At 44.3% G+C, this 140,814-nt stretch overlaps 8 protein-coding genes and 2 non-coding genes across 21 annotated transcripts in view; 3 read left to right on the forward strand and 7 right to left on the reverse strand.

The window, feature by feature from the left end:
• The window catches only part of LOC105021536 (protocadherin Fat 4), a 20,742-nt gene extending 15,072 nt beyond the window's left edge, over positions 1 to 5,670 (forward strand). Inside the window, exons 20-30 of the mRNA XM_010889286.3 lie at positions 1,804 to 1,976; positions 2,190 to 2,341; positions 2,583 to 2,890; positions 2,982 to 3,092; positions 3,213 to 3,404; positions 3,492 to 3,586; positions 3,740 to 3,901; positions 4,511 to 4,699; positions 4,889 to 4,966; positions 5,157 to 5,190; positions 5,279 to 5,670. Coding sequence (XP_010887588.2) covers positions 1,804 to 1,976; positions 2,190 to 2,341; positions 2,583 to 2,890; positions 2,982 to 3,092; positions 3,213 to 3,404; positions 3,492 to 3,586; positions 3,740 to 3,901; positions 4,511 to 4,699; positions 4,889 to 4,966; positions 5,157 to 5,190; positions 5,279 to 5,386 — 1,602 coding nt within the window. The 3' untranslated portion in view covers positions 5,387 to 5,670. The remainder of the gene's footprint in view (positions 1 to 1,803; positions 1,977 to 2,189; positions 2,342 to 2,582; positions 2,891 to 2,981; positions 3,093 to 3,212; positions 3,405 to 3,491; positions 3,587 to 3,739; positions 3,902 to 4,510; positions 4,700 to 4,888; positions 4,967 to 5,156; positions 5,191 to 5,278) is intronic.
• Positions 5,671 to 8,169: 2,499 nt separating this feature from the next.
• On the reverse strand, positions 8,170 to 65,775 carry usp34 (ubiquitin specific peptidase 34). 4 transcript variants are annotated; one of them, XM_010889288.4, is made up of 78 exons: positions 65,672 to 65,775; positions 65,447 to 65,565; positions 58,776 to 58,863; positions 54,408 to 54,984; positions 52,205 to 52,255; positions 49,373 to 49,522; positions 48,735 to 48,802; positions 45,793 to 45,985; positions 45,435 to 45,496; positions 45,260 to 45,341; positions 45,025 to 45,117; positions 44,587 to 44,712; positions 44,329 to 44,458; positions 44,095 to 44,225; positions 43,066 to 43,784; positions 42,406 to 42,620; positions 41,696 to 41,811; positions 39,722 to 39,849; positions 39,517 to 39,606; positions 39,170 to 39,348; positions 37,871 to 38,025; positions 37,578 to 37,691; positions 37,378 to 37,477; positions 35,640 to 35,802; positions 35,124 to 35,277; positions 34,609 to 34,756; positions 34,378 to 34,478; positions 34,050 to 34,259; positions 32,660 to 32,785; positions 32,322 to 32,444; positions 32,107 to 32,190; positions 31,812 to 31,898; positions 29,661 to 29,861; positions 29,223 to 29,305; positions 28,899 to 28,939; positions 28,628 to 28,752; positions 28,229 to 28,381; positions 27,895 to 28,055; positions 27,367 to 27,671; positions 26,796 to 26,959; positions 26,004 to 26,069; positions 25,687 to 25,890; positions 25,505 to 25,582; positions 25,069 to 25,163; positions 24,706 to 24,878; positions 23,719 to 23,869; positions 22,919 to 22,997; positions 22,582 to 22,635; positions 22,397 to 22,492; positions 22,239 to 22,303; positions 22,073 to 22,148; positions 21,423 to 21,470; positions 21,233 to 21,298; positions 21,039 to 21,119; positions 19,826 to 19,911; positions 19,400 to 19,568; positions 19,203 to 19,277; positions 18,790 to 18,941; positions 18,161 to 18,314; positions 18,017 to 18,073; positions 17,775 to 17,879; positions 17,444 to 17,591; positions 16,977 to 17,107; positions 16,514 to 16,687; positions 16,150 to 16,323; positions 15,013 to 15,168; positions 14,588 to 14,745; positions 14,390 to 14,468; positions 13,212 to 13,338; positions 12,876 to 12,983; positions 12,671 to 12,775; positions 12,236 to 12,360; positions 12,002 to 12,125; positions 11,809 to 11,888; positions 11,591 to 11,731; positions 11,168 to 11,314; positions 10,668 to 10,824; positions 8,170 to 10,470 (listed from the first exon to the last, which is right to left on the reverse strand). In XM_010889288.4, the coding sequence occupies exons 2-78, from the start codon at positions 65,487 to 65,489 to the stop codon at positions 9,701 to 9,703; spliced, it is 11,073 nt and encodes a 3,690-aa protein (XP_010887590.2). In that variant the 5' UTR covers positions 65,490 to 65,565; positions 65,672 to 65,775; the 3' UTR covers positions 8,170 to 9,700. The 4 variants fall into 4 exon arrangements, with proteins under 4 accessions (XP_010887590.2, XP_010887594.2, XP_010887593.2 ...); XM_010889292.4 differs by having other exon boundaries at positions 18,029 to 18,073; positions 35,151 to 35,277; positions 65,447 to 65,775; XM_010889291.4 differs by having other exon boundaries at positions 35,151 to 35,277; positions 65,447 to 65,775.
• A 478-nt stretch (positions 65,776 to 66,253) lies between these two features.
• xpo1a (exportin 1 (CRM1 homolog, yeast) a) lies at positions 66,254 to 79,795 on the reverse strand. Its single transcript, XM_010889293.5, has 25 exons — positions 79,199 to 79,795; positions 78,256 to 78,387; positions 77,820 to 77,921; positions 77,384 to 77,456; positions 77,137 to 77,198; positions 76,995 to 77,039; positions 76,152 to 76,333; positions 75,645 to 75,693; positions 75,412 to 75,531; positions 74,997 to 75,125; positions 74,631 to 74,789; positions 74,054 to 74,251; positions 73,568 to 73,706; positions 73,301 to 73,482; positions 72,896 to 73,052; positions 72,460 to 72,623; positions 71,997 to 72,131; positions 71,461 to 71,644; positions 71,074 to 71,180; positions 70,594 to 70,788; positions 69,961 to 70,129; positions 69,520 to 69,654; positions 69,123 to 69,279; positions 67,300 to 67,396; positions 66,254 to 67,149 (listed from the first exon to the last, which is right to left on the reverse strand). Exons 2-25 carry the CDS (start codon positions 78,379 to 78,381, stop codon positions 67,003 to 67,005), a joined length of 3,213 nt encoding a protein of 1,070 aa, XP_010887595.1. The 5' UTR covers positions 78,382 to 78,387; positions 79,199 to 79,795; the 3' UTR covers positions 66,254 to 67,002.
• Positions 68,910 to 69,046, reverse strand: LOC114839943. Its single transcript, XR_003782288.1, has one exon. It is a non-coding gene; the product is annotated as a small nucleolar RNA SNORA5 (small nucleolar RNA).
• On the reverse strand, positions 70,310 to 70,446 carry LOC114839942. Its single transcript, XR_003782287.2, has one exon. It is a non-coding gene; the product is annotated as a small nucleolar RNA SNORA5 (small nucleolar RNA).
• A 213-nt stretch (positions 79,796 to 80,008) lies between the features above and the next one.
• Positions 80,009 to 91,880, reverse strand: fam161a (FAM161 centrosomal protein A). 2 transcript variants are annotated; one of them, XM_029121926.2, is made up of 7 exons: positions 91,585 to 91,880; positions 88,493 to 88,761; positions 86,007 to 87,257; positions 85,536 to 85,703; positions 82,371 to 82,470; positions 81,457 to 81,614; positions 80,009 to 80,994 (listed from the first exon to the last, which is right to left on the reverse strand). In XM_029121926.2, exons 1-7 carry the CDS (start codon positions 91,741 to 91,743, stop codon positions 80,538 to 80,540), a joined length of 2,562 nt encoding a protein of 853 aa, XP_028977759.2. In that variant the 5' UTR covers positions 91,744 to 91,880; the 3' UTR covers positions 80,009 to 80,537. The 2 variants fall into 2 exon arrangements, with proteins under 2 accessions (XP_028977759.2, XP_034149907.1); XM_034294016.1 differs by lacking the exon at positions 85,536 to 85,703.
• Positions 91,881 to 92,376: 496 nt separating this feature from the next.
• On the reverse strand, positions 92,377 to 97,476 carry cct4 (chaperonin containing TCP1, subunit 4 (delta)). Its single transcript, XM_010889295.5, has 13 exons — positions 97,168 to 97,476; positions 96,597 to 96,649; positions 96,408 to 96,497; positions 96,101 to 96,209; positions 95,341 to 95,605; positions 94,646 to 94,778; positions 94,354 to 94,493; positions 94,000 to 94,096; positions 93,782 to 93,892; positions 93,484 to 93,614; positions 93,061 to 93,295; positions 92,733 to 92,846; positions 92,377 to 92,549 (listed from the first exon to the last, which is right to left on the reverse strand). The coding sequence occupies exons 1-13, from the start codon at positions 97,289 to 97,291 to the stop codon at positions 92,535 to 92,537; spliced, it is 1,617 nt and encodes a 538-aa protein (XP_010887597.1). The 5' UTR covers positions 97,292 to 97,476; the 3' UTR covers positions 92,377 to 92,534.
• Positions 97,477 to 97,763: 287 nt separating this feature from the next.
• On the forward strand, positions 97,764 to 105,360 carry pus10 (pseudouridine synthase 10). Its single transcript, XM_010889300.5, has 18 exons — positions 97,764 to 97,879; positions 98,422 to 98,554; positions 98,945 to 99,211; positions 99,877 to 99,963; positions 100,447 to 100,481; positions 100,685 to 100,799; positions 101,165 to 101,241; positions 101,370 to 101,415; positions 101,587 to 101,651; positions 101,779 to 101,864; positions 101,952 to 102,077; positions 102,324 to 102,380; positions 103,563 to 103,639; positions 103,721 to 103,776; positions 103,885 to 104,002; positions 104,166 to 104,308; positions 104,555 to 104,654; positions 104,891 to 105,360. The coding sequence occupies exons 2-18, from the start codon at positions 98,426 to 98,428 to the stop codon at positions 104,927 to 104,929; spliced, it is 1,623 nt and encodes a 540-aa protein (XP_010887602.1). The 5' UTR covers positions 97,764 to 97,879; positions 98,422 to 98,425; the 3' UTR covers positions 104,930 to 105,360.
• A 513-nt stretch (positions 105,361 to 105,873) lies between these two features.
• On the reverse strand, positions 105,874 to 121,273 carry akt3b (v-akt murine thymoma viral oncogene homolog 3b). 5 transcript variants are annotated; one of them, XM_010889298.5, is made up of 14 exons: positions 121,017 to 121,273; positions 118,596 to 119,069; positions 117,659 to 117,784; positions 117,073 to 117,184; positions 116,746 to 116,893; positions 116,462 to 116,593; positions 116,145 to 116,210; positions 114,903 to 114,971; positions 113,573 to 113,695; positions 113,165 to 113,293; positions 111,263 to 111,477; positions 110,622 to 110,709; positions 108,009 to 108,111; positions 105,874 to 107,883 (listed from the first exon to the last, which is right to left on the reverse strand). In XM_010889298.5, the coding sequence occupies exons 2-14, from the start codon at positions 118,639 to 118,641 to the stop codon at positions 107,798 to 107,800; spliced, it is 1,443 nt and encodes a 480-aa protein (XP_010887600.1). In that variant the 5' UTR covers positions 118,642 to 119,069; positions 121,017 to 121,273; the 3' UTR covers positions 105,874 to 107,797. The 5 variants fall into 5 exon arrangements, with proteins under 5 accessions (XP_010887600.1, XP_010887598.1, XP_010887601.1 ...); XM_010889296.5 differs by having other exon boundaries at positions 118,596 to 119,073; XM_010889299.5 differs by lacking the exon at positions 121,017 to 121,273 and adding an exon at positions 120,758 to 120,988.
• Positions 121,274 to 137,721: 16,448 nt separating this feature from the next.
• LOC109616119 (titin-like) overlaps positions 137,722 to 140,814 on the forward strand; it is a 7,763-nt gene continuing 4,670 nt past the window's right edge. For 2 of the 4 annotated variants that reach the window (XM_034294403.1, XM_034294405.1), the window contains exons 1-2: positions 137,722 to 137,778; positions 139,249 to 139,453. In XM_034294403.1, the coding sequence (XP_034150294.1) occupies positions 139,276 to 139,453 (178 nt within the window). In that variant the 5' untranslated portion in view covers positions 137,722 to 137,778; positions 139,249 to 139,275. Of the gene's footprint in view, positions 137,779 to 139,244; positions 139,454 to 140,814 lie in introns of those variants that run through there. The other 2 variants (XM_034294404.1, XM_029122415.2) reach the window with 2 other exon arrangements.

The following is a 140,814-nucleotide window of genomic DNA, read 5'->3' on the forward strand; positions in this document are numbered from 1 at the left end:
GACACCCTAGGCCGTAGGTCGATGATCGACTTTGTTGTCGTTTCATCTGACCTGCAGCTGTATGTCTTGGACACTCGTGTGAAGAGAGGGGCGGAGCTGTCAACTGATCACCACCTGGTGGTGAGTTGGATCCGATGGCGGGGGAGGAAGCTGGACAGACTCGGCAGACCCAAGCGTACTGTAAGGGTCTGCTGGGAACGTCTGGCCAAGTCTCCTGTCAGAGAGATCTTTAACTCCCACTTCCGGCAGAGCTTCGACTGGATCCAGAGGGAGGATGGAGATATTGAGTCCGAGTGGACCATGTTCTCCACCTCCATTGTCGAAGCGGCCGCTCAGAGCTGTGGCCGTAAGGTCTCCGGTGCTTGTCGAGGCGGCAATCCCCGAACCCGGTGGTGGACACCGGAAGTAAAGGATGCTGTCAAGCTGAAGAAGGAGTCCTATCAGGCCTGGTCGACTTGTGGGACTCCTGAGGCAGCTGACAGGTACCGGCAGGCCAAGCAGACTGCAGCCCGGGTGGTTGTGGAGGCAAAAACTCGGGCCTGGGAGAAGTTTGGTGAGGCCATGGAGAAGGACTATCGGCTGGCCTCGAAGAGATTCTGGCAAACTGTCCAGCACCTCAGGAGAGGGAAACAGTGCCCTACCAACGCTGTTTACAGTGGAGGTGGGCAGCTGTTGACCTCAACTGGGGATGTCGTCAGGCAGTGGAAGGAGTACTTCAAGGATCTCCTCAATCCTGCCGTCACGTCTTCCATTGAGGAAGCACAGGCTGAGGGCTCAGAGGTGGACTTGTCCATCACCTGGGCTGAAGTCACTGAGGTAGTCAAGAAACTCCTCTGTGGCAAGGCACCGGGGTTGGATAAGATCCGCCCTGAGTACCTCAAGTCTCTGGATGTTGTGGGGCTGTCTTGGTTGACACGCCTCCGCAGCATCGCGTGGCGGTCGGGGACAGTGCCTCTGGGGTGGCAAACCGGGGTGGTGGTCCCTCTTTTTAAGAAGGGGGACCGGAGGGTGTGTTCCAACTACAGGGGGATCACACTTCTCAGCCTCCCCGGGAAAGGGTGTCAGTTTTGGGGACCACACGATTTCGTCTCTGCTCTTTGCGGATGATGTCGTGTTGGCCCCTTCAAAACTTCAGCATGCGCTGGGACGGTATGCAGCCGAGTGTGAAGCGGTGGGGATGAAAATCAGTACCTCCAAATCCGAGGCCATGGTCCTCAGTCGGAAAAGGGTGGCTTGCCCACTTCAGGTTGGTGGAGAGTTCTTGCCTCAAGTGGAGGAGTTTAAGTATCTAGGGGTCTTGTTCACGAGTGAGGGAAGGATGGAACAGGAGATTGACAGACGGATCGGTGCAGCTTCTGCAGTAATGCGGTCGATGTATCGGTCTGTCGTGGTGAAGAAAGAGTTGAGCCGCAAGGCGAAGCTCTCAACTTACCGGTCAATCTACGTTCCTACTCTCACCTATGGTCATGAGCTTTGGGTCATGACCGAAAGGACAAGATCCCGGATACATTCTAATTGGACTCTTAATATCTCACCCGGCACAGCCAGAAGAGGACTGGTCACCTCTCTGAGCCTGGGTCCTCTCTAGGTTTCTTCCTAAAATTCTGCCTTCTTAGGGAGTTTTTCCTAGCCACTGAAATCCAACACTACTGTTGTTTGCTCCTTGGGGTTTAAGGCCTGGTGTCTCTGTAAAGCACTTTGTGACAACTGCTGTTGTAAAAAGGGCTTTATAAATACATTTGATTGATTGAAGTATGATCTTACACAAAGCTGGTTTGATCAGTTCCAATCCCTCCCCACCAGAACATCACCAGCATACAAGTGAGCGTGACGGATGAGAATGACAATGCCCCAGTGTTCAGTGCGGACACATACTCTAAGAGCATCTTGGTGAAGAACGCCAAGGTGGGGGATGTGCTGATGACCCTCTTTGCTACAGACCGTGACATGGGCTTGAATGCACTCATCACGTACAGGTTGGTTGTCTACTGCAGTCCGACCCTCACACAGTTGTACTTCCCCCCCCCCAGTCCATTTCCCCCACAGCTAGTAGAGAGAGAGTTTTACATTACCATTTAGTAGGAAAATTGGCTTAAACAATCCTTGTGTCAGTGGATATGAATAATATTGCAATTGTCTTCGTTTTTGCATTGAATTTTATATCAAATGGTTCTACTCTGGCTCCCTAGTTTCTCCCCAGACAGTTCCCCTCTCTTGGCCCTGAACGGCAGTACAGGTGAAGTGACCGTGGCCTCTGACCTGTCTGGTGTCACAGAGGACACTACGATTCAACTCACAGCAATGGCAAAGGACAGTGGACACTTTCCTCTGAACTCAACAGGTGAGGAATCCAGCATCACCATGGGGCTTGTGTCTGTGTTGAGTAACCCGTGTAGCTCAGATGTAAGAGTACAGCGCTCACAACGCCAGGGTTGTGGGAGCACTCAACTTGCTCTAGATTAGAGTGTCTGCCAAAAAACTTAAATGTAAATAGCATAGGGTTGTGTTATTGTGGAGTATTTTAATATGAATAAGTGACTGACACTACATGTACGTGCAAATTCTCTCTTTCCACCACCTAGCCAAAGTCCAGGTGTTCCTGAAAACTGTCAGTCTGGAAGAGGGTGTGGCCTTTGAGAGCTCCTCCTACAACTTCAGTATTCCGGAGAATGAACCGCAGGGGAGGGGCGTGGGGACAGTGAAGGCAACGTCAGGGAACCCCCTGTTCACGATCACTTACGTCCTGAGCACGCACACCGACCTGTTCTCCATCGATGACCTTGGAGCGCTGACTGCCAAAAAGCCACTAGACCGGGAAACCGAGGAGTGGTACATCCTGGAGGTGAAGGCAGTGGACTCCAGGGATCCCCCTACTTCTGCCGTCACAATGGTAGGAACCATTGTGTGCCTTTACTTGGTAAACAGATATACAGGATATGTGTCGCTTGGTAGCCTTTCATCCTTCACACCCCCCTTCTTAGGTCAGGGTGCGTGTGGAAGATGTGAATGAGGCTCCAGAGTTTAAGGAAGAGACCTACAAAACCAAGATCTTCAGCGTTGCCCCATACAAATACCCTGTGGTCCAAGTTCAGGTAACTAATTAAAATTTTTAGTGAACAGCTCGGGCATTACAACATCCCTGGTGCCTTGTCAAACATTTAATCATTGAGCGTTTCCATTGTCATTCACCCACTCTTCTCCCGTCTTCCCAGGCAACAGATCTTGACATCGGGGAAAGGGGACGCCTGGAGTACAGCCTGTCTGAGCACAGCCTGTCTTTTGGTGTGGACCGCTCAACAGGTCAAGTGTACGTGGTGTCAGCGGTAGGATTAGAGGGACAGATAACCGCCCTGCTGGTGAAGGCCACAGATCCTGAAGGACTCCATGCAACAACCAGAGTGGAAGTGAGTGGTGATAACAGTGTAACGTGCTTACAGTTAACGCTGATGACTTGGCACATTAGATCAAGTGTGTCTCTACTCTGCCCCCAGGTGGACGTACAGGGAAGTGTCAGCAGTGATGTTGTGGTCATCTCCCTCAACCGGCCCACCTATGATGTGGCGACAAAGGTCCCTGAGATGGAAGAGTAAGACAGATTTGAAACAAACGTTTATGTACAACATAATATGGACATGTATGTTCTTTCCTTGGTGGGGTTGTTAGACAAGGTTCTTTCTCACTCATACAATCCTGATTGCTCTTGAGTGGTTCCTAATCTTGATCTCTCTCCATCTCTTAGGTCTTTAGGGCACTCTCTGGACTGGACTGTGAATGTCATTGGGGTTTCTAGCAGCAGTGGAGCAGCTTTTGCATCCCTGAGAACTCAGAATGCCCCCAAGACGTATGTCAGCTTCATTGCCACAGACGTTGGTGTAGTCATACCTGCCAAGGACGTGAGAAAGTAAGAACAATGTGAAGTTCTCATTTATAGTAACTGACTTCTCAGTGCCTTGCCGATTCTGGGATTTGTATAGCATTATCTTCCGGTTACTGGTCAGAGGCTTTAACTGCGTGCGTACATACTGTAAAACAAAGTTAAAGTAGACCATACTCATTCGAAAAGATTATAGGCTTGACTATGATGATGTCTGACGAGTGGCTGGGAAGCCCCATTTAATTTAGTTGACATTGACCGAAGAGGCATTACCAGCAGGAATTTCCTGTACTCATCGCTCTCTAGCGACCTCCAGAGGCAGCTCAAGTGCCTGCAAAGCTAATTTTGGGCATCAGTTTAAGTGAGCGGGCCATTTCAACAGACAGCAAAGCTGCTGGAGTTCACAGTTTAGTTTCCTCCACTGACAGTTTGCCTGGACACACATTGGTTTGCCTGGACACAGTTGGGTTTGCCTAGACACACATTGATTTGCCTGGACACAGTTGAGTTTGTAGGCTTTTAGCAATACAGCAGTGTGGAAAGAAAATTTAACTAATTAAAAAAAACACAAAGTCTGTTCAAACTGAACTTTCAGTAATGTCCTCCTGAATTAATATTCTGCAATCTCACCAACAGCAAGTTGTGGAGTGAGGCGAACAAGGTTGAGGTGGAGCTTGAAAAAGTGTTTGGGGCGGGGGTTGAACTTATGGTGGAGGAGGAGTCAGCCGACCCAAACACTGACCAGGTGGTCGTAATCGCCCTGGGTGTCCTGTTCGGCCTGAGCCTGTTAGGATTGATTGCGATGGTGACATTTACCATTATCAAGTAAGTATGTGTGTTTGCCAAATGCCAGTTGTTTGCTAACAGTATCAGTCTGGTTGAAAAATGACGGACTTCAATGTTGGACCATCAGCCCCATTGGCATTTAAGTCTCCTTTATTCCCAAAACGACTCCAATACGAATTACTGTGAGCAAAACACGGGTGCTTCCACCGTGTTATCTTGTCCTTTCAGGTTCAGAAGGATGAAACGATTCAACGGAGACCCTTATAAGGAAAGCTTTGACATCGACAGGAATAGTGAAGCATACAAGTATGTTTTTTTTTTTTTTAAATCTGCAAAACGTCTTACTGCAACACATCATGACCTCTGAGACATCCTTTTGAGACTATTTAAATGACAACTGGATAGAAATGAATAAACACGATTTCAAATCAATGATCCGTTAAGTTGTTTTGGACAATATGTAGCTCTCTCATGCACTTTTTTTATTTTGCTTTAGAAATGATGATGTGTGGGTAAAAGGACCTGAACGGGTAAGAACCGATACCCTCTCAAGATATTTAGATACACAGAATGTGATTTTGTTCAGCACAAACATTTGATGTGGTAATTTCTTTTCAGGGGGGAAGGTCATCCAGGAAGATGAAGACCTCACAGGAGGCAGAGCCAGAATTTGACAGAGACAAGAGAGATAACGACAGTGACAACAGCCGCAGTTCTGCTTTGTAAATCCACACACACAATGTTTGCAAAAGAGGACCCAACATTTGGACTTATTAGTTTCCTGTAATGTCAAGTATTTAATGTCTCTGTAGTGAACAAAACTGAAGCATAGATTGCTGTTATACCCTGGTTTATTTACCGCTTAAAGGAAAAAAGAAAATCATATTTTGTAATTAGAATGTATTTAACAGGCAGCACTTGAAGAGAATTCTGACATTACATACAGTACAGGCCAAAATTTGGACACCTTCTCATTCAATGCGTTTTCTTCATATCTACATTGTAGATTCTCACTGAAGGCATCAAAACTATGAATGAACACATGGAATTATGTACTTAACAAAAAAGTGTGAAATAACTGAAAACATGTCTCATGTTTTAGATTCCTCAAAGTAGCCACCCTTTGCTTTTTTGATATCGCTGCAAACCCTTGGTGTTCTCTCATTGAGCTTCATGAGGTAGTCACCTGAAATGGTTTTCACTTCACAAGTGCGCCTTGTCAGGGTTAATTAGTGGAATTTTTCCCCTTATTAATGGGGTTGGGACCATCAGTTGTGTTGTGCAGAAGTCAGGTTGATACACAGCCGACAGCCCTATTAACTGTTAGAATTCATATTATGGGAAGAACCAATCAGCTAAGTAAAGAGAAATGAGTGGCCATCATTACTTTAACAAATGAAGGTCAGTCAGTCCGGAAAATAGCAAACTTTGAATGTGTCCCCAAGTGCAGTCGCAAAAACCATCAAGCGCTACAACAAAACTGGCTCACATGAGGACCACCCCAGGAAAGGAAGACCAAGAGTCACCTCTGCTGCTGAAAATAAGTTCATCCGAGTCACCAGCCTGAGAAATCGCAGGTTAACAGCAGCTCAGATTAGAGACCAGCTGAATGCCACACAGAGTTCTAGCAGCAGACACTCTCTCTATCTCTAGAGCAACTGTTAAGAGGAGACAGCGCGAATCAGGCCTTCATGGTCAAGTAGCTGCTAGGAAACCACTGCTAAGGAGAGGCAACAAGCAGAAGATTTGAGATCTTTGGTTCCAACCGCCATGTCTTTGTGCGACGCAGAACAGGTGAACGGATGGATTCTACATGCCTGGTTCCCACCGTGAAGCATGGAAGAGGAGGTATGATGGTGTGGGTGCGCTTTGCTGGTGACACTGTTGGGGATTTATTCAAAATTGAAGGCATACTGAACCAGCATGGCTACCACAGCATCCTGCAGTTGGACCATCATTTATTTTTCAACAGGACAATGACCCCAAACACACCTCCAGGCTGTGTAAGGGCTATTTGACCAAGAAGGAGAGTGATGAGTGCTGCGCCAGATGACCTGGTCTCCACAGTCACTGGACCTGAACCCAATCGAGATGGTTTCGGGTGAGCTGGACCGCAGAGTGAAGGCAAAAGGACCAACATGTGCTAAGCATCTCTGGGAACTCCTTCAAGACTGTTGGAAAACCATTTCAGGTGATTACCTCTTGAAGCTCATCAAGAGAATGCCAAGAGTGTGCAAAGCAGTAATCAGAGCAAAGGGTGGCTACTTTGAAGAAACTAGAATATAAGACATGTTTTCAGTTATTTCACACTTTTTTGTTAAGTACATAATTCCACGTGTTCATTCATAGTTTTGATGCCTTCAGTGAGAATCTACAATGTAAATAGTCATGAAAATAAAGGAAACGCATTGAATGAGGTGTGTCCAAACTTTTTGCCTGTACTATATTTAAAAACACTTTTCACCAATAATTATAATAATTAGGCTCTGATGAATACATTCACACTACCAGAGTATTCATATGTTTGTCAATATTCTAAAATGTGTCTTTTAAATGTTATTTTATTCACCTAGTCCTGAACCAACTCTTCACTGTGCAGTTTCATGAATAAAAACTACATAAAACAGAATTGAGAAAGTATTTTTGCCAGTAATGCTTATAAATCAGCATGAGCTTAAAACAGGAAGGGGAAAAAAAGACGGTCAAGTATCAAACAACATAGAGACTCATCGACTTTATGGGTCACTCAGCGAAGAGTGCTCTGTAATTAAGTAGAAATTGTGCGTTTTAAAAACTTGCAACAGTAAATTAAGTTATTTTTTTACCAGAGATTTCACATCTATGAAAGTGCTATATATAATAGCTTTTGTATTGCTTTGGCAAAGATTCTCAAGATAAGTTTTCTGGGGCAACCCCTATGAGGAGTGCAAACTTGTGTTCCGTGAGCTTCAGATAGGGCTGCCTTGTTTCATGATGCTCTAGTGACTTCTTGTGGTAGGTCTGGTGCCTACAAGCTCAATCATGGTTGTTGGCCAGTGAATGTGCCATTTTAGACTTCCTGGTTGAGTGAACAGGGTTATTAAAAAACAGAATGGCTTGGCCAGATGTGCTTCAGAGGACACATTCCAATTTTCCACTTTCCTGAACCTGCTGTGATGTTCAAAGCCAAGCCATGAACACAAATTGAAAATCTAAATTGTGAAAAAATGTAACAAAGTAAAATCAGAGTGTAAAATTAGGCATGCTGATGCCACTCTTTCTGGAAATGTTTTATTGAAAACAGACATTTTCAAATCCTGTTGCTTAATACTGATGAATTTCCTTAAAAAATTACTGCCACCCTAAAAATATGACTATTTTGTGACTAAAAGAAATATCTGGGAAATAATGTAATGATGTTTGATTCAGTTGCATTTCTAAACAAACATTTCTTAACACTTCTAAATGAACGCTGCCATGTCTGTGGATAATGCCGATTTACGTGTCAATGACTAAGAGTCACAGCAATAACAAGGGGGACAGCATTTATTCAGGGTTACGATCCTTGAGTTTATGCTGCAATGAAGGAAATGTACACTAAATGGAAGGAACAGATCCTACCACAGTTGAAATGCTAAAGGTGTTATGTTACACAGGAGATTTGCTTGTGGCGGATCATGGGGTGGGAGCCTTACCACATACCAGGAAGTGCTGGCCAGGTTGTCTGATAGGTCGAGCTGAGGTTAGGGGACCCGTTTGGAATGCAATCTCCTTGTAATGAACAACCTACTGACAAGGCAGCTCAGTTATAGCGTCACAAAGCAACTTTATGCTTGGTGACTTTGTGACAGACAAAAACGAGCATAATTAGAAACTGTTTAAACATGTTAGTATACATCAATCATCTTTAAAAAAAAAAAAGTGTACCTTGCCTGTTATTCTGGATGTCTATAGTAATCGACATTCTTTTTTTTTTTTTTTACTGAAGTGATAATGGTGAATAAACAACATTTCTATGTCCAAACAGGCTGAATGAAGGAATCTGTTGTGGGTTTTGACTGTTCGCTGTGCAACTCTGCATGACCAAAACCACATAAAAATGATCTTAATTTTAAATGAAGATTTAAGCCTGTAAGTGAGGATGATTCAGAAAGAAATTCTCATAGCTCGTTGTAGTTTTCAGTTGATTATTATTCATGTTACATTTATTAATTTATCCTATATTGAAATAAAAAGAGAAACAAAATAACCAGAAGCAAGAATGACAATCGATTATGGAATGTATTTTCAGTAAATAAAATAAAGCTCCAATCGTTACATCAAGTATGCTTTATTTCAACCACAGATATTGTGTCAAATAAAGCACCATTATATATATATATAAAGTTTTATATATATATATAGTTTTCATATACACCGCCAGGCAACAACTACAGAGGATTCTTTACAGAATCAAGTTTCTTGTGGTTCTCTTTTAATGTACAGGTAAACTTAGTTTTAATATTAACCACAAAAAAAGCAAGGCAACTTTTGCCTCTCGTAAAGTAGAAAACTGGCACAGAGGACACCATTTTATACACAGTAAAAATGCAATAAAATTAAATTACATACAGAAGACTAAAATTTCTGTAAACCTTTTTCCCGTTACAGCAACCTCAAATAAATCACTTCAGAAGAACTGATATCAGTAAAAAAAACAAAAAATTAAGTTTGCCCTTTAAAAAAAAGAAAAGAAATGTGCTCTAGTTTTTTTTAATAGCTATCCGTTCTGTTCAATGGATCCGAGGCTGTGCATGTTTCTCGTCCTTTTGGTGCATGCCGTCTAGGTTCAGGGCCTGTTTCTGCCGTTGAAAGCTGTGGAGGACAGATCGCGTGACGCCAGGGCCAACCGCCCGAGGGAGCGTCTTCAGCAGAGGCAACACGTACAGCAGAGAGAAACGACAAACCAAAGAAGGAAAACAGAAAGACGAGTGTCAAACAAAACAGAACTATTTCGGAAGAAAGGAAAAAAAACTATTTTTAAAAGGGCCCGTGGCGCTGGGGGTGATGACGATGGGGATGTCACGAAGAGTCGGCACAGGACCCTTTCCCAGATAGTTTGGTGACCACCGCGATAGTGGCCTCCACCGTCCTGTATAGCATGTCCAGCGTGTCCAGAGGTGGGGCCGAGTTCGTCAGAGCCTGTGAAGGGGTGTGGCTACTGCACCCAGGGATTTCTGGACCCTCCCCCTCCAGCCCCAGGGCAGATGGGAAGGCCGCGTCTTCTGAGGCTGGAGTGGCCGAGCCTCCGCAAGGGTTAGAGCCCGCCTCCCTCTCCTCATCGGTCTCATCCATCGCCACTGCCATCTCCTCTTTCCTCCTCTCCTCATCCTCGGCGCTGGCCGCCTGCTGAGTCTGAGACGACTGAGGCTCCCCACCTCCCCGTCCGCCGCCACCACCGTACGACGACTCGCCGGTCTCTGGAAGGGAGGAAGAGGACGACGAAGATGAAGACGACGACGAAGAGGAGGCCTCCATCTTCTCCTCCTTCGGGGAGGCGTCCCCGGGGGATTGGCTGCAGTTGGCGGTGGCGGGATCCGGCGAGGGCGGGTCGTGCTCCGTGCCCGGGTCAATGAGGGACGAGGAATCCCGCGTCTCTGTGTCTGAGGTGCTGGCGGGCGTCAGCGCCTCCTGGGGCTCCGGCTTCAGCTCGGCGCACGGGGGGAGGGCAGAGGAGGCACAGCCCGGTCCGGGTCCGGTTACTCCGCCAGTGCCAGCGCTGGTGCCCTCCCCGGGGCCATCGTCGCTGCTCACCCGCCGGCGCTTCACCGGGGTGGCGCCCTCCTCCTCCGCTAAGAAAGACCGAGAGAAGAACCATCAATCGTCTGGGTTCTAACATTCACTGCCCTAAATGTCCCCAACCCTGTGGCTTAACACCATAGAACTCGTCTTTCACCGGCGCATTTCAATTTGACGTTTGTGCCAGTTGTGTGTTTGTAATACTGCGTATGTGCGTGACTGTTAGCGCGGGACAGATGGTGTGTCCTACCTTTAGCCTTGCGATCCTTGGCCTCCTGTTCCAGGGTGCTGCGTTGCTGTACACAGGCACGACACTTGGACAGCAGCTCCTGCAGGGCCGGGCCCAGAGCCGGGTCCAACGCTTGGGGGGTGTGTATGGACAACATCAACGCCAGCGCTCGCAGGTCCTTAAGGGAGGACAGTTCTGGTTATCTAGGGACTAGTAGCTCAACAGCGGATGGGTATTATCTAAGGCATTAGGAGTGCATGCATAGCATTAACAGTAGGTTAGCAATGAATAAAGAGCATTAACTCAATGTTATCAAAAGAAAAGCATGTGAATCACAAACAGCATGTAAACACACGAACACTGAATAGAATGAAAATAAAGTCTGAATAACAAATGACTTTTTAATAAGCCAAGAATGAATGAAGGGGTGTGAGCCGCCAAGGTGAACCACGTAGCCCCTGGACAGGGCACAGGTTTAGGGTGACATGATTAGCATGTCAGTGGAATAAGGAGGTACTGACAGCGTTGAGGAGGCCGCTGGTCTTGCTGAGCTCCAGGCGGTGCGAGGCCAGCTCCGGCTGAAGGCTGTGGTATTCGTTAAGTAGGTTGGTCACCAGCAGACTGATCAGGTTGGCACAGCTCGGGCCTGACAGAACCTGGCTCTGGACCTGAGGGAAGACAGGAATGAGGAGACTTAAAGGATGGTATCCGCACGGAGGGAGAACAGCGCCGCTCCGCCCAGCCCAAGGAACTGAGGAGTGCTGTGCATTGCAGAAATACAAATGTCATTAGATTTCCGTGGAATTTCTGTTGTTCCCATTCACTACTCCAGTATGATACGTGCAAGGGGAATGCTGACAACTGACTCCAAGGTTTCTTTAGTAGGTCCAGAACCTGGTTCTGATTTCTAATGGTTAGCCATATCGGCAAAACATGGCAACTACCTTGTGCAGAAAGCAGGTGAGGAAGGAGTAAGCCATGTTGCTGTTAAGGAAGGTCCTCTCGTCCATCAGGATGCACTTGATGTACTCGCCAAACGCCGGGTCCTCACACAGAAGCTTCACGCAGGTCTTAGCCAGGGCAGACTGCAAAAAGGAAAGGATGTCAGGGAGCCAGAAAGACGGAGGCAGCGGCAGGGCTCCAACTCGTTTCCCTTCTTTACCTGTGACTGGCAGAGCTCCGTCCATAGTTTGGGAAAGAGAGCCAAGTGCAGAGGCAAGCCCTCATACGCTATCAGTACACCTGGAGGCAGACAAGTATGATTAGACACACAGAGAGAGGGGGGCAGTTTTTATATATAATAAAAGCTTTTTAACTAGATGTAAGCCTTATAACAGGCATCAGCACACACTCACTCAGTTTGACCAGTGTCTCTGTGAACTTCTCACAGTTGATGGCGACTCGACAGAGCAGGTGGATGAACTGGTGGTAGGACAGGAAGTAGTCCAGGAGCATCCGGTCATACACTTCGTCTTTACCCTGAGAGGAACATGTCAGAAGTTGACCAATCCTTCCAATGACACCAGCACTCATACCTCAGTCAAGTCGTTATTCTCAAATCGCCGTTTGTTTCGGGAACTTTTAGACACCTTGCTAGTCTCCACCATGGAAGGCAGGAGGCACATGTTGAGCTCGGGTCGCGGGGGTCGTATGTTATTCTTGCCTCCCATCAGCTTGATGTTCTCTCGGCAGGGAAGGTAGGGCCCAAACGACACTGTGAACAGAGCCGGGAGTCAGATTCACAAACCACCAACTGTGGCGCGCAGCCTTCAGGGTCAGGCCCACTGCTCCCAGGGGAGCAACACCACAGACATTCCATTCCCGATGGGGAACGCGCAGAGAAAGCATAGCAACGAGCGCTGAAATTATGTTAGCTACTTATTTAAAAAGTTGGAAAGACACAAGAAGGAAAAATCCTGTTTTGGGTGGGATAACGAAACCCCTTTCAGAGCCAATGCATGACACAGTCTTAGTTCCAGTAATAAATAAGGAAGCAAGTGGGGCCGGCAGCAACTGCAACTCACTGGGGATGTTGCTATGGTGATAGGTGCAGTGGTTGTGCTGCAGGAAGGGCACCAGTGTGTGCAGGAAGTCGTGGGGACTTAACAGGACCAGTTCCTTCAGAACATCTAGAAGAGTAGCAGAGGCACACAGGAATTATATACGCAAAACCTTTTACGGACAAAGGCATGTGGAAATGCTACGAAACGCTGTCGCAGGGCGTGTTACCTAGGCAGGCGTTGCGGAGTTCTGGGGGGCTGTAGGAGTTGAGGAGGGTGAGCAGCTTGTGGGCAAAGTCGATTCGCTCCTGCCACTGGATCAGAGCCTGCTTCACGTCTGTGGAAGAGAACAAGACAATCTATAGATCAGGGTTTCATTAAAGACATACAATGGTTCTTTAGTTAATACACACAAGGCTCTGTGAGAAGAGCGCTAGCTCACGAGGGGGACAATCTGAGGTTTAATGAAATTACATGTTTATTCATGGTCATGAGAGGGGGGGCACTCCAGAACTAGGTCTCAGACCAAGGCCAATGAGGCGTGGAGGTGAGGGCGACCTCTGACCTTTGCGCTGCAGGTAAGGGCGCGTGGCTTTGAGCACCGACAGGAAGATGGAGAGCAGCTCCACCAGGTCCCCCGTCACGTGACACGCCGTGGCCTCGTGGTACATCATGTGCAGGGTGTTGAACGACTGCAGGAAGCAGAGGGAACGCCGTACAAGCGGCCGCCGGTTTAGCTTCGAGCCTTCAGAAATGACCTTTCTAAGTTCTCCTAACCTCCACGCTAACATTTATTACTAGACAACATTTCAGGATGACGTGACAAACTATCAGCATCAGGTTTAAGATGACTGCAGCATGTAGAGAGAGAGGAGGAGAGGGAGGGCCACGTCAAATTACTATCAACTGATGTTGTGATACGTTATCATAAACATCTGCAGACAGCATTTTAAATAGCTGCAGATACAAAATAGGTCCGATTGCCCATCTTTAATCTTGAAACACCTAACGCCAATCAAACATTTAATTTCTGCAGGCCAGTCAAGGATAAGACACAAACATGGCAGCTGGAGACAGAAACCCGGTCCCATTAAAACAAAATGCATTAAAATTATAGGAGTCAGTGAGAGGATGCAATGTTTAAATGGTCCAATCTAACCCAAAACCAGAACGAGTCAATGTTTAAATGGTCCAATCTAACCCAAAACCAGAACGAGTCAATGTTTAAATGGTCCAATCTAACCCAAAACCAGAACGAGTCAATGTTTAAATGGTCCAATCTAACCCAAAACCAGAACGAGTCAATGTTTAAACGGTCCAATCTAACCCAAAACCAGAACGAGTCAATGTTTAAACGGTCCAATCTAACCCAAAACCAGAACGAGTCAATGTTTAAACGGTCCAATCTAACCCAAAACCAGAACGAGTCAATGTTTAAACGGTCCAATCTAACCCAAAACCAGAACGAGTCAATGTTTAAATGGTCCAATCTAACCCAAAACAAGAACGAGTCAATGTTTAAACGGTCCAATCTAACCCAAAACAAGAACGAGTCAATGTTTAAACGGTCCAATCTAACCCAAAACCAGAACGAGTCAATGTTTAAATGGTCCAATCTAACCCAAAACAAGAACAAGTCAATGTTTAAACGGTCCAATCTAACCCAAAACCAGAACGAGTCAATGTTTAAACGGTCCAATCAAACCCAAAACCAGAACGAGTCAATGTGAGCAGATCAGTTACCTCGGTCATCAGGATCAGTCCTCTGTTGAAGACCACAAGCAGCCTGTCCTCGTCGTTCTCCAGTAACACCCGGAAGGCGCTTAGGGGTAGAATGGAGAAAAAGCACGTTATAAAGTATATTACCACAACAGCTTCAAGGTTGGTTGAGTGGGACCAGGCCGTGTGAGGGAGATTCTGCAGGCGTGTGTTCTTGGTTACCTGATGAGCGTGGTCCAGCACGAGCGCCCGTCCAGGCAGCGGAGGTAGCAGCTGATGGTGGTCTTCTTGAACTGCTTAACGTCCTCCAGCTCCTCCTCCTTCATGTCTGAGCGCTGGGCCACGAACAGCTGCATCAGGTTGAAAAGCTCCTCCACCGCCTGTGAGGGGAGACGAGCACACGGAGATGCCGTCCGGTGAGCAAAACGTCTGCCTCGGAACGACCAGGCAGGGGCGCTAGATGCTGGACGCTAGATGCTGGACGGGGTGAATTCCCCGCTTACAATATAAAGCGCCCTGAGCTCCGGCATAAAGCCCTACAAATGGCGTCTACAGCAGAGGTAGACATCCAACAGGCATTATGACAGGGAAACGAATGGTACGGCGCCCAGTCGACCAGAGGACAGACAGACAGACAGACAACCCACCCCAGGGTACTGGCTGGCATGCGGCGTCAGGTTCTTGAAGGCCCACTGGATGTTCTGGTGGGAGGCCAGCTGGCGGGTGAAGACGGGGGACTGCTCGCAGCACATCCTCAGGATGCCGTAGTAGGCTGGCAGCATGCCCCGGTTGAAAAGCACCACCTGTTGGGGAAGTCGGATCAGGCCTTAGAGACTAGATTGGCCGGTTGGTCTGCCCATCGAAGACTGCTGATTGGTGGGTTTTTGCCAGACTGCGTAAGCAGAGCCGGCCAAGAAGAGCAAATGTCTCTTACTGAGTGACTGACTACCCCTTGTTAAAAAGCGCAGTGGTTAGAGATGCGGACTGCCAAGCAAGACGTCCTGCATTCGAGGCTCATCACAGTCAGAACAAATTATGGATTAGGATGTGTTTAGGATTGACAAAAACCTAGCTACTAAAGGTGGTAGCCAGCGATGTTATAGTAAGCCTAAAATAAAACGTAATGGTTGTATTGTGACTATTTCTGGTGTTTTTTGGAAATAAGCATCCGTGCATGCTTTTTGGGGTAATGTAGACCACAACCCCTAAAACAGTAAAAGAAGGGTTTCCATGATTCTTTCATCTTTTCACTTAATGAAAAGATCAGTTATCGTCATCCTATATTGATATTTATGGTATCAATGCCATTCATGAATGAAAGAAAAACAAACTTTGTTGTGCCTTGAAATGAAACAGCTATTAGCTTATTACAGGCTAAAAAGCTGTTAAAACGGCCAGTGACAAAAGCCATACAGTACATAGATGTACATAGATATTTGTGGTGGAGGTAAACTTAATAAGAAACAGTCAGTTTAAAACAATGCTGAATGGTGTCTAGCGAAATATTCAAACTTGGCGTGATATCAATGGTTCAAGTATATCTACATTTTCACAGTACTTTACTGTACTTAGTCAGAGAATAACAATCGACCTGGGCTTGAACACTAGGTGTATTGGTTTGATTCTGCTAGATGTGTGAGGTACACTAGTTTGCAGTATGGAGTATTTTTCTTATTAAGCCAGGCCAGCTCAAACATTATTATTTCACTAGACCAAGCACTTTACACACCAAGGCCTGAATTAAATGTGGTCTCCAAAATGTCATGAATTAGTTTCATTCCAACCTCTTGGTCGTCGTGGTCGGCCAGAATGTAGTTGAAGGCAATGTTCTTGGTGACCACAGGGTTCTGGACAACTAGCCGGACGTTCTCGGGACACTCCATACACACGTTGTACCAGAAAGAGAGCAGAGCCTGCTTGTTGTGGTTGGTGGCGATGGCTGGCTCAGACAGCTTGGGCTGGGGTAAGCAGAAAATTACAGCAACCAACTTTAAATGCAAATTCGATGACTCACAACGCATAATAAGCTTATAAGCATTAAATGGAGAGAAAAATTACTAAATTACTTAAATGTAAGTCTCACAAATGTGATACAATCACCCAGCTCCACTCAGACTGAGCTCTCCAACCCACACACAAGGCCCCTACCTGGAAGAGGTTCCACAGGTCCATGAAGTAGCCGGAGAACATGAGCTTCTCCGTCTTGGAGATGAGGCAGTAGGTCATGAAGCTGAAGTACTGAACCAGCTTGGTGGTGCCATGAACTGCCGCGTCCACATACAGCTTGGCTCGACCCAGCAGTCCCAGGAGAAGATTGTACACCTGGAGGGTGAAGCACATGAAAATTATGGACATGGAACAGCAAATACCTACAAACACCTCCAAAAGGAGTGAGCGAGGTCGTATTATAAGAAACAACCACAAAGTTGAAAAGAGAGCCCACACCCTAATGTGCCCATGTTTCGTTCACCTCGGACACAGCACTGAGCAGTGCTCAGCTAATGCCAACATAGAGATAGAGGACTAGTTGGCCAGAAAGCCTGTACTAGACTGAGTAGCTGATAATACAGAAGGATGGGGGCATAGACCGCCGCGCGTCTCGTTAGCGTACCTGGTGAAGCACCACCGTGGTGTCGGGGGACAGGGGCAGGTCCCGTGTGGGGATGTGGAGGGAGCGCGTGGAACGGAACATCTGGCGGAACGAGTTGCTGGGAATGAGGGAGACCAGGAGGTAGGCCGCCGCTGAAGGGACAAGATAAGAGAGGATTCAGAGGGAGGGCAGAGGGGCTTAAATATCTGTCCTATGTCCACATTCCCAGGCTAGCTACCCACAAGCTCTCTTTTTTCAGTGGTACACAGCTGTTTGGAGAAAGGACAGATGAACTGTAACATAAAAATGTGTTTTTTTAATTCATTTTAGAAGGCTTTGGTCATGTACAGTTCAAGGTGCCTTCATACAGCACCAAGCTATGGGGAACCCTTTCAGGCCTAAAGGAAGAACTCTTCCGGTGACTGACGAACGGAGGAAAAGGAGGCGAGGAGAGGTCACGGTGTAGCAAACGGAGGCGGCATTCTTACAGGTGCGGACGCGCGGGTAGTTGTGCGCCAGCAGGAAGCGCTCCACCCAGTTCTCCATGTTCTGCAGCACCCAGCTGTGGGCCAGCTTATTCCTGGGGGTCTGCACGGCCAGCCAATCCAGACACTGGCTGGGGTTGAACTCGATGACCTGGTGAGACAGAACCCAACGGGGGATGGGATGAGAAGCCACGGTCGGCAGGCGAGCATCCATCTCATATGATCACTTTAAAGACTGCATTTTGCAGGCGCCGCATCAGTGCAGGAAACATTTGGCTTTTGGGAGGTTTTACAGACTAAACGTGACATGTACATTGATTCGCAGGGCACTTACCTCCCAGATCCTCTGCAGGATGTAAGAGGCAAAGGAAGGCATGCCCGGAGGACCGCCTGACAACTCCATCAGCATGGTGAGCAGCTTGAAGAAAGGGTTGGCCGCCTGAAACATGGAGACCGGGAGACAGACAAAGATAAGGAAGAGAGAAAGGGGCGCATACAAAACATGCTGAATAACTACTAGCTGAACTTGAAAACGAGGCCGAGGCGTCTTAAAAAAAAAAAGGGGGAGTTCCTCACATCAGTGCTTACCTCAGGCGTCAGTTTAGCGATCGACGTAAAGAGCATGGATACAATCTGGTTTATGAAATAGGAGAGAAATGATTAGAAAACGGGCCGTGCTGCGCGCGTGCCTTTGTGTGCGCGGCTCAGACAGAAACATACGTGCTCCGCCAGGCGGTTGTTATAGCGACACAGGCTGAAGATGAGGTTGCAGGTCTGCCGGATGTTGATGCCGTCTCTGATGTGCTGGAACAGGAAGGGGAAACCCTTTCCCCCGGTCAGGGCGGCCATGTCACTCTGGGACAGAGTCAGGTGTCTGGAGGAGGGAGGGGACAGTGAGGATGCATGAAGGGAAGGAGGACAGGCACAATAACAGACAGGCGAACTGAATAGTGAAAGGACATTAAACTGACAAAACACTACAAACCTCTAAATTATATCTAAATTAGCTATTGGAAAAATATTTTCACGGTTTACGCAAAAGGGTGGTATATCTATTTCCCATTAGGCTTAGGTTTAACAGGACACTAGAAACAGTCCAAATCCTTCCGTTGAAAACTGATGTGTGAGGTGTAATATTGCAAAACAGCAGGAACATTCAATATATTCCCAGTTAGACAATTCTCGGAATTGGGAATAAGCAGGAAAATCTGTAAACGGTAAACCAGGATATTCTGATGAAACCGGTGAAATTAAATCAATGTTCACAGAATTTGGCAACCCTGTCCTCGTCTCCCCACGCTGGACTGGGCCTCTGAAAGCGCCCTGCTGTGCCCCCAGCGGTGCCCTACCTCTCAGAGCGTGACTGCTCAACAAGCAGGGCGATGAGGGCAATCATCTTCTCCAGGGCGGCTGGCCGGTACTTCTCCTCAGCCAAGGACAATATGTCCTCCTCTTCCTCCTCTTCTTCTCCCTCCTCCTCAGACAACACCTCTACTTGGGGCTGAAGGGGGGGGGGGGGGGCAGTAAGTATACAGACACGTGTCGCCAGTGAATTGCTGATGATCGTCAACACTACTTTAACACATCCCTATTCCTAAAAAGGACGCAAACACCCAACCCTGAACCAAAACACCTAAAACTAACCTCCCACACAAAAATAGTTGCTCTAAAGGTGAAATGAAGGACCTCCCTTCGCTGTATTCTACTTGGTCTTCTATGTACATTATCAGGACAATTCATTAGGTAATGAACACAAACTCACGTTCTCGGGCCCCTTAGTCCCCATGTAGAAGTGTACCATGATGGATATGGCTTGTAGGGACAACAGGAACTGACTCTGTAGGCACCAGAACACAGACACTTAAGATGAACAGCAAGAACAGTTTGACAAATCAAAGAAAAGTCACTCGGGAGCAAAGCCTGTTGGAGTCACGGTTCTGACAGCGATCGGCGACCCACCTCCTCCTCCCCCATCTTGGCGAACTCGTAGAGGAAGGCGAAGTACTCCGTTAGGTGCTTGCTGTGGGGCTTGACGCCGTGCTCCATGATGGACAGCAGCGTTTTGACAAAGCGAGTCACGCACGAGCGGCTGCCGATATCTTCCACCGGGCCGTCCATGTCGTCCGACCTGAAACCGGAAGTTACACTGAACCTTATATCTAGGTACCAAACGTTTGACCACAGTTGACCGGGGCAAAGAGTTCTCTTTCTATTTTATTTTGCCAGGAAAATCTAAGCCTATGGATTATTTAAACCTGGAGGATTTTCTTTTCCCTGTTAATCCAATAATTAAACGGGAAAAGCCTAAACACAGGCTGGCTAAGACTGGCAGACAATTTCTTTTGTGAAATAAGTTCCAGGGATATTGACTGTGACGTGTCTTACCCATCCTCCATGCCAGGCTGCAGGTACAGGTGGGCGTGGACCGGCCTCAGCCTCTGAATGACATGGATACACAACCTCTGGAACATCTGATGGGACACAAACGTTATTAAGACGCGTGTGTGTGGATGCAAAACCGTTCTTCACCACTGGGTTTCTATGTGTGGAACGCAAAACCGTTCTTCACCACTGGGTTTCTATGTGTGGAACGCAAAACCGTTCTTCACCACTGGGTTTCTATGTGTGGAACGCAAAACCGTTCTTCACCACTGGGTTTCTATGTGTGGAACGCAAAACCGTTCTTCACCACTGGGTTTCTATGTGTGGAACGCAAAACCGTTCTTCACCACTGGGTTTCTATGTGTGGAACGCAAAACCGTTCTTCACCACTGGGTATCTATGTGTGGAACGCAAAACCGTTCTTCACCACTGGGTTTCTATGTGTGGAACGCAAAACCGTTCTTCACCACTGGGTTTCTATGTGTGGGACGCAAAACCGTTCTTCACCACTGGGTTTCTATGTGTGGGACGCAAAACCGTTCTTCACCACTGGGTTTCTATGTGTGGAACGCAAAACCGTTCTTCACCACTGGGTTTCTATGTGTGGAACGCAAAACCGTTCTTCACCACTGTGTTTCTATGTGTGGGACGCAAAACCGTTCTTCACCACTGGGTTTCTATGTGTGGAACGCAAAACCGTTCTTCACCACTGGGTTTGTATGTGCGTAGATAAGCGGCTGTATGTGTTCGGTGAAAACACACAATGCTTTAACTGTGTCATTTTTGTTTAGCATGTGTTTTCATTACTTCACATCAGAAACTGTTCTGTTTCTTGGTCTTTGTCTACCCACAAATAACTAAGTCTGCCTACAATCATTGTTCAAAGGCAGCATATTGTATTTGACAACTAGCCGTCCAGCTGTTTTCTGATATTAGCCAGTCTGCTTGACTGACCCGCATTGTTTGTTGTCCATTACTGTAAAAGGCCATTTCAAAAGCTAGATGTTTTTTCCACCAGTTATAACATAGCCAATGTTTTCTCTTCAAATCTGAGTGCCTCAGGTTTTCCAGCCTAGATGGGATATGCCACAAACAAAATCAAAACAGGCTGCAGCAACAAGATGCATTCAAACTCCAGCCTAAACCCCCCGTATGCATATTGAACCTAGCGTGCGCATAAAGTGCATGTTTGTCTGTATGAATGTAAGATACCTACCTGTCTTACAATCTGATTGGGACACTTGATAAGGATCTGCATGGGCCACCAGTTATCATCAGCCATACGGTCCAAGAACCACTGAAACCCAACCAGAAAAAACATTGGTCCAAGGCTTCAAGACAGATACAGTCCGACGTTGAAGCTTGAGAACCTACTACACAAAGTGATCCGCCCGGCGTGTCTCCGTTTACCTCACAAGCTGCCTGGCTGTTGTTGAACTGTTTGGTCAGCAGCTCGATCCACTGCAGCATGGTGGGCTATGGGGCACAGAGAGAGTTAGATGACTGACTTACAGGGCCACTTCATCACTGATTTGGGGTGCACTTTGTTTACTGGCAGGGACAGGGAGCCGTGCACTTACAGCTAGGAAGGGCAACTCACCTTTTCTTTGGAGTGTATGAACGTCTCCAGGACGAATGATGTGCTTAGCTGGAATCAAGGAATGAAGGAGAATGAATCAGTCAGAGAAAATGATTGTTTGGGGAGAACAATCTACAAATGAGCAATATTGGTGAAGACAAGTTGATGATATCATGAGTCAATTAAACTATTTGTCAATAAAAGTAGTATTAGTCAATTAACCAGAATAAGAGTAAATTCATTAAAATGTGTCAATTAACTAAAGCAGAAGCCAATTGGCTAATGAAATTAGTCAATTAACCATAGTATGAGTAAATTAATTAAAATGTATCAATTAACTAAAGCAGAAGCCAATTGGCTAATGAAATATTAGTCAATTAACCAGAGTATGAGTAAATTAATTAAAATGTATCAATTAACTAAAGCAGAAGCCAATTGGCTAATGAAATATTAGTCAATTAACCAGAGTATGAGTAAATTAATTAAAATGTGTCAATTAACTAAAGTAGGAGTCAATTGGCTAAAAAAGTATCAGTTAAGTAACTAACGTATCAGTCAACTAGCTAAGGAGCTAAGCAGGAACACAACATTCAAAACACTTTCCAGCCAGGAGGAAAAACGTGACACCGGAAAACAATTATAAAAACAGTATACGGCGAACGAGAGCATACCTTGGCGGTCATGAGGGAGATGGCTTTAGGGTCTGGTAAAGTGCTAGGGATGCTGCTGCAAAGCTGCCACATGAACCTGTAGCGGTACAGCCAGAACAGAGAAGTCAGAAAACTGACACCAAGCTGAGAGTCACTACATAAAACCATCAGCTTCAAAGTCACTGACCCAAAGTATGTGTGTTCGAATATGTTCTTGTCCTGGAGAAACTGCATGTTGTCCTGCCAAATCCACTGAGGGGAAAAGAATGAGGAAACGAATGAGAACGAACCTCGTCACTGCTTTCCGGGGAGTAGAGCGTTAAAGGTGGTGATGTCAGGACCTACCTCAAGTAGATCTGGGGAGACATCAAAGTTGAAGTCCTTGGCGTTTTCCTCCTCAGACTCCACTCGTTTGTAAAAGAGCATGTAGGCGCTGTGGGTCTGGACAGAGAAAGGAGATACAATACTTGAAAAACACTACTTATTTGGAATCCATTAGGCATTAAAAAGTGATTTGGGCTCCAACTGACCTTCTCAAAAGAGAAGTCCATGAACTTGTCGGTGACCGAGTCGTATGTTTTAGTCTAAAAAAAAGAAAGAAATGCGATTGTCAGATCAAACATATCATGAAACCAAGTTCACTGACAAAACATTTTAAATTGGGCCCGGGTCTAGACAGCTACTGCCAGGGCATATATACCTGTAAAGAATGGGTTGGATTCTGGTCTAGCTATTAAACAACACCTACTCCTCCATCTTCTCCACTTTTATCAACTATAAAAGAGTAACATGCTCCAAAATACATCTTAAAATAATTATGAAAGTGATATTCTTTTACAGCCGGACCGATAAGGCATCTGGCTTTACCGTCATCTCTCCGCCGAAGCACTCAGAGGCCAGCTGGGCCGAGTCAAAGGGCTTCACCTCAGCATCATTGAACAGGTACCTGGGAGAACCAAAGATCCAAAGGTAATGACAATGACCAAGATGGAAGACAACAGTGACCAAGATGGCGGTACGATTGAATCTGTTATATTCTCAAGATGTTAAAGTATACAAATGTTACCATGTCATATAATATCAATACATTTCTCACATTTTACATTCAGGAAAGTATTCAGACCACTTCAATTTCTTTACATTTATGTTGCAGACTGAATATATCACTGATTACATGTATATTTCTTGCCATCTCAGAGGTCTACTGAGAGTTCCTTGGATTTCACAGCTTGGTTTTTGCTCTGATATACACTGAGATACGTGGGAACCTAAACTGACCGTTGTGTGTCTTTCCAAATCATGTCCAATCAACTGAATTTCTCAAAGGTAGACTCCAAAGTCTACCGTCAGAAATGATCAAAGGACACGACACAACACAGTGTGAAGCGTCATGGGAAAAGATCTGAATACATAGGTACGAGATAATTCACAATTCTGTATAGACACTTTTTTTTTCATCAATCATACATAACTAAAAACAAGTTATAAATGTGGTTGGTACTGCGTGTGTGTGTGTGTATACACACACACACACAAATAGAAGTTTGTGTTTTTCTAACATTTTCAGTGTTCGGTCAAGCTGATCGACACCAATGACATTTCCATAGACATGCTTTCTTTACCAACGGTGCCAAATCAGGCACAAAACGTAGTTTTAGATTCCTCACCACTTGTTATTCTTGTAGGCGTGTGGGTTGACGATGTCCCGGATGAAGCTGTAGTAATGACCGCCGTCAGCCGTGCCCGTGTGCACGGTGACCCCGATGAGGTCGTACTCGTAGCTCTCCGCCACCTTGGCCTCACCCTCCTCCCGGAAACCTATGGGACACACCACACCTCATCAGGGCGTGGCCCATTTCACCAGCCATGGACCGGTTGACTCAGATGAGAACTATGCTCACGGCCCCACCCAGACCAACCTCAAGGGGACCAAAACTATATTTATATTATTTCACCCAATGGCAGCCCTTTATTATAATCCGTGTTTCGCAATGTCCAATTGGAGATATCTCGATTGCAGGTGCGGCACAGACAATAATCCGAACAGGTTTCCTCCAAAGCACAACGGCAAAGCTGTTTGCTATCACACTGCTCGCTCAACCAGGAGATTTACAGGCTAGAAGTGAAGGCATTACCCGGTCAACAACCATGACTGAGCTCCGTCACCCAACCTACCACAAGGAGTAGTGAGATGGAAACATTTAGACCGCCCTCTACAGGACACCTTGTCCAAACAACTGGCCACAAGGACACAGCCTTACATAGAAGCAATGACTTAGATCACTGCACCATTTGGGGTGGAGGGTCAACTACCATGTCAGATTTCTAGATAACGGTATTATTCATTCAGTGGTAAAGACACTGGCTCGCATTAAGCAGCGTTATTGAGAGATGTTCGGATTAGTCCAGTGGTCCAGTGGGATGCTACAATCATTTAATGATTCCAGCCTAGACTTCCTGGAGTGAGTAGCATGATAAGAATGACAACAATGTCGGACATGTTTTGGAAAACACCTCGACGTCACCTGTCAAGTCCGCTGAGAGTTGCTGCAAAGAAGCAGGTACATGAGCAATTTTACGGTCCTAGATTCAAGGAGAATTTTGTTTTATGGCAGTAAAGGAGGTGACGCCTCTCTCCAGGAGGAGATGCATACCCTCTTTCCTGTCGCCCTTGGCCATGAGGAAGTCCTCTGTGTAGGGGGTCATGTCGAGGCGCAGGGGGAAGGAGAAGTGCGTGTTGACCTTCTCCTTCATCATGGTGACCATGTTGAAGGTGTAGCGCATGGTGTTAAAGCTCAGGATGCGTGGCAGCTTCTTGAAACACGCCCTGTGGGGAAAAACAACAGGTATTAATAACATGTATTTCTCCAGCTGGTCGAACACTGGTTAACCCTGCTCACTTAAGAACACACAACTTAGGACCAAACTATGAACGCCAAATTTGTCGGTCCTATTTGCAAAAGAAAAAGGAGCCATTTTCATTAGCAGGGTGAACTCTGTGGTGTGCGCCAACGCACCTTTTTTCAGCGCGTACTTTCTTGCCACACTGAGAGCATGTGTACATGTTGTCCCCTTCTAGAGTGTCCTTGATTGTCACCTCGTCCAGGGATTCCTGTGGAAGACGCGGAGGCAAAGTTTTTTTGGGGGACAAAGATTTGGTACCAAAGAAAAGGGACGAATACTGAAGTCGACATTCACATATAATATTTCTGAAAACATACATTCCCAGGCATTTTCATACTTTATTGGACAGCCTAGTGATGAGAGGATATTATTTGCTGAAAGAGTAGAGGGCTAGATTCGAACCAATGAACTGATTAGGCAGGAAAAGTAATACAGCTGATGAGTTATATAATCTGCGCGTGAGAGTTTCTTTTCATTTTTATTCGGGTGGAGCTTGACTGGTTCTAAAACACTTGGCAGGACAGAAAGTGGTTTGACTTGTGTACATACATAGATGTTCTTCATGTCAGCCACCTGGCATCGGACTGTGTAGAACTCCTCCGCGGTCTGGCTGACGTGGTCGCAATCCTGTTGAAGGCAGAAAAGTTGCTCACCACCCACTGGTTGTTTGGAAATACAGTCGTGACCACGCATACAATGTGAACGTTAATAAACATTATGGCGGTCCTCACCAGCGACACCACATTGTTGGTGATGACCCCGCCAAAGAGCGTCTTCACCGTGTTTTTCAGGTCATGAGACATCTCCTCGATCTTGGTGATGAGGTCGGTGAAGAACTCGGTCATGTCTTTCTGCTCGCCCGTGTTGAGGGGTTGCTTGTCCATGGTGTAGGTCTTACAGAACGGACGGGGGTTGTAGGCCTTCCTCTCGCTCTCCTGAAACGAGGGATGGAGATAAATGAGAATAACAAATGCAGGCTAGTGGCCCTCTTTCTATGGAAGGTGATTGTATTATACAAAGGGGGAAGGGAAAGAGGCGGCCTTCTGACCATCAGATAGGTGAACATCTTTTGCAGCTCCAGCAAGGTGGTCTTGTGCTTGATCTCCTCTGCATACTGAAAATAGAAAACCACAACCTTCTCATACCATAGACAGTGTAGCAGGCAGAGGAAGTCATGTATGTCCGTATACAATTTACAGCAAACATTTCCAGACATTGTTGCCCTACAGCAATTATTATTTTTTTGGCTTATTACTTTTTCTACAGCAATGTAAACAAATTCATGCCACAGTAAAATGAGAAACCAGCCGGCCCGCAATTAAAATAAAATGTTATAAATACTGTTGCCCTCACCGGATTAGAACCTGGGTCTCCCGCGTGAGAGGCACTGCCTTTAAATCACTATGACACGGCACTACACATTCCAGCAGTCGCTCGACACCATTGAGGATTGTGTTAAACGTTTCTTATTAAGTTTACCTCCACCACAAATAGCGTCTATGAACTGTCTGGCTTTTGCCACTGGCCTATTTAAACAGCAAATTAGCCAGTAATAGGCTTACTAGTATCTACTAACTTCCTGGGAATAATCATGAGAATTGAGCAATTGCTAGCAAAACTGAAGATGAACTTATAAGCGTATTGTTTTATTTACGTGTTTTATTTCAGGCTTCCTATATTGTTGATAATGAAGGTTTTAGCCAGTGAACATGGGGTAGTCAGTCAGTCAGTCACCCATTCACTCACTCAGTAAGAGACATTCGCTCGTCTTGGATGGCTCCACTTACACAGTCCGGCAAATATATAGAGTGAGACTCAGAGTGCCTGAGAGCGGACTGACCTTGGCAGTGAAGACTGCCTGCCGGGCCTCAGGGATCATGTAGAGCTGCTGGATGGTGGAGGCCAGGTAGCAGGTGGCCCCCAGGTTGGTGAGGCCCACGAAGCGACACTCGGCACGCACGTCGTCATGCGGCCAGTAGTCCCATTTGTATGGGGCGTGAGAGGCTGGCAAGAGGGGAGAGAAAACACTAGGGTGAATTAAGGCTAAGTAACTTATTACATGGGAGGAAACAAAAGGACTAAGGTGAGATAAGGCAAGGATGTAGTTTGAAAATAAGGTTTTATTTTATTAGCAAAGGCAACATTTGGCCTAGCTGTTAAACAAAAGAGAGCTGGTTCGAATTCCAGACATAACTGTATAAGACCTGCGGCATAACGACTGACTTAAATATGTATACTCAGGTCTTTCTACTGATTACTATCAAGCCATTTATTTGTGAAGTGGGCCAAAGGATCCTAGACCTGCGCTGAAAAAGGGCATACTTGTACTTTGACCTCCCCTTGACCGGTCAGCTTCAATACAAACTCTGGCTGATGCCTTTTCAGTGGCTACAGACCACGGCCCTTCTCACCCTGCATGTGCTGCGACAGGACCCAGTTGTGGAGGAGGCGGTAGTTCTCCACCGAGCCCTTCACGGTCTCCACCAGGAGGTCGTAGGCGGCGGCGCGGGCCGCATGCGACTTGCACTTGGGCTGGGCGCGGTCGGCCAGGCTGGGGAGGAGGAAAAGCAGGTTGTGGACGTCACGCAGGAACTCCTGGCCCTCACGGGAGAACTTGAACGGGGGCTTGTGCTTGAGGACGCTGGTGGCCAGGCGCAGGAGCCCGGTGAGGCCGTCGTCCTCGATGGCACTGTCCTGCTGGTCCAGGATCTCGCGGCTGGGGAGAGGGGCGGACGGATCAACGGGCGGTCAAGCGGGTTGGAAATCACCTTGACGTGCGCATTCGATCAGAGCATGCATTGGATTCGCTCCCCAGACCTAACAACTGCCTTACAGCCAGAAGGTCACCCTCTTTCCCAGATCGTACGCTGCTCTCGGCCGTGCTCCTGATCATTTTAATTAGGGACGGTTCTCAAACGCGGACCGGACCATGGTCTCACCTCCGTATGCAGTCGGCCAGGTGTCGGGCGAGCGCGTCCAGGTCCAACAGGGTGGTCTGGCTGGCATCTTTAACGTGGATGTTGTCAATGAGCTTGCACAGCAGCCAGAAGTACTCTTTACAGCCGGTCCTTAACATGGGCTCCTCTTCATAGTCTTCCACCTGATCAGACGCACAAGCCCGGTCAGCAGAGCCCCCCCCCGCGTCACACAGCTTAAAGACCGTCAGCCCTTACCACAAGTTTCAGTGCTACAAGTTTTCTATGAACCGTGCGCTTGCTTCTCTTACACGTGCACGCGTCTGCTCGCGTGCACCAGTGTGTTGGTCGTACCCACCCGTAGAGGTTTCAGGGCCTGCGCGTCGGGCAGGAACTTGAGCAGCGTCGACGCGGCCAGCAGCAGGAAGGACCTGTTGATGGACTCGCCTCCCTCCAGGCCAGACAGGGAGAGCTTGTACAGGCCGTTGCACGCCTCGTGGCGCACCGCCGTCTGAGGGAGGATGTAGCGCACGCGCTCCGGTTAACGGAAACGCACTCAAGGATTTGGCCACAACTGAATTATTACATGAACAAAATCGACAAACAGCAGAACACCTAGGTTGATATGAGAGGGGGGAATAAAAGCCGAAACATTTTCAACTAAAGTAAAATTGAGACCATGTTTTCGGGCAGGGCGGAACCAAAACAAAATGACAGTCCTCATTTCAGAGGGGTCAGTTAGTCAACCAGAATTCACCTCAGGTACCAGCAAGGTGAGCTTCTTGAGCCAGTCGTGGAGGTGGTCGCTGTCGGCCAGACTGGACTTGACCACTGAGCAGCAGTGGGCCCAGCTCACCAGCAGCCACATGGAGTAGTGGGTCACTGGAAAGTATAGCAATGTAGGTATTCAGCTCTTGAATCCAAAGCAACACACAATTACTGGACACACTTATGTAGTCAAACCAGGTTTGGAGTTGTAGAATGTAGAATTAACCATTACAACTTTCAGGAGGCAAAACCACACCCACCTTCATGTCGAGACCGGTGCTCTGACTGGGCCTTTAAAACTCTGCAAGTGAAACATGGTCAAGTTAGGTTGAGGGACCACTTGACCTCTCCTTGAACTTGTAAAAGCGTTAGAGATGTGCCCATGTCATACTAGCTCAACAATTACAAAGCAATCCCAACACATTACTTCAAATCATTATTTTAGGCCTAATCTTTAATGATGCTGGTGGCCGCAGATTAGGACTGATGTCAATTCCAATTTAATTCAGTGAGAAACAAAAATTCCTTGGGGACTGAAATGGAATTACATTCAAAACTGGTCACAGCCTGTCTACTTCTCTTACCGGTGCGCGAGGTTGTCGTAAGTGTAAGCCACGTTAATCAAGCGCTGGATTAGGTTTGTGCCTTGGACAAGCCCCAGGAAAACCTAAAAAAAAAGAAGAAAAAAAAAGTCAGGAAAAGCATTGGAGATGCAAAGGAATCATAAATGTGTCCCTTTAAAAGCTGACGCTGAGGCTACAGTGCTCAGGAGCAAGGAAAAGAGCAGGACAGAAATACACTGCAGGAGAGTAGTCTACTACTTTTGTCAGCTATTTTATTACCAGTGCTCATTGGTAGATTGCTCAGATTTATAGTTTCTGTCCCCAGTTATCACTGAAGAGTAATTGAAATACCTTTTTTAATCTGCTGAAGCTGTGAAAAATAACAGACATTACCAAAGAGCTCTGGTAATTTTCCAATAAGCTGATGCCATAATCTATTGGTGTTGGCGACCACCATACCTCTGTGAGGCGAGGGATGTGTAGGCCTTTGCCGTGGTCGCCGGCGGCCTTACGCGACTTGCCGGGCCAGGCTCGTTTGCGTTGGCTGTCGGTGAGGCCCGACCACGAGAATACATCATGGTAGGCCAGGTCCAGGTCGGCCGGGTCCACCGCGAACTGGCAGATGAGCTTCAGCAGGCAAGCCAGGCAGTCCAGCAACCACTAGAAGACCGAGACAGAGCTGTGGTTCAGCCACACACCACTAGCTGAACACATTGGACAACCTCCATACAAACTACAGTTTTAAACACTAGCGCTGTAGTTGCTACAGTATTTTGCCCAAATATTTAGTGTTGTTACATTCATGAAAACATGACTAGTACTAACAGTGATTCTGGTATTCTGGTATGATATTTTGAAGAGCTACTTCTACATACCAATAAATGCACATTGCAGCTTTCCTTTTTAGGGGTTACTGCTATAGAATGAAAGGGTCAGCGCTAACCAACTCAGCAAATACACAGTTAAATATCATCCACTAAAGCTAGCTATTGTTGATAAGTAACTGTTTGCTAATATTGTATAATATTTCACAAAGCTAACAGTCTGCTGTTGCTGTGACGCCTGCAGCAATGTTAAGTTAGATTTCTCTGTGAGCTGCTGTGCATACAGTGGATATAAAGTCTACACACCCCTGTTAAAATAGCAAGTTTTGGTGATGTAAAATAAAGATAAATCATGTCATAACTTTTCCACCTTTAATGTAACCTATAATGTGAACAATTCAATTGAAAAACAAACTGAAATCTTTGAGGGGGAAAAATAAAAAAACCTCACAATAACCTGGTTGGGTAAGTGTGCACACCCTCTTATAACTGGGGATGTGGCTGTGTTCAGAATTAACCAAACACATTCAAACTCATGTTAAATAGAAGTCATTACACACCTGACATCATTTAAAGTGACTCTGATTAATCACAAATAAAGTTCAGCTTTTCTAGTGGGATTTTCCCAGCAAAATATATGAAAAGACAAGAAAACTGGTCAGGGAGGCTTCCAAGAGGCGTATAGCAACATTAAAGGAACGGCAGGAATTTCTGGCAAGTACTGGCTATAAGCTACATGTGACAATCTCCCATATTCTTCATATGAATGTGCTACGCAGTAGGGTGGCAAGACGGAAGCATTTTCTTACAAAGAAAACCATCCAAGCCCGGCAGAAGCTTGCAAAAACAAACATCAAGTTCCCCAAAAGCACATGGGAAAATGTGTTATGGTCTGATGAAACCAAGGTTGAACTTTTTGGCCATATTTCCAAAAGGTATGTTTGGCGCAAAAACAACACTGCACATCACCCAAAGAACACCATACCCACAGTGAAGCATGGTGGTGCCAGCATCATGGTTTGGGGCTGTTTTTCATCAGCTGGAACCAGGGCTTTAGTGTGGAGGGAATTATAAACAGTTCCAAATACCAGGCAATTTTGGAACAAAACCTTCAGGCGTCCATTAGAAAGATGAAGATGAAGTTCACCTTTCAGTACGACAACGACCCAAAGCACACATCCAAATCCACAACAGCATGGCTTCATCAGAAGAAGATTAATGTTTTGGAATGGCCCAGCCAGAGCCCAGACCTGAATCCAATTGAACATCTGTGGAGTTATCTGAAAAGGGCGGTGCACAGGAGATGTCTTCGCAATCTGACAGATTTGGAGCGGTTTTGCAAAGAGTGGGCAAATATTGCCACATCAAGATGTGCCATGCTAATAGACTCCTACCTAAAAAGACTGAATGCTGTAATAAAATCAAAAGGTGCTTCAACAAAGTATTAGTTTAAGGGTGAGCACACTTATGCAACCAGGTTATCGTGCGTTTTTATTTAAAATGTTTCCCCCTCAAAGATTTCAGTTTGTTTTTCAATTGAAGTGTTTATGTGATAGGTCACATTAAAGGTGGAAAATGTTCTGACATGAATTATCTTTGTCTCATTCTTTTACATCACAAGAACCTGGCATTTTAACAGGGGTGTGTAGACTTTATATCCTCTGCAGCGGATTCAAAGTAGCATCTCTGAGATGTTGATATACAAATTGAAGCAAGTACAGAACCAGCAATCCACAAGGCCCATTCTATTCTCCTTCCTTATTCTTCTTGTCTGTTTTTCACCCACCACTGTCCACGACTCCTGATCCTTGGGTTCCAGGATTGCAGAGTTGAAGATCTCCAAAAGCAACTGAAGCCCTCCGGATGACACAAACTACAGAAGATAAAAGTAGGAGAACAGTCTTTAATCATGTAAAAATGTGAATAAAATGACTGTAGTAAAATTGATTGAATGTATTACTAGCATAAAAAGGAGGGGCTGCACAATTCTATGAACTTTCAATAGGTTCCCTGGTATTTCAGATATAAAGGTTGGCTGGAAAAAAAGTTCCTGGAATTTTGCCCTGTATGCATGCGAGTACCTTGCAGCTCCAGGAGTTTTTACTGTTCTCGATTTGGTCCTCACTCGAGTCATCAGAGTCTGGATACAGGTCACTGTAACTCCCCTGAACAAAGACCAACACCAGGCTCAGATTTGTGTCAGACAATTTCAAAAGAGAAGGCATAGGCATTTTACTGGGTCTTTGTGTTCTTAAGTGAATGTGAGCGTTCAGGTGTGTCGTTTTCCTGGAAGTACCGTGGACTCGCGGTGGATCCGGCGGTTGGGCTTGCCCAGGGCCTCGATGATCTCTAGGGCATACAGCAGCTTGTGGGGGCTTTTGATCCTCAGCAGGTCCTTCCAGCACAGACCTTCACCCCCCTACAAAGGAACATAAAAAAACAAGAAAACCTCAGATAGAGGGACATAAAACATGACGTGGTAAAGTGAATGGGGGCAGGTAATCCAGGGAGTCTAATTCCTGACTTTAATTTAAATGGCTATGAACAACAACCACATGTGCCTTAGTGGACAGGGTTGACCTACCAACTTCACTCTGATCACTAAGGAGTGGATTTGGTGGTCGCGTTACGTACCGTGTCATCGACGATATTCTGGAAGGCTAGCAGCATGTTGGGACACGTAGGAAGCAGCATGAGCAGCTCCCAGACACGCCTGGACAGGTTCTCAGCATGGAGGTGCAGCTCCTCACACCTCAGGTTCTGCAGAGTGGATTGACACTGTGACTATACATTTCCACTGAGATGCGCTGCCATCGCAGAAGTCATATTCGCAATAGCGGAGCCAACATAATTCAGTCAAAATGAATTGATTAAAGCACTTCTTCGTAATAAAACAGTTGGACCGGTTAGAGGGTCGTTTTCATTAGGCGAGTAGGAAGCAAAATGCAGGGAAGATGAATGGAGGCATGACAGCAGTTAAAACCCAGTTGAGGTGGGAACAGAGTAGACTAAAATAAATCCAACACAATGGTACTGTGTTGGTATGAACAGGTGTAGTCAAACAAAAAGCTTACCGGGCCCTTCTCCAAAAAGCAGATGGAAGTAAAACATGAAGGGCTCGCATGTGAGATGAATGTAAAGGAGAATGTGACACCGCAAAGGAGTGAAGCTCTGACATCACTCTGGATAACCCCTCCATCTTCCCAAAACCCCAGTGAAGGAAGAGACTATAAAAAGCCCTGACCCTTGGATGACTTCGCATTTCAAACAGCTCCCGTCGCCGTGGCTAACATGGAAACCATGTTGACAGACAAGCGCCTTCCAGCCCATGCATTATGTATAACCTGTGGGCTCCCAAACTGTGCCCTTAAACCCTATGTAGTGAACTACCTTTGCATCCTATTGCCAGCCCATAGAGCTAGAGTCAAAAGCAGGGCACTAGAGAAAATAGGTTGCCGTTGGGAAGCATGCAAGAGTAGGTTTTACAGGACTATTTAACGACTGTCAGATGCACAATGTTTTATGCATGACGCACCTGGAAGGAAAAGCCAACTTGAAATTCTGGAAGGACATGGGTGAAAGATGGCAGACTGTGTGGGCTTTCACATTTGAAGTGTTGGAGACTATTTCAATTCTGACAAAACGGTTTGAAATGGCTGCATAAGCTAGGTCTTCATTAAGCCGGCAGATTTTCATGTGGCTGTTCTAAAATCTGAATATTATACCCAAGTGACTTTCACAGCACTCATACAAGTAACGTTTCAGTGCAAGTTTTCCTGTACCAAAAACAACTTTAAAGTTTGATGTATAACACAAACACACACACACACACACACACAAACATGCATGCATACAACCAACAAACACCCCCACGCACCATTCGCACAGACAACCACAACTCCTACACCCACACACACACACACACGCACCATTCGCACAGACAACCACATCCCCTACACATACACACACGCACACCATTCGCACAGACAACCACATCCCCTACACACACGCCCCATCCACCCACCTCAGGGCTGTCTCCCATGGCACTGGGGCTGGGGGGCTTGAAACAGGCCAGCATCTCCAGCAGGTCAAACAGGGTGGTGAGGTGGGGCTCCTGGAGGAGCAGCAGCATGGGGATGTGCTCCTTTTGGGGAGGGGGGAGGCACGAGGCTGGTAGCTGCACCCCCTCGCCTTTACGCTCCCGCCGGGGCGCGCCCAGCGAGACGAACACCATCTGTACAGGAGGAATGGAAGAACGCAAGACATGGTCTGATGTATGTGTGACATAAAGGCTGAGTAAGCCAGTCTCTGTTGCACAGCTGTAAAGGACGTAGGGTGGTGTGTGTTTTTACCTGCATGTCTTTAAAGCCCAGTTCATGCAGGGTCTTCTCATCATAATCGGTGGTCAGCTCGTGACCGGAGGAGATCATTCTGACCGGACCGATCAAACCCCCTAAGACCAGCCATGCGAAACAAACACCAGACGGGAAGACAGAAACACACAGGCAGTTAAAACACCCAACCCAAGAAGATTCAGGTTCACTATGGCTGAAGACAATAAAAACGATCCAGATCCAACTGACCTGGGAAGTCCCCCTGGCGGCTGCTTTGGCCAAACTCCTGGAGCTGGGCCTGCTGGTTCATCTGCTCCTTCTGAAGGTTCTCGTACCAGTGGGTCACCTCAGCCCGCAGGTCTGCCACTTGGTCACTGGGGTACATCTCGATGGTCATCTGGTACCACGCGGGAACATAGACAGAACGGGGGAGAGGGGACAGAAGGGAGGGAGGGGGGGGGGAGACAGAACGAGGGGGGCAGACAGAACGAGGGGAGGGGGGGGGCAGAACGAGGGGGGAGAGGGGACAGAACGAGGGGGGGGGGGGGGGCAGACAGAACGAGGAAAGAAGTGACGGTAAGCAAAATATCCTATGATAAAACTATAAAAAGGCATTCGTCAGAGAGCTATTTGAACAAACATATTTGATAGCCCCAAAAATACAAAGAATGAAATGAGCTGGTGTCAATAATTCATGCTGTACACTTTTCCAAAACAACATCAACAAGACAGTGCCAATCGACCAAGGTTTAATAATTAAGTACCAAGATGCTGGGTACTTTCTTGGGTACCTTGTCGGGCAGGCCGGCCGGCTGGCACACGATCCTCAGTGGCAGAGACTGCTTGTCGCTCAGCGCCTTCAGGTGGCTACTGATGCCCGTGCCCTGGATCTGCCACTGACGCAGGTGGTAGGCAAACCTGGAGCGGGCAGGAATAAGGGGGAGGGGGTTCTCATTGCTGTTAACGCGGGCATTAAGTTCGGGCTAGAGAGCGTACTGCTGAAGCATAGGTTCGAATCCAACCCACTGCTCTTTCAGCAACACCTTCTCTGCTCTCTTCAACATTGCTGACAGCAAATTAACTTAATAACAACACATTGTTACTGATGATACATTCTGTGCATATAAAAGCAGTGCTTGCATTTATTTCTGTATAGATGGTCCATAGGGGAGTCAACCCTGTCAACCTCAGCTTTGCCAGCACAACGGTTTAGGGGACAGAACAAATGTTAGAGGATTGAGGTGAGTGCGTGTGTGTTTGTGTCTGTGAGTGTTTCGAACCTGCGTCTGAAGGCCTCCAGGTGGGTTTTGAGCATGAGGAGGCCCCTCTCGATGACAGTGAGGCCGGAGTGGGCATCCTTCTCTAGGTTGGCCGAGGCCATCATCAGGCTCTCCATGCACTTACAGATGAACTCCTGCTCTTTCTCCAGGCCCGTCTTACCAGCTAGGAGGGAGAAGGACCACGCCATGTCAACCAAACATCATCAAAACCAACCTGCATCTGTCATTAAGTTGTTAAAAGCACCTGGAAGCAAGGGGTTACCTACACTAATGAAAGTCAACTTAACACACATAAATAGTCCATATCAATTGCAATTCATGCTTTTATTAGGACTTGTTGTGGCAGTGTTTCAACTTATGGCATGTCCTTACAGCAGTGTGTTAAAGGGAATCTGTGTAGAATCTGGCCTGAAACGTTTACAGGACTGAATTTCAACAATATCACGACTTGTCTTGGCATCTCACCACAAGAGACTGGAACAGTATAAGCTGGTCCAGGATGGTTTAGGGTGGGGGAGCGCCAGTGTTTAAAGTCAGTACAATGAGACTACTTTTGAGGTGAGAATGTTTCAAGGGGACATTTCTCTGTCACTTATCTGAAACATTATTAGACGTGTTCTGAAGTTGGTTGTGTATTTATGCTAGCAGTAGAGTAAGAACTGTACACACAGCCCCTTTAAGGTTTAGATTTTTCAATCTGCAATAAAGCGGGTAGCAAATCCTTCTTAGAAGGACTATAAACTCTCATTGTTAGAAATGCTACTATAATCTTTAACCCTTTTTTTTGTTTCAAGTAAAGCGTTACAAACATAATGTAAACTGAAGACAAAATATAAACGCAACATGTAAACTGTTGACCCCATGTTTCATGAGCTGATATAAAAGATGCCTGAAATGTTCCACATTAAAACCTTTTCCCAGTGATGTGAAATCCATAGATAAGCTCATAAAGATAGAGGATAACAGTCATTTAACTTGACTATTATCCTCATATAAACAGGAACTCAGTAAAATATTTGAATTAATTTCTTTTTTATATTTTTGTTCAGTGTGCTTTGATTATTTCGGTTATTAAATGTTTAATATTAATTTGTATATTTTAATAATTAGTATTATAAACCCGGCGGTTTGAATCCCATCAGTTCTTACTTGCGTGAGTGACCGTTTCATAAGCGCAGTAAGGCATCTCGGAGGTTTGTGATAAGCATGGTGTATTGGCAGTCCAAGTGCTATGTACAGGGCACCTGCCTAAGAACAGCCACTGGCAGCGGTATAATTGGCCATAAGCCACACCCCCTCCAGGCTAATTGCTTACTTATAATGTGGATTCCAATATCTTCACATAACAGACAGATATCCAGACAGCGTTTGCCTAAAAGACATGACCCATGTGACTCCAAGTTTAGGGAGAGCTGCGACTCACTGGTCTGGACGAGGGAATATTGCAACCACAACATTCGCTCAGAATGCATCTTGACTGGTCCTAATTAAATAGCAAGCCTCCTCACCAAATAGCTACAGTGTGCTTCAGCTACGCTGCTACGGTAAAAGATAGTTCAGGATTTGTTAAATTTTCAGTGGGGATGTCCCACCAGCTGAAGACACCACCGTGAAGAATGAGGGCTCATCCCATCCGTTACGGACGCCAGCAACATCAACGCACCCTTCCCAGACCCTGGCGTCGGCGGGACTTTGGGTCAGGGGTCAGCCAGGCCAAACACACGCAGCGTTCACTGACCGTTGATGTAGTAGGAGTTGATGTACTGGATGGCGGCGCGGCTGATGTCAGCAGACTGGGCCCTGAGGGCGATTCCCCATAGCTGGTCCATCCCACAGAGCTACAGGCAGAGGGATGGAAAGTGTCATCAGGAAGTGTAGAAGGCTAGAGAGATGTAGACAGATATACACAGGTCAGCAGGGGTGTGTGTGTGTGTGTACCTCGCAGTTGGAGCTGCTGTCATAGGCGCTGGTGGCCAGACGGGCCAGGTTACAGAGGTGCTGGAAGAGATTAAGGCCTGTCATACTGATGGTCTCCGGCTTCAGCTGGGGCATCTGGGAAAAACACAAGAAGTGGAAAAAGGAGATCGACTGATCAAGGCCAACGAATGAACAACAAGAAGGCTACTTAAGACTTAAACGTGTAGCCACTACATCATCTCCACAGGACACATTGGAATGAACGGTGCCACGCCCCCATTCGCCAACACCCGATTGGTCCGCTCGAGTCAAACCTTTTCCAGGAACAGGTGTTTGTAGGTCTCCATGCCCATGGCGTGCTGGTCTTTGCTTCGAACCTGGTTGAGGAACCAGTGCAGCGCGTCGTCATAGCACTCCCCGTCCTCCACCAGGCAGTGCCACAGGATGTCCACCTGCTCCAAGCTCAGTCCTGTAGGACAGGGCGGGGTGTTCGATGACTCTGACAGACATTTTCTGTTGCTAGTTCAGAAAGAGAGTGCCTAATTTCTCTTGGACAACTTCTATCAATCTAGTATTTTAAATGTTGCGGTGTTTGCCTCCCAAGTTGTTTCGATGAGATACAAAAAAAAACAACCATGAGATGCTAAATTAAAATGCTTTGCAAATCAAATGCTTATTTGTTAAGTTCAGTGTTTGGTTGACAATTCCCAGAGACAGAAATTGCATGGAATTCTTTAAAAAATAAAAATAATCACAAAAAATCCTACAGGTCATATTTTAACATATCCCATATCTTACATCACATCATGTTACTTTATTTCCAGGGGATTCAAAAAGAAATATTACCAGTTCTAAATGAAAATGAGTCTGCCAGATATTCAGCAAACTCAATTTTCCTTCACGATTCTGTCACTGCCATTTCTGCCATTTTACATAAATGAAAAACCCAACAATCCTTTCAACAGATAATGATTGAGACATGAGGTTTGGAATTTCGGCTTTCTTAGGGGACTTTCAACACAACTAACGTTATTTTACAAACTGGACAAAAGCTGCATTTGATTGGACACACAAAGTACAAATGTCTGTGTAATAAACACACAAGTACCTCATAGCACAGCACTGTGCGAAGTATAACAGTACTGTGTAAGGCAGGGAGTTATCCCAGTCCACCACTCCCAAATACTACTTTCCCACAGTCACAAAATTGTGCACAGACTAATGCAAAGACAGACACATACTGTCATGGTTTAACAGGGCACAATAGGAAACACAGAGGTATTTTTGGTCACCGCTATCTAAAGACAGTGGAGGACAATGGTGCCTCTGTTGTGTGAATGACTCATCGGGTTTCACATCTCATTAGGGCCAGCTGCCAGGGTCTAGCCAGCCACCCAGAGACAGAGTCAATAATTGGATATGAATGGAGAGGGATTCTGTTGAGCTGTGTAAAGACAGGATCGAGTTCAACAAAACACTTTAAACTGAAAACAAGCATCCGGGCTGTAATCGGTGTCTGACTAATGAAAAGAACACCGGCCAGTCCATCCCCATTTCATTACATTTCGTTCGGACAGTGGGCCAAATATACGGGTTTGTGCGTGTTGCCTTACTGAAGTGGTCTGGGGATCCCAGGGTGGAGAAGACGCAGGTCAGGAACTGCAGGCGCACTTGGACTTCAGCGCTGTGACCGTAGAGGGCAAACTTGTGCCTCTGCTCTCTGACTTCCTGAATGTAGTGCAGCAGGTTCTCAAAGAAGAGCTTCATCATGTGGAGCTCCTTCTCCGCCCACCTGAGGATCAGCCGGTATCACATTAATGCTGCTCATCTCAGGTAACTTAAAGGTCACAACACATCCAGTTTGGTGAGGCCTACACACAAGCTGTGGAGTCTCCTTAGGGTTTCATTACCCCATGTGGCGGGCAGAGCACTGTGTTCTGGTGTTGTGGACGGTGCTTACATTGTGATCCAATGAGTGTCGTAGCTGGAGCCGAACTGCTGAAATGTGCCAAAAAGTTTGGGGAGGAGCCGCAGAGAGACGACCACGGACCTGGTAGGGGCAAAAATCAGGTGGTCTTGAACAGCGTTTCAGCCTATAGCAAGGGAACCACCTGCTTCAGAAACAGTTGGCCTAATGTTCTCAGATGTATGCATTACAGACAGACCTGTGATGGGCAAGGTTCTCCAGGCAGCCCTCAATGAAGCGCATGCGAATCTGCCGGTCGGTAAACCAGCAGACCAGAGAGCACAGTAACTTCTCTGCCTCGTTGATCAGGCCCTCGGATAGGTGGATCTGGGGGAAAAGAGAGGGGAATCCAGTCACTCCATCGCTATCAGAATATCGCTAAGATCCTAAACGAACTGAGATGGCTGACCTGCCTTACAAGTGGCTTCTCACTGAAACCTGAAAGAAGTTTCTGGAGAGATTTGCACTCTGGCCTCGGTAAGAAAGGTGAAGAATTCCCACTTATTTTGGCTCATAACTTCAAAAGTTGGATTTGGAAAAAAGCGATTACGATCTTTCATACATATCCCTGCTATTTTAGGTCACTGAAAGCATTGGGATTGATTAATATAATGTATAGCATCCATGTTTAGTTTTTGGCCGCACATACTTTGAGCGCCTGAAGTCTGGAGATTGCCAAAAAGAGGAAATTTTTTGTTTAGACAATGAACAACACCATAGTTGCTATGGCAGAATGTTTGAGGAAATTGGCTGTACAATAACGCACTGTTAAATAAATTGGCAGATATGAGCTTTTACTTCAGCAGTATGAAGATTCTATACATTGTAGAATAAATGTTGCTGCTGTTCTTGTCAACACTTTCCGTCCTGCTAGTAGATGTTATCATGGTCTCATCTTTTCACAAGAGCTGGCCCGTGCAGTTTAAAATCTAACAAGTTTATTCACTTTACAGACCAGTGTCCCGGATCTCTCAGGATCTTCTTAATGGTGAGCATTCAAAGGCTGTTGGCAATTGCTAGGCTCACTGATGCTTTCCTTCCTCTATAAAGACTGTTCCAAGCTGTTGTTTTTATAGCTTTTTCAGTGTCTGGCTTCATTATGGCTTCCCTGAATTTACACCTGTTTGGCCCTCATGCTGACAGGAACCAATTGTGAATTCCAAAGGCAAATGCAATACCTACAATTAAAGCCAGACATCGGCAGTTCTTTTAGGTACAAATAATGTGACAGAACACACCTGCCTATGCAGCAACACCTGTCAAGCGAATTCTCCCAGTACTTTGCTGCCCTGAAATAGGGGAACCATCTACAAAAGATGCAGTCATTTCTATATTGGGAAACCAAGGCACATAATTACTTCCAAATAAAAGCAGGGAATCTATATTTAGTAATGGTTTGATTTATAAAAAAACAAACAAAAAAAAAACACGTTTTAAGTGTACAGGCAGAAGAAGACAAAACCACAAAAGTCATCATTGCCCAAATACCAAGGGTCTCTTCCATGTGGACTATTTAGTAACAACGAAACAGTGTTTTCTTTACACCAGGGGTTATTAAACCTCAGACTGGGAGCCAGATTGGAGGACGTTTCTTTCCCACAGCGCCACGAGAGCATGCAGCTGTGTGAACGCAGGTACATGTAATTGCCTTCATCCATATGAATATACACTGTAGACCCCTGGCTGACAGACATGATAATCTTGCAGGCTAAACCGTCCATCGCTTGAAGCACTGTTTCCTGAAGTGGTCGGCCTTCTGAAATAACCCCCGGGTTTACAGACATCATATTTCTGGTCAGAAAGTGTAGTTTCTCAATCGTTAGTGCTCCTTTTAATTTCAGAAGGGTTTTTGTAACGCAGAGAGAGGGACCTATTGATGCATTGGCCTTTTATGACAACTGAGCTGATCGTGTAGCACAGATAACGGTGATAACTGTGGCTGCTTGAGGCCATCTAGTGACAGCCTGAGTGATGGCGGACAAGAATGGCAAACCGGTGACACCGCGCATCTATCAAACCACAGTGCTGCCGCCAGTGGGTCACAAACTATGCCGCTAGTTTCTGGGAACTCAACTCACGTTCGCTTTAAAGCCGCCAGACTCCTAGCCAGCGGCAAGGTGTTTATTCACACCAAATAAATAAATGCTAGTGAATGGAAGTTACGCAGTCTTACCGCATCCTCGTCCTGAACCAGATCCCACAGCAGAGTGCTGCCCTTCTTACACACGTTGTCCAGGTTGATGTCTGTGACGGCGTGGCCAGAATACTGGTGCTTGTGGACCTGCGGCCCTGCAGAGGAATAAAACATAGCCGCTGGTGAGAAAAAGTCCTAAGAAGTTCAATTACGATTTACAGAACTGCTACATGTTTTATAACTTAATGCTTTGAAAGGTTGCGAAGTCAACAAATGACACTGAATGGAAGTGATGGGCAATAAAAAAGCAGCCATATTAAAAAAGCTGTCCCGCTATGTTTATAGTTATTTGCTCAGAAGGGCACATCTCCCAATCTTTACATCCTGTCAATTTACTGACCGCAGGCAAATGACCGGATGGACCCATCGGTTTGATGGAAAGATAAGCAGAACCAGAAGTATGTGACTTGCTGTTTCTGCTATTGTTATGCATTGAGTGGGTGAACAACCCACTCAGCGTGGTGCCCTGTGCAGAGACGGTTATATTTTGCAGTGAGTGTGCACTGCAGCTGGGTTCTAAAATCCCTGGCCCCCCAGAAAACCTGGTTTAAAGAGTCCTGGAATTGCGACAGAAATCATACGAAAACAGTGGAACCCGCCTACTCAAAACCGACAGGATGAGAACCCCAAAGGCCCCTCCCCATTCGGCCTTCACCCCCAATGGGTCTTTAGAGTTGGGTGGAGCCTACCTTGCACCATGTGCTCGTGGTAGATGGAGGCCAGGTTGGGCAGGTGCTGCTGCAGGTGGGAGCTGAGCTCGGCGTGAGAGTTGATCTGCACCAGCTCCTCCTCGCAGCCGGACTCCTCGCCGTCAAAGTCGGCCATGTTTTTCTCTGACTTGGCGCTGATCTGAGAGCTGCTGCAGGACACATCATCAGCGCTCAGCATGTCCTCCACCATGTGCCTGGTGGGCGGGAAAACCGGGGATGGGGTTGATGTTATTGGTTGAAACTGATTCTCTGTCAGTTCAGCATCGTGCCCAGCAATGGTTGAGGTTAGGTGCGGGGGAGAAGCTGATCCTAGCTCGCTGTAAAGCTAGCAACGCCATTGATTTGCCACAACAGTGGAATCAGCGGTTCCCTTTTTCTAAATAAAACTCCCCACCAATTGAAGGTCAGGTCAACATGTTACTGCCAAAAAAACTAAAACAGTGTTCATATTTTCCCTCAAAAGAAAAACAGGTAATGATTGATGAGAAAAATTAAAATGCATTTTGGTTGTCTGGAAAAAGTAATCTGTCATGTTGTGTTGTATAAAAGGTTGCCTGAATTTCTCTGCTAAACGTTCAAGGAGACTTCTAACAGGCAGCCCAGAGGCAGCTAAGAGGTTGATGAAGACGTCATTCTTACCCCTCATGATGGTTGTGATGGTGGTGGTGATGGTGGTGGTGGGGCCCAATGAATCGACGGCAGTTGAACAGCTCATTGCCCATGGTGTCCCCCAGGAAGTCACCGGGGTGGGGCAGACAGGGGGGCTCTTGTGGGCCGGAGCCCATGTGGGTAGAGGGGCCACCCATTTCTGACTGTTGTTGGGGCTGTTCGGACCCCTCTGGCCGGGAGGAGATCGAGCAGGCATCCAGCATCCTCATGCGGCCCTCCCCCAACCCTCCAGACCCCACGGTTACCATAGCACTGGCCCCCTCTGGGTTAAAAGGCAAACCTGTTGGTTTGGGCCCACCTCCTCCCCCTCTATCGGTTCTTTCGCTCGGCCCCTCCCCTAAAGCCTCACCCGCCTTCCGCTTCCTGACCTCCGGTGGGTCCCGCGGCTCCTTTTGCGGGCCACCATCAGCCGCCACACCCCGGCTGCTCCCTTCTTCGTCATCCTCCTCGTCATCATCTTCCTCGTCCTCTTCATCGTCCTCCTCTTCCTCCTCCTCCTCCTTGAGGGCCTCGCTGTCAGCCATGTCGTCCGAATGCAGCTCACTGCCAGGACTCCCGGCCGACTGGCTGGCGCGGCTGGAGCCCGCCTCGTTACTAGAGCCTTCGCTGCGGCCGCTGCTGCTACCTGGCCCGCTGCTGCCCTCCTCCACGCTGTTGGCCGTCTCGTCTGAGCTGCCCTGCATCGACTCCTGGACCGGGGGGAGGGAAAGAGAGAGAAGACGGAATTAATGTAAACTAGCCGTACATCAGGGTCCATACTCACAAAGAGCTGATCTAGAATCAGCGCCCCCCCACCCACGGAATGTTATAGGAATCCATAGAGAAACTCTGATTATAGGCCCAGAGGCATACAAACACGTCATCAAATAAGACTTGAGCCAGCAGCAAACGCCAGAAAAGATTGATTGGCCTCTACAGTCAAACCATTTGGCTCCCACCTAAACATTCTGCTGTGCGGTCTGGAATTTAAATAATGAGTAGACCACAACACGGTCTAACCTCAGTGTCCGAGAGCCTCTGCTGGCCCCGCTTGCTGCTGCTCATCATCTGCTCGTCCATCTCCATGTCGCTGCCGCCGCTGTGATGCGTGTCGCTGTTGTCGCTGCTGTCGGGGCTTGCCGCCGGGGAGCCTGGGTAAGGAAGAGGAAGAGACATGGACATTTGGTGTAACCGTTATGCGGAGGTGAACGAAGACATACGCGGGCGCCGGGACGAGATAGAGCGCCGTCGCACCTTTCTTGTTGCCCATGGGTACGTTGGTGTTGAGAAGCGAGGCGAACGAGCTCTGCTTGGAGAGCTGGGCCTTGGCGGCCAAGGCGTTGTTCCACAGCGCCTTGATCAGCATGGAGGCCAGGTACAGGGTCTGAGGAACGCAAAATGACCCAGAGATCAAGTCAGCCACGCCGTTCTTGTCTAAGACAGTCGCATCGGACCTCAGGACGCAGTGAACTGCCGTTGGGCGCCGGTGACGTGACACTGGAGTGGGCGTACCTGCTCGGTGTGGGCGCTGGGGTGAAGGCCCGATACCAGGTTGAGTACGTGGCGCAGCGGCACTGGGTCCAGGTTTTTGATGAGCGAGGGGAACAAGTCGTGGATGTAACGGCTACAGTGCTTCAGCTGCAGGGCGAGGGCAGGGGACAGGCTCAGTGGTTAATGTTGACCAGGGAGCAAAGACACATAGGCTCTCTTCGGTTCGTAACAGTGTTGACCAAGTAAGAAAAAAAACTCTGACCATGTGTATAGAATGCTAAACATCACTTGAGGGCTAAAACATGGATTGAAAGGGTCTATTGTGCATGTAGCTCTGTTTTAATGTGTAGTTCAATACTGTGGAACAGAGCATCTCATCAGGCATCTCGAATGGCAGCGAGGTGGTGAGCACCGGGGCCTGCGGTGATAACTACAACCCTGGGGTTACTGTCCAGTTACCTGAGCTGCGGCCCAGATGCAGTCCACATGCTGTGTGCTGAGTCTGCCCTCCGCTGCCAGGAAATTCAGGATCACTTGGCACTGTTTAATGATCTGGAAACAAACAACAAAGAGGCAAAAAGACGTCAGCGGCATTAAGAGTGGGGGTTCAAACAAATTAGCCATGAAATGCCTCAACTCCACGTAATTTGGACTCGGAAAAGGGGAATTTGTTTGGAAAAAGGGGGATACTTACTTCTATGTGCAAATTTGGTCCAAAGATGTGCTCAACCACATTGTTGTTGATTAGCCAGTCAGCTAGTTCCTTTGCTATTGACCTGGAGGTATAGTCACCAGTTGAGGTTAGCGGTTGAGTTAGTGCTTTTTCCCGCAGAAAGATGAATGGTGTTAAAACAACCAAACAGACTTACGTTTCGGTGTCCGACACCAGGGACTCATTATTACAGACATCGTTGAATGTGTGGAGCTGATTCTGAGAGAAAACAATGAGAGAATATGTAAGTGGCTCATTGATACTCAAGGTCTCATTCTAACTTGGGCACATATTTGAGCCTGGTGTAAAACGGCTTAGATTTATACACCCACACATAACTCAGTCGCACGTAACTCAGTTGATAGAGCATGGGGTTTTGAACACAAGGGTTATGGGTCGGATTCCCAAAGGGGATCGGAAGAAGTTAATATGTGCAACTCATTACATTAAGTCACACCAATGCAAAACTGGATATAAAACCCACAGCCTGACGGAGCTTTTTATAAAGTATTCACCGTGATTTGACTGAGGCCGGCCAGCCTCATAGTGAGCGTGGGGGACATGAAGTACTTGAAGGCCAGATCCAGGCTTTCCTTGTCAAAGCACAGTGCACTGTCCAGCGGCTCCTTCACCGTGCTCCACATCAGGTCGGCCATGTTGCGCGCTGCACTCTGACGCAGCTCCTGGTCCGACAGTTTGCAGAGGTACCTGGGGGGGGGGGGGGGGGGGGAAATTGTGTTCAAACTTTATTTTTACCATGAAGTCACTTCATTGGGAATCATGTTTTATTTGGTTTGGTTTTCTTAGGTTCAACTTCCAGGTGCATGTAGTGCTAGTGAAGATATGATTCTGCCACCTCTGATCTCTTGGCCAAGCCATCCCTACAGGAGGGCAGCTCCCGCTCAGTTGAGACATTTGCCCTGTAAAGCACGCCTTTTGTCGATGGTCAAACAGCTACGCCCCAAATCCCACAGACAGGAGGACAGTGATGACAATTTAACGCACAGGCACCAGTTCCACAAACAATTCATTACGAGCGCAAGGAAGCAAGGCAACTACACTAATTACTAAAATCGCGATGTTGGCTAATGTTGCTGGCCTGGGCTGATCCTCAAACTGGACTTGAAGCCTGGTCTGGCAATAACACAGCTAACTGACTTCAACGATGCTCTAGTCAGAGGCTGCAGAAGATACACTTGAGATAATCCATGATAACAGTTGGCTTCTTTGAGAAGGTAATGTCTTCTTATTGTTAAAAATACAATATTAAGCTTAGAATTATTTGAAAACAATGTAATTTAGAGAGGGGTTTGTATATCTTTTTGGACGTTTGGTTGTGTAATCTTCCATTAAATTCTATTGATAAATAAAGGTAAGCAAACAAATTACAAGGAAAGATTAACAAAAATGCATGTTCATAGTGCTGAAAAATACTATGACATCCATAGCCTCATTAGCGGTTTCTTGTAACCAATCAGCATTAACTGGGAAGAATTTATGCACGCTCATAACAGGACTACTTCAACTGCAATGTTTAAGGGCTTTCTTTCATGCAGGCTTCAAACCCCCCGCAGGGATTTTGAGATTTTGGCATTCAGTAACAGCTCATTTCTTCTTTTTGTACCATTCTCTTTTTGCTTTACTTGTGTGTTTTCGATCACTGTCCCTTCACAAGATCCATTTTTGATCTAGCTCCAGGTTTTTGTCAGATGGCCTCACATTATAGAATTCATGGTTGACACAATGATGACTGATGGCCAGGCCCTGAGGCAGCAAAGCAGCCCCAAAACCTAATGCTATCATCTCCATGCTTTAAGGTGGTAATGAGGGTCTTTTGTTCAAAGTTTTTGGCAAACATGGCATCTGGCAATGAGGCCAAACAACTTCACCTATGACTCACAGCATATTGTTAGAGTAGTTTGTCAGCCATGTCATAATATTCTTTTTTTGAGAGCAGAGGTTTATTTCCTGACCTCCCATGTAGGTCATGTTGTGCAGGCTCTTTCTGACAGTTGATTCATGTCTTTCTACAACGATCTTAGCAAGTGAAGCCTGCATATCCCTTGATGTTACCCTGGGGTCTAGGAGACTTATATGAGCATCTTTTGATGAACTCTTGGGCTGAATTTTGTGCTACTCTTCCAATGTAGATTGTCAAAGGTCTGACATTTTTACATTTGTAGATCTGACAGTGATGTGTTTTATGCAATGGTTAAAGTTGGGGTGTAAAGGGAAGTGGCATTTCTGTTTATTTCGACTGAATAAACTTTATGTGACTTGTTAAATTGTGTTATCGTTGTAGATGACTGTCCACATAAGTAGGGAAAAAAGAACTTTCCAGGTGGTGTACTTTTTTTCTCATGACTATGTCCGGTTATTCAGAAGAAACATTCACTCCATCTAGTGCTTTTATATAGTCTTCTTGGACGGTACCACTAAGGATTGTTTGATTTGGTGTTGGGGGGCTCAGAATGCCTTGGCTCCTCAGGCCCAGTTAATCCAGTCCATCCTGGTCACATGACAGAGGTGCAGCATGGCAAGCTGTCTGGCTGCTCCAAGGTCATGTGAGGAGAAGCTGACTGGAGCCCTGGCCACTGTTGCCATGGCGAGGGAAGCTCTACCTAGCAACAAGCGTGGTGCGCGGCAAGAATGAAGCAAACCACACTGAGGGAGTGGCCTCAGCTACAATTGTTATCCCCCCCCCCCCCCCAAAAGAAACAACAACCTGAGTAAGGCCGTCTACAAAATGTATCTCTGATTTATGCTAATCATCTGCCAATTTGCTTGGCAATACAATGCGCATAATGTCCCCCTAATGCTACTAAACCACAAACAATATTCAAGGGAGCACCTCTAAAAAAAGCAGGATTTGATGAGTTGGAAAGTGGCAATGAGTTGAGTACCGTTGTGCATTGTATCCAAATGCAATGTGCATACACAAACAGCCTGCGGGAGATGAGCTCTGACTGCAATGGTACCCTCTCTCTTAATGCTCCAGATCTCTTCTTACAATGAATGATGCAACATCTGATATTATTTACAGCTGCATTTATACTGTTTTTTAAATTGGGAACTGCAAAAAAATCATGACTTTCTGTTTTATCTAATTTGTGACACAATCTGCTTTGAAAGGTGTCCATCTGATCAGACTCCAAGAGGACCTGGCTTGTGTTCATCAGAGCAAAGTGGAAATTGAATGTCTCACATTGGTTATGTCTATATAGTACCCCCAGTTTTTATTATCTACCAGTGACTTAAAGATACCTCCTCCTCTAGAAATGTACTTACAATGATCAAGTAGTGTGGTTGTCCCACTTAGCGATTTTAAGAGCATCTGTTATATTATTAAAATGTAAAAACGTTGAGAAAACTCACTGCTGGCTCACCAGTAAACTTTTGTCTTTGTTTAAGGTGAAACACAGATTTTGGAGTTGATCGGCGAACAGGGTGAACTTACCGTATTACATACGTGCGGAAGGGTATGATGTGCTGCATGACGGCAGGAATGTGTAACCATATCCGGATCTGTGTGTGTGGAGAGACAAACAGAACTGAATTAGGAGCGACGTCCCTTAAGAGAAGCGAGAAGCAGTGGAAAACCTAAAATGGACGCAGCTGTAATACAGTTTGCTGACAACTGGTTGTTTCTGTGATTACTGACGGACAGCGAATGTCCAATAACAACACCACCGCATCAAGAACATCCAAATGAATCAAGATCTGATAAGAGCTGAAACCGCTCCTGTAGCAAGCGGTGAACAATAACAATAATATAAAAAGAAACATTACTAATTCTAATAAAATAAACCACATTTCCTGATGCTCAATAATAATGGTCATAAGGTAGAGAAGTTGCTTTTGATCCAGACTGTGATTAGTGGTGACACGGCTAAGACAAGGTGAGATCAGTGTTTAAGAAGTGTGCTTTTTGAAGGAGCTTGGCCATTGCAATGAAATGGCTGTGTGACCGGAGCACACCTCCAAACAAACCCCTAAATACATCCACATCGGATAGGCATGTTGCCATATTAGGCTAGTGGGCTAAGTATCTGGCCTGCCTGTCCGGCTGGGATGTGGTACTGGGCTCCTACTCACGTTGGAGACGATGGTGATGAAGGCGTGGGCGATGGGGAAAGGCAGGCTCTCGGGCGTACCAGACTCGAAACAGTCCTTCATGAGGGACAGGCCGTGCTTGCCGCAGAACAGGCACACATAGCGCAGCAAGTGCAAAGGGACCTCCACATCCTGGTCACGGGGCGGGGAACAAATGAGAGCAATACCATGTTATTGGCCACACACAGGATCTGCCCCGGCTTCACATCACAATGGGGTTGACTAGTGACATGGGAGTTAGCTTTCCACTGTCCAGTTCTCACAGACAGATGTAAGAGATGGTGTTGCAGACTACTTTCGACACAGTATACAGTCAGTATATCAGAGATCCTAAAGAATGTGCCAGGCTGGCGACACAGATGTGCCCAGTTTGCACACTTTCCATTGGTTTATAATGTGGCAGGAAAGCTCAAAGGCAATCAGACACCACCTGACCCTGGTCTAATGCCAACTATGACATTAGCCAATTAAAAAATGTCCATTAAGAGCACATTAAACCAAATGCCTATTGAGGTCCTAAATTAGCCTGAAACACATAATTGCACCCTGGGGGAAGCCCATCAGCAGTTACAGGAGAAACAAGTTGGAGTTTATTAAAAGGTCTTCACGTCAAGTCAACTACCTTACAGATATTTCTTCACTCATTTGCATGTAGGCCTAACACACCAAAGATCAATGGAGAACTATTGAAACCTATCAAAAGAGTGCCCCGTTATATATTAAAATGTATCCTTCTCTATTGGTAAGTCTGCCATAGCGCTAAGCACACCAATTCATCTATTTCTAGTTGGTCATCTGAGAGAGCTGATTAAGAACTTTCCGTAGACCAAAGCTGCCCAAAAAGGCAACACAAGATGCCCTGTTCTGGGACAAGCCTTCAGACAGTGTTCAGCCTTAAAAACACCAGAGAGCTTTTTTTTGTTGACAAAAACACTACAAAAAAAACTCTATTAGAGCCAGATCACTAGGTCAGATATGTGCCAAGATATTTTACAGTGCGACCAGGAAAATATTTTACTAGTTGCCTAGTAAAACATTCACTCAGATACCTGTTGTAATGATAAGGTTGTTCCATTGTTTATGAGTTATTTGGCAAGAAAAATGGCAAGCATGGATTCATTAGCACCATGGTTGCACCATCAAAACATCAAGAACAGCTGGTTTCTAAGCACAACCAGGTCAGAGGATCGGACCAATACTAATACCCATACATATTATTTCTATGATTCACACTGTGGGTTATTGAAAGACCAAATGTCCCAATGAGTATAGTAAAACCAGAAAAAATTGGCCTCATTGGGACCTTTTGCCGGTCCCTGTGAGGCATAAGTCAATTTCCGGCTCCAGGGTTTAGGGTCAAACTTACAATTGATTTTATAGTTAGAATTGGGGTTTCTTTAAGGTCCAGGCGTTGTTGGTTATGTTTAGGGTTAAGGTCAGCCATTACATCTAGGTAAAGTTTAGGCATAAATGTTACTTTATTGAGATTAAGGTTAGGGTTAGATTAGGGTTAAGTTTAGGGCAAGGGATCATGCAATTTACATTTTTTGGTCATTGCATTTTTTGGTAATTACAAACATGTATGTGTGTGTATGTGTGTGTGTGTGTGTATGTATATATATATATATATATATATATATATATATATATATATATATATATATATATATATATATATATATATATATATATATATATATATATATATATATATATATATATATATATATATATATATATATATATATATATATATATATATATATATATATATATATATATATATATATATATATATATATATATATATATATATATATATATATATACATATACATATACATACATATACACAGACACACAATGTATGGCTAACAACGTGTAGTCTTTAAATAACCCACAATGTGAATCATGGAAATAATATTTATCTCCTGTGACATTAACTTATTGGCTAGCTAGCTAAAACAACCTAGTAACTTTAGCATTTCTAAACATTTGGTAACACTGAAAGTAACGAAAAGAAAACTTTTTTACAACCAATAACGGTAGTAATTAATCAATGACAGTGCTAAAGCATGTCATCATCAAAAGCAAGACTTCCCCCACTCAAAGAGACAGCATCCAATTTGGGTTGTGATGCTTCTCCATTGTAAAATCTTGGTTTTAAACAAAACAGAGGCATAATACATTTCAATGACAGGTACGCATATCAACATTTCTGAATTTATAATAAATTAATGCATTTAAGATCGTAAAGTTTGGTTTCTATGGCACAATAACTTACACAACTTTATGAAAGCTTGATATTTTCTAGTGCTCGTTAATTTCATGAGGCACTTCAAGATTTAAAAATGTGGGAGTGCCAGTGCTAACGGCATGATTATAGCAACCAGGCTACACAGTCTTAAACGACACAGCTTTTGGGCTGTAGGAATGCCACTTTTTGTGCAATTTGCCAATAAAATATAAATTGACCCAATATGTCATAAAAGATATCTGTAACATGACCAACGTGTTGGTTTGTGATTGGTTAAACAGGCAGACCAGACACCGAGACGTTGGTCTTTGTTTCAAGTGACTGGAAGACACAGGGCATCCCAAACTGCTACCTATTCACTAACACAGTGCACTAATTCATACCAGAGCCCTGGTTAAAACAAGGAATACAGTGGAATAGGACACGATTTAGGAGACTCTGGCAGATTATGCTGCAAAAAGTTGGACACGACCCAAATGGGCAACACGGCAGATTGAGAATTGGGTCGTGGCCGTCTCAGACATGAGTGGAAGTGTGCAGGGAGGAACGGTGCTTACGTTCATGTCACAGAAAGAGCCCAGGATGTTGCTTTCGTGAGCAGAGATGTCCTGGTGAAGGAAACAAAGACAGCATGAGAAAAAGAGGGTGTGACACCAAATATCTGTCTGGTAAACAGGAGAACATATTTACATGGGTCTTTCAAAAGAAGCTCTAACCAAGAGCAACGTAGGCATGTTTAGCTGAATGCCTTTGGAAATTAAACCCACAACCCATCTAACCCAGTAGGCGCCATGCTCCACTAACTAAGCTACAGGGGACAACAACGGTCATTGCAAAATGTGGAGATGAGTTGACCAAATCCCAATTTGCATGTTGTGCAAGAACAAAGGTAATTCCTTTACCTTATTGGTACATTTTGTTTTGTATCTAGGTGTTAGAACATTACCTCCATAAAGGAGTATGTGTTGTGTCGGTGTATTATAACATTACCTCTATAAAGGAGTTTGTGGGTATTATGCTATTACCTATTATGTGATTACGTTTAGAGACACAGGCTAATATAAATGCACTTCTTGCATAATTAGAAATGTCTTAAAAATAGAGTAAAATGAATAGAAATGTAAATAAATCTGTAAAAATTGCTGCATTATCAAAACTGCAGATTCATTTTCATAATCTGAAGTTCACAAATGTTATTGAGAAAACTGATATGTCCTGTAGACACCCAGATTCCACTTGGTTACCGAAGGTTAGAAATCTTCCAGAAGGAAAACAACCTCAAACACTCTTAGAAGACATTTTAAATAAGCAGGAGACTATTCAGTAGTGTCCAGTCAAACCTGATTCACATCAGAACATATGGCTTAACCTGACAGCAGTTGGTAGAGGTCACCCCACAAAAATTGAAGAATTTGAGCAGTTTTTTCCTAAGAAGTGGACCAAACTACTACCATCTCCCTTAACCAAGTGTCTACAGTTGTGTCCATGATCTTGGTCCTTAATTTCAATATGAATATTGCACACCCAAAACATAATTTCTAAAAATACAGAAAAACTGTACAACAGTGACTCCCAATCAATACGTAATTCTACTGAACAGAAAAGTAAAACAAATATCATATAAGTACAAGGGTTGGGGTTCTACAGTTCCACAATTAAACATGCATATACAACTAAAATTGTCTGTTTTCTAAAAGCAAGTATTGGTTTATGCGAGGTCCTGTGTCAACCCCAGAAATACAGCTGAGCCGATGTTTCATAATAAAACCCATCTGCACGTTTCATTAACATCGGCTCCGCTGCGCTCAGTTCATGTAATGCAGCTCTCCGTAAATAAAAGAAGTTCTCACATTCTCTGCGGCATAACCTTGAATAAATCTCAGAATAATAAATCAGAAACGGCAAGCTCCCAACTACTATCTAACCAATGCATCACTGAAATTATCATAGCTCTGCTTAGCCACTATTGGCTTAAAAGCTTAACCTAACACTATGGGCTGGTTTCACAGACATAGATTAAGCCCAGTCCAGGAATACAAAATAATAAACCGGCCCTCTTTCTGGCAAACTCGTTTTCAGCTAGTTGCTATCCCTGTCTGTGGAGTGCACATTTATAAGCTGATAGGAACTACTGGACATGCTTGTGCACAATCAGAAAATGGTACCTCGGTGCAGCAATTGCAACTGCTACATGAGAAACGTAAAGTTTGATCAAGTGGTTATTCGTTTAAAATAGTGGCAACATTAGGCAATGTTTACCAAAAACCACATCTTCCTCTTTTGCTAAAAAGCACAATGAAAGGGCCAGATTCAATATTTAAGGTCAATTGAAACAGACTGCCATTAAATTTTTTTCTCTATGGGCATTCATAATATTAGTAGCATAGATAAGTAGCCTAAGAAACTGATAAGCCCGGAAAACCAAATTGTGCTCATCAATGCACTTCGGCACCTAGATCTCTCATTTTAGGGGCACGTTCCCCTCAGTGACATCATTAGGCCTGGGCTTCCGGAATCTTTTGATCCAACTCCCCAAAAAAATGTGAATAACCATGCGCAGAGGATGGCTGCTTGTTTTGTGAGCAGACATTAACGCAGCCGGGATGGTGTTAAAAAAAATACATGCGCAACAGGAGCTAACAATCTAACTAACTCCCGAGTCTCTCGCAAGTCTGGCAACATCCCTGGCGCTCCAGTGTGGAGCCTTGAGGGTGACCACGTGTTCTATGCGTTGTGCCAGGGTACACGTTATGCCATTACCTCTATGGTGGGGTGGGTATTGTGTTTGTACGCCGTATACAGTGGAAACTGGATCTGGAAGATCTTGGCGGCGCAAAGAAGTAGCTTTTCCCGGTCCTCTGTGCTCCATGAGCCAAACGGGTCCGCCTGGGCCTGACTGTCCAAGCAGTTAGCCACAGTACCAGAACCAGACAGCCCGCTGCCACTACTACACTCATCCGGCCTGGGCGCCTCTTGTTGGGCCTGGCTCGCCCCGTCGCCCTGATTCTGGTCGTTCTTATTCTGGTTCTGCTCCGGCAAATCCCCGGCCGCATCCTCCTCCGCCGAGTCTCTCTCCACGTTCAGCGGCTCATCCTCGCCGGGCGAGGGCGGAGGCTGTGGCCCGGCTCCTCCTACTCCGGTTCCATCAGCCCCGCCCCATTCTGTGCTTGCCCTCTCCGCTCCGCCTCCGGCTTCCGTGTCCCCCGCTTGGCTGGTGGCGCTGCAGAGGTGCTCCCTCAGGCTGGTGACCTGGGCGATGACCAGGTTGATGAGGGCGTAGACCAGCTGGTTGAACACCTCCAAGTGCTTGTACTCCTTGAAACAGCACAAACATTGCCTGCAGAGAGAGAGGAAGACCGAGGCACAGAGAAAGACAGAGAGGGAAGTACAAAAGTGAGTAGCAGCACACTATAATGCATCTATCTTTAGGAGCAATGAAGAAAACAATCAAAAAACATTTTGGCACTTTTTTTGCTTTGTTCTTACCATAGTTCAATAAAACAGAAGAACAGCCTAAATTGGGGTAATTGCAAAATAAGAGTCCATATATCCAAATAAGTCATGGGAACTGAAAATACAGCACATGTATTGTTTTGAAGATAAATTCAATCCAGTCCTTAATCTATTTTGAGGTCCATTCTTGTGGGACAAATCCTGTTTGGGAGCAGTGGGAATTGGGTCTATTGACCATTCTATAAAAAAGTAGTGTTTTTTATGGAGTGGGCCTTTAGTTGGCCATTTTTTGTTAGTTTTTACCTTATGGACAATTCCTGATAGATACAGTATATTGTAGCACGATTGTAATTCATTTAAAGCTTTAAAATTATAAATGTTGTAGTAATTCAGTTTCAAGTCGGTCAAAGAAAATTACCTTTTTTGTTAGAAATCTCATCAGAACCATGGATAAGGCATATCCACCAATAAGGACTGACTACTTGGTTGCAGGCTGCATACAAAATGTATATGGGTTTCATAAGCAATCTTTCAATCACATGAACACATGCTAATGAGCTTATAGTTATGATGCAAACCTGAAAATATTTACTTGCTAACAAGGTAAAACAGTTAAATTGTTAAGAACACTTCTGTCTACATTGTTTATATGTTGAAATCTAAGTGGCCTATCTGGATAATATGCTTATTTCTCAGAAAGAGAACAAGATGCCAACTACTTATATAACTGTTTTATACAGTCTGCGGCTACAATGCTGCTAGCAGCACATGGTACTGCAATTTTGTGTGACATGAACAGAGTTCATTTTTCATAGTGTCTACTTGCGCAATTTTAATTGAGACTCATAAAAGGTGTTGTTAAAAAGGTTAAAGGGAAGTATCAATTCACTGCTTCTCCATTTACCGATAAACGCATTAATATGTTATTAACGTGTGCCATCAAAATTGAACATTCCCACACATAGCATGAACAGCCCATTTCTGTCAGTGAAAATCCTGCAATCTACATTTCATGGTTGTAAGCAAACCACAACATCAAAAATTCATACCATTTTTAGTCATCAGAAGCAGTCTCAAAGGCTACCTTGCTCTGGAGCTCCCAAGTGTCTCTCAACCCTTTTTGAAAAGTCCACCAGAGTGGGAAAACCATGTGATGATGAAGCAGGTCTCCTTTCAAGCTGTAGACTTTCAAATAAATGTGTCAAGCCAGCAGGTTTTCACCTGGTTGAAGTGTGGACCTTATGAATTGCATTGATATTAGGACCAATCCTACACAAAAGACTATGGCTAGAGCTGATGATTTACGTGACCATTTAGTGGAAATATTTGACTATAGCACAAATTCATGTGTCACTTCTCCCATAACTTTATTTCTGAGATTATTTCCAAATAACCACCCACCAGCAACTGGCAAGATATATTACATCAGAAACACATGCAACATAACTACAGTTATTAAAGAATAATGCAGCACCATTCAATTCAAATGGGGGGAAACAAGCTAAAGTGAATGCATCTCATAAAAATATGATTTTCATGGTGGGCAACATTAATGTTCATCTTAGGACCACCTCATTCTTACAGGTAAAGGGCTATTTTAGAACCAGCAGTTAAGTTAGTGAAGAATATGCTCGTTTCCAGCAGAAGCCAAAGGTTCAGAGCAGCCCAGTTTGAAAACCCTTGGCCTATCCCACTAATCAGCAACTTAGAGAAGAATGCAAAAAATGGTCCAAACCTTCTCACCTATGTCAGCACATATGGTTGAACTCGGAAAGTGTGGGAGAACATGTAAAGGACCACAATTGCCTCTATGTTTATTTTCTCAGACCCAAACTAAGACAGATGCAAATATAAACAAACCTTAACCCTAAGCTTAACCTAATCCTAAAACGTACACCTAAACTAAATCTAGCCATGATGTCCAGCCCTCAGACCTGCAATGCCTAAACTTAACCTAGCCATGATGTCCAGCCCTCAGACCTGCAATGCCTAAACTTAACCTAGCCCTAATGGCTAACCCTAATTGGAAGTTTCTCCCGACCTGCGAAGTCAGAAAATCTAGTTTCTACTATCCTTGTGGGGACCCAACAAATCTTTCTCTAATGTGACAAGAACGCACCGTCATGTTACCAGCATCAGGGTTAGCAGGAGACTTCCCTGGGAGTGTGACAAAACAGCAGCCAAACTGAGGTGGTCACATGGTCTACTTGTACACAATTCACTTTTCTTGACAAGAACACACCAAAGAAATACATTTATGACAGGTGGTAGGGAAAGACTCTGGACAGACTCTACACTGCACAATATCTAGCGTCAACACTAGCTTTGCCCTAGGTTTATCGGGGCTTGACATTTAGTGCTGCCTGTGGGCCCAGAGGGTATTGAAAATGCTCTGGGCCAATCAACATTCTTGGCCTGTAAAAAGCCACTTATTTCAAGGAAACGGTTTGGATCATTTACCCTGTGACTGTCTACTATTGGTCAATTTCTCGCCCTAATTATGTGACAACCAATTGGTGATTAAGACCAGTTCTACACTGCAACTCCCAACGGACTCAGGACAGTCAATAGAGACAGGCGTCCTCCAGAGCACAGTCAACGCTGTTCTTCTCACGCCGCTCAGTCAACCAGTAAGCGTAGACATGAATGCTTACGCGCAGGAAGGAATGCATTCTGCTTCCTTCCATCTCCACTGTGCTCAAAACGAATGCATCATATTTTAAATACGCTACATCGGTCGCCCCGTTTAGTTCCATTTTAACCTAAAGAGAGACAGCAGTAAAAATTGTAAACTCTCAAAACTGTACCAATTCCAAAGAACAATGTCTCCACAGTCCAGGATTAGGCTAGATAATCCAAAAAAAGGCCCCAGGATCAAAAATTGCAAACCTTTCCTTTAAAAAGGCTAGGCTTAGTTTGTGCAGTTACCACGTTGAATGTTTTATTAGAATCTTTAAATAATATAACGAACCTTTCGATGTATGCAGGGTGAATTTCAAAACGTTCAAATGTTTTAGGATTATTGAGATTGTTTATCATTAATATTTCATTGCCCGCTTCTTTCTGAGCATCTGCTTCATCACAGCAACGGCCTTGGTAATGACGAAAAAAGACTGGAAGCTATGCTGCTTAATACCAGCCTTGATTTACAGAAGAGCTGCTTTCTTGCAGCATGTCTGTGGATCACTGGAAGTTGTTCAACAGCTGCTCACGCTTTAGAAACTGTGACTTCGGTCCATTTCAGCAGTAAGCCCAATAGTTACCCTAAAACCTAACCGATAAGCCAAAAAGACTAGTCCCCACAAGCATAGTAAAACGAGGACATACACACAGCAAAGCAGACACAGTAAAAGAAAACCTATAATTTATGACCCACTTGTCCTCCAGTGACCTCATCTGGTCTACATGTTAAGCTACTCCCTAAAACACCTTACTCAGCCGGCAGTGATTACACATGATGAATAAAGGGCAGCTAACGTCTTCAGGTAGAGTCAGCGCTGTCCAGGAGCATAACCAAGCCTTTGAGACGTTAATGAATTATGGGCTGGGTTCCAACCGACAGCCTTTCCTCTAAATGCTTAACCACTTTCTAACAGAATAGGGTATCATTTGAGATATGGACGTGGACGAATTATGAACACTGGGGGAAGAGAGGAGAGCGCCCGGGAGACTGACCTCTGGGTCCATGAGCTGATATAGCTGAACACTCGTAAGGCATGCTCCTTCTTCAGCTGGAGGCCTTCTGTGCTGTCTGCATCCGATACTGGATGGGAGAGAGGAGACAAGGATGTCAATGCAGTTCAATGTACATAGACCGAATGTGACATTCCAAACAAAGCCAAAAACGAATCTGCTAAAAAGGGACAAGACTGTTTTGAGTAGATGTCGGACATAAAGCACTTAAACCAACTGTTTCAGAGAATTCAAGTTCAAGCTACGAAAGGAAAGAAAACATTCTGCGAAAAATATAATTGCAAAGATCAACGATCAATACATAACCAAATCAAACTCTCCCACTAGCATGAACCCCAGTATGACTGGTAGAAGTTTCAAGAGGCCATCTGGTGAGAAATGTGCCTGGATCGGAGTCTAACGCAGAAGATGAGCAACAGGCACAGCCGGGATCCCCTTCAGGCAATCCACTTCATCAAAGGTTTAGCTCTAACTTTTCTGTTGACGGTGCAGAACAGCCTAGACTTTGCCCAACCCTGAAGCATTCCCCTCTGACTTTCCGAAAAGTAGTTGGTGTAAATGAAAGACACTGGCAATTATGGGGAAGCTACATTTGGGACAAATCTTTTTTGCTGCTGTGATGGCAATTCCATCGGTCAGAACTCACTGCACCCACCTCTCAATATTGGGAGGAAAGTTTGTGTTGTTTTTGTACCAATTGCCAAGCGTGGTCATTTCACATGTCTTGCCAAGACTATAAATTGAGCTGAGATAAATTGCTAATGAAATCAATTTGCCTGCATTAGTCAGTGGTTAAATGCATTTAGAGATTCACTGATAAAAGTAACTCACTTCAATGTACTCTGCACATTTGAGGACTCTAAACCAAGAAAAACACTAAAAACAGCTACAAAAGTTTCCACGGCGATTGTTGTATTTTACGTATTGCGTTTCTGTGAAAAAGTGTAAAGTTTGAGAAGGCACAGCCTAAATGCACAAACTGCAACAAGCGACAAACATGGTGCATGCCAAACCCCCAGAGTTCTCTTCCACACCTTTGAACAAGCCTAACATTTCTCATTCTTGTTATGCACAGGACATAAAAGTAACCCAGTCTGTGTTCATGGGAGCTATGCCAACTCACTGCCAAGACAAACTGTTAACAAAAAGTGGAACTTGTGTCCAGGCAACCGGGAGCTTTCCTCGGTACGTGACCGAGATGAAGACCCAAACAGAATTCTAAAGGCTCACCGGGGCACCTTGCCGACTCCAACGTGTGTGTGTTTGTGTGTGCCTCTAAATATATGTCCTTTTCTTTCGGTTTTTCATCTTCAAGTGGAAAAAAAATTCCCAGCTCCCTTCATAAAACAATCCACATCATTGTGTTTGGTGGGCCGGTACCAAAAACATAGCGATCAACTTCAGATAAGAGGATCTGGATATCCCAGCCATTGTCCAGACCGCAAAGCTTTGAGCTCGGTAACAAAAACAATAGCGAGGTAAAACAGGCGCCTAAACCTCAGCAGTTCTCAGCAGGGCAGAGCGCTAACTGCTGACAGCGTTAATAAAGTAGTTGGCTTTAGAGGCTGATTGAATTGCTTGCTTTTTCCTGACCGAACTTCAGGATGTGGTAGGTCGACAAGATAAAAATACACGTTGAACAGAAACATACACACAACATGTACTAACATGCTCTCAGATCTAGGGTCAGTTTGGATTGTTACATTAAGTAATGAAACCGGGTAACTACAGGCATTAAGTTTAATTAAATACATTTTCAATGCAAATTAATACTACTTGAGGCCTATAAGTAGAACAAACCTGCTAAAATTCCCCTTTTGAAATTAGTAAAAAATATTAAGCTGGCAATTTTAAGGCTATTAATTCCTGAATATTATCAGGTCACTGTCATTTCACTAATTCTTCCATATGCTTACTGACATCCACTTACTACAGTGGTTCTAGTAAATATGGACTTTCACACCAATACCATCTCAGTAGAATGCTACAGTGAGTACAATAACACATTCAAAAAGTGCCTTAAAGCTAGATTGCTACCTCAACATACATTGACTAAACTACAATGTTAATGTTTCCTAACAAAAGCTATCATAGCCTGCTTGATCCACTCACAATAGCCCATTCACGTGCCATGAGCTCCTTATTTTAAAGCCATATCAATATCTTGGGCGTAAAGCAGTTGCTATAGACCTCGTTATTGACAGCAGCAACAAGTTCTACAGTGATACTGGTGCTAACTGATCAAACAAAAACAGAAATGGGCAGGGCAGGCACTTCTGTTACGGTAATCTTAAGGACAATTCACTTAATTGTCTGGCAAAATTATTTAAGCATTTAAGCATTTGGTAAGCCAACTAGCCAAGCTACAGGTACTGCTTCGAAATGGCTATGAGTTGACCATTTCAAAACAGTTGGCAGGGGCTGACATCCACGCAGACAGACAGAAGAGACAGACGCACGCACGCACGCAGACAGACAGAAGAGACAGACGCACGCACGCAGACAGACAGAAGAGACAGACGCACGCACGCAGACAGACAGAAGAGACAGACGCACGCACGCAGGCAGACAGACAGACGAGACAGACGCACGCACGCAGGCAGACAGACGAGACAGACGCACGCACGCAGGCAGACAGACGAGACAGACGCACGCACGCAGGCAGACAGACGAAACAGACGCACGCACGCAGGCAGACAGAAGAGACAGACGCACGCACGCAGGCAGACAGACGAGACAGACGCACGCACGCAGGCAGACAGACGAGACAGACGCACGCAGGCAGGCAGACAGACAGACGCACGCAGGCAGGCAGACGCACGCAGGCAGACAGACGCACGCAGGCAGACAGACGCACGCAGGCAGACAGAGACAGACGCAGGCAGGCAGACAGACAGACAGACAGAAACAGGCAGACAGACAGACAGGCAGACAGACGCACGCACGCACGCACGCAGACAGACAGACGCACGCACGCACGCAGACAGACAGACAGACGCACGCACGCACGCAGACAGACAGAGAGAGACAGGCGCACGCAGGCAGAGACAGGCGCACGCAGGCAGAGACAGGCGCACGCAGGCAGAGACAGGCGCACGCAGGCAGAGACAGGCGCACGCAGGCAGAGACAGGCGCACGCAGGCAGAGACAGGCGCACGCAGGCAGAGACAGGCGCACGCACGCAGGCAGAGACAGGCGCACGCACGCAGGCAGAGACAGGCGCACGCACGCAGGCACCCAGGCAGAGACAGACGCACGCACCCAGGCAGAGACAGACGCACGCACCCAGGCAGAGACAGACGCACGCACCCAGGCAGAGACAGACGCACGCACGCAGGCACCCAGGCAGAGACACGCGCGCCCGGGGACAGAGACACGCGCGCCCGGGGACAGAGACACGCGCGCCCGGGGACAGAGACACGCGCGCCCGGGGACAGAGACACGCGCGCCCGGGGACAGAGACACGCGCGCCCGGGGACAGAGACACGCGCGCCCGGGGACAGAGACACGCGCGCCCGGGGACAGAGACACGCGCGCCCGGGGACAGAGACACGCGCGCCCGGGGACAGAGACACGCGCGCCCGGGGACAGAGACACGCGCGCCCGGGGACAGAGACACGCGCGCCCGGGGACAGAGACACGCGCGCCCGGGGACAGAGACACGCGCGCCCGGGGACAGAGACACGCGCGCCCGGGGACAGAGACACGCGCGCCCGGGGACAGAGACACGCGCGCCCGGGGACAGAGACACGCGCGCCCGGGGACAGAGACACGCGCGCCCGGGGACAGAGACACGCGCGCCCGGGGACAGAGACACGCGCGCCCGGGGACATATGATTTTGCTGTTGTTACAACAGCTATTCAGCTGCAAAAACACTGTAGTCATGTGCGCTCACATTTCAGGATATTTGAAAATTGAGGTCAGGCAATTTAAGACATTTTTTAAAAAGGTTAATACGTTACTGTTGTACATACAGAAACCCTGTAAGGCAAGGAAAGCTGGTCCCAAATCACAGCTTGGTAAGCAATAAAGCACAAGGTGGTGTGGTATATGGCCAATATTCCACAGCTAAGAGCTGTTCTAAGGCATGACTCATTGTGGAGTGCCTGGGCAAAGTGCTCAGCCGTGGTATATTGGCAATCTATCACAAACCTCTGTGATGCCTTATTGCTTTTATAAAACAGTTACCAATGCAATTAGAGCAGCAAAAAGTGATGTGATGTCATACCCGGCTATCAACAAATCAGCATTCAAGATTCAAACCACCTGGTTAACATGGTCCAATATATGCTAGGCTAGCAGAGTGCCAGGCAAAATTAGGGTTTGGGAGGGGGGCCTGACAATGGCAGGCATGCTACTTACTTACTTGAAGAGCAGAAGCTGGGACCCCTAATTATCACCATAAGTGCTTCACTTCCCTTGCATGCAGCCACACACAAAACACACTGTGCTCCATGCGTGCCGCTACAGCAAATTTGAGGTGAAGGGTCATCAGCTGAAAGCACACATGGGGCTGCCAGTCTCACAGACAAGCCTGACACAGACGCCAAAGTCCCTAACTTCTCCCCTGGCAGCACACACACACTTTAAAAACAAACTGTGGGTGCGCTCTGTTCTGTTGAAAAAAGAATATCCATCAAAGGTAAACCTGCAGACGAATATGAGATCTAAAAGCCTGTGAAAGCACATTACGGTGTGGCCAACATCAAAACTCAGGCCACCAGAGTGGACCAGTGGACCAGAGACAGAGTGTACTGCTTAAGAAAAAAACAAAAGGAGATCTTTTTGGAACACCAGTGCACTGACTTATGCCTACTCCTCCACACACTTATAATTATAGCCTTAGGAACAAGTCCACTGATTATAGGCCAAACTGAAATGCACAGATCACAAATAGGCCTATAATTTATCTTTCCGGAATTGGGATACAAACCACCAATAAATGTAAGCACCAACAGTGTCATGGCTCATTGGAACAACACGTGTTCTCAGAAAGGATAAGTTACATTCCATTAATCTTGTTTTAAAGTGTATTGACACAAAGATCCCTTGAGAGGCACCATCATGTGCCACCTTTCAAATGTAACCTACAATACACATGACCACTTGCCCTATGGGACTAGGCAAGACATGTAAACAAGACGGTCTTGAAAAAGGAGCAAACTTTTGGTCATGTCAGACTGCCAGTAATGCTTACAGACAGCAGCCACTGGCAGGTGGCATTTCCATAAGACATTCCAAACTAAAAGAGCACACAGCCAACTACACAGAAAACGAATGAGAAAATATCACGACATTTGATAGTCATTTTCATGGGTCAACAGGCCACAAAACGGGGGTCTTCTTGAGATCAACGACAATGCCTTTCCGAGCTCAGTAAGCTAGCTAGGTAAAACACAAATACACCACTTGCAAAGTATTGTGGCTAACTCCAGATGTAGCAAGTAATGCAATAGAGTTACCCATATAAACAAATCTAAAATGGTTTATTCGCATACATACGCCGTTAAGGCAAAATATGGCCTACTTAGCTACAGTAATAACCAGCCAACGTTGCACATAGCCAAATACGCTCTGTTATGAGTTTTCAATCTGCAATATGAAATTAACCCAATGACATCCTCATGCAAATTTTATTCATGATAACATTATAGTTATTAACTAGAGACCTTATCTAGAAAACCTCAAATAAGTCGAAATTACAAGTTAGCATATGCTTAACTAGAATGCTACTGCTAAATTAAAATGTACTTACCTAGCTAACTAGACAATATTTGTTATGCAGCAAAATGAATGATAAACAGTCGTTTTCAATGACATTCACAATTCTATTACATACTACACAGCGCGTGTTCATCAATACACTAAAACCAATAACCTAGCCATATAATTATGATCAGTAAACATGGAACGAACCAGTCAGTATTTAAGCTAACTGAACACAACTAGCTAGTTTACTACAACTGTCTAGTTGGACAAACCACCTGCCAAATAAACATTTTTATCACAAACAGACAGGCTAGTTATATAGGTAGCATAAGCTAACACGCCTGCATAAAGCCAGTTCCACTTCTCCTGAATGCTGTCGTTCCTGCAGCAAGGCCAGGTCTAGTAAAGGGCATAAAAACATGTGGTACTTAGTTATGTGCAGTACCTATTTACAATTAGCGAATTACAAGTCTGACCCAAATTCTAGTCCGACCGTTACCGAACTTTCAAGTTACGCTTCTAAGTAGCAAGGTAGTTACCTTACAAAACCAAGTTACAAATGGGCTGATGTCATTGCATGCTAACTATATAGCTAGCTAACGACTGCTAACTTAATGTTTAGAATCTCTAGCTAGTTAGCCAGTCCACTACTTCAGCCAGACACCCTGCAGCGATTTTTGACAGACAGGCCTTAAAGTTGCAGACAAGGTTCCATTTACATTCAACTCATACCATTTAAAGACATGGCCTAATATTTCTAGATGTATGGCTAGTGTATTGAAATCAGAAACGACAAAAGTGGAGAACAATCCGACATGGCTAACAGTGTGGTTAGCAAGCTAGCGTTAACTGTCCAGACTTACTCAGGTAGCCTGACTTAGCTAGCTAGCATAGGTGACCACTACGGCAGAAAACCATTTCATAGAAAATAATGTTTACTTACTTTCATTTAAAACCTCCACCAGCTCGGCGCAGTTTTCACACATTGTTCATTAAGAAAAGAACGAGCGAAAAGTGTAGTCAAACCATTGGAAATTGTTGATAGATTCGAATTGTTGGCACCTGGTTGTTTTGGGAAAAGGCCCGATGTTAGTGGTTGGTGAAGGTTTGCAAATGCATTAAATAAATTAAGGGACAGTTGATGCAGATTTAATTTGTTTCTAAATACCGTTGATAAAGACAAAAACTATCAGGCATTAAGATACAGAGTCGAGTCAGTCTCCAATCGGAGCGTTAGTGGAGAGAGTAGATACGGCAGCCATATTGAAAAGGGGGGGGGGCACAGCATGTTAATAATTCGTAACTTTCCGTTCTGTCTCCTTCGCTTAGTTCGACTTTTTCCGCCAGTCTCGCGGTTACTCAATAAGCAAGAACTGTTTATAAATGGCGTCTCATTGAATTGACAGCAAAGAGAGCATCAGACCAGGCCACCGTTGCAGACATTTTATTAGCTTGTTATGACTCGGGAAATTTAGTGCAGCGTTGTCATACCACCCATTTTCTAATGTATTTCCTTTTAGATTCTCATCTTTTTAGTTCCTATATTGTTCCTTTAACAATATAGCCTGTTGGTTCAGTTTCAAATGAACTAATTTAGTAGTTGGCTTGAATATATTTGATGATTGAACACTTTATATTGTTTTCCCCACCCCTCAATACCTAAGTAAATAAATCAAACAATTGTTTGTCACCAGTGGTAACATAATGGATCACTGTGATGTATCTAGATGCAAGTAAGTACAGAACACAGTTTTGTAAAAATAACCAACTTTATATTCCCATTGTACTAAGACAGCTTTACAAAATGGATGATATGCACAGAACCTCTCTTTGATTGAACATTCTCATCCAAATTTCAGAGCAGTCAGTTTTGGGTGCAAAACACAAGTCCGGACTCAAACGCAAAACTGATGACAAAACAAAAACAAAGGAAGCAGCATTTACGACCTTTGTCACATTCATCTGCAGGCCACACAGCTCCTCAGAAAAACACACATTTTCCTACTGAAGCATTTTCAGACACTACAGCATTTAAAGTAACCTTTGTGAGTGCACTTTCAGCCTATCTTACATATAAACAAATGTATTGGGGTGTGGGGGAATAGGAAGAGAGGCGGTTAAAAATAATCATTTCTTTCACCTTCATGCACATCTAAACTGAAAGGATGACCAATACCATAAAGCTGGAAATAGCAAGGGAAAAGGAGAAACTGTATTATTTCACAAACAACTGTATAAAACGCATCCATATCCAAAAAAAGGGAAGTAGCCCGGATCGGAGGCGCAATTCTCATTTACATATTGGCATTGATTTGGTCGACAAACAACCGAGTGCTGAGAGCACCTCCTGCCGCCGCATCTTCCTCCTCACAATGACTGACACACACACACGCACACGCACACACACACACACACAATTGACAAGAGGAGCTCCCAGCATTTTTTTTTTTCCTTCTTCAAAAACTGTACATGTTCTTGGGTGTGTTTGTTCTTATGTGCTCAGTCGCACATTTCCTCAGGGAGCTCATGGGGATTCAGAATGCCGGGGACGGACATTTGCAGCTTGTGTTTCTCCTCCTGGGCCTGCCGCAGTGATGTCTCCCGCTCCTCCAGAAACAAGTCTGTGGTGTCCTCACCGGCAAACTCCTGCAAGGTTTAGTGTGAGAACAACTGTAAGGTTAACAGTCCATTTAGTAGACTCAAGTGGTTTGACATATTCTCAGACTGATTAACACAAGGGCCCAAAAGTTAGTTGGCACCTTCACCTGTGTCTGTACAGACAAGTGACTGACCCACCTTGATTTGCACAAGGAAGTCCCTCAGGTGCTCCTTGAAGGCAGGGATGTCCTGGTTCAAGCTGAACAGGCCTGTTACAAACACCTTCACCTGAGCACTGGGATAAAAAGAGTCATCTTTATACTTACAGCAAGGGTTTCCAAACTGTGGGGCATGGGAATATAGGTCATTCGTTTATTTTATTTTGAAGAAACTAGTAAATTCACAAAGTGACATTTCTAAACAGGTTAGGGTATCAGCGGTTTTTCTCTTGACATGCGAGTTATCTGAACTCTAGTGTTCCACAAGGCGGTGTGCTGAGCCCCCTCCTGTACTCCCTCTTTACCCACGACTGCGCTTGTGTACACAGTTCCAACACCATTGTCAAGTTCGCAGACGACACCATGGTGGTAGGCCTGATCAGTGACAATGACAGCCTACAGGGAAGAGATCAAGCGCCTGGTGGCATGGTACGCTGATAACCTGTCCCTCAACGCAATGAAAACCAAGGAGTTGAGTGTGGATTATAGTGAGGGCTGCAGTCATGCCCCAGTTACAATTGATGGGACTGAGGGGGAGCCTGTGTCCAGCTTCAAATTCCTGGGTGTCCACATCTCTGAGGACCTCTCCTGGACCCTCAAAATCTCAGCCCTGGTGAAAAAGGTGCAGCAGTGCCTGTACTTTTTGAGGAGCCTGAAAAAGGCCTGCCTGTCGTCCAAGATCCATGTGATCTTTTACCGCTGCACAATCGAGAGCATTCTGACAAACTGCACCAGAGTGTGGTTTAGCGGTTGCTCCGTAGCTGACCGGAAGGCCCTGCAACGGGTGGTGAAAACTGCCCAGCACATCACTGGTGCCCAGCTCCCAGCCATCATAGACCTCTAGCACAATTGGTGTCTGAACAGGGATCATGAGATTATCAGGGACCCTTCACATCCATGCCACAAACTGCATGCCCCCCTACCATCAGGCAGGCAGTACAGGTTTTGTTGTTCCCACACCAGCAGGCTCAGGAACAGTTTCTTTCCATCTACTGTAACCCTGCATAAATCAGTGACCCAAAGAACTCTGTGACCCATCACTAACCATACCCCCCTGCCTCAGGGACCTTGTTGCACTACTCCCTTGTACTACTCTGACACTGCCTTGCAAAGACTGATAATGGAAGTGTCCAGTTGTTACAGGTACGTGTCTAACTCGGGAACCTCACTGCTGCTATCCCTGCATTTAGGTTGCACATACCACCTTTACCACCCACTCTTTTAATTTGCCTCGTTTGCACATCTAGAATGTCATTTAGAATTTGCCATTTGTACCCACAGAACCATTATCCCACTTGTAACATACATTATACTTAATATAATGTATTAAGTATAATAACTGCACTTCTGGTTAGCTGGTAACTGTACTTTGTTGTACTGTACTTGGAACTGTTCAATGACAAAGTTGAATCTAATCTTATCTCAGATCATGGAGAATAAATAAGAATTTGTCAGAAATTACAAGATCCAACAACTGTACTTAGTTGTTGTGAGTTAGGCCATTGGCTGTTGTAATGTTTGCGTTACTCGTCACACACACATACATTTGTAGAATTGCAGGAAATTTACAGGATCTTTAAATCAATGTATTATTGTTTTTAGTGTAAATGTATCCCCTGCAACCATGTGAAAGGGATGCGGGGCCCATGAACTAAATTGTTACTGTGGCAGCCATTTTGGCCAGTGAAGTCCATCGTAGAGGAAGCACTGAATTTGACAAGGCTGCAAAATCACTAATGTCTTTGTAGAATGGAGCATGTGTCAAATATGTAACTTTCCAGGCATGCTGAATGACCAACTTACTCTTGTAGATGGGGGAAGGCTGTTTTGAGCAGGTTGGCCACGTACTCCTGAACGTAGCCCTGGTTGTTTTGGCTAGCTGGGTTGAGGGCCGTGCTGATTTTACCCTCCTCCACCAGGTTAAACATGTATGCGAGAATGGAGGCATGCATGGTGAGACCTGGGGACATCAAGAACATCAAAACATTTTACTAATGGCTATATAGGTTTTCCAGAAAAAAAATTCTTTCTTTTGGTAATCTTACAATGGGATTTCTGGAAAACATTGCTGGAAAAACTAGACATTTCAGGTAATTTTGCCAATCCGCATTGACTTGACTTCTACCTATAAAATCACACAGAGGACATTAAAATGGAAATCATATGACAACTGCCAGCCATCACTCCACCACCCCCTCACCAGCTGTGTGCGAGGTATCTGTGACCACAGAGAAGATGTGCTGAAGGATGTCACAGAAGTATGTCTGGTAGAAGCTCTGCGCTGCAGCCTCTTCTTGGGCCACGTTCTGCAGCAGTGTGTAGAGAATCTGCAGACCTGGAAGAGAGACTGGTGTGAGGAATGGCTCCGTAATGACCGAGGAGAACAGAGGAGTATTACAAAAGGGTCCTACAGGAAAACTTTCCAAACTCAGAGTAAGTCCAGTCTTAGCCTGAAAAGAAACTCAATGACGATCCATTGAAAATGTTTTCCTGGTCCAAGACTACAAAAATTTAGATGTTTCTCTGCTTTTCACCATAGGAATTGGACTGGCTCATTCACCATCGTACACAGTGATAAACTTGTAATGGTCACATCATTTATAACTCTACAGGTAAGGCTAACAGATATGGCGGGTCATACCAGTGTCTGCGACGTTCCTCATGGTGTGTTTGAATGCCCAGATGATGGAGTCCAGGACCAGCTTGAACTGGGCTGGGGGAATGGACAGGAAGGCCGGGAAGCATTGCGAATTAACCGCTTGGAGGAGGTAGAAAAAATGGGTCCTATGCTCAGGGTATTCCTCAAAGTCCTGGAGTAGAGAAAAACATGGACAAAGTTTTTTTTTCAATGGGGAATAAAGACTGATAGGTTAGACTAGCCATAAGCAAGAGCAGCATGCAGTCAGACAGATGAAGAATTTGTTTGTAACAAATACAATTCCAGTAACCAATCTTGCAAAAGTTATTCCTATCGTACTGGATGGACTTAAAACTGTCTGCAGTACAAATTTATCCCCAACACCCATGCAAGAGGGATGCGGGGCCCATGAACTACATTGTTACTGTGGCAGCCATTTTGGCCAGTGAAGTCCATTGTAGAGGAAGCACTGAATTTGACAAGGCTGCAAAATAACACTGATGCCTTCTTGTGAACGATCCTTTGAATGATGGGTTGTCTCATCTGGCCCACTCAGGACAGCTTAGAACTGCAGAATGTTACTACATTGCTCTAATAGTAGTATATCGTATAGTGAAGGAAACATCTGTAACATACTTTGTTGATCATGTTCAAAGTGCACTCGAAGACTGCATCAAAGATCTTGGGGATTTCCCCGGTGATGTGTCCACCCAGTTTGTTGACGATGGTCGCCATGGTGCTGAGCACTTCGGGTTCTCTGGCGGCAGGAACGTTGCGTTGGTAGTCGATCAGCACTGCCTCAAGCAGGGGAGGGACAAAGTTCTCTCCAACCTGTAATACGGGAAAATGGTATTACAGAACTAGTTAACTTACATTCAATCTAATTTTAGAGCAAAGTTGAAGTAGTGGGAGACAAGGAAATCGTCAGTCCTAGACATTTACAGACCCCATCATTACGTTCAAGGGGCATGAATGGTTAAATAAGGTATTTTCAATCTGCTAGTGCCTCGGGCTAAGGTTGTATCTGAGTCCAAGCAGTTGAAGTTATCCTAGAGTATGTATTTGACCCCCTGGTTAAAAGTACTAGAGGTGGGCAGGGGTGATAGACAGGCTCACCATTTGCGGGTCGTTGGAGCGGCTGACCCAGCCAGAGATAAGCTTGAGGGTCTCTCTCTTCACTGTCCTCATACTCCGGATCAAGGGCTGCTTTGTCACCATCTCTCCTTGGAAAAACAATAGACACAGGCAGTTAGCATGATGATAATATGGGGTTTAGCACAGCGACAATGGGTTTAGCACATTAGCACGAGGGAGAGCTATTACTCAGCTAATACATCTCAAATGCTTCTAGGCGCACGGTCGTCGGTACGACGTCAGACAGTTTGGTGAACACACACTGAGGAACACAACAGACGTGCAACACAGTCAGACAGGGGAACACTCAGAGAAATGGTTCAGACAGTCAAGCCCACCAGCTGGTCCACACGCAGGCCCTGGTCTCACCGTTGGTCTGGATGGCCGAGGAGATGTTCTCACTCAGACACTTGTAAACGTTCAGCATGTCCAGGTAGATGCGTCCCAGCTGCACTACGAAGGGGTGGCCCACAGCCTTGCAGGCCCGCACATTGGTCTTCAGGATGCTACCCAGCTGACGCACCGTCTCCGCATCCTTCAGGATGTCCACGTTCTGACCAGGGGGAGGGGGCATTTCTCCAGTTCAACCAATTGCAATTAGCAAAATACAATCATTTAAAATCAATAAAATGAAAGGAATAAACAGTAGAGAAAAAGAAGCCCAAACATTTTGAATTCTACCACAGGAATTCAACCAATACCGGCACTGCAAGCTCCAGCTGCATCACGTGACCAGTGCCATGTCACTTTAGGTACGACATGTTGCTACTGAACGTGTCAGCATTGGTACAGTGACATCCCACATTTGTATACAGGTTGTTGAGGCACTGTGACGCGGGTGAACGGGTTACATCCATCCAACATGAAACTCAACAAAACCCTGATTAATGGGGGCGGGGGCTAACCTTGGTGGCCTGCTGGATGATGCTGTCCCACACCTGGTTAGGGAGCAGCATGTATTTCTCAATGAGGTGCTCCTGCACAGCTTGGTCTGTCTGGGCTCCGATCATGTAGCCCACCGCCTCGTAGAATGTGTGCACCTGAATGGGAGGACGAGAGATTGACATTTTCTTTATGGAACGGCGGTACGGTAATCAACAGCCGTGGGCTAACAAGTGGAATTCTAGCACAACTCCAGCGTGTCAACATTGCAGGTTCAACAGACGAGTTAAAATGAGACCATTTCTTGCCCTGAAGGTGGTAGACATACTAGCTGGAAACAGCCAGCTCAAAAAAAATTGTTGTTAGTTTGGGCTTGTCCTCAGAAACAGATTTAATGAGATTGTATTTTTATTTTTTTCGGTTTCTGAGAAGCAGACTTATTTCAGGTTGCAATACAGGTCAGGTGTGTGTATACTTGACATGTACCTGTTGTGGCTGCAGGTCGCAGATGATGGTATTAATGTTGTTTAAGATCTCGTCGATGAAGGGCATTACCTCGCCCACCTGAACCTGGACAAAATGCCTACGGCACTTCTGGGCGATTTTGATGAAGGTGTCACAAGCCATGTCCTGCACGCCGTCATGGGTCTCTGCAGGACAACAGGGAATTCACATTTGGTTTAATGTTAATAAAACAAAAACACCTGGCGTTGGGCCTCACCAAAACAGTTTAAAAGCAGAAAGAAAAGCAGAAAGAAAAGCAGTTTCTCATTCGTGTTGCAACTGTTTTGGTTCCTTCTAATGAAAATTTAACAAAACATTTTCTGCATATGCACACTGAGCTATCCACACAGGAAAAGTGAGAACTCTGTTTTCCTGAATCTATATTGAGGTAGACAAACCATGAATCAAAGTGGCTCACCGTGCATGAATTCAAAGAGCTTGTTGACGACTGTCTTGAGGAACTTCCAGTGGGCTCGGAGGAAGCGCGGGTACTGGCCCACAATGTACATGATGTTGGAGGCGATGATGGCCTTGTTGTCCTTGCCCCGCTTCTGCTCACAGAGACCCAGCAGGTCCTGGAGACACAGCGGGAAAACGACACAGAAGGTCAGTTATACATCAACATAACTCAGGGGACCATTCCATTTCCATTCATGCACCGACTGCTCTGGGTCCTGAACGCATGCTAGATGTGTTCAGGACCAGTATCACCATCCACAGGAAACTGTTTGAGGCCGTGCATTGTACTGTTTGAGACCATTGCTGAATGTGCGGGTGTGTGTGTTGCTTCGAGCGCATCTCACACATACGTAGTACCACGGACCTTGATGACGGTGACCAGGAAGCGCTTCTCGTCCTCCTCGTGCATGGCCCCGCTGATGGAACCGATGGCCCAGCACAGCGTGTTCAGGTTCCTCCAGGACCACTCAGTGCCGTTCACCTGGTTGTGCAGCTTCTCGGTCATGATGCGCTCCGTGTCTGCGTAGTCCAGATGGGTCAGGTAGACTGGGGAGAGGGGGAGTGATGGAGGTAGTGTCAGATTGTGTGGACTGTGTGGGTTTGTGTGTCTGGTCCACCGTTGTCAACTCACCCAGTGTCTCCCTCATGTTCTTGTAGAGGTTGATGGAGTCTGTGTCCTTCATGAACTCCCGGACCACCTCCCCCTGGTCGTTCTCCACCACCAGCACCTCCTCCGGCTTGGCCATGCGGCTCACCATCAACATGCGCACCTGTTACCGGGCAGAACACACACCAGAGAGGCAGTCAGTGGGAACCTTTAAGTATGAAGTTCTCGTCATCACAGAGGGACGTCATGTGGGCAAGTATAGGAAAAGCACACAGAAACTCGGGGGTGTATGGACTTTAATCAACAGTTTCTGCTTGAAGGAATTAAGGTAGGTCACCCTAGGATATTAAAAACAGACAACCTACCTAAATGTGTCCAGTAGAGAAAGACAAAATGTTTATCAACTTTTGTTAGAAGGAATGAATACACACCACAGGCTTTGTCGGGAGAAAATCCTTCGAAATAGGGCCTGTGTGAAAAATGTGTGGTTGTGTGTGTTTTTCAACCCACCTTGGATAGGACGGGCAGGTAGAGGTGCCGGCGTGGGGGCACGTCAAAGTGTTGACTCCCAGAGAGCAGGGGGGACGTGGAGGTAGAGAAGGGACTCTCCCTGTACAGCTCAGCAGCCAGGTGGTTCCAGTACTCCAGACAGATCTTGAAGATCTCTGTCTCCTCCACTTCAGACACCAGCAGCATGTAGTGCAGAGCCTGGAGGGGCAGACCGTATTCAACCAGAAATATATTATAGTCCTGTTTTCACCACGTCATCAATGAAGGGTTGTTATGGCACAGTTCAGTGATTGGGGGCCTGACAGTGGGGTGAGCAGTGAAGGACAGTGGGGTAAGCAGTGAAGGACAGTGGGGTAAGCAGTGAAGGACAGTGGGGTGAGCAGTGAAGGACAGTGGGGTAAGCAGTGAAGGACAGTGGGGTAAGCAGTGAAGGACAGTGGGGTAAGCAGTGAAGGACAGTGGGGTAAGCAGTGAAGGACAGTGGGGTAAGCAGTGAAGGACAGTGGGGTAAGCAGTGAAGGACAGTGGGGTAAGCAGTGGCCCTGTTGTTATTAATCAGTGTCAGCGGTGTTGTTACCTCCATGAGTGTCTCCCGGAGGTTGGGCCTCTTCTCCACCAGCTGTCCGTGCTCCTTGAGGAACGTGCACAGGAACAGGCTGAGGTTCTGGATGAAGTTCTGCTCGTCGTCCTTGCCGTTTGAGTAGGCCAGGCGGATATTTGTGTTCAGGGGGAGCATCTGGTGAAGGCAGAGAAATGCTTAGTCATGCAGTCATAGTAATGTTAAAAAAAAAGTTCCGTTCTTAGTGCTTCAAAACAGTTGTAATGACAGTGAAGTGAAGCGGCCAGCAGAGGTTGCTGAGTTCACATGGTGGTGTGTTAGTCCTGTTAGTGAGGATGGCAAGGGTAAAGAGGGTGAAAAAGGTGCCTGTGTGTGCGCGTGCACCTGTTTGAGCTGACACATGGTGAGGGTGAACAGGTTGACAAACTGCTCCTCGTACTGGTTGACGCTCACGCCGGCAATCTCTGTCAGGCATTTTAACGTCACATTGCGGAACATGGGCACGTTCAAAAACTGTGAACAACCAGAAGCAAACACGATCAGTCGCCGGGTTGGTGATCGATAGGCACGAAACGCAAGAAACCTGACTAAGTGGAGTTGTAGCATAATTGCCTTTTCTAGTTTCCACAAGTCAAAACGGCTACAAAAGAAATGACAATGCAGCCTGGAAGTAATAGACTAATTGTATTATAATTTCTACTTGTTTTTCTTTATTATGAAACAAGTCTTACAAATTAGGTTATTATTAATGTGGTCTGTCATTTGTTTTGCATGGGAACAGTCATTAGGGCTGAGTTACCTTGTAAACCAAAGTGCTGATCAGTTTGGTCTCAAATATGTACCCCAGGGGAATCCAGTTCAGGAACCGCAGGAGAGTCTCTAGTGTGGCATGGACCAGAGGGGCATTCTGGGAGTTTTCCTGTTGGAAAAAGGGGGTACTTAACAAGTGTTGGATTTTCAATAAGTGTGAATTTATTTTTCATTTAAGTGCTTATCAAAACAAGGCAATTGCTCCCTGAGGCATCAGCTTACCATAACAAACTGGCAGAGTTGGAATATTTGAGAGAATTCATTGCACATGCTGTTAAGACAAGGAAATCAAACATTACTAAATATATTTTACATTTTCCTTTAAATTATTTAGCTGAAAACCTTATCCAGAGCCACTTACAGTAGTTTCCGACCTAGCCCCCCGTGGGAATCTCACCCACTACCTCTGGTGTTACAAGCTCCATACTCTACCAACTTAGCTACATGGGACCTCATGTAGGTGCCCTAAATAGCATTTCAGTGTACAATTCAATCTCATCCATCTGCACCCACACTATCAAATGTAGATACCGTCAAACTGTTACATGTAGTTACCATGGAGACCAATCCTGAGGAAAACACACTAGCCCCAAAGCGATCTACTGTACAGCATTTCAAAGAGCCAAAACACAGAGGGCATAAATAAGCACCTTACAGTACTGTGGCCATGCTGCTGGATCCTGAGCGTGACGCCTAGTGAGACTTATGTAGAGGGGTAATGGAATGTACCTGTCCTTCAGGTGCTTGGCCTTGACCTGGGTCATCTGTCCACTGGAGAAGTCAAACACCTCCTCGCTGAGCAGCTTCAGGATGATCATGTTGTTCTGACATAGACTCTCGCTGGTGCGACTGGCTCCCACAATGTCACTGATAAAGGTGGGCCAGTGCTTGGGCCACTCCTGCTTCAGGATCTGCACAAGACACATTGAGATTGGTTAGATCTGGGCTATTTTTGCCGGACTCGCGTAAGCGGAGCCGGCCAAGAAGAGCGAATGTCTCTTACCGAGTGACTGACTTAATAGCGTAGTGGTTGAAAATGCGGACGGTCAAACAAGAGGTCGCGAGTTTGAATCTTGTCACAGTCATGAAATAGCTTTGACAGTGTAAAGTTCATCTTCAGTCTCGCTAGCAATTGCTCAATTCTTATGACTATTCCAAGTAGGAAGTTAGTAGATACTAGTAGGCCTATTACTGGCTATGATCTGTTAAAACAGCTAGTGGCAAAAGCCATTCGGTACATAGATGCTCTTTGTGGTGGAGGTAAACTTCATTGGAAACATTAGTGTAACACAATGCATAATGGCGTCCAGCAAAATATTCAAACTTGGAATGATGTTAATGTGTGACAAAATGATCTAATGTTGAGATGCTATACCGACACACAGCAAATATATAGCATTGTGGTGTAGTGGTTAAATACACAGCCACTCATGAGGGAGACCCACGTTTGAATCCAGTGAAAGCAACTATGTTCATCACTTCTAATTGTGGGCTGGCTGAACTAGACTTGCCTGGTTCCTTTTCTGGTTTTTAAATGCCATGTGAGATTAAGTATGTGGTTATTTTTTTTACCTGTACAAGAATCATGTTGAGTTTTGCAATGTACACTCCTTCTTTCTGAAAAGCACAAAAAGAAAAATGACATTAGGTCATCAACAAATCGGAATTGACACAGACATTGCTTTAGTGAAGATTTTCACTGGGATGACATTACCTCCACATTTGCTGCATCAGATGAGGTCTTGATTATCAGTCCCACCACATACTTCTTTATTCCTGAAACCACATTAAATGGTGCATGTCTCAGCATCTTAACATCACCAATGTTTTCCTCCATATAACCACAGCAATATAGCAACAGATCTAGCCCAACCATGCCGTTAACGCAACTTCACAGTTCAGTCCTACAGTTCCTCTTACGAAGTTGGCCCATTCCACAAAAAATTCCTGGCCAAAGTTACCTTCACATTGATTCCTGGGGAGAATCTTCCAGCGTGTTTTGATTACAGTTTCCAGAATCTGCAGTGCGTAGTACTGGAAAGAAAGAGGAAGAGGCCTAGATAATAAGGTAAGTTATGACTCAAAACTGTCAATATATCTTATAGCATAACATCTCTATTTCTCCATCTATGGATCTATAACCGCACACTATCCATGTTGCGTTATAGGAGAAGGACAAGATTCTCCCACTGGGAGAAGCAGATTGTCAGGGGTCCAGAACAAGATTCCATCTGATGAATTAGGTGATAACACTTATTTTTTCTTAAGAAAAAATTTTTATAATTTAAATGCTTGCAGGCTGTTTTTGATGCTGGAGTAGTTTGTTGCCAAACAGTGTCTATGGGTTTCCTCTGTGTAGGGGATGAAAGAACAAGAATGCACCATTTGCACACATACTTTAGTCTTCATGTTCTGAGAGAACTCCAGGATGGTGTCAACTCGTGTCCATGCATCTGGGTGATCCTTCAAGCTGGTCAGCACCTCCTGCGCCATCCGTTGCTGAGAAAGACCAATTAAGAGAAACTGTTTTCAGATCTGTTTTGCTTTAGAACACAACCTTTCTAATTCAAACAGCTTAAAGCTGTTCTAAATACACACAATAACTACTTTATGATTTAAATTAAGTCAACACACAGTAAACTTTTTGTGACATGAATTGTAAGTCATTTAGCAGACTCTGCTGTCCAGAATAACATACAGTAGTGAGTGACTACATCTAATTATGTTTGCCTTTGATGGGAAACAACCTCACAAGCTTTGCACTGAACCTACCATGCTCTACCAACTGAGTTACACAATACCAATATAACTTGTGTTGCTGAGGAACTCTCACCTGTGATCCAATGTCATAGTACATAGAGTTGACAACATTGTCCAGGAGATTAATGTCCAGTTTTTGACTGAAGTCGAGCAGCTGTCGGGCTGCATGATCCGCCAACATTGTCATATTTGCTGGCATAGATCCCTTGGAAAGGGGAGAAGGGAAACATGAGAACAATTTACAGAACGTAACCACAGACACACCTGGGGGAAAAAACTATCCAGAAGACCGAAATAAATGCCTGATAATTATTTGCGTCTGTGTCTACAAATCGTATTATAAGAATCTAGACGCCTCAGGGAACTAAGCAAACAACTATGTCATCTTTTGCGACATTACACTGGTATATATTGTTACACAGGGAAAATAGCGACACCATCTAGCTAAGACCACTTGGAAGAGGTACATGCATCCACCCCTCCCTCCATCCAGCAAAACATGAGTACAGCTACAGTCGCCGATAGTTCACTTGCTAACCAACGTGCTAGCTAGCTAACGTAACTAACTTTACTGTTTAACTTATGGCGAACCTATTTAGCGTTCACTAATGTTATTTACCTTAATTGTCTCCATTTTAATTAATTGACCACAAAGCTGACAGTTTTTCTAATTAGTTAGTTAACGTTGGCTAAAAGAGGTAGCTTGCCAGGAACTCGTTGTTAGCAGATATAGCTTAATGCAATATAAAAATGCAATTTAGCCATGCAAAAGTCTGAAAGAGAATTCATAAACCTCAAACCCAACTTTAGTACACTATTTAACAAATGCAATGTAATATAAATAATTTACACATACGTTAGTATCCAGGGGCAACTAGCTAGTACAGTAGTAGTAGCCAGCAAGTTATGCTACAAAAACAGTTAGCCAACATTAGCTATAATTGCATTACCCAATTCCATAGCTTGTTAGTAAACTAGTTGCACCATAAAAAAAGTTACGCTCCCACAGAACTTACCTTGTTTATTTAGACTGTCCCCTGTAGTGAAATAAGACTTTTTTGTTATTTTAGATCTATCTAGTCTGTCTGGTAGTTGTTAGGCTATTCTCATGCATGGCACATGTTACCGATCTGTTTGACATTCGCTAGCTAGCTTCCTGGCTAACTGGCAAAATGAGTGATGTCCTGCTATCAGTGATTACACGCCGAGCTGTACAATATATATCGGCGTTTCAGTAGAATAATTTGCCTAAAGCAATTCACCATAGAGCTAAACAATTGTATGTCTACGGACTAGTAAATTAGAATTGATTAAGTCGTTGACGGCTAGCTATAACGGTTGTGCTAACAAGTTAGCCTTCTAATGCACAAGTCAATTAAGACTTTGGTTCCCTATGCTAGCTGGCTAACAATTTACGGAGTCAAACGTATTACGTTATTCCGGTTCATAATCATAAAATAATCTTGAGTTTATTATTTGTTCTATTCATATATAATATTTGGTAGCAGGGCTGTGTAAGAGCGTGTAAGCCAGCTCTTCCTCTCATCTCATGCTTCAAACCCAAGACCGGTTGAAACCGGTTAAGACTGGGATATTCCATCTCGGTTTTTCGGCCCATGGCGCCGCGTAAAATTTGGACTATGTGCACGCCCTAGAGGTCTCCCATTGGTTTGTCAAAACCCTTCATAAGGGGTTGTCCTGTTATTTAACTGGCCAACGAAGCTATCAATCAAAACTAACATCCATAATGCTGCTGTATTAGCTGGTCGTTGAAGGGGTACGGATATATTTGTGGACGCAACACACCTTACACGTCCACACATATATACTTTGTAGGTAAGTGAGGCTTTATTGCAAAATGTTTATATAGCCTACAATAGAAGTTCTAGAATATACATGAAAAATATTCCATATAGTGAACATGAAATATGCAAGAAACAATCAATTAAGGAATGTTTGGAAAAAAGTATAACCAAGTACTGCAAAGGATATTCTACATCTCATAACAATGACATATCTAATTGTCAAAAGAAAATGTAAAACAAAAAAACTTAAGAAATTGTCACATTGTTTTGCATAGTAGGATATCTCAAGACAAAGTTACCTTAAACAAACAAATGAAATGCTACAGTGGTCTGTCTCTGACACTATTCATGTATAAAATAAAAATTCTGCAATTTAATTCACAAATTCAAAAGATGCATGTATACACATTTTTTGATAGTACTTTATATGCACATTAAGTAAAATCTATTACAGGTTGTTTTATTTACATGCCACTTTGTGACAGGATTATAAAAGCTTGCACACAACAAAAGCCATCTACCTGTAAAGAAAAAAAACTGCTTTGACATTTCAGTCATCCTCATCACTTTTCATATCAGCTATTGCTGTGCTTTCCCTGTCACTCTCAGAGTTCTGACTACTTTGGCTGTGATGGCTGATTCTGTAACTCAGGCTGCTCTGGCGCCTTTTAATAAGCTCACTGCACTCATTCCTTTCTTCATCCAGGGGCAAGTAATGCTCACTGGCGTCTGAGTAATGTTCATCGTCATCAGAGTAACGGCAGCTGTCATCTGTGTGGTTGTCATCTCCATCGTCTAAAGAACGCCCAGTGTCCACCCTCTCATATTGTGCTTCCTCATGGCGTCTGTCTTCGTCTTCCACGTTTTTATACTCACACTCATCCGTCTCATCCTCCTTCTGCTCATCTTCTAGTTCCTGATCAGCAGAGCTGTCTTCATAATCATCTTGGTAGTCATTCTGGAAGTCCTTCATGTAGTTTGCAGATGCATCAGTCTCTTCCTTATGACTGGGAAAACAAACAAAACAGTTCCAAATATCCATTCAAGATAAATAAATAAATTATATATATATATACATATACATATACATACATACATACATACATACATACATACATACATACATACATACATATACACACATAACAATAAATTAACACCAATTCCAAATTGTGTAGAAAAGGGATATATGGACAATATTAAATAAATATTAAATATAAGTGTAATAGTGCCTATGAATGGTCAATTAAAATATCCTAATGTACACTCAATGTGCATAATAAGACATCAGAGCATTTGAAGTGTTCATGTGATCAATATCAATAATATAGACCTCTATGCTGTACAGTTGATGAACTGAGCCTAACATGCATTTAAAATTGGAAACTGTATTTTCTTGGTAGAGTTGTCAAAGGCAAAATGTACAATGAATAATGAATATATAAACTATAGTCACTGAGTTGGTTAACCTTTGTGTGGAATCACTAGAGAAGGAGGTCCTGAAAGCAGCTTCTTGACCACCTGGATACTGGGACTTAGCCACTTGGCCACGGATGAAGTCTTCACTAAGTCCACACCCTCGCAGAGTGTCTGTGTAGCGTTTCTCTGCAGAGTGTTTGGCGTTCATCTTTCAACCAAACAAACAGATACAGTTGAATTATAGAATCCACAATGAACAGTGATAGCAAAATAGAATTAGTCAAATGTATTTATCATGCAAAAGCACAGATGTATTGTTTGAATAACTGATTTGAGGGAAGCCTCTTACAGCTACCGAAATGCAAGTACCCCTCAGCTCACATGTGCCAATGTCTGTATGTTGTCTGTGTGTCTGTTGACCATTTCAGGCTCACCTGTGCCAGTGTCTGTATGTTGTCTGTGTGTCTGTTGACCATTTCTGGCTCACCTGTGCCAGTGTCTGTATGTTGTCTGTGTGTCTGTTGACCATTTCAGGCTCACCTGTGCCAGTGTCTGTATGTTGTCTGTGTGTCTGTTGACCATTTCAGGCTCACCTGTGCCAGTGTCTGTAGGTTGTCTGTGTGTCTGTTGACCATTTCAGGCTCACCTGTGCCAGTGTCTGTAGGTTGTCTGTGTGTCTGTTGACCATTTCAGGCTCACCTGTGCCAGTGTCTGTAGGTTGTCTGTGTGTCTGTTGACCATTTCAGGCTCACCTGTGCCAGTGTCTGTAGGTTGTCTGTGTGTCTGTTGACCATTTCAGGCTCACCTGTGCCTGTGTCTGTATGTTGTCTGTGTGTCTGTTGATCATTTCAGGCTCACCTGTGCCAGTGTCTGTATGTTGTCTGTGTGTCTGTTGATCATTTCAGGCTCACCTGTGCCAGTGTCTGTAGGTTGTATGTGTGTCTGTTGACCATTTTAGGCTCACCTGTGCAACCTGTTCCAACAGCAGAGGCCTCTCCTTAACTCTCTCCTTAATCTCTCTCATTTCATCCTGGTACTCCTTCCTGCGCTGAAGGTCCTGCTTCCTGATTTAAACACACAGGCAATCTTTCACCATTAGTTCCATCATATAAAAAATGTGTTTAAGGAAACAGAACAAAAACGATACCTGAATGTTGTCTAAGAAAAACAATATAATTAACAAAATGGTCCCACTGTTAAAAGAAAACAAACCCTGAGGACCGCAAAATAAATTGCAGTTACGCAAAAAGGATATCCCCACAATAGTAATTATTAAATGGCATGTAGGCTGAAATTAGGATTTCAACATATCTTTCAAAAGAATATTGTAGACACAATACAGACTACTGAGGCAATGTTAAGTTCAATATGTTTTAATAGTGTTATTTAACAGTGATGCTATCCACATATAAAGACACAGATAAACTGTTCGGGGGTTGTGGAGTAGATTTTTATACTAGCCTCAGATTGCTTAGGTTTCCTAAGCGTGACTACCGGGCAAAGGTTTTGTTGCGAATAGTCAACTGGGGTGCAAAAGACGCATGGAGAAGAAAAGACACAAATTAACTGGAAAAGACTTGAGAAGAATTAAAACGTGAAGCTATCAGGAACCCATTATCCTCCAGTGCCACCATATTCCAGAACTGCAACCTACCTGGAGTGTCCAGAAGTACAAGGTGTCAAATGCTTAGAGACATGGTCAAGGTCAAGAAGGCTGAAACACAACCACCACTGAATAAGATTTGAAATGTACTGTATAGATTGGAAAAGGAAATACCTGAAGACAGATTTTCCAAAGGTTTTATGGACAGATTAAATGAGAGTGACTCTTGATGGGCCTGTGGCTGGATCACTAATGGACACAAGACACCACTTCAGTCAGGCGCCAGCCAGGTGCAGAAGGGGTACTGGTATGGGCTGCTATGATTAAGGATGAGGTAGGTGGACCTTTTCGAGTTGAAGATGGACTGAAATTCAACTCCCAAACCTACTGCCAGTTTCTGGAAGATACTTTCTTCAAGCAGTGGTACAGGAAGAAGTCCTCAGCATTCAAGACGGCCATGATCTTCATGCAGGACAGTGCTCCATCACATGCATCAATGTACTCAACTGCTTGGCTAGCAAGCAAGGGCCTCAAAGATGCCAGAATAATGACCTGGACCCCTTCCTCACCTGACTTAAATCCTATTTAGAATTTGTGGGGCCTTCTCAAATGTGAGATTTACAGTCAGGGAAGACAATACACCTCTTTGAACAGCATTTGGGAGGCCAAGGTTGCTGCTTCAGCGAATGTTGATCGTGAACATATCAAGAAACTGACAGACTCCATGGATGGAGGGCTCATGGTACAGTAGGGAGAACAAATATTTGATACACTGCCGATTTTGCAGGTTTTCCCACTTACAAAGCATGTAGAAGTCTGTAATTTTTATCATAGGTACTCTTCAGCTGTGAGTGACGGAATCTAAAAAACAAATCCAGAGAAATCACATAGTATGATTTTTAAGTAATTAATTTGCATTTTATTGCATGACATAAGTATTTGATACTTAATATTTGGTACAGAAACCTTTGTTTGCAATTACAGAGATCACATGTTTCCTGTAGTTCTTGACCAGGTTTGCACACACTGCAGCAGGAATTTTGGCCCACTCCTCCATACAGACCTTCTCCAGATCCTTCAGGTTTCAGGGCTGTCGCTGGGCATTACAGACTTTCAGCTCCCTCCAAAAATGTTCTATTGGGTTCAGGTCTGGAGACTGGCTAGGCCACTACAGGACCTTGAGATGCTTCTTACGGAGCCACTCCTTAGTTACCCTGGCTGTGCGTTTCGGGTCGTTGTCATGCTGGAAGACCCAGCCACGACCCATCTTCAATGATCTTACTGAGGGAAGGAGGTTGTTGGCCAAGATCTCGCGATCCTTCCTCATGATCATTGATGCCCCACGAGGTGAGATCTTGCATGGAGCCCCAGACCGAGGGAGATTGACCGTCATCTTGAACTTCTTCAATTTTCTAATAATTGCGCCAACAGTTGTTGCGTTCTCACCAAGCTGCTTGCCTATTGTCCTGTAGCCCATCCCAGCCTTGTGCAGGTCTACAATTTTATCCCTGATGTCCTTCCACAGCTCTCTGGTCTTGGCCATTGTGGAGAGGTTGGAGACTGTTTGATTGAGTGTGTCGACAGGTGAATTTTATACAGGTAACGAGTTCAAACAGGTGCAGTTAATACAGGTAATGAGTGGAGAACAGGAGGGCTTCTTAAAGAAAAACTAACAGGTCTGTGAGAGCTGGATTTCTTACTGGTTGGTAGGTGATCAAATACTTATGTTATGCAATAAAATGCAAATTCAGATTTTCAGGATTTTTGTTTAAGATTCCGTCTCTCACATTTGAAGTGTACCTATGATAAAAATTACAGACCTCTACATGCTTTGTAAGTGGGAAAACCTGCAAAATCGGCAGTGTATCAAATACTTGTTCTCCCCACAGTATATAGACATCTTTAAAAAGGCATAGTTACATTCACTAAGTTCTCTGAAAATATGTTTGCTTGAGTCTTGGGCTGATGTTTACTGTGAGTGCTCATTTTCGCCTTTCAAATCCTAAAGAATAAAAGGCCCTTGATCAATGTTCCAAACCTAAGACACTGCATGAATAGCGTTTCTGGAAATAATGAGTGTTTACGGTTCTTGTAAAGAGCACCTGTCTCATGGAAACGATTGTCAACACACCTGGGGTGTCTCCCCACTGTAGTTATTGAAAAGAAGGGTGGTTATATTGGTCACTGAATATTTTTGAAAGGACAAACACATTTATTGATTGCCATTTTGTTACTTATTTGTTATACGTGAGTTGGGAGATTTTTTTTTTTTATTAGTTACCAAATAATTCTGCACACCATTTTTTGCCTAATAATTCTGCCCTCATATGTATTCCCCTGAGAAAGATCAAAACTCAATTTTCCTTTGTTAAACATTCAGGTTTGAGGTTCAATTATATTTTGAATTGACTGAGAGCTTTGTGTTTGTTCAACAATAAAATAAATCTTGAGGAATACGATTTGCCTAATAATTGTGCATGCAGTGTAGAAGTATAATTGCCATGTTACTGGTTTCTTTATGGGTACCTGAACTGCTTGAGTTTGGCCTGGTTGGTCTTGGAAAGGGGCATATGAGCATCGTTGGCCTGGGCCCGCTTGGCAACCTCCTTCGCAAGCTCCTTCTCTCTCTGCTTCTGTCTCTCTTTCCATCTCTCCTCCTGTTCCTCTGCCTTTTTCCTCATCTCAAGCACCTTTCTACTCGAGGACACAAGGTGGTCATCAATGTCAGGAAAGTATGCAAGGAAGAAGTTTGTCAAAAGGGAAGATGCAGGCCAAGGGTACTACCAGCAACTAGACGGGTATAAATGTGTCTAAGGTTTGGCATGGTGTTGTGTGGAGGCAGGGAGTTTTTGGAGGTCCACAGGATAGGAAGTCCACAAGGTTCAACAGACAAGGGTTTCAGCTCTCAGGGCAATGAACTATATAACACAGAATTCAGCAGCTCGTACTAACTCGTCTAAAAAGGGTACGCTCCTCGCTATTCTATGTGGGCAGTACCTCACAGCCTCTTGGCGTTTTTTGGTGGCGTCTGTGATTTTGGTGGGCAGCTGTTCCAGACTGCCTGACAGGGAAGAGCAAAGGCTTGAATTGGGTGAGCGCACAGGTACAACTGTGCTGACGTAGGGCCATCGTTTGGCCCGGGGGCTCATCTCCTCCTTCTTTATGTCAGCCAGGATGCGTTCACGGTGTGAGGGAATCTGTGACGTCCGGAGCTGAAATGGCTCACACGTCGTCACGGGTTTCACGTCGCGACGGCTCTCCAACTGCTTCTTGAACCTTCTGTAGCTGGAGTCAAAGTCAGGGACTTCTGGATTAATTTTAGGCCTGTAGGGGGTGCTACTGTCCTCCTCTGATCCAGCGGTGTCCCCCCTGGCTTCACCCTTGGTCCCCTGGCGTTCGCTGAGGCGGCGTGCCAGCATGCTGGGCGGCATCGAGGCACTGTGGAGTAGCTCCTGTGCCCTCATCTGCATCTTAATGGCCCGGTACAGCTGCTCCTCTTTCAGTTGCTCGCCCGATGCTGCATCATACACCGCCTTGGGCACGGGTTTGGCCCTAAATGGTCGTACTCTGTCTTGGCTGATTGGGAGCAGGTTGCGGAGTTGCTCCTCTCTCCGCGCCTTCTTCAGACGCTCACGCTCTAAGAAGCTGAAGGGCTGCTGGATGGAGAGCAGACGCTGTTGCTCTCGCTCGCGCATGGACCGTCGCCTCTCCTCATCACGTTCATGAAGCTCCTCGTAGAGGGGCAGGCGCACATGGGCGGGCACGGGGCTGGCACGGAATTTCCGCTGGCATTCAGTAAGCTCCTCCAACTGCTTCCGCAGGGCAGCGTTCTCCAGCTCAATTTCTGAGCGCGTCTTGACACCTTTCTGACGTTTCTGGTTCTCCCGCACGGTCATGTGGAATGGCCTAGGGATGGTCACCCTGGGTTTCCAGAGTGCTTGTTCAACATCTTTTCGTCCTTGTCTATGGCCCTTACCCTTGACGCCTTTCTTGAGGCCCTTTTGGCCCCCTGGGAGGCTCTGGAGGGAGGATGTGGATGGGTGGCGCTGACCAGGAGACAGCTTGAAGTCCTGCCACATATTCTTGATGTGCTCTTTGGGAGAGGACTGCAGACCCTTCTCCACATCGTTGTTGATGGCAACTTCCTCGTCGGATGTGTCTGAGAGCCCCAAGCCCCTTCGGAGCTCCAGAGCTGAGTGAGCCTTCCTCAGACTCCGAACGGGCATAGGGCTGATCTTCAAGTATGACCTAGTGAACAAACAACAGTGATTTTGCACCGTTAGCACAGTCACTGTCACTGACCCACGTAAACCACATAAGAGACCAAAGTCCCAAATAATAGGCATAAAGGACACAACAAATAAACAGTTTCACGGTACAGGATTTCTGATGGTCAAAAAGGGAGGAAGCGTGAGGTCAAAAGGCTTAGCAGCCTGGACAGAGATCCTTTGATCACTGAATTACTCTCTGTGACTGGCCCCCTCCCTCTCCCCGAGGTAGATAGGACAGTGCACATCACAAAGAGATCGAATTAAGAAGCCCTAAGGAAGGGCACATACTCCATTGTAACAACAGACTTCCAAAGACATCCACCGCTTCTACAACCTATCATCAATCCAGAGAACATGACATTGAGCTAGACAGTAATAAACATAGGGTGCATTTTCTCCACCGAATGAGGCACACAATCCATTGTCAGTAATACATAGTAAATAGCAAGGCTGCTGGTCCTGATGGCGTCCCCGGGCGTGTGCTCAGAGCATGTGCGAAAGACTAGTTCTGGCCCACCTTAAGTCCTGCCTCCCCCTAACACTGGATCCCTACCAGTTTGCCTACCAGTCGAACAGGTCCACAGCATTACACTCTGCCCTGGTCCACCTGGACAAAACCAACACTTATGTGAGAATGCAATTCATAGACTTCAGCTCAGTATTCAACATGGTCATCCACTCTAGGCTCAATTGCACATCTAGAATGCCCTTGCACATCTAGAATGTCCTTGCACATCTAGAATGCCCTTGCACATTTAGAATTGCCATTTGTACCCGCACTATTATCCCACTTGTAACATACACTATACTTAATACTTTTAAAAATGTGTATAAACTTTTAATGTTATGCCCTCCTCTATTTGCCTTAATTGCACATTTAGTATTGCCATTTGTACTGCATTTGCATCATTGCACATCTACAAAATCCACTTGAATTATGCATATACTTAATACTCATAAATGTTTTGCCCTCTTTTATTTGCACTTCTGGTTAGATGCAAACTGCGTTTCATTGTACTGCACATGTACTTGTTCACTGACAATAAAGTTGAATCTAATCTAAATCTAATATTGCTGAGATAGTAAAAAAACTTTTTTTTCAATCTAATGTTTGTGTCCGTAGTAAACAGAAAGGTGCAAAAGTTATGTCTTTAAGTTATCGAAATTAAAAGGCAACATTTGCAACACTACCAGGCAAGATCAACAACCCACCTGTGTTCCTGTGAGCCCTGCACTTTGTCCGAGGTTAGAGTGCCTTTGTGCTCAAGCTTCTTGCGGTACATCCCCTCCAGTTCGGCCATGGTGCGAAGGTGGGTCATCTTCAGCTCTTCCAACTTGCGGTAGTACTCCTCATTGGAGAAGTAGAACTCGCGCAGGTCAATGTGATCCCCCGTCACACGGTAATCTTTGATCATCAGGGGGCTGCCCTTCTCTAGACATTCCACGCCACCAAACTCAGAACCTGAGTCATCATACTCCAGCTGAAAAGTGAAATGAAAAAGTAATTGGAAAGTTTTTTTAACCATTTAATGGTTATTTACAGGGTCCTACGGTGGTCCAGTGGTCTAAGCCATTGCCTGCAGGGCACATATACTGCTGCAACAAGGGTTCGATTCCCATCTACTGCCATTTCAGCAAACTATCTTTCCCACTGATTGTGAATCATATATCTGTGTTTCCTAGAAATAATACATGGTGCCTTACAAGGACATTATCAATCTGTTAGCTATGCAAAAAAAGTGTACAGTATCTAGAATTGGATGGTGGCTGTAAGGACAAAATAATTTTATAGATGTTGATGGAATTGATCGCTCCCCATCTCCATTTTTTTGTCTGAAAAATGGCAAAGCTTCAAATTAGAATATCAACAAAAATATTAGTCAGACCAGGGTAAATTTGGTTTTATATTTGATATTCTGAGTTGGTTAGTCAATAGCTCTTCCACGAAACGTCTTACAAAGACAACAGTGATATGTAATATAGCAAGATACACCCTTTGGCTTATTTGTTTCATTGTGTTTTCAAACAACAATTTTACCTTAAATTTAATGGAAGGTTGTCACGTAGTTGAGGCTAAAGGATCACCTTAAAATGCAACCAGCATTTTTAGAGATTTCATTTCCATTGTGCCAACTTCCATTTTTTCCACCACACTTAAATTATAAAAGGTTACACAGCTCCGGAAAAAATTAAGAGAACACTGCACCTTTTTCTTTCTTTTCCAAAAAAGTTGAAAAGGAAGGTTTTGAGTGAGGAACAGAAGGGTTAAAATTAAGAGACCACTGCAAATTGAATGCTTCTGTTCCTCACTCAAAACTTTATTTTTAAACTTTTCTGCAAAGGAAAGAAAAAGGTGCAGTGGTCTCTTAATTTTTTATGGAGCTGCATTTTGTACAAATAAAAGGTCAAACAAAATAGATTAAGCCTACAATAGTTTACAGGTAATAATACTATCCAAAATCAAAAAACATTTTGTCACTGATCTTCCTTGTCCAAAGAAAACCCATTATAATTGCTATTTTTCATTTTACCTGCTGTTTCTAATAGCTTAAAATCTATATGAGCTAGTTATCTACAGAAACTTTCTTTATACCCAATTATTTATCTTTATTTGTGAACAAATGTTTGCCTTATAACATCTCTTAAAATATTAAATAGGTTCCTATCCAGACATATTCCTCTAAAACACTTACATTTCCATACAACAATTTTTGTATAGCTGACTGTCCATATGAGATAGAGATCTGCAAACAAGTGTGGTGTGTACCTCTCCTCTCAAAGGAAAACTTAAAATATTTCTATAATTTCATCTCTGTATTTTTTTCAATTGTCTTATTCCAGCTCTGGTACTCAATTCATTCATTTACATTTTAATAGCTTCATATATTGATGGCAGATATTAAAATGTTAATGCAACCTCTAAATCCAACCTCTAAAACCACAATTTTGGTCACTGAACATTATTAGAATAAACCGATTAGATTTTTCTATTTTCAATTTTACTGATTTTAAAATACTTTATCCTTTTACACAACAATTTTTAATAGATCACTATCCATATGAGCAAGAGAAATAGTAAAAGCCGTTGTTTGTTAGTTACTTTATCTCTAATCTCAAAAGTTTACATATTTATTCCCAAATTATTTACAATTATTAGTAAATATTTAGCCTATTGCCGGTCTGTCATTTAGTTTTTTAATGCGACATTTTGTGCGAGAGCTACTGACGAGCAAACTCCTGATATCAAACATAAAATAAATCTATACCGCGGTGATATTTTCCCTCGATTGACGTGCTCAATCCGGCGTAGTACGTCTCGAACATGCTGGTGTAAATTGAATCGCTATGGAATGTATGAAAACTAAAGATAAGTCTATATTGCGTTTCATTCTCTCTCGTAATGTAAATAAGCCCTAAAATGTTTGTAACAATATGAGATGGCTACTCGAAGCCTAATCTCATTATCCCCAGCTCTGTTGGTTTGGATGACCTGGCCATACCGCAATGTACTGAAGGTGGATGACTGTGAAGTGTGTTTATCAGTCATAGGGTACTAGCAGTTTTGCCTCCAAACATTTTCCACCTCTAATGTACTTTTTATGAATGGAGATCAAATCATACATTTACAAATATTAAAAACATTAACGACCACCTGAACCCCATACAAATATGATAATTTCCTTGAGAAAAACAGGTAAAATTCAATCATGTTATCCAAAGGAAATTAAGCATTGACAATTACTGGTGGCGTGACGTCAGTTTAATCTGGCGATAGAAGCCAAAAATAGGACAGCCACAAATTATGCGGGTCAAGTCTCCACCCACACAGGTGGGTTGACCTGAAAACAAAGTCTAAGTGGATGCAGTAACGATCTTTTACGAGAATGCGCAGGCGTATGTGATATACTTCGACATTCCGAACCTTCCCCACCTTCAAAACACGCTGGATATTAAATATATTTGCCTAATTCATGGGAATCCACACTTCAATTGACACCTCCGCCCAGTGACATAGGCTTACAATAATACAAAAATATAAGAAATTCAATATCGTGTATTAATGTAGAACAAAAACGATACCTATTATGAAAAGACAAAACATGAATATGAAGTAGGCTAAATGGTATTCCTATCCTGTGCAATAAGAGTTCAATTTCTCTCCGGATTGGATTGTGGGACATCCTGGCGATGTTGGCTTCTTTCCCGTTATATTAATTGGTTTTCTATCCATAATACAACACTTTTTTTCTCCAGACTTCTTAGCTCATCATACAAATACAACACCAAACAGCCAGAGAACGTACCTCTTTCTCATAGTCTCGATTGTCGACATGAGCAGCTGCTGATGAATATGGAATGGTACGCTCCCTTTCATACAGCGCCAAAGGAGCCTTGGTATGTGGGTCTACCGGCGTTTTCAAGCAAGAGGTAACCAAGACGTTTGTGCGATGCGCGTTTGCCATAGCTTCCCTGTTCTTCTTGCTAAACGATTCGATTAGTCAAATCAACTAGCGATGCTACAACTACTTGAGAAACGCAAGCAATAGCACAGCAGGTGCTCTCCTGAGCAACCGCTACGCATCTTGTGGTTGTGAAGGAAGTGACCATTTCCGGAAGTGAGTAGGTAACGGACCAACATTGACCAACATGGCTACCGAGTTTTAACATGCAAAGCGTATGGTGGAAGTACTGGCGATCAGCTAGAACTTATGACTATATAATAAATTAAAACATGAAATAAAGTATATACACACAAGTATTTTATTTTTCTCCAAATAATCAATATTTAACATTACACTTGACGAATTAGAAAAATGTATTTGGGTGGTGTTCTCTTGTTAGTCTCTAAACTAATGATGACCCAGTTTGATTTTGTAGGTGTTCAGTGACATTTTATTAGGATCCTGATTAGCCCGATGAGATCATACAATCTACTCAAAACGAGATCAGCTATGCCTGTCAGTCAGGTGGGGTACTGACAAGTAATTGGAGGCCAAATAACAGGCAGGTTAGAGCCTCTGACCAGTAACCAAAAGGTTTCAAGATTGAGAAAACGAACAACTAGTACACACAACAAAAGCACAAGGACATGGAAATGAAGCGTCCAAAAAGACAGGTTTTATTAAATTACGCAACAACTAGAGGTCTTCTGGACATAGAGGTCTTAACAAGCAGATGGTCCTAGGATCCCTGGTGGAACAAGCAGTGCAGTAACAGGTTGGGTTCTTGCTACATTGATAAAACACCCTTCTCCTTATCGGGTGTTAACCTGTAAGACAAAAACATACTTTCACTACTAAGTTAATGCTAAATTGTTACTACTTTTAATCAGTGTGTATTCCAATGTCTAAATGTCCATCTAGGCAGTGTTGTGCCTTAGAAGAAAGGCATGAACATAATGACAAATTCACATAAAACATTATCTCCACAAGAGCGATGTCTGGTTTCTTACCACATCGTCAATCTTGAGAATGCTGCGGACAGTCTCAGTGGCCAGAGTCAAGGCACTGACAGACACCAGTAGAGGCTGAACCACCAGTTCCTCCAGGATGTTGGAAATACCACCCTGAGTGCAGAAATTAGAGTGGGAGGGCAATGGTGAGACATTCAGACTGTAGCACATGGAGATGCAACGCTAACTCACATGAATCCCTTTTCTACAGGTGACATTTACACATCTAGTTTAAACTACCTTCATGTGGATTCTCACAATGACAAAAAAAAAAAACCTAAAATAATAAACCCCCAAATGAATACGTGTAGATGGGGCAGGGCCGTACCTTGCGGACATTGATCCCGGCGGTCTTCTCTCCTTGGGCATGTCTGTTGCGGAGCTCTGTGACGGTGGAGATGGGGTTCAGGCCGGCATTCTCGGCTAGTGTGGATGGCACAACTTCCAGGGCATCAGCGTATGCTCTCACGCAGTACGCCTCCATGCCTGGGAGAGTGCGGGAGTACTCTGCCAGGCGCAGGGCCAGCTCGATCTCGGGGGCACCGCCACCAGCAATCAATGCTCTGGGCAAGAGAGCCAGGGATTAGTCGGGGCAGAGTCACTAGGTACATCTTAGGATTGGCGAGAGTAAACACAGGCATTCACTCCAGCACTACCACCTAGCCCAGGTTTTCCTATCAGTAAGATTTAGGCGATGACGTGAACATCATCTGCTCGGTGTCTGTCAGCCAAACAAGGAATTGAGCAGTACCTCTTCTTGACTAGGCAGCGGATGACACACAGGGCGTCATGGATGGAGCGCTCCGCCTCCTCAATCACCAGCTTGTTGGAGCCGCGCACCACAATGCTCACAGTTTTCCCGGGGCTGGTGCAACCTGTAATCTACGGAGCAAACCAAGCCAGGGAGAACAGTGAGTTCACCTATTAACATTTACATACAGCTAAAAAACACAAAGATCATTATTCAAGGAGGTTGGAAGATGACTTGGCAGACACGTGTCAATGCCTTTGAGATTGAGCGACTCCCTTTAAGTGAATAGGCCATTCACCTTGACCAGCTTGCCAGAGCCATCCAGACTGACTTCTTCTGCCAACTCAGCGGAACCCAGCATCTCCGGAAGGAACTGGTCGATGTGGGCGACTGGCTTGGTGCCAATGGTCTGATGGGGCAGAAAGACATGGGTTGGTGTTGACTTCCACAATGGCTGTTGGCATCATGATGACGAACAATAGAAGACATGTAGAAGCCATTCTGTTTTTGCATTACCTTGCAGATGAATTCAATGTCCTCCCTTTCGATCTCTTTCACCACCATGATCTTCATCTTGTTCAGGAAGTGAAGGGCCAGGTCACTCAGAGCATCCCTGAAGTACAGGATGACTTTTTAAACTATACCCACATCGCTGTGATTCAGCAACCCAGATTGCACAAACATATGCAAAGACTTATCTACCCATCTAATAGACAGGAAACCAAGTAATTCTGGTTCATTCTAAAATGTCCCACTACTGATAACATTTCACAACGCTCATCACATCACACTACACAGGGGACAATATTCGTTGGCAATGACATTTTGGCCAGATGTTTTCCAGTATTGACCTTAGCATGTGGCAGTTACCTGAGGATGGACTTCTGGATGAGCAGGACGTTGCAGCCTGCCTTCTTGATCTGTTTGACCAGGTTGAGGATGTAGGCACGCTCCTCGCGTAGCACACGGTCCATCTGGGCATAGTCAGACACCACTATTTGGTTGTCCATCTGGGGACACACAAACACAGCTTGGAAAACAATAATGGATAATCCAAATAATAAAATGGGTCAAGCAAATTTAAGAAAGGATAAAAATAATAATATTGCATCAGTCAAGGCATTGACGGTTGGTGATTTTAAAAGAGAAAGGTTGTGCTTACATCGGTTTTAGGCGGGGACAGGCAGAACTGGATGAGGCCGATCTTTGCCTTCTCCACACGGGACACACTGGAGTTTACCACCCTCTGGGTCAGCACCAGGCCATCCACCAGCTCGCAGTCATCAATGGTCCCACTGCAGAAAACATGTTTGCTCCAGTTAGCGGTGCTCAAAACATTTGAAGTGTGGATGCCAGTCTTTCCCTTCCATGTGGACTAAGAGTATGAACCCATACAATACAAAAGGGAAGATACTCCTACTCATAAGGAGGTCATTGGTGTGATAGATTGTCAGAAGGTGACTGGCAGTGAAGGCAAAGATGAGCCAAGCTGCTAATTGACCGTATGAGATTAATCTAGCACATCAGACATGTCCAGACCCCCACAGAACGAGAACTGGAGAGTGAAAATGTGCCCTTCCAACTTGTTTATGAAGCCATCAAACCATTAGGTATGACAGTGTCATGACGCTGACAGTAGTAGCCCACAATAAACTGCTGGGCCCTGAAAAATAAGAACCAAATTGGCAAGAACAGCAACCAAAATAATAAGATAACTTGCAAGCATTTTGCAGCAGAAAATAAGTTCTCTTATCCCATGTCCTAATGAAAGAGACCCAGGTTTGACTGGCAGACAACCCAGGCCTGAGCCAATCTTAACCCGGGAGACCCGCAGCCCGTCTCTTCCCGTCTCCTCACCCCAGCTTCTTGACGATGTGGATGTCGTGCAGGTCCACGCCGGTGGCAGTGGCCGGGTCAATGACGTGCATCACCGCGTCCACGCTCATGGGTGCCAGCAGGCTGGAGTACTGAGACACCACCTTGGAGCACAGCGAGGTGGTGGCGCTGTTCAGTAGAGTCTCACGGTCACTCAGCAGCACTGGCTGGCTCATGCCTGTCAGCACCTCCACGCCCTTGTCCACAGCCTTCTGGAAGGACTCTGAGATGGTGGTGGGGTGGATGCCTGGCGGAGAAGCAGAGAAGACGCTTGGGCTCATAAAGCCCTGACGGTTCGGGGGCAGTGACCGGTTTTTAGGGTGAAGGAATGATGGGTTGAAGACACTACATCTGCGAAAACCGGATGTTATTGCGCCACTGCGGTTGGGCGATGCACATTATGTCTAGGGGTTTATAGAGAAAATCCCACATTGGTAACCAAACCTATTCCCAAGAGAGCTACGTTTGCCACTCCACCGAGCTCCTCCATAAACCACAATGTTCTGAAATGGTGCCTGACCCCACCACCACCCCTATGTCTCAATGTCAACCAGAGTTTTTCCAGGTTCGCAGCCGCCTGTTGGAGGAGGGACTGGATACACTGCAGTGTTTCAATACGCTAGAATTGGTTGTCTCTTTCTAAACCGACGTGGCCTGTGGGAGGCCACTGTAAGGTGTTTTGCACTGTGTGGAAGCTTGTTAGATCCATGCATGGAGAACAGGTGTGAATGGCATCCCTTACCCTTCTGCAGCAGTTTGGCACACGCATCCAGCAGCGCACCAGCTATCACCACCACAGAGGTGGTGCCATCACCAGCTTCAATATCCTGGGCTTTGGACAGCTCCACCATCTCAAAGAAAACCGAGAAAAAAAACAGATATTGGTCATCTCAAAAGGATAGGGAGGCAAGAGATGAAAGTATCCGGAAGATGCAAATAAAAAAAAAAGAAATAAAATGTAATAACTTCAATGTAGGTGCCACGCCAGGTGTCAGAGCAGTAATTCATATGTCTTGACCTGGTTGAATACCGCCCTCCCCGAGCCTTACCATCTTAGCTGCAGGGTGAAGCACCTGCATCTGTTTCAGAATGGTGGCTCCGTCATTAGTGATGGTCACGTCACCCTTCCCATCCTGGATCTGCAACAATCAATCCCACTTTAAGTTAGATACCAATGACCAAACACTGAAAGACGGTGACGAGAAGAGAGGTTCTCGTAAATGGTTACTTTTAATTACCATTTTGTCCATGCCCTTAGGGCCCAGGCTGGTTCTGATGCATTCAGCAACAGCTGTCAAACAAAAAATATGTTACTTCCAAAAACAGGACACGCCCCTCTTGCATTAGGATACCTTTTATGGACAATGTTTATTGCTTGACTACTGAGGGGAACAAAAATGACTCCAATAACACACCATATTGGTTATAGAGTAAATACACAGCTTTTCTTAACACTTCCTTTAAGTAATTCTTATTCTTGATGCTAGAGTACAATGGTGATCAAGTGGACACTCAATGGTAGTTAGCCTACTACCTGTACATAGCAAGCACATACGTGTTTGGGGCTGTACGAACGGTGTAATGGACAAATAATGGTTAATGAGGAGTCATGCTAGCTAAATGGGTACCAACTTGTGGCTAACGGTTGGTTGCCCTGCCCTGACTGAGCGAGCAGGAGCATCAATTCATTAGCAAAGGGAGTGTCGCAGCAGTTGATGCTATGGCAACTGAATGGAACAAACACATTTACAGGGGCAATTATTTCTTTGCATCGCTAACAATCAAACAGGAACTACATGTGCACTTTACCTTTCCCTGCGGAGATATTACTGAAACGAATCTGTGCTGGCTTGTCACGGTCCACATATGCACCTCGTCCTTTGTTTTTCATGCCACCATTTGACATCTTTGGAGCAGACATTGGTTCAGGCATCCTTACTTATTTTCGCCGGAATATGTTACTATAATACTTCTGATGGGGACCGATGTACCCCAAAACACAGAAATTATTGCCTGGTGTCAGATGGGTAAAGATTCGGATTTATCTCCCGCTCCGTTAAGAACCTTCCAGAGACACCGGCTGCGACTCTTCTAGGAAAAGGACCCTTCTTTCAGTTGTGAAGGCGCGTGGATATGACGTATTTATTTAGTGGTCTTACAATTTGCCGTGAGAGCTACATGTGTAGAGTTGGTCTAAATAAGGCAAAACTAGTAGATGACTGGGTGCATCAAACTATACATTTACGTGCATTTTTCCGAATTAATTCGTTTACAGTTATATACTAATTATAATATTGTTATACAATTTAAAATACCCTGTGGTGTTCATCAAAACAATCAAACCCGCTCTAATTATTAGGTTAATCTATCTGATTTGACTGGTGCTGTCTATTGTAGATGAGCAGTCTCGCTAGAGCTGCATGCTGGCAGAGAGGAGAAGTGAAGTTACTGAACTGGGTTTTCATTCTATACATGTTTGATTCTCATAGCTACAAATACTGTAATTACTTTGCCATTAAAGGTAAGTTTGCGAGTTGTCGCTTTTAGGTCGAAACCTTGTGCTGATTGGTATTTAAATAATTTGCTATCTAACTAATGACTGTTGTTTAGGTAAGAACGTAGCTACCTAGATCATGCATAACTAGCTGCACATTGTAACATCAATTGCACCGACAATATACAAGCAGTGAGTGTGACCAAATGCTAGGCTGGCAATGTGTACACACAAGCCGCTTTCTATAATATTATACAGTTCTGTAATATACATTCAGTAAACACCATATATATATAATTATATATACTTGAAGTGCGAAGTCTGCGTGCTAGCTTCAACTACCATTGTGTGAAATTTTGGGGCAGCAGATTTTTAGAGCGTTGGACCAGTATGACCAAAATGTTGCTGGTTCAAATTCTTGAGACGAAAATCTGTTTTTCGCACTTGTGCAAGGTGCTTAACACTTGTCTCCTGTGATTTGCACTGTTTACAAATGTCTGCTTATATGTACTGATAATATTAATAATATTACCCAAAATAACTCATTAATCTCTGATGTCTATGTACAGCTGTATGATGTTGCCCCTGAAGGAAAATGATCGACCAATAGTGAAGAAGCTACTGGAAGCTGGGTGTTGTGCCCGCTGTGTCCTGAGGTTCTGCTTCTTGGAGGTGCAGTCAGCTTACCGGCAGCCTTATGAGGTCAGTTAGTACTTTAGCTGCTTCGGTCTGCTACAGGGACAGAGAGACTTCATTAAAGATATATGCGTAATTACCATTGGGTAGCTCCTCCAACATTCTTTGTAGGAAGCCTCTGCTTTAGGCTAGGCTTGAACACCTGTGGCTGAAGCAACTTTGTAGGTAACCTAGCGGTTCTTCAAAATAGTGTTGACCAACTCCAGTACTCAAATGTCTTTGTCGGTGCCCATTTTCGTGATAGCACCGGTCAAACTCACCTGATTCAACCCATTGAGGGCTTGGTGATTACTTGTCAGTTGGGGGTAGTCAAGGACTGGCATTGGGAAACACTCCTTAGGAAGAATTGTGCCGATTAGCTGCAGCTCACCCTGTGTTTGTGTTTGTCATTCTCAGGATACAGCAAAGGAGCTCCTTGCTTTCATCAATGACGAAGAGACAAATGTAACCAAAGATTCAGCAGTGCAGGACCAGCTCACAAAAGACCCCCCAAGTAAGAAAATTAAGCTGGACACGGCCAAGACCGATGTCCAAGCAGAAGGCGACTCCGCTCTGGTCCCCACGGTAACAGAGGAAGGCGGTGCCAGGCTTGTCAAATCGGATGTGTGTGTGGTGTGCCTGGGAGTTCTACAAGAGTTCTGTGATGAAGCTTATGCTACAAAGGTGTGTTTTTTCCCTTTTCATTATTATAATTTGTATTTGTTTTACTCATTTTCTCCCCTATTGTGTTATGTCCAATTTATAATTACAACTTTGTCTTATCTCAAAATCTCTAAAGGAGATTGGTTACACTATGATCAGGGCATACAGTACCAGTCAAAAGTTTGGACACACCTACTCATTCAAGGGTATTTCTTTACTTTTACTGTTTTATACATTGTAAAATAATAGTGTAGACATCAAAACTATGAAATAACACATAGGATCATGTAGCAAGAATACATTTATATTTTTAGATTCTTCCTTCCTTTTCCTTGATGACAGCTTTGCACACTCTTGGCATTCTCTCAACCAGCTTCAGGTGGTAGTCACCTGGAATGCTTTTCAATAAACAGTTGTGCCTTGTTCATTTGTGGAAGACCATCATTATGTCTGTACTGTAGTAGTCCATATTACCGTACAGACAGTCCATATTACTGTACAGACAATCCATATTACAGTACAGACAGTACAATAGGTATGTCCTCACTTTTGACTGGTGCTGTGTATATATCCATTCTGAATCAATGCTCCAGCAGAGTACGCCTGAAATGACACCATGAAGCAAGCCTAGGGCTGAACCAACACTGGAATGGGGGGAATTATTTGCACTCTTTGTTTTTGTGCAGATATCAGAAGTGGTGAAGGCTGAAAATTACCAGTTTGACACAATGGTACTGTCTGTGTCCCTGCCTGCACAGTTGTCAGTCCGAGAGGTCAGTTTTTTATTTTATTTTGGTCCTGCTGGAACACTGTCCAATATATCTCACCAACAAATGTCTGCTTGAAGTCCAGTATTTTTACAAATAGATTGTAATAGTGCAAAATGCTTTAGTCAAAGAAAATATATTTGCCTAAGTGCACTAGCCACAATCAATATAGCCCAATCTATTGCAGTAGTTATCTGTGTTGACCAGTAGAGGGCATAGTTACCACACCGTTAGTGGTGCCACCTGTTTGCTTTTCTGTCTTGGCTAAAGTACCATAGGAACAGCCACTGTTTCTACAGATATGGCAGTCTCATTAGGGTGTGTATGACTAATGCTTGTCAGCTGACAGTGAGTGACTAAGGAGGATTCTGAACATGTATCCTCTCCTCTCTTGCTCTCTCTATTCATTTAAAAAAAAAATTGAAATCGCTCTACTGGGATAATAGTATCAATAAAACATATTTCTTTCTCACTGCAACCCTCTTACAGCACTCTTGTTGGCTGCATGTTAAGAAGGAAGTGAGGTAAGTGGTGTCCATGTACCTCATCTCTTATCTAGATCTCATTGAAGATTCATAAGATCCTAATTCTGAGGTATCTTGACATTATTGCAACATAACATACTACAGGTGTAAATAGTTCTGTGACCATTTATGTCATTATTTTCATCACTATGTCTCCTAATACTTCAGTGATTGTTCATGACTCAAGATGTGTTACCATACAGGAAGAAGTCCATGTTGCTTGATAAGGATGATGTCATCAAGGTGAAGGATGCATTTAAGTGGATAATGCAGGGTCTGGTGTCCAAAGAGCTGGGGGGTGTATCTGTGGTGACCAAGGTCAGTGACCGTTAACCTGGAAGTAGTTAGCCGCCACATAATATGCACGTCTGTTAACATATGCGGATATAGCTTAAAAAAAGAGAGTTTTCATACAGTTACTGTAAAATGTACTACTGTATCCATAACAATCATCTTTTGAGCTAGCCTGGTTTTGGATTTGTTTGTACCATTGCTAAATTAGATTCTGTCCTTAACAAGCTAGACATGACAGGGAGTTTATATGACGACGCAAACAGAATGGCATTGAGGGGTAGTAGCTCTGTTCTCTCGATCAACATATACTTGCAAATTACAAAATGATGTTCATTCTGGAGTAATTTTGTGCGTTTATTCCTGTTCCATTTTCCTCTTTGTTCCAACAGATCAATCGACAAACGGAACAGTTTGAGGTTGGCGTAGGGTTCACGCACCCAGAGACCGACTCCGACTGTCACTTCCTGTAAGTCCTCCAATCACACACTTCCCCAGGAGCGGATTAAGAGATGAAAGGGTGACTGGACTGATTGATTGGATGGTTGATTGATTTGATAGGACAAAAATAAATCGGTACTTATTCCTTACATCCAGGGCCGGCGCCTGTTCAGACTGCTTCAGTCCTACTAAAAACAAAGCGGTGAGTACAGAGGCCAGTTGGAGTTACAGCACGTAACATTTAAGCAAAACGGACAGTATTTCAAATGGTCCGGATGGTTTCAAATTGCTTCGGTTTACCCACGGTGACTTACGGATCATTCTGTGTTTGTCCCTCTGTTTCTGCGTTTCTTCCCTCGAATTCGTCAATCAGAATGTCTTCACAAGAATGGCCGTGGCCAAAGCCATCGGGAAGGTTTCTGACGAGAAGTTTCTAAAGTAGGAGGCCATGTTGTTTTGCCTTTTTGGACTGTTCTGAGAAAAGCCTCATTCTCTGGCTCAACTCTTTTGAGGGAGCCCACGCTCCTAACTTTGTGTTGCTTCCATTTCTTTTGTTTTTCTTTAGAAAGTTTCCCTGTCCACCTACGCGACCAGCCAGCAAATGTGTAGCGCAAGACGTTCAGTGTCTTCACGTGTCTGTTTTTGTTGCGGGTGAGGTTGGTTCTGAAATTAATACCACAGAGAGGCGTCATTTTTGACTGGTCTGACCGGACCCCTTCATATTTGCCTGTTTTTTAGGGAGGTACAACAAGTTTTCCCGCACATTGCCCCAGACCCCCTGGGTGATTGACGGAGAGCGGAGGATGGAGTCCTCGGTGGAGGAGCTGATTGCCGCACCCCTCCTCTCCTCTTTCCGGGCCAAAGGTGAGCACATACTGCACAGCGCTCACTAGGGTACACTGTGGCAAAACATTTTCCAACAAGAAACACTTGGATACAGTCAGGTAGGACCTCTCCCGTTCGAAAACGCTGTCTAACGACTGAACTTGGCAGGCTTCGTAATAGATTATCAAAGGATCCGAAATGATACACTGGTGTAAGAACCGGGTATCTGGAGATCTCAGTCTGGTATCTAATGTCTTGTTCCCTCTTTTCCCTGGGTCTTGGCAGGGTTTAATTTCTCCTCTTCAGGAAGGGAGGATGTGGATGTACGGACACTCGGAAACGGTCAGGCTTGACACATGATATACGCAAAACCATATGTACTCATACCCCAGGACTCTGTCCTCTATCCAGAACATGTACTCATACCCCAGGACTCTGTCCTCTATCCAGAACCCTATGTACTCATACCCCAGGACTCTGTCCTCTATCCAGAACCCTATGTACTCATACCCCAGGACTCTGTCCTCTATCCAGAACCCTATGTACTCATACCCCAGGACTCTGTCCTCTATCCAGAACCCTATGTACTCATACCCCAGGACTCTGTCCTCTATCCAGAACCCTATGTACTCATACCCCAGGACTCTGTCCTCTATCCAGAACCCTATGTACTCATACCCCAGGACTCTGTCCTCTATCCAGAACATGTACTCATACCCCAGGACTCTGTCCTCTATCCAGAACCCTATGTACTCATACCCCAGGACTCTGTCCTCTATCCAGAACCCTATGTACTCATACCCCAGGACTCTGTCCTCTATCCAGAACATGTACTCATACCCCAGGACTCTGTCCTCTATCCAGAACATGTACTCATACCCCAGGACTCTGTCCTCTATCCAGAACATGTACTCATACCCCAGGACTCTGTCCTCTATCCAGAACATGTACTCATACCCCAGGACTCTGTCCTCTATCCAGAACCCTATGTACTCATACCCCAGGACTCTGTCCTCTATCCAGAACCCTATGTACTCATACCCCAGGACTCTGTCCTCTATCCAGAACCCTATGTACTCATACCCCAGGACTCTGTCCTCTATCCAGAACATGTACTCATACCCCAGGACTCTGTCCTCAATCCAGAACATGTACTCATACCCCAGGACTCTGTCCTCTATCCAGAACATGTACTCATACCCCAGGACTCTGTCCTCTATCCAGAACATGTACTCATACCCCAGGACTCTGTCCTCTATCCAGAACATGTACTCATACCCCAGGACTCTGTCCTCTATCCAGAACATGTACTCATACCCCAGGACTCTGTCCTCTATCCAGAACATGTACTCATACCCCAGGACTCTGTCCTCTATCCAGAACATGTACTCATACCCCAGGACTCTGTCCTCTATCCAGAACATGTACTCATACCCCAGGACTCTGTCCTCTATCCAGAACATGTACTCATACCCCTGGCCTTGTGTGTGTCAGCCTGAGTTGTAACAGAGGGTTTCTGTTCAGGTCGCCCGTTTGCACTGGAGCTGCTGAATCCTCACAGGGCCAGATTCAATAAGGCAGAGATCCGGCAACTGCAGGAGGTACAAAAACTCAACATCTATGCAGGGTCTCACACACACACACAGAGGTGTTGACCAGAGCACTGTCATTTCCTCCCGCAGACCATTAACCAGTCCTCAGACAAAATCAGAGTCAGAGATTTGCAGATCGTAAGCAGGTGAGCAATGCAATGGGAAAACAGGGCTACATTCTGAGGGTTTCTTTAGATCAAAGTAGAATGCTGACGTGTGTGTGTGTGTGTGTGTGTGTGTGTGTGTGTGTGTAGAGATGCAATGGGTCACATGAAGGAGGGTGAGGAGGACAAGACCAAGTCGTACAGTGCCCTCATATGGACCCAGAAAGCCATCGACAAAGATGACATCACATTCTTAGAGGAAACCAAAGTGAGTGGTACAGTGGTATCAATAAAGGCACCACATATGGGATTTCACCCCTATGTGGAATATGGGTGGATAAAAAAAAACATAGCTACCTGTGTTTCCTTATCTATGGTTTTGACCATTCAATGAAAGCTATATTAGGTTGATAACCTCTGGCCGCTTATAGGAGTTGAAGCTAGCACAGAAGACGCCGCTGAGGGTGTTGCACCGCAGGCCGCTAACCGTCCGGGAGCGCGTTATCCACACCATGAGCACGCGTTTCCTGGACGCGCATCACTTCCACCTGGTGCTGCGCACGCAGGCAGGGACGTATCCTTTGTACTGAGAAGCAGGACAGTGACACACAAACACTAGAAACTTATCCTGGAACCTTCCACACACTCCGTTACACACACCAGGAGATGTCCCTACCATAATATCATCATACGCAAGACATGTTGTCTGTAGCATTTTGTGTTGGGCTCCTTCACTGTAAAAAGATACCTACTTCAACTTTATTGTCCAAAACGTAATGCATGGGTCACTCAGTGTTACTTCTTTAATAGCTGTTCCCAGTTACATCAAGGAGTTTGTCCACGGAGACTTCGGTCGCACAAAGCCCAACCTGTGTGACCTGCTGAAGACTGATACAGATATCCTCGAACTGGACGTTGAGGTCGGTGTTCGAGCTAAATTGTTCTGTTTTTTTATTTTATTTTTTACGTGATCGATTCATTAAAAGAGCAAGACACTGATGTGAAATGTATCTTTTAAAGGTATAGTTATTTTACACATATGCAATATTTACTGTCAAGAACGATAAGAGAACACAATTCCTGAACTGACGGAACATGGCGTTTAATCTGCCGGTGGCACACTGACACAGGTTTTTGTTTTCTGTGTGTTCCTCAGTCTGTCGATGTGGACTGGCCACCTCCCGTCCCAGAGTGAGCCTCACCTCCCTGGAGCTGTTGTTGTGATCTAAACCGTCATCTGTTGGCTGCCTATTTCATTCCGTCAACTCAGTCCGTTTAGTTCCGTTTCCCTGTGTGATACGCAGAGTGTCAATGTTTTTTGTTTGATTTAATGGAGGCCAACTCTGGTTATGATGAAGTGAACCCCTTCAGCCCCCTGGGTGAGCTTAAGGCCTTGAGCCAACCTCAACGGCTTGGAGAGCCACAGCTGAGTTGTAGCAGCAATGGGAAGGTGGATGGATATGGAGTGATGGAACAGAACTACAATCCAAGGACAAACTACAGGAAGAGAAATGCCTACCATCTGAAGAAAAGTGAAAGGACTCACATTACAGGAGGCAAAATCCCACAAGACGATGTTTCTAACTGTGACAGACTTAAGCCCCCTATTAAAATCTGGTTCTGATATGTCTGTTGTCCTGATCTTTTCCAAATAATGTTTGTGCCTACATTTTTACATGATTTAATGATTCCTTGTGACCTAGTCTTAAGTAGAAACGGACAAATGTGAATGAGGGACATTGAGGTAAACATGGAGGTAAACTGGGCTTTTGTTAGCGTCCTTGTGGATTTGTGTGGTAACTTACTACATCACTGAGTAAATGTACTGTATTTTCATCAGTTCATTGGCAAATTCAGGCTTAAAGTAAATTGTTTTCCCATGGACAGTGAGCAACAATATATATTTTTTTGTATGAATGGAAATTACAATCGATTTAAATGTGACGTAAGATGTATGCCACCAGCATATTCCCGCCCATCAAGTCCTGGGTCACGTTTGTTGGGGCACAAAAGTTTTGGTATCGTTACATTTGTGTGTAATGAACATGGCCCATTCAGAATGTTGTTAAGGGCATTGCTTTACAGTTAGGTGGGACTTAATGAAGAACCAAAGGAATAAAGCAAATTTACACCACAAAAAACCCCTGAAATGTATTCTTTAATTTAATTTAAAATAAATACTACCACGGCAATGCAAGTACACTATTGGGTTCTTGCCCTAATGTTTTGGTAAGAAAACAAACAAGCAAACAATCAAAAAAATAACAATTGGATAAAAAACAGACTTTAGTAATGTATCCAACATCATCATCTCCGAGCGCCTAAAAGAGAGGTGCCTTTTTGATTCTGAACAATGGACCGGGTAACACTGCCTAAAATGACACAAACGTATAAATAAAACAAGTACTATGTTACAAAAAAAAAAAAAAGGGGGGGGGGGGGTTGGGGGACCGGTAACAACCTGATGTAACCATGGTCCCACTTAAAGGGGAAAAAGGAAATGTTACAGTGCATACTCCATACTAAGATTAATCCCCAAGTCACGCGAGCTAGGATGGGTGTCGATCAACAGTCCTCTCGTCTCCATGGAAAGCCTCTGGACAGACGGGATGAAGCGACGATGACGTCAGCCACAAAAAAAGAAACAGGAGTGCCCAGTCAGTCTGTGTTGTCCCTCCCTCTCCCCCCAAGAAAAAAAAAATCATAATTCTGGCCTTGGTTCTCGTCAGCAAGCTTGAAGTACAGTCACACACAAAAGTTGTCTGGCCAAGATACCACTAAACCCCCCCCCCCACCCCCCCAAAAAAAGGCATTGCATATTTACATCACAAAAGGTGGGGGGAACGGCTTTCCTTTTTCCCACGCTCTCATTCTCACACGGTCCTCGTCATATCATACACGAGTATATTCATGGCTCAGTTTCACGTCATCTGTGACCAGACATGATTAGTGATTATTGAGGTCTTCCTCCCACCACCTCGTGGCTCTGGGAAGAGGGCCGAGGATGTGGGAGAATGGGATTGATGGGTAGATTTCTTTTGACAGGTATGTCACAAGCCATACTGGCAGACCTCAGAGCTGGCTCGGATGTTACATAGTGTGTGTGTGTGTGCGCGTTAGTGTTATAACAGCATAAGGTGGACCTGTATGAGTCACGTCCCTTGTGTAAACATCCATACAACTATTTTTTTTTTTTTTCTACAGCTATGAAAATAAGTTAATCAAATGACTGTGGAAAAAGATGCAAAAAAGGCTTTATATCTCCTTGTAGCTTTTCCCTGATGGGTTTGTAAAGCTAAACCGGTAGCTGAGTTGAATGTAGTTGTGCTCCATGTTGCCTGAGTGAACCTTGCAGTATCTGGCAGTTTAGTTTATTTAAAACAATGACCAAGTAGAAATCTCTGGCTGATAATGAAAAGAATGAAGAAAAAAAATAATAATACTGCGACGATGAAATGAAACAAACTGTTCGTTCTGTCTATTTAGGGTTGTGTTTTCTGTAGACAGTGATTCTTGTTGCCATGGGATTGGGGAATGTGAGCCACCATGGCATTGTAACTGCAAAAAAAAGTATAACTATCAGAATGAACCACAAGCCATGCACTTGTACACACTTAGAATACCCCCCGACCCAAACCCTGTCTGTATGATACGAAACATCTGCACACATAAGGCAACATTTTTGGTTTTTGTTCCCTATAACGGCTCTTTCAAACCAAGTGCAAAAAAGTAAAAGAAAAAAAAATAAGACAAAAAACTTTAACAGTTCGACAACTTAATACTGACAGATAAAAATAAATAACAAAAACATTGCCTTCTGCAGTAAATAGCGTGGAAAATGTAGGAGACTTTTTCTTTTAGTGTGGGGAGACCGTTTGAGTCTATCCCACTGTGCAAAACCCCTTTTATAGTCCCTAAAAAGACGACTTCTCCCAGTCTGCACATGAGTACAAAGGAGGAGAGAGGGGAGACTTTTCCTAAAATGGCTACGTGTTTTCCTCGAAACGGCCGTGTGGCGTGGGTGGGGTGGGGGGGGTACTGGCTGGCTGGCTGGCGATGACCTTCACTCTCGTCCGCTGGCCGAATACGAGAATTGTGGGAAATGAGGCCTCCGTTCGCTGTCACTCTCGCTCATTCCATCCTCATCAACTGCGCAGAGAGAGGCAGAGGGTATCAGAGAGGCAGAGATAGGTGATACTTCACAGATTGAAAAAACTGTCGTCTGCAGCAAAGAAGTGGACTGGCGTTGCAGAGGGATTCGGGGTGACACTTACATTTTTCCGGTGGAGTGATGGTGATCGTCTGTGCCGTGAACTCCTCGTCAAAATACCGGGTGTCAGTCTCCGAGGAGACCTGGGGCATGAAGGGCGGGACCAACTGTAAAGGAGAGGGAGGGGACAGTTGTTATGAAGGGCGGGACCAACTGTAAAGGAGAGGGAGGGGACAGTTGTCATGAAGGGCGGGACCAACTGTTAAGGAGAGGGAGGGGACAGTTGTCATGAAGGGCGGGACCAACTGTTAAGGAGAGGGAGGACTGTTGTCATGAACAGGGTGGACAAAATAACAGAACCACCTAATAATATCAAGAACTTAAGTAAAGTAAAGAATAAGGCCATGCTTTGCTTTCAGAACAACTCCAATCCTTCTTAGAATGGTGTCATACAAGTCCTGAACTGTGTGAAGTGGAATTTCCCACCATTCTTCAAAGCCTCCAGTTTGAATGAGGTGGAAATCTATTTCTAAGTCTGCGCTCCCGAACTTCCCATAAAGATTCAACGTTGTTTAGATCTGGTCATCAGGGAGGCTATGGAGGTGCTTGACATCATCCTGGGGTTGAATTTGTTTAGCAGTGTGTATGGAGGCATTGTCATCCCAGATCATCATGAGGAACCAGTATTTGCACCATAAGGTGCACCTGGTCCTGTAAAACGGCCTCATTTACCATGGCTGTTATACGACCATGCAAAGCAATCATTGGACCCATGTTGCTGATAATGGGCCTCAGTACGCTCACGTAGATATTCCATTGAAAATCAGCCGTTTCCAGCTACAAGTCATTTACAACATTAGCCATGTCTACACTGTATTTCATGTAATTCTAATGGACCAAAACAAGGTATACATTACCGTTGACCCTAAACGGTAATGTATGAACTGCTAACTGGCAATCAACCTAACGGGAACTCGTTTTAGTGACTTCCACGTAGCGGTCCTTTTCCATGTGCTGTTTCTGGCATTTCTTCCACCCCCTGTGTGGCCCACGAAGCAGGTGTTTTAATCCAAATCCACTGAGAGTGGTGCTGGCATTCAAGCCCTCACCAGCAGCATTGCAAAAACTGCGCTCCATTTCACATTCCTCAATTGTCATGGGCTGTTACAATGCCTAAGTGCAAAATAAAAAAAATTCTGGTCGGAAACTCCACGGAAACATTACACAGAATGAACTGAGCCAAGCATGGGTGCAGGGACAAGTGGGACAGATGTCTGTGGGGCGACACGTTCATATTTGCATAACAATGATCCTTTTTTCCTCCACAGAATGTTCAGAATGTGTAGAAACGCTGGCGGGAGGGAACAGAACGGTTTCAGTGGTCAAGTTCTTTCCCTGTTTATTTTTCACATCGCACAATGTAAGCTCTTGGAAAATAATACTGTCACGAAACCAACATTATGACATTACCGAAACCAGGTTTACTCTTTTAATACACTATAAGATCATAATAGGTGACCCCTAAGCAATACCGCAACAATGAAAACACAACAGACAAACTCATATGATCCAGATAAATATACTGTAAGCATGTAATAATTGGCCTGAACGGTCCATGCCTTGTGTATCCTGTTCATAGGACAAATTCCAATTTCAAATGACTAATAGTTCAGCATATTTTGGTTCAATGAATGTATTTTTCGGGTCAAAACTGTTGCATTCATGAAGAAACATTACAATCCTATGGTCACTGTTTTCATTAATTTAACTATGTAGTCTATGCTAGTCTTATCTGAGTAGGTTAATCGAGGAGTGGCCAAGGTCTATTTAACAACACACAGTCAATTATTTGGTTATATCTAAATCATCAAGTGTTTCGCCTGTAATATCTTTTACTAAATGTCGGTCAAAATGCCATTAGCTTTGAACTTGAAATCCAAAGGCCAAGTATTTGTGTAACTTTTTACAAGCAAAAAGGCATCTTGGGTGTTTGTGACATAATGCCATTACTTCGAGGTGAACAGCTTTTCGGTAGATTCCCCTAATTCCACACCAGTTGTGCCTTATTGCTTACATATAAGCTTTCATATAACAACATCAGCACTCACGATTCAAACAATAAAATGTTTTCCATTGTTGAAAAAAATATGTATAAATGATATATACAGTGTATCCACATCAAGTCACATTGGTATTCAATACAGGCCTTAAATAGTTTGGACTGCATTTTCCCTGTACATTCTCCCATTTCGATGTAAAAACGTGTCTACTCTTTTCTTCAAAGTCAGCAGAGTAGAGCGTTTACAAATGGTCTTTAAAAAAAAATAAAAAATCCCAATGTGACAAACCCCCCCCACCCCCCCGAATATCACACTCCCTCCTACGCCCATTATGCTGGTTAAAGCACCAACTAGATGGAGCAGGCAAGAGGCACGCAAAATGGTGCACTGCCTCTTTACAGAGTGCAGATAAGTCCCGCTGATGGACAGGCTCGATCCTCTTCAAAAGTAACATTATAGGGCTGATGTTCTAGTGTCAACAAAGTACAGACCGTTACAGTTTGTTACAGTACAACGACACTGGCTCTCAACTGACAAATCCATTAAATGTAGCGCGGGGGTAAAATGGTAGGTGATTAAGCATGTGAAGAAGAAAAAAAAAAGTAGTGCAGACTCACCTTCTTGTCGTAGACGTCTTGCCAATCTACCGCCACGAAGAAGCTGTGGCGCATGATCTCCTTGGCGTCATCTGGCCCGCCGCCGAGCCTGTCAGAAACAGGGAGACGCACAGAAGTGAACGCTTTCTTGAAGAGCTGTCATGAAACAACACAGGAACACCAGCCAGGTGCAACTCCTGAAATAGCATTGAGAGAGCGAACGCTCTGCCTGGAGTTTATTTCCAGCCTACGTCTCAAGTTTTACCATCAAGGTCTTTGTGACAAACTTTGTCACAAACAAGGAACAAATAAAAACAAATTGAGATGAGGTGGTGTGAGGCAGTACTTCACAGGGCACCGAGAGCCAGCCAGCAACTCATGTACAAACTCCCAACTATTCATTTCCTTTATGGAATTGAGAAGACACGCTCATCCAGAGCGACTTACATTAAGGGCATGCATATTCCCTCTTTTGAAATGTGTTGGTGTGTCAAACTATTAAGCAGTTTTGTTGGCTGATTAACTGACCAAGCTTTCGGCGTGTAATGCTTATTGCTGGTGCCTCATGGTGTGTGTGCGCCTGTGTTAGTCTGTGTTTCTGGGAATATGCGTGGGTGTGTGTGCGCGAACTGTGGGCGTCCTTCTCTCTGCCGCTTTTGTACCGTTTGTTAGGGTCCTTGATGAGCAGGCCGGAAAGCAGGGACTTGGCGTCGGAGGAGAGCGTGCGTGGGAACTTAATCTCCTCCATGAGAATGAGCTCAAACAGCTTCTCATGGTCCTGGTTGTAGAAGGGCAGCCGGCCACACATCATCTCATACATGACCACACCCAGACCCCACCAGTCCACCGCCCGGCCATAATCATTGTCCTCCAGAACCTGGTTAAGGACATGACAATATGAAATATGACATAGGGAGTGTAGTATCAGTTTGGTGTAATGACACGATGACATTATGAAATATGACATAGGGAGTGTAGTATCAGTTTGTTGTAAGGACACGATGACATTATGAAATATGACATTGGGAGTGTAGTATCAGTTTGGTGTAATGACACGATGACATTATGAAATATGACATAGGGAGTGTAGTATCAGTTTGGTGTAAGGACATGACACTATAAAACGTGTCATGTCCTGAAATATAAGGGCATCCATACAATAGTCCTACACAATTTAACAATTTCTACATTTTTGTCTGTTGTCAGGAGATCCCAACTGACTCAGTATTACTTAGTTTTTATATTATTATTAGTTATATTAAATATCTGGAATATAAATTATATAAATAACCACCATAAAAAACACTTGAAATACACTCACCTAAAGGATTATTAGAAACACCATACTAATACTGTGTTTGACCCCCTTTCGCCTTCAGAACTGCCTTAATTCTACGTGGCATTGATTCAACAAGGTACTGAAAGCATTCTTTAGAAATGTTGGCCCATATTGATAGGATAGCATCTTGCAGTTGATGGAGATTTGTGGGATGCACATCCAGGGCACGAAGCTCCCGTTCCACCACATCCCAAAGATGCTCTATTGGGTTGAGATCTGGTGACTGTGGGGGCCATTTCAGTACAGTGAACTCATTGTCATGTTCAAGAAACCAATTTGAAATGATTCAAGCTTTGTGACATGGTGCATTATCCTGCTGGAAGTTAGCCATCAGAGGATGGGTACATGGTGGTCATAAAGGGATGGACATGGTCAGAAACAATGCTCAGGTAGGCCATGGCATTTAAACGATGCCCAATTGGCACTAAGGGGCGTAAAGTGTGCCAAGAAAACTTTCCCCACACCATTACACCACCACCACCAGCCTGCACAGTGGTAACAAGGCATGATGGATCCATGTTCTCATTCTGTTTACGCCAAATTCTGACTCCACCATCTGAATGTCTCAACAGAAATCGAGACTCATCAGACCAGGCAACATTCTTCCAGTCTTCAACTGTCCAATTTTGGTGAGCTCGTGCAAATTGTAGCCTCTTTTTCCTATTTGTAGTGGAGATGAGTGGTACCCGGTTGGGTCTTCTGCTGTTGTAGCCCATCCGCCTCAAGGTTGTGCGTGTTGTGGATTCACAAATGCTTTGCTGCATACCTCGGTTGTAACGAGTGGTTATTTCAGTCAAAGTTGCTCTTCTATCAGCTTGAATCAGTCGGCCCATTCTCCTCTGACCTCTAGCATCAACAAGGCATTTTCGCCAACAGGACTGCCGAAATGGTTGCGCGTGAAAATCCCAGTAACTGAGCAGATTGTGAAATACTCAGACCGGCCCGTCTGGCACCAACAACCATGCCACGCTCAAAATTGCTTAAATCACCTTTCTTTCCCATTCTGACATTCAGTTTGGAGTTCAGGAGATGGTCTTGACCAGGACCACACCCCTAAATGCATTGAAGCAACTGCCATGTGATTAGTTGATTAGATAATTGCATTAATGAGAAATTGAACAGGTGTTCCTAATAATCCTTTAGGTGAGTGTATCTCACAACTTGTCATTTTGGACAGTGTGAGGTACATCCACACACAGTATGTAGTGTGTGTATGAACTCTGACCTCTGGTGCCAGGTACTCCGGCGTGCCACAGAAGGTCTTCATGGTTGCCGCGTCGGTGATGCCTTCTTTGCAGAGGCCAAAGTCTGTGATTTTGACGTGGCCGTCTTTATCCAGCATCAGGTTTTCCAGCTGCCAATGACAATTATTTTTAAGCCCTAATAATACATCCAACCCTAATTTATTTTATGTTTACATGTAGTGACAGTGAAGTTCTGTGAGTGTTATGATTTATAGGCATATCCTATCTTTCTCGTAAATAAAATCTTAACTTAGTCTCCCATTGACATCAATGCCATCCTATGTTATTCAGGATTGGCAGGATTTGCCCGAGAGAATTCTACACAACCATCTAAATCTATCACAACGGTATCTGTCGCCATTGCCAATAGCTAATATATTAGAGTTTACCTTAAGATCGCGGTACACTATCTTGGCAGAGTGCAGGTAGTCTAAAGCTGAGACGATCTCGGCGCCATAGAAACGTGTGCGGTCCTCAGAGAACACTCGCTCTCGTGACAAATGAAAAAATAGCTGTGGGGACAACAGGACAGATAGTCAGAAATGGTATGGAACCAGGAATACACGCAAGAAAGGTACTGATTAAACACAGACAAACCTTAATTCATGCATACAGTGGGGAGAACCAGTATTTGATACACTGCCGATTTTGCAGGTTTTTCCACTTACAAAGCATGTAGAAGTCTGTAATTTTTGTCATAGGTACTCTTCAACGGTGAGTGACGGAATCTAATACATTAGCATTTTATTGCATGACATAAGTATTTGATACATCAGAAAAGCAGAACTTAATATTTGGTACAGAAACCTTTGTTTGCAATTACAGATATCATATGTTTCCTGTAGTTCTTGACCAGGTTTGTACACACTGCAGCAGGGATTTTGGGCTACTCCTCCATACAGACCTTCTCCAGATCCTTTAAATTTCTGAATCGAAACACACAGCCAAGGCAACTAAGGAGCATCTCAAGGTCCTGGAGTGGCCTAGCCAGTCTTCAGGCCTGAACCCAATGGAAAATCTTCGGAGGGAGCTGAAAGTCTGTATTGCCCAGCGACAGCCCCGAAACTTGAAGGATCTGGAGAAGGTCTGTATGGAGGAGTGGGCCAAAATTCCTGCTGCAGTGTGTGCAAACCTGGTCAAGAACTACAGGAAATGTATGATCTCTGTAATTGTAAACAAAGGTTTCTGTACCAAATATTAAGTTCTGCTTTTCTGATGTATCAAATACTTATGTTATCCAATAAAAAGCAAATTAATTATTTAAAAATCATACAATGAGATTTTCTGGATTTTTTAGATTCCGTCTCTCACATTTGAAGTGTACCTATGATAAAAATTACAGACCTCTACATGCTTTGTAAGTAGGAAAACCTGCCAAATCGGCAGTGTATCAAATACTTGTTCTCCCCACTGTATATAGGCATCTTTAAAAAGGTATAGTTACATTCACTAAGTTCTCTGAAAATATGTTTGCTTGAGTCTTGGGCTGATGTTTACTGTGAGTGCTCATTTTTGCCTTTCAAATCCTAATGAATAAAAGGGCCTTGATCAATGTTCCAAACCTAAGACACTGCATGAATAGCGTTTCTGGAAATAATGAGTGTTTACGGTTCTTGTAAAGAGCACCTGTCTCATGGAAACGATTGTCAACACACCTGCGGTGTCTGGAACACTGCCGACATGTCAGCTAAGCCCTAAAGTAGCATGAGTATCTCTTACCTCTCCTCCATTCACATACTCCATGACGAAGCACAACCGGTCCTTGGTCTGAAAGGAATACTTCAGAGACTGGAAAATAAAAACCAGTTGTTTGTTGCACAGTGATTGTTATTCTTCCCTCAGACAATGGTTCAATAATCCTTTCAATAGTATTTAATGACATGTACTGTACAATATTCCCAGCAAACTGGGGACGTCCTAATGACATACAGTAATGTTCCCATTAAGTCCCCTGAAGGGTTGTTGCAAGACGTTTCTCCGCAACATTCGATGACCACAACGGGATGACACGCGATGCTTACAAGATAACGTTTTCTGGTAGACTTTTGACTATTTCCCTGTTACCAGAATCCCACAAGAACCATGTTGGGACCTTTTCCAGAGGTTGTGCAATGGTCCAAACTGCCAGGATGTTTAAAGATGTTACATCACGGCCCCCTGGAGGTTTTTATCATGAGATGAGTTTCAGGTGTCTCCAAACATTGAAAGTAAAGCAATTTAATGGTATGTACGTTTTTTTTTTTTATGGTAGGTAGTTTGCTTTTCAGATAAAATGTGTATGTATGTGTGGGGGAGTCTGTGGCCATTAGGAACAAGCCTAGGATCTAGACAATCACCATAAAAGAGCATCCTAAAAACCTCCCCTGGGTGAGGCTAGTGTGGTCTAAGCCACTCCCACCAAGTAGGTATACTGCTGCAGCTTTGAACTGAATACGACCTACTGCTCTGTCAGAAAAACAACAACAACATTGTTCTCTATACTTCCAACTGCCACAAATAAAGCGTAAAACACTGCCCCAGAACCTTTTCCATCGAAATATTCCTAGTTCCCAAGAACTAAACAAAAACCTCCAGAAGACCATGACCAAACATCCAGGGCCTTTTCCCATAAAAGTCTAATTCAAGTAAAAATAAAAGATGTCAAGTAGGAAGTTAAAGATAGAAAGTATCCACATGTGGAATATGCTCCACACACTGTGTTGTTTTCCATAGCATTAACAAGTAACACCACTAACTGCTTGTCATTTACCAGTACTGGGTCGTTGTGGATTTCAAGCACATTTACATTTCAGTCATTTAAGCAGACGCTCTTATCCCAAGTGACTTACAGGAGCAATTAAGGTTAAGTACCTTGCTGGAATTCCTCAAACATGCACTACCATTGACCAGGGCCTTATGAGCGCAGCCTGTTCAGTTGGAGGCGTACTGGACAAGTAAATGCCTTCTCGAAACAATACTCACAGTTAGGAACGGATGTCGGGTGTTTTTTAAAACTCTGCTTTCTGTGAGTGTATGAGCGACTTCATCCTGCATTAGAAAGAAAAAGAGGACGATTAAAGGGACAGAAAGGACAGAGAGAGAGAGAAAGAGAGAGAGGGTCACGGTTTTCCAACCAGTCTCTAATCAACTACACTGACGGGATCTTCTAACAAGCCCTCTCAGACACTCATTCTTTATACTAGCTTCAAAGTAAGTGGTCCAATGGGTTAGAAAAATCGCTGCTTGCTGGTGCCTTATGTAAAATGAGTTGACAAACAGCCATTTGCTGTGGCTGGTACCTTGGCGATGATGACTTCTTTCTTCAGGATCTTCATGGCATAATACGTTCCGCTCGCCTTCTCCTTGACCAAAATGACTTTCCCGAAAGTGCCCTTGCCCAGTAGTTTCAGATAGTCAAAGTCATTCATTGTCTATCCATAGAGAAAATTGAGTAAGAGAAAGAACACAGAAAAACATGGGAAGGGACGAGACAAAGGGAGAAAACCTTGAGTCAGTGGTTTGTTTTTCGGGGGACAACCGGGCCTTAGCAGGTGCATCTGTCCGACCGCCATGTGGCCCTCACCTTCCGTTTGTGGTGGCTGGTGGAGGTGTCCATCTCCTCCTCGTTGACCTCGTTCTCAATCTGCGACGTGGGGCAGCAGATGAGCCCCTCCTCCTCCTGGCTGGCCAGGGAGTCGGCCACAGTCTGGATGGCCTCCGCCCACTCGTCCCTGGAACCAACCGACAGCAGCTTACTTTAACATGCTAACATGCTGTGCGCTGAGGAAAGTGCCCCTTTCCAAAGTAGGCTGGCTTAAACTAACAGAGGAGTGAGACAGAGAGGAAGAGGGATGGTGGCAGAAGGAATTAGAGGGACAAAAAAAATTAACGAAGGAGCAAGCGAGCCAACCTCTCATTGGGCGTGTCCACGTGGAAGGTTCTCTCAATGACAGTGGTCCACTGCAAACAGCGGATGATGAACGTGTTGGGCTTGGGCCTCTCCGTCTTCATCAGCTGGCATTCTGAGGAGTAGGCGGGGGGGTGGGAGGGAAGCGGGGCAGCAGAGTGTTGAGGGAGGGAAAAGGTGAAAATGACACATGTGGGTCAATAGACGTGTGACTGGCTCGAGTTCTTTCCATGACTGGGTTAAACATTTGTTGTCCAGTAGTGTTTCATACGGTAATGGAGCAATGTGGTGTTGTATTACATTCAAGGAGCAGTATATCTGGTCTGAATGTCACATCTTGGTGTAACAACTGCATTACAATACAGGCCTATATTGATATTTTCAATTGACAGGAACAATTTTAAGAACCAGTATGTTGTAACTGATCCTCAAGACACCAATGGGTGACTTCTCTTACGGAGGAAAACTGGAAAGTATCAGTTGAGTTGGCCTTTTAGTCCAGGACCAGGCTTAGAGTCAGAGGAACCGCCCTGAAATGGTGACTGCCAATAGTGAAAAATTGTGAGTGGCAAAGTTGTGGAGGACCTACTTGCTACGGAGAAGTTGTTGAGGGGATAAGCCAGGTCAGCATCTTGTGGTTTGTCCTTGTAGCCAATAAAGGAGCCGTCCGTCTTCAGCAGGAAGTAGCGTGGCCTCCAATTCTTTATGTACTCACCTGCAACAACGAATGGCTAATTTGAACCAATCTCGCTAGCTCCCTGCTAGCTTAGTGACTGTCCGGCCAACTGAATTAGTTCAGTGTTTAGACCTTGGCTGAGCCCCAAACGCTTCCTTGCTTTTATAGTGCAGTAGTCCACTTCAAAAGAAATTGGAGTGCCATGTGTCTTAGCCCTGGACGACTCTAAGTAAGTGGATTCATTTAACACTAAGGCAGGATTCATTACGGTTCAAACAAGACAGTACATTAGGGTCCATGCTTGCATTCCCTCACAAAGATCTCAAAGTAGACCAAGTAGAACACCATTTTGCTAATAGGCTAACGTTACACTTTTTCACCATGAGAGACAACAGTAGCGGTCTTCAAAAAAATGTGTGGCTAAAGCAAAAGGGGAAAAACAAATTTGTTTGCCAACTATCAATTCCAAACCCCAAGACACATCTCTGTGTCTAGATAACTTGACTTTGTATGAGCACAAAAGTGCCTTAAACAAATTCAGGCAGCTCTGAAAGGAAGGATCTGGGGAGTTAAGCCGCCATCTGAGATCACAGCACCACAAGACAAACGTGTATGTGACAGTGTCACAGCTCGAGGCGAATCAGTATACAAAGGAACACACACTGCACATACATACATCCGACAACCAGTCATACACATGTGGCTGAATGCATTAATATGCAATTGAGAAGTTCATATAATATAGTGTACACAATAAGTTTAAATGATATTAAATCTGAGGGTGGGGGGGGGGGGGGTGTAACTGTTGGAAGGACGGTAAACCCCCTCCATCCTCAACCGGTCAGCTCACCTCTCTTTTGAACCCAGCCTTCCTTGACAACGTTCAGGTCGCTCATCGTGGCTCTGACTCAATCGTCCGCCCGGACCCAGGGGGTTGGGTCAGCAGTCCTGACCTTCCGGTCCCTTCCTCTTCCTCACAAACACACACCCGATTGTCTCTCCGAACTCGGCCCGTCAGCCTCTGGATTCTCTCTATCCCTCCTTCCCTCTCTCTCTCTCTCTCCCTCTCTCTCGTTTACACAAACCCTCTAGACTCACTCTTTCTCTGCTACTTTCTTCTCAGTACCTCACTCTCCTTTGGTCTGCCTCCTTTCCTCTCCACTTCTGGTTTCCCCCTACTCTGTCTTTACTCAACCTTCCTCTGCCTCTCGTTTCCTGTCTCACACTCTCTTTCTCCACTTCTCTCTCTCTCTCTCTCCCTCCCTGTCTCTCTCTCCCTCTCTCCCTGTCTCTCTCTCTCTCTTTAGGCACTCCAGCGGCGACTCTGCCTGGGAGGAAACACGGAGAGAAAATGTCCATGGATCGTTCCCTCCACACCCACACACTCCACTCCCAAAACCCCCTTCCCCTTCTGGTTCCTTTGCAAACACTTACGTGAGCACCGGAGTCATTGTTAAGACCCAGAGCTCGCTTCCCGTCCCGTCCCCTCCCTGCCCGCTGGCAGTTAATCCCCCTTTCCTCTCTCCCCTCTACAGTGGGTCCACAGCTGCGGATGCAGAGCCCTTTGCCAGACTTTCTTAAAAGGTGCACCTTCTTTACGGGCCACCAATGCATCTATTCTGGTACCTATGGATTATGCTAAGTGGTCTATCAGGGTATGCACAAGCTACATCAGAGGCGAGGTCATAGCCACGGATAAGGACCAGGCAGGGCTTTGCCTCTTTTGAACTGCTCTGCTGCGAAATTGTGTGTTGGCGTGAGGGCTTTACGTAAACATTTGATTGGTGTGATTGATGCGCTTTGACAGCAGTAGGAAGCAAATGGCTGTGATCTGTGACTTATCGTCAAAAAACAAAGCTGTGAACATTACCGTTTTTATTCCCAATCACTAGTTCCTAAATACGAAGGCTAGAGGCTAACATGAAAACATTAGCACGGGCCTCTCGGCTGTATTAAATCCACAAACAAAATGTTTCAGTTGTAATAAATTCCACCTAGTTTATCACTCAAAAACCCAAATGAGATGTACCCTGTATAAATAGCAGGCCTAAAGTCAAAACAATTTTTTGGGGTGATATGGTTATTTTCAAGTTTTAAAACAACGTTGGTAGCTGAATTCATCTCATTTTTGGTTGGATCAACATGAACGACCATGTAGCTGTTAGCTTTAATGGCCATGTATCTTTACTACCCTATGATATAGAGTCAAATGATGTGCATGTCAACCCAGGTGTGGAATTTGTTTAATGTGAACCCCCACCAGCAGGAAACTCGAATGCACTAACAGTGTTTTGTTGTCATCGATGACTGGATGCCTGTGAAAAACATCAGACGACAGATGTGAAAAACCTGGATCTGGGATGGAAAACAAATAGGAGCAATCCAATGACAACAAAAACAATGGCTGACATGAACTGGCGTTCCATTTTAGATGCGATTGCATGTTCACAGCTGAAACCTTTTCCCGCAATAACTGTATCCGCAATAAATAGGACAAGAGACATCGCTAAGCCTCGCACCACATACAAATATTGAAACAACAGCTTTTGTTTCAAGGGCGTGTGGTGTCATTTGCTATTACATAATAACAATACCCTCCCATATACAGATTCCATTATGGAATAATAACAAGGGGCACAAAATAAATACTGGATAATGGTGATATTTACACAACGTTCACGTGCCAGTAAATGGATAAAATGTCAACTGATTCGGGAAAGAATTTGTATACCGAGCTAGCCTGTAGGGCTAGCTAGCTAATAGATGCTAACTAGCCACTGAGGCTAACGAACGTAGGTTGCCAGCAACCAGCTAACTATCAGACAGTCTCGTCTCCTCCTTAACGTTTTGCATTTTTTATGATAAAAAAAAAAAAAGTCCTGTGTCGTTTGCGTTTCCTTTTACTATGTAGATATAATAACACACATGTGGCAATATCTTTCATTGCAGACATTTTATGTTTAGACTACAGCACAAAAACTGACTGGGCCGAAGCCAGACATCTCTACCAACCCATCAATGTAGCTTGCGCTTGAGAATCAGCCCAAGCCCTCCCGTTGCAGCATCCCAGCAGCAGCATCACATCCAAACTTGCAAATGACGTGCATTCGTGCTGGCTAAAATGCTAACGGCTGTTCCCACCCATGTAACGTTGAGATTAGGCTTCCACCAGCCCAAATAAATTACTACATTAAATGACCACTTCATAAACCTTTTCTGCTAATATTTCTAAAATGTGTAATCACATTAAAACGTTATTGTTTTATTTTACCTGGTAGTGGTAGTCGAATACGATAAGGACACCCCCTTCGAGCTCTGTCTTGTGCTTTTAACGGAGCCAAATATTTGGTAAGAACAGCAAGTCAGTGATAAAAATAGAAGGACCGTGATGTATCCATAGCTGCTGTGGCTGCGGCCAATTACAAAGCCCGAAAATAATGTTTTGTAGACAGAATTTGCCGCGACAGTCCTTCCCGGCTCCGCCACAAGCTCCAACAGCCTGCCACTGGTTCTAAGGAAATCTCGTGACGTCACGTGTAGACAGATTTTCCGACGACTTCCCTCCTCATGGCATCCATTCGCTTTTGTTGGTCCCCGGCTTTTGTTGGTCCCCGGTGTCAAGTAAGTGTCCACAAAAGCATTAACGCATAGGCTTACACTTGGTCATGACAATTGATGGAATTTATATAGTCGACAGTGTTCTAACCAGTGATGATGCAAAATAGTTGATAGGTTATGCATTTGAAATTTCAAACTGGTTAATTTTATCTTTCAATATATTTTACTATCTAAATGATGGGGGGCTTTGTTTAAATACTCTCATACTAGTGGCCAGTCTAGCTTCCTTCATGACAGAATGCCCAGAATGCACATGAAGCTCTTAGTCCTGGAGATCACAAGAACTGCAAAAACAAGGAATGTATTTGCTCCACTGTGTCATGTAAAATGTGTGTACAAAAGCAATCAAGCAGGCTTACATCTTGTCATGACATTTAGAGGTATTTATACAGTCGACAGTGCTCAAACCAGAGAAAGTGTAAATATATAGTATAAATATTGTTAATAGGTTCTGTGTTGGCTATTTCTAAGTAAATATGTTATTTAATGTTTAGTTTTTAATTATATTTGATGCATTAGCTATTTATAATTAAATAATTTGAAATCCTTTCAGGTAATAGCGCTTCACAACCACCCTCTTAGGGACTGGCAGACATTTAACATTTTTGTTGTAGCTCTAAACTAGCTCATCTGATTCACCTAATCAATGAAGTGATGATTAGTTGACAAGTTAAGTCAGGCTATCAGCTCTGGAAAAGTTAAAAAACATGAAATGGCTGTTGCCTTTCACTGAGGAGAGGTTTGTGAACCCCTGGAATAACGACTTTGTTTTAAATATTCACATACTAGTGACCACTCAAGCCTAATTAACGGTAGCCTGCCAAGAAACACACCAGGACCTGTGAAAAATCTTTCCAATAAGTGGTTGCAGATGGTGACATCATTTGAACTATTAGAAACATTTCCAAGTTGATCCTATGTCTGAAAATGAAAATACCATTATCTGATGTTTAGTGAAGGGCGTTAGTGATGTTGGACAATGGGGTTGTTTTCATTCTACCAAATTCTTTAAGATAAGCAAAACTTTGGATTTGGCCTGACTACATGGCCGGACTCAGGGTGTGGTGCCTCCACCCAAATAAAAATTATACATCAGGTTATATTGACTTTTCAGTGGGCCAATTGGACTAGAGCGGAGAGGGCGTTTGGGAAGAAATACCACCCCCTAGTGTTCAAAAGACAAATTAAAGGAATACAACTCGACTGAACCCACTCACCCTAAAACGGACGCATACTACAATGTGATCATTGTAAGGACCCAATTCACAAAGTGTCTCAGAAAAGGAACTCTGATCGAGGATCAGCTTTTCCATTCTGACCACAGTGAATAAGATAATATCGTCACATCCTTGATCACAACTCCGGCTCTGAGACGCTTGAATAAGATTAATGAATACAGACCTTGGTTAGTTTTCATCCAATTACTTGAAGATGAGCTAGTTTCCCTGAAGCGGCCTAATTAAAGTAGTGTTAGAGTTGACCCTTTCTTCTAGTGTTAGTTAGCTGAGTGCCACTGGTCTGTTATAGAGATGGCAGGGTTCGATTTCTCTCCCGTGGTAACTAAAGGAGGATGTGAGTCATTAGCTAGTAATGGCATGTATGGGTTGAATCCCAAATGGCAACCTATTCAGTAAATATGCCTTGAAGCACAACACTTTTGACTAGAGCCCAGTCTGGTCCCTGTTGAAGAGGAATGGTGGGGCACTTCGCAGGGAATAGGGTGCCTGGGACATGGAGAGAAAAGACTGCTCAGTATGGTGGTAAAACCTAGGTTGCTACATGAAAACAACATTGAACAGTGAAACATCTCCTCTCCGTTACCCCTCAAGTCACTGGTAAGATGGATTGATGCTGTTTAAGGAGGGAATTAATGGAGACTTTAGGTTAACCAAGATTAGAGTCATCCGGACACAGTTGGGAACAAATATTATTTATTTTCTGGTCAATATATAATAACTTGTTTTCTCTCCTTTTTGACCACCACTTCCCTCTGTTGGTTTAACACTGATATTGACCATCTACAGAATTCTATTAACTTAAAGTTCTATAATGACTAGTAGCTCTTTTGAATGAATGCAATGAATAATTAGCCAGTTATCCTATCCTTGTATGCTTGTATGCTGAAACACCATCTCTGGGATAGCATAGCAGAGTGGAGGGTTGTAGGCTAGCAACACAATGTAACATGTTTTCTGCAGCTGAAGCCTGCAGGATGGCTGGATCAGGGGCAGCTATGAGACTGCACGAATTCAAGGAAAGACAGGACTTTGACACATATACAAGAAAACCTGGATCAGCGCTGAGGTGAGTTAAGCTGGTTAGCTACAAAACAACGAGCCTGTTCCCAGATCTGTTACCTAATATATTCTGTTGACGTTCTTCTTCTGCCTACACAAAATGTTTTACTAAATAAATTAGTCACTAATCCAGACTTGCAAAAGTATTCAAACAAACCCCAGACTAATTATTGTATATTACTGAATTACAAATGGTACATTGAAATGTTGTTCTATTCCCACGCATTACATTTGATAGAGCCACCTTTCAATACCAAAACAGCTTTAAGTCTTTTAGGGTATATATGTACCAGCTTTGCAAAGAGTTTTATAGTGATTTTGCCGCATTTGTCCTGACTGCTCAAGGTTGTTCAGGTTGGTTGGATGATATTGTGTAATTTTCAAATAGTGCCACAAATTCTCAATAGGATTAAGATCAGGAATTTGACTAGGAAATTGTAAGACAAGGTAATTGTGTTCTCATGTATTTTTATTTTTTTGGAGTTTAAGTGTTTTAATTATATCTAATATCCGTGGGTATATCTAACATCCGTGGGCATGGCACAGCACTTGGCTGGAGAAATAATTTTGGGTTACCGTGGAACTATTTTAGTTGAAATTGAGATTTAAACCTGTACACAACCAGCATCTAGAATAATATTTGCATGACACTACAAAACATATAGGCTTTCTGTGTTAAGGTAGTAGCAAATACCTGTTTTTTATTGTATTTGTTAAAGGTGGAGATCTGTAAAGAATGAACTGAGAATAATTAGGGTTAACTGCCTTGCTCAGGGACAGAGAAGACACATTATTTTACTGTTGTGGGCTCAGTGATTTGATCTAGCAATCCACCCTAATTTATTTGATCAGTTGAAGTGATACTTTTGGTTGAGTCCGATTTTACAGTACATGTATGAAAGGACCATGAGCATTGACCAAATCTCTTCTCTTAGTTATTCATCCAAAAACTCCTGTTCTGAAATGGACTCTTTAAATTGTATTTGCAGAGTGACACGTCAGGGGAAGGACGTTCGAGGACTGTACCCTGTTCAGCTGGGCAGAGTGACACGTCAGGGGAAGGACGTTCGAGGACTGTACCCTGGTCAGCTGGGCAGAGTTCACGTCATTTCCTCTCAGGATCGCAGGTATACTGCCAAGAGTACAGAGCTAATTAAATCAAATCTGCTCCGCTTTGTACACATGCTATACACAGCTTTTTACACAATTTTTTTTCCAGAGATTAACATTGAAAAGTTCATCACAAAAGATAGAATGTGTGAGTAGATACTCTCAATTTGGGATTTATCTATTGCCATGTTAAAGCAATATGATGTGCCAACGGCCCATTTATAGCTATGGGAATATTTGTTCTATAACATATCTGTTCTATAGAAATACCGTCCTTTTCAAAATGCCTGAATGCTGTGTACACACAAGTATAGTGATATTTCACACCTATGGCACACTGTCTATAAAGCCCTTTTCCACAAATTCCCACACTCACTAACCTCTTTATTAACATATAAAAGCATTTCCTACAAAACAAGATAATTATATTGGCTAAACCTATTGGTTCCTTCACTGATCTTCCTTTACAGTATCTGCTATTTCCCTCTCCTCCATCATCTCAGCTTCTCTCTTCTTTCTCCACATCTCTCCTTGCCTTCCCAGATTTGGGTGCATCTTTCCATTTTCTTCTTTGTAAGTCAAGAAAGGAGACTCAGGCTCAATCACTGTATTGATATAAAGGAAAGTATTTTACAACATGTCATTCTACCCTTGTCATTTACTGGCATACAGTCAAGAGCATAGGAGCAGGAGGGCATGTCCCTCCAGTGTTAAAAGCAGCTAAATTGGTCCCCCCCCAAATAATAACCACATTTTGTAAAAAATATAAAATGCGCCCCCCGCAAAATCAAAATACTTGCACACAGTCAACAATAAATACTTTGTTTGAGGCTCAGTGTAAATACATTTGCATATACATTAAAATGTATCTAGTTTATTATCACCACTGTCAACTAGCTAGGTTTGTGTGGCTTAGATATCAGCCAAGGTACTAATCACTTCGATATCAGGAAATGAAATATCAACAAAGCTAGCTAATGAGTTGTCAGTTATGGGAATTGGGTTCAAAGCGTAACAGTATGTATTTCAACAACCCAGCAAACCTGCCAGCCAAGCCAGCCAGCTTAGACAATACAAAACATACCACAATAGTTTAGGTGACATCTAGAGATGAATTTGATGAATTGACATTTAGCTGGTCACACAACAGTTATTGTGAAATAACAAAAAAATATTAGATTTTTCTAGCTACATATCATGCTTGTCTTCATTATTGTCAATCTTTGACTAATTTTACACAATGGGGCAGAACAAAGAGCTTAGGCATTGCTTGAAGGTAGGAGGGGCCAGTTCCCAGTTTGCAGCATACTGAAAGCTCCCTGGTTCCTGCACATGGTGGTTCAAATTAACTCACTGTCGCCCAGTGTGGATGGGTGTGATGTCGGACAAAGCTGCATTGTGTTGTTGGGATTTACCAAGACATTGTGGTAGATCGGGCGCCTGCCAGATCAATCATGCTTGAAGAACTGCACAAGGGAGAAATCAGTATTAGACTAAACACTTACTCACAAACACAATGATGAATATCACAGACACAATGCTTCATTGGACTGTTGATAACTGTTGGAAAACCCCGACCCAAAAAAAAAAAAGCCTGATTGAACTCAAAATCCCAACTAGACATGCCTAAATCCTCTGGGAAATTTTCTCTGGATGAGTAAATCAGAATTAGAACTTGCCACAAACCAGCGATGTGTTTACCAAAGCATTAAACTAATAAAGGACGTTAAGTAAATCTGGTGTGCTTGCCAATGTTGAAGTTATCATGGTTGTGAAATAGTAACAGTAATATTATTAGTTCCAGTGGTAGTGGCAGAAGTGTTAATCATTTATAGTAGTGTAGAGTTAACGCACGTTCTAGCGGGCAGATATAGCAGATATAGTAAGCTGTCGTTTCATGTGTTAAGTGCACAACAAGATTTATAGTATCAGAAGGAATCGTAAGAACACTTTTCTGGGGGTTTAGGCTGCTTGGATGTGCTGGGTGGTAGTGTCCACATTATGACTCGAGGGTGAACAGTGGACCCAAATGTGGACAAGAAAGCCGGACAGATTCCATATGAAATGTTTATCAACGTACAGGTACAGGGAAAAGCTGTCCCGTAGTCAGTGGATCGGCGGAGGTCGGGAAACAGAGAGGAACGGCAGAGGTACACAGGGCAGGCAGACTGGTAGTCAGGGGTCAGGCGGAGGTCGGTAACGGGAGCAGAACACCAGAGGTACACAGGGGCAGACAGGCGCGTTGGTCAGGGTGTGACACATTATAAATGTAGTGACAAGCAAATTAGTCTAGATAAGATTGTATCTATATTCACTTTGGCAACACATACTGCATACTAAAATTGACACAACACAGTAAAATCTGGTTGATCCAGACAGCATGGTCACTGCCACAGATGACACGTAGATATACAGTTGGGCTGGGTTTGCCTACCCAGGCAGAAATTGAAAAATGTTGGCATTGATTTTGGGAGTTCGGTGAGGCCATGGAGAAGGACTATCGGCTGGCCTCGAAGAGATTCTGGCAAACCGTCCGGCGCCTCAGGAGAGGGAAACAGTGCCCTACCAACGCTGTTTACTGTAGAGGTGGGCAGCTGTTGACCTCAACTAGGGATGTCGTCGGGCGGTGGAAGGAGTACTTCGAGGATCTCCTCAATCCCGCCGTCACGTCTTCCATTGAAGAAGCAGAGGATGAGGGCTCAGAGGTGGTCTCGTTCCATCACCCGGGCTGAAGTCACAGAGGTAGTCAAGAAACTCCTCGGTGGCAAGGCACCGGGGGTGGATGAGATCCGCCCTGAGTACCTCAAGTCTCTGGATGTTGTGGGGCTGTCTTGGTTGACACGCCTCTGCAACATCGCGTGGCGGTCGGGGATAGTGCCTCTGGGATGGCAGACCGGGGTGGTGGTCCCTTTTTTTAAGAAGGGGGACTGGAGGGTGTGTTCCAACTATAGGAGGATCACACTTCTCAGCCTCCCCAGGAAAGTCTATGCCAGGGTGCTGGAGAGGAGAATACGGCCGATAGTAGAACCTCGGATTCAGGAGGAACAGTGTGGTTTTGGTCCAGGCCGTGGAACACTGCAGGAGCTTGGTCCGCATTGCCGGCAGTAAGTCAGACTTGTTCCCAGTGCATGTTGGACTCTGGCAGGGCTGCCCTTTGTCGCCGGTTCTGTTCGTAATTTTTATGGACAGAATTTCTAGGCACAGCCAGGGCCCGGAGGGTGTCAGGTTTGGGGATCACACGATTTCGTCTCTGCTCTTTGCGGATGATGTTGTCGTGTTGGCCCCTTCAAACCAGGACCTTCAGCATGCACTGGGATGGTTTGCAGCCGAGTGTGAAGCGGTGGGGATGAAAATCAGTACCTCCAAATCCGAGGCCATGGTCCTCAGTCGGAAAAGGGTGGCTTGCCCACTTCAGGTTGGTGGAGAGTGCCTGCCTCAAGTGGAGGAGTTTAAGTATCTAGGGGTCTTGTTCACGAGTGAGGGAAGGATGGAACAGGAGATTGACAGACGGATTGGTATAGCTTCTGCAATAATGCGGTCGATATATCGGTCTGTCGTGGTGAAGAAAGAGCTGAGCCGCAAGGCGAAGCTCTCGATTTATCGGTCAATCTACGTTCCTACTCTCACCTATGGTCATGAGCTTTGGGTCATGACCGAAAGGACAAGATCCCGGATACAGGCGGCCGAAATGAGCTTTCTCCGCAGGGTGGCTGGGCGATCCCTTAGAGATGTGAGAAGCTCGGTCATCCGGGAGGAGCTCAGAGTAGAGCAGCTTCTCCTCCACATCGAGAGGGGTCAGCTGAGGTGGCTTGGGCATCTGTTTCGGATGCCTCCAGAACGCCTTCCTGGGAAGGTGTTCCGGTCCCGTCCCACCGGGAGGAGACCCCGGGGAAGACCTAGGACACGCTGGAGGGACTATGTCTCCCGGCTGGCCTGGGAACGCCTCAGTGTCCCCCCGGAAGAGCTAGAGGAAGTGTCTGGGGAGAGGGAAGTCTGGGCATCCCTGCTTAGACTGCTGCCCCCGCGACCCGGCCCCGGATGAAGCGGAAGAAGATGGATGGATGGATGGAGACCAAAATAGAGCTTTATGGTCACAACCATAAGCGCTATGTTTAGAGAGGGGTCAACAAGGCCTATAGTGAACAGAATACCATCCCCACTGTGAAGCATAGTGATGGCTCACTGATGTTTTGGGGGTATGTGAGCTCTGAAGGCACGGGGAATCTTATGAAAATTGATGGCAAGATGAATATAGCATGTTATCAGAAAATACTGGCAGACAATTTGCATTCTTCTGCATGAAAGCTGCGCAATGACCCTAAGCATAAGGCCAAGTTGACCCTCCAGTGGTTACAGCAGAAAAATTTTCTGGAGTGGTCATCACAGTCTCCTGACCTTAATACCATCGAGCCACTCTGGGGAGATCTCAAAAGTGTGGTTCACGCAAGATGACCAAAGACATTACGTGACCTGGAGGCATTTTGCCACGGGGCCTCATAGACAACAATTACAAAAGACTGCACAGCCACATCCCCAGTTATAAGATGGTGTGTACACTTATGCCACCAGGTTATTGTAAGGTTTCTATTTTTCATTTTACCCCCTCGAAGATTTCAGATTGTTTTTCAATTGAACTGTTCACATTATAGGTCACATTAAAAGTGGAAATGGTTCTGACATGATTTATCTTTGTCTCGTTCTTTTACATCACAAAAACCTGACATTTTAACAGGGGTGTGTAGACTTTTTATATCCATTGTATATATCTATCTATATATATATATATATATATATATATATATATGGCCACTTCATTAGGAAGAGTTGCTGCATAACGCAGATGCTGTAGATTTGTCAGCTGCACATCAATGATGCAAATCCCCCTTTCCTCCACATCCCAAAAGTGCTCTATTGGGTTGAGATCTGGTGACTGTGGAAGACATTTGAGTAGAGTGAACTCATTGTCATGTTCAAGAAACCAGTTTGGGATTATGTGGACATTGTGACATAACACGTTATCCTGATGTAGCCCGTAGAGAAAGGGAACACTGTGGTCATAATGGGATGAACATGATCAGCAACAATATTCAGGTAGGCTGTGGCATTTAAACAATGCACAATTGATACTAAGGCGCCATAAGTGTGTAAAGAAAATATCCCACACACCATTACACCACCACCACCATTCTCCTCTGAACTCTGCCATAAACTGGCGTTCACTGGATATTACTTTCTCTATAATCCCTAGAGATGGTTGTGGGGGAAATCTTAGTAGACCAGCACTTTCTGAAATACTCAAACCAGCCCGTTCTCACAATACTCAACTACATGTCACATTCAAAGTCACTCAAATCACCTTTCTTCCCCATTCTGATGCTTGGTTTAAAATTCAACAGAACTTCTTGACCATGTCAACATGCCTAAACGCATTGAGTTTAAGATATCCGATTAACAAGCAGTTAAAAAGGTGGCCGGTGAATAGTGATGGCCATTTGAGGCTTCTTTAGCGTTATTTTAGCAGCAGGATATTATGCTGGCAGCACTCAGATTTTCTTTATCACAATAAAAGCCATCATTGTATAAGGCAATAGAGTTAACAATCTAGTCTGTGAAAAAGAACAGACAAGAATAACATTGGAACGGACATTAAACATAAAATGTACAGACTAGATTGTTAGCTATATTGCCTTATATAGTTCAATGATGGCTTTTATTTTGAAAAAGAAAATCTGAGTTAGCACGGCTAGCATAATATCCTGCTGCTAGAAGAACGGTAATGAAGCCTTGAATGTCCATCAGCACTGGTGAGTGTATATCACACCCTATTGTTGTGCTGTACATGGCCTCCACTCACGTATGTCATTTTGTATTTTTGTATCATTACACCAAAACACATTGAGTATGTGTACCAGATTGGAACTGCTGATCTTCTGTGAACCATGAACCATTGTTAGTTTGTTATGCGTATGTGATTGTTAGTCAGGGGAGTGGCCTTTCCTATAAACATTCTGATGTTTGGATACTTCTGGAGATACCTTTTAACCATGTTAAGGTCTGTGTGCCTTAGGTGGGCAGGAGCACTGACAATGGTTTTAAACATCACCAACAAAAAGTATGTTGCCTGTTGAACATGTGAAGGCAGTGCTTTTGCAGTAGGCATTGTGTTGTATGTAGCGATAGGCTCTATGAACCCCTTGGGGTTTGTGTCAATTGTTGTTTCATTACTTAATGTTTTGAACACAGTGAACATCTGCTGGTCAAGAATAAATATCAGCATGATTAATGTTCATACAGATGCCATTACATTAATCAAAACGTTTTTAATAATGAGCTCCCTGTAGTAGGAATTTATTTAAAAAAGTTTTCAAATTGTTTTCAAATTGTAATTTTTTTGTGTGTGTATATAGTAATATTTAGGATGATGAAAACAAAATACTGTCATTGTAACAACAATGGACAGTATGGTTTCAACTGACAGTCTTGACAGGACCTAGTCTTGGGCCATTGCCTGTACCTAGGTGGTAGGTAGTAGAGTCCCTGACACTACCACCTATGCTGCTGCTCAAGTAGCTGTGGATATTCAGGCCTCTTTACAAGCTTTTATTTGAATGGTTAGTAAAACAAATAAGGCATTTAATGGGTGTTTGGTGTGTATTGCCGATGTACCAGGGCTAATTGTTGTAAGAACAGGTTTTTTATTGTGGTATACTTAATGGCCATTTACCACACTCCCTTGTGCTCCATGGTTTAATTATACACTCTATATGCTCTTTTTCCCCAACAGACTGAAATTTGCATCCTTGCAACACTCTCAAGGGCCTGATGATGACCAGTATGATGAATATGCGAGGAGTTTTGACCTCCAGACCTTTCAAGCACTGGACATACTCCACCAGAGCCCCAGTGCATGTCAATGTGCCTCTGAGACTACATACCAAGAGGAGTTTGGCGCGCAGTCCCTTCTCTACCATCAGTGAAGCTTGACTAATACCTCTGGTTTAAGGCTCTACATCCAGCTTCATAATGCTTTAAAATACATCTGGTCTAGGGCTCTAGATCCAGCTTCATAATGCTTTAAAGTACATCTGGTCTAGGGCTCTACATCCAGATTCATAAAGCTTTAAAATACATCTGGTCTAGGGCTCTACATCCAGCTTCATAATGCTTTAAAATACATCTGGTCTAGGGCTCTACATCCAGCTTCATAATGCTTTAAAGTACATCTGGTCTAGGGCTCTACATCCAGATTCATAAAGCTTTAAAATACATCTGGTCTAGGGCTATACATCCAGATTCATAAAGCTTTAAAGTACATCTGGTCTAGGGCTCTACATCCAGATTCATAAAGCTTTAAAGTACATCTGGTCTAGGGCTCTACATCCAGATTCATAAAGCTTTAAAATACATCTGGTCTAGGGCTCTACATTCTAGAACAACTTTATGTATTGCTTTGCTCTTTTGAAACTTAATGACGAGAGAGAGACTCCAAAATCTTGTTGAAAGCCTTTCCAGAAGAGTGGTGGCTGTTATAGGTGCAAAGGGGGGGGGAACTCCTTATTAATGGCCTTGGTTTTGGAATGTAATGTCCAACAAGCTCATATAGGAGTGATGTTTGGGTGTCCACAGACTTTGGCCATATACTGTATATCTACATTCCATTTTCATGGTACATTAGGTTATCTTGCTATATTCCTCAGCTCAGATTGGAGCTAACTAGTCCGCAAGATCTGATACCACGATCACACAGTCACAGATTGGTCCATCCTCAAGATGCATTATGGAAACATCAATGACAAAATGCCCATTGATCACTTTTCAATAACAAAATAATTATAGTTTTTAATCTATAACAGCTCCGGCCATGATACCTTATCTAAATCATCCATACTTTCTCTGTCTTCAAACAACTCCAAAAGCAAACTAACTACAAAGAGCCAGTGTCAGTGGTAAACCGTGAGGGGGGCAGAACACAGCTCTGTGAAACATGATCATCCTGTCTGGCAACATACAGACAGGAATACTGGAAAGGGAATTTGGAATTTCCCACCATAACCCTGATTCTAAGTATAAGAATGAGATCCCCATTAAACGATTTAGAGATGCGTATGTTATAGGGTAAGAGGGATGCCTTTGACCCATACCCCTTGTTGCACAGTCATTCATGGCTGGTGTGGTTCAATAAGAGCTTCAGACCAATACACTGGAGTATCTCATAGCGAAATATCTCACTTGTATTCTTAGACAACCAGGATTATGATCAAAAGTATAATTTCTTAAACCGTGATTTGGCGTGTGTACATATCTGGGCGATGAAGAAAAATGCATGCATTACATTTCTAATAATGGGTTTAGTGTGTAATTTCAGCTCCGGGTAACAGCAAGTGTTCCCTGCGCTCTCACCCTAGACCTCACAGCAAGGTTACTGATGGGGAGTAGGGAGGGCATTTAGAGCACCGTAGTAATCCAACGGAGTTCCAGTAGGAAAATATTGTACTGTAAAGATACATATGTGGCTGTAGGTGAATGTCTTTTTGTTATTATCACAACACTAACATCAGGGAGGGGACGTGACTGACATCAGGGAGGGGACGTGACTGACATCATGGAGGGGACGTGACTGACATCAGGGAGGGGACGTGGAGGGGACGTGACTGACATCATGGAGGGGACGTGACGGACATCATGGAGGGGATGTGACTGACATCATGGAGGGGACGTGACTGACATCACGGAGGGGACGTGACTGACATCACGGAGGGGACGTGACTGACATCACGGAGGGGACGTGACTGACATCACTGAGGGGACGTGACTGACATCATGGAGGGCATGTGACTGACATCAGGGAGGGCATGTGACTGATATCATGGAGGGGATGTGGCTGATATCATGGAGGGGATGTGACTGACATCACGGAGGGGACGTGACTGACATCCCTGAGGGGACGTGACTGACATCCCTGAGGGGACGTGACTGACATCATGGAGGGGACGTGACTGACATCATGGAGGGGACGTGACTGATATCAGGGAGGGCATGTGACTGATATCAGGGAGGGCATGTGACTGATATCAGGGAGGGGACGTGACTGACATCATGGAGGGGACGTGACTGACATCAGGGAGGGGACGTGGAGGGGACGTGACTGACATCATGGAGGGGATGTGACTGACATCATGGAGGGGATGTGACTGACATCATGGAGGGGACGTGACTGACATCATGGAGGGGACGTGACTGACATCACGGAGGGGACGTGACCGACATCACTGAGGGGACGTGACCGACATCACTGAGGGGACGTGACCGACATCACTGAGGGGACGTGACCGACATCACTGAGGGGACGTGACTGACATCACGGAGGGGACGTGACTGACATCACGGAGGGGACGGGACTGACATCACGGAGGGGACGGGACTGATATCATGGAGGGGACGGGACTGATATCATTGAGGGGACGTGACTGATATCATGGAGGGGACGTGACTGACATCATGGAGGGGACGTGACTGACATCATTGAGGGGACGTGACTGACATCATTGAGGGGACGTGACTGATATCATGGAGGGGACGTGACTGACATCATGGAGGGGACTTGACTGATATCAGGGAGGGCATGTGACTGACATCAGGGAGGGCATGTGACTGATATCATGGAGGGGATGTGGCTGATATCATGGAGGGGATGTGACTGACATCATGGAGGGGACGTGACTGACATCATGGAGGGGACGTGACTGACATCATGGAGGGGATGGGACTGATATCATTGAGGGGACGTGACTGACATCATGGAGGGGACGTGACTGACATCATGGAGGGGACGTGACTGACATAATGGAGGGGACGTGACTGATATCAGGAAGGGCATGTGACTGACATCAGGGAGGGCATGTGACTGATATCATGGAGGGGATGTGGCTGATATCATGGAGGGGATGTGACTGACGTCATGGAGGGGACGTGACTGACGTCATGGAGGGGACGTGACTGATATCATGGAGGGGACGGGACTGATATCATGGAGGGGACGTGACTGATATCATGGAGGGGACGTGACTGACATCATGGAGGGACGTGACTGATATCAGGGAGGGCATGTGACTGACATCAGGGAGGGCATGTGACCGATATCATGGAGGGGATGTGGCTGATATCATGGAGGGGATGTGACTGACATCATGGAGGGGATGTGACTGACGTCATGGAGGGGACGTGACTGACGTCAGGGAGGGGATGTGGGTCAAACACTTTATTATTGATACCTATAAAATGTCAAAGTCATGCCCCTTATCCCATTCTATCTACAGTTATTAAAGTTGTTTCCTAGCTCCCTCGCCTCACATTCATTTCATTTTATTTAACCAGGTCAACGGCTTAAACCAAGTCAACTGAGATTTCTCCAATGGCGAAAAGGCCAACAGCATAATGTAAAGAAAGACAACACTCAGTTAAACATACAATGAAACAATTATAATGTACAGTGGCTTCAGAAGGTATTCAGACCATACCCGGCACCACGAGTATAAGCCCCCCCAAACCCTACAGTATAGAAAAATAGCCAAAAAAGTGATTAGCCCCCTTGCCATTTTTAGCAGCCCCCTCATCCTGGCATCGGCCTTGATTCAGACCCCTTAACTCTGTCCATTTTGTAATCAGACTTAATTTATAATTGATTAAATGTATTTATTTTTGCCATCAATTGACATAATTGATCCACCTATCAGGTTCTGCTGTAATGGGAACTGTTACAAAAACACGTTGTCACAGATGTTACCAACAACTGAATCTACATGCAAAATATGTCTTGTTGGCTTGTGCAAAAAGCCCACAAACCGTCTTTGGAGATTTGGAGAACTTTAAAACCTGCAACTGACATTTATCACTAAATGTACATGGCATGTACCACAATTGACTGGGGTTCCTAATTATTATTATTTTCTTACATTCATTTCTTTACAGAGATAATTTTTATTTGACAAATTTCAGGGAAATCTCTTTTGGCGGTGAGCAATGTAACCTGATGCTGCACTGATGCTGCACTCATACTAGCTCCACACTGCTTTCCCGAGAGAGTTGCGTACATAGAGAAACAGTCCAACAATTACTTAAGCTATGTATGAACTTTGAGAAATGTAAAATAGCAAACTTATTTTCATCCAGCCAGACTACCACAAACTAGTTACATGTACATTTTCTTTTGATTTGACCAGGTAAGGCTCATTCAGATAGAAAGAAATCACAATCATAATTCACATCATGAAAACAGCAAATTAAATAAATGTAAAAATCGTCAGGTCAAGAATTAATAACACCAGGGGGTGACAGGTTTTTCCAAATTAAAACTATTTTGTAAGGTGTTCAAGCAAATGAGGCAGAGGACATAAAAGCCCTTTTTCCAAATTCAATTCAGGTATGCGGGACAGTTAGCAGGATAAAGTCCAAATAAGAATGTAGCAATCCCAGAATAACTTTGTAAATAAAGGTTTACTGAGTCTGTGGATAACTAGGGAAGAATAGCAACCCCTGGCATATAGAGGTTCATCTAATATTATATAACAAAATATTCACTTGGATATTTTGGGTCACTGTGTGTAAATAAAGCCAGAAAAAAGTCTGATTTGATGTGTTTTAATTTATTTCAGCCTGTAGGAGAAGGTGAACATTTTGAAAGAGGTGTGGTAACTTTATATATGCGTGGTCTGAAGAATTATGATACAATTCTAAGATTTGTCAACTTTCAACATTTCTGGGATCTTTTACATTAGCGAAGAAATGGAACACTTACAACACAAGCAGTTGGTCACAACTTCGCATAACTCAACCTGTTCAACAACAAACGTCTGGTTTACATACCATCCATGCAAATTGAGTTAAATGATAAGCATTGAAGGGATAATTTGAAATGGTGTTATATATTCAGATCTCATGTTGACCCACAGTAAATAAAAAAAATGTCTCTTAATTTGATCATCATGTTTTAAAAATACATTCTTGTGTGTAATTTCTAAAATAAATCATTGGCAGACTAAATTAGCCTAAATATTTTTTTTCTATAAATGTGTTCCTCTACATTTCTGTATATTTCTGCTGTGACGAAATAGGCAGAATTATTTATCTGGTATTTGCACGTAATCAGGTGATCACCATGACTGTGCAAAAATGTAAACATGACAGCAAACAAGTTGGACATGTTTAGCATTGTCTACCTTGCAAACATGTATTTTCAACACGCCTTATTTGGTTACGTGAGGCATTGTCATTTCAATCTGTTTATTCCACTGTGTTTTTAGGTTAAGGTGTTTATCATGTTTTATCGTGGATGGACAAATGTGTTGGTAACCTATAAGTCAAATGTGATGATGAAGTGTAGAGTGTGAAATCGATTTGGATGAATCTGCTGTATTGAATTTATGATTATTATTATTCTGAGACCTCACAGGCGTCGCCCATTACTACTTGGCTGGAATGAAAGCCTGCACCAACCATATCCCACACTGGGGACCAGATCGCCCAATCTTGGTTGAAAGTGTGGGTTAGAGTTAGCATTGTCTTTGTATTTACTATGTTCATGATAAAAAAAAAAAGAAATCGAGAACCCCCCCATTGAAAGACATGTTCAGAAATAAATGACCTTCATCATTATGAATGAAGTCTGATTCGAGTCACATAGGAATAACTCATAGGAAACAAATAAACCCTCCAGTGGATATAAAAAGTTAAAATGCCAGGTTTTTGAGACAAAGATAAATCATGTCAGAACATTTTCCACTTTTAATGTGACCTATAACGTGAACAATTCAATTGAAAAACAAACTGAAATATTTGAGGGGGAAAGATGAAAAATAAAAACCTTACAATAACCTGGTTGCATAAGCAGCCCAGCATCACAACTTCCCATATAAAAGCCTGAAGTGTTGTGAGTCAGACACAGAAGGAGTTACAGCTCAATCAGCTGTGTTGTTTTCCAGTGAAGATTTCTGGTAAGACAAATAGCAACTGGTAAGATAAATATTTAAAAAAAAATTTTTGACAATGACAATGTGTCTGTAGAGATCTGATTTGAGGTTCTTTCAGAATATGCATGTTTTTTTTAGTTTGTCCTGTAATCTGGTCTAACAATATAACACTACAACACTGGATTTGCTAGGTTAGATATATAAAAACAAATACATACATATAAATATATGTATAAATATGTCGTTTATAAAATGTAATGTTTTTATATTTAAATACAAAAACAGTTTTTAATGCCATATTGTGATAGCTGTGAAATAATTACGTTTGTGAATTTAGCGAGGAAGTGAGTTTGTAAAATTTGAATAAAAACTTTATCTGCCGAAACTGAGAATACATTTGGCTTCCTTCAAATATGTTAATTCCACACCCCATGAATTCTAAATAGTTCCAGGCTCTATACTCGAAATTAATCGCAATCATGTCAGTAATAATTGACACCATAATTTTTATGTTTTTTTTCATTAAAACCTTAAAGAATAAATAATTAGAATCTAGGTGCAATATCTAAAGATTTTTCAGATTGGAAAAAGATTTATGAAAATGGGAACAATATCAGTCTGGCTATGAGATTAATTGTGAAATACATTAGCTTTAAGGGATACATTGATTATATATATAATGTTAATAATATATATAAAAAGGCCTCCAGTAGGGAACCGGTATCTGGGCTAAAAAAGAGACAACCCAGACAGAAGACACATGGGAACAATACAGAACTAACAGACATTAAAACCACGGCCTGGCGTCATCACACTACGCCACTGATGGTAACAACATAGGTTTGGCGGCAGGCAATTAAAAACAAAAATAAACCAAGGGCATAAACATGATAGGCAAAGATTTTTGGATTTATTTCCAATCTAGGTGCAGTGAACTGAAAGAGGGAGCAACCAAAAGCTTTGTTAGCTTTGGAGAGTTTTAACTGTGACTAGCAGTGTGGGTGCTGCAGGTAGAGAGAGAAGGGTGCTGTAGACATCTCAAATAGTTATGTCACAATAATAACATTTCTTTAACACTTTTCATTACAGAGTAATCTCAAAGACCTACTGAGGAATAACAAATATTTTATGTAATAAAAACAACGCACATTTCCAAATATATTTTTTAAAAAGGCTTGTAGATGTTGACCAATCTAAATGTTGATGGAAAAACTTTGTAGGGAACGCAGTCCATTTGCGAGGGGCAAGGGAGCATAAAGCTTGCTTTGTTTTTTTGGAATACAACCAGCAGGGAGTGGCAGGAGCACAGAGAGGGATGTTAGGTTATTGATGTACAATGGGTGGGGCTCAATCCATTCAAGGCTTTAAATGAGAGTGTTTACTGAAAACCCGTAATTATCTGTTCAGGTTTCCTTATCTTACATTGTAAACTTGAATTTGGCTCTTTGTGGATAACAGCCTTGCTTCTCTTTGTAGAATTATTGTGTATTTTGATATCCTGTATATTTCTAAGGCATTGGAAAACAGGGCCCGAGACAACATGAAGCTGGAGCTGTTGGTAGTGTTGGCTGTAGCAGCCTTCATTCCCAGTCTGACTGAGGGGCGGCTGGTTTCCAAATGTGAGCTGGAGACCACACTGGCACAGGCTGCCAATCAGTTCAACCTGACAGAAAATATCTTGGTAAAAGGCATTCAACTGGAGGATGTCTTGGCCAAAAGTAAGTTATGAATCTTATGTAGTCCTAATGCATTCTTTAAAATGTTTTCACAGATGACTTAAAAGGAAAATTTGTACATAGCCTTATTTTGGTTGTTTTAGATTTTGTTTAATCACATTAAACATTTTGTCAACTGCAAAAATAAGGACACTATTTGAAATTCTAATCTCCATTAAACTATGGTAGGACAGCAAAAATCCTACATTCAAATGAAACATCTCAAATTTTTAAAAGGGATAGTTTTATGTTTGGCAACCTATTCTTAGATGGTTCCTCCCTGTGCAAGATGTACATGGCTCTGGAGAATGCCCTCACTTCCATACATTTTCTTCAAAACAGGCACTACAAACATCTTAACTATACTGCTGGCTGAAAATCACTGGGAGCTATGATTGATGTTACTTCAATATATGATTGATCATTAAACATTTTGATGTGGAGTCTTTAGGTTTTACCCGATATTTTAGAAAATTGCATTGAACGATAATGCGAACTCCTAATATTGGATTTTTTGCACTGAATTCCATTACTTCGGCATTTACAGTGGGAAGAACAAGTATTTGATAACCTGCAAAATCGGCAGTGTTTCACACTTACAAAGCATGTAGAAGTCAAATGTTTATCATAGGTACTCTTCAACTGTGAGTTATGGAATCTAAAACAAAAATCCAGAAAGTCACATTGTATGATTTTTAAGTAATTAATTTGCATTTTATTGCATGACATAAGTATTTGATGCATCAGAAAAGCACACACTGCAAGCAGGGATTTTGGCCCACTCCTCCATACAGACCTTCTCCAGATCCTTCAGGTTTTGGGGCTGTCGCTGGGCAATACGGACTCTCAGCTCCCTCCAAAGGTTTTCTATTGGGCTCAGGTCTGGAGACTGGCTAGGCCACACTTTTGTCTCATCAGACCACATGACCTTCTCCCATTCCTCCTCTGGATCATCCAGATGGTCATTGGGAAACTTCAGATGGGCCTGGACATGCGCTGGCTTGAGTAGGGGGACCTTGCCTGCGCTGCAGAATTTTATTCCATGACGGCGTAGTGGGTTACTGATGGTTTTCTTTGAGACTGTGGTCCCAGCTCTCTTCAGGTCATTGACCAGGTCCTGCCGTGTAGTTCTGGGCTGATCCCTCACCTTCCTCATGATCATTGATGCCCCACAAGGTGAGATCTTGCATGGAGCCCCAGACCAAGGGAGACTGACAGTCATCTTGAACTTCTTCCATTTTCTAATAATTGCGCCAACATTTGTTGCCTTCTCACCAAGCTGCTTGCCTATTGTCCTGTAGCCCATCCCAGCCTTGTGCAGGTCTACAATTGTATCCCTGATGTCCTTACAGAGCTCTCTGGTC

The sequence above is a fragment of the Esox lucius genome, chromosome 9 (assembly GCF_011004845.1).
Source record: "Esox lucius isolate fEsoLuc1 chromosome 9, fEsoLuc1.pri, whole genome shotgun sequence".
Taxonomy (NCBI): domain Eukaryota; kingdom Metazoa; phylum Chordata; class Actinopteri; order Esociformes; family Esocidae; genus Esox; species Esox lucius.

Bases quoted from the DNA above. Each gene is read 5' to 3' on its own strand.
- usp34 (XM_010889288.4), bottom strand. From the start codon at position 65,489: ATGTGTGAAAACTGCGCCGAGCTGGTGGAGGTTTTAAATGAAA. The intron at 39,349-39,516 runs GTAAGCACCGTC...GCTGATCCTCAG, and splicing joins GACACTCATTGGATCACAAT to GTGGGCGGAGAAGGAGCTCC. The intron at 27,672-27,894 runs GTGAGACCATGG...CCCTCTCCCCAG, and splicing joins CTGGCCGACTGCATACGGAG to CCGCGAGATCCTGGACCAGC.
- xpo1a (XM_010889293.5), bottom strand. From the start codon at position 78,381: ATGCCAGCAAATATGACAATGTTGGCGGATCATGCAGCCCGACAGCTG. The intron at 76,334-76,994 runs GTAAAAAAAATA...TGTCTTGTGCAG, and splicing joins TCAACATGATTCTTGTACAG to ATCCTGAAGCAGGAGTGGCC. The intron at 75,126-75,411 runs GTAACTCAGCCC...GGTTGTTCACAG, and splicing joins TCAGCACTTTGGTTTACAAG to TTTTTGAACGTGCCCATGTT.
- fam161a (XM_029121926.2), bottom strand. From the start codon at position 91,743: ATGGCAAACGCGCATCGCACAAACGTCTTGGTTACCTCTTGCTTGAAA. The intron at 88,762-91,584 runs GTACGTTCTCTG...TTCACTTTTCAG, and splicing joins ATCGAGACTATGAGAAAGAG to CTGGAGTATGATGACTCAGG. The intron at 85,704-86,006 runs GTACTGCCCACA...GTCCTCGAGTAG, and splicing joins AAACGCCAAGAGGCTGTGAG to AAAGGTGCTTGAGATGAGGA.
- cct4 (XM_010889295.5), bottom strand. From the start codon at position 97,291: ATGCCTGAACCAATGTCTGCTCCAAAGATGTCAAATGGTGGCATGAAA. The intron at 96,650-97,167 runs GTAAAGTGCACA...TTTGTTTGACAG, and splicing joins TAATATCTCCGCAGGGAAAG to CTGTTGCTGAATGCATCAGA. The intron at 93,296-93,483 runs GTACTGCTCAAT...TCTCTTGCCCAG, and splicing joins CGCTGCCTAGTCAAGAAGAG to AGCATTGATTGCTGGTGGCG.
- pus10 (XM_010889300.5), top strand. From the start codon at position 98,426: ATGATGTTGCCCCTGAAGGAAAATGATCGACCAATAGTGAAGAAGCTA. The intron at 102,078-102,323 runs GTGAGCACATAC...GGGTCTTGGCAG, and splicing joins CTCCTCTTTCCGGGCCAAAG to GGTTTAATTTCTCCTCTTCA. The intron at 104,003-104,165 runs GTGAGTGGTACA...GGCCGCTTATAG, and splicing joins CATTCTTAGAGGAAACCAAA to GAGTTGAAGCTAGCACAGAA.
- akt3b (XM_010889298.5), bottom strand. From the start codon at position 118,641: ATGAGCGACCTGAACGTTGTCAAGGAAGGCTGGGTTCAAAAGAGAG. The intron at 113,696-114,902 runs GTAAGAGATACT...TTGTCCCCACAG, and splicing joins AGTATGTGAATGGAGGAGAG to CTATTTTTTCATTTGTCACG. The intron at 113,294-113,572 runs GTAAACTCTAAT...TGTCATTGGCAG, and splicing joins TAGTGTACCGCGATCTTAAG to CTGGAAAACCTGATGCTGGA.